Raw genomic sequence first — 120,477 nt, forward strand, 5'->3', positions numbered from 1 at the left:
TTAAAATGAACTTGGTGATTTTGAGATGCAATGGATTGGTAATTTTTCAAAGTGAACAAGTTTTCAAATCCTAAGAAAAGTGAGAATGATTTTTACTCATTTGTGTATTTCAAAGGTTTCCACAAATTTTAAATGGTCTAACTAGAGGGTAGGAGTGTTTAGAAAGCAAGAAAAGTGAGAGATACAAAATCTAAGGTGTTTAGTTGTGGAAAAAGCTGTTAAAAGAACATGTAAAGTGAGTGTTGCAGAAATTGTGATCTTTTGCATGATTGTTAGATCTATACAAGTTTCTTACAAGTATATAAAGTGGTTTGATCATGAGAAAGATATTCAACATCATTGAAATTGAATTGGAGGCATGCACTTGTTGAAAATGCACAGTTGCTTATGAATTAAGCTTTTTCTTTGTGAATCTCATGATTTTAGTTAGTAACTAATTGAAAGTGAGTGTGTAACAGGTCTGAATTGAAGGGTGCAGCATTGAGAGATTCATGGAAAATAGTCAAGGTAAGTATTATGAATTTTAGTTGTGAAAGTTTTGAAAAAATTTGGCAAAATTCTGAGTTCCAGTGAAAATCTGTTTTAAAACTGTAAAGTGTTTGCTTGGGCGAAGCTTTGAGCGAACTCTACCTAAGAAATTGCATTTTCTACTGGAAAAGGATTGCTTAAGCCAAGGTCTGGGCCAAGCAAAGTTCGCCCGAGCGAACTAATGACGGCTTAAGCCATCATAACGCCTATAAAAAGAAAAAAAGAAAAAAAAAAGAGACACAATACAGCAGCACCAATTACGTTTCATCTCTCAACCCTCGTTCTCACTTTCTCACTCTCTTACCCTCTCTGAACCCTCGTGCTTCATCTCTCACCCACGTCCCACCCTCACCAAGAACAACAAGTAAGTTCTCTTTTTCCTTTGTTTCTCCATCAATTTTAGGTTTCAATTTGGAATCAATTTTGGGAATCAATTCATGCTGGTTGGGTTGGTAAGAAATTATTGAGAAAATTGGACCCTTTTATCTTTGTTTCATGCTGGTTCCATTCTAGTTATTGTTGCTTCTTGAACCAAAAGAACCAACATTTTGTTTGTGTATCAACATGTTCGTACATGGTAAGGCTCTTTGATATTATTGTGTATGATTGTGGGGTCTTGAAATATGTTTTGAATGGATTGATTGATTGTCATGCTTCATGAAATTGAATGTGCATATGAGATTAATTGTATGAAATATGATGAAGTTACGTGAATGAAACATGAAGTTTAGAATTTTTGCACACCACATGTTTGAAAAAAAGTCTCAATGATGTTGTGAATTATAAAAGCATGTGCAGAATGAAAATGCTTGAATTCTAGTTGGTTGGGTTTAGTTCTAAAAATAAAATCAAAGATTGTTGGAATTAACTTCTTGCTCAAAAAAGAAATTGTGCAAAGTGAACATGTGAATGACTATACAAAATGCTTTGAATTGAAATTGGTCATTTGTATAATTCAGAACTCGTTTTCCGCATTTTGGAACTTAAACTCACATGGATATTGAATGTCAATTTTCAGGATGGCACCCTGAACAAAGATTTTGAATGTCAAGAAGAGGAGCTACATGATAAACATTATGATATGACTTATCAGCTGCATACCACGATGGATCAGTTAAATGCAGCATACTCTCGGCAGGACCATCATCTTAGACAGCAAGGTTTGGATCCACAGTCATTGGATGGCCTGAGGACAGACCACTTTTAGAGGAGGGAGAGAGAGCTGGTGTTAGTGCAGCTGATGGAGATGGAGCTGATACAGCTCAGGGATAATTGACAGAGCTGCAACACGCCATACAGTGTTCATTTTATAATTCTGTCATTTTATTTCAGCTTTAGTACTTTATTTTAGTTTGATGTTGGTTTTAGTAGTTGTTTTAGACCATGTTACTTTTTGGTTTGATGTTACTTGGTTTAGTTCTTCTGGTATGTTGATACTTGGTTTTTGAGGATCGTCTTTTCTTCTGTTTGTCCAGTGATGAAATTGCTAGTACTGGTTTGGTTTATAAATGAGCATGGGATCTGAAAAATCTTTCAAGTTGAACATGATTTTGTGTTTTAAATCCATGATCATTGTGTTTTGCACTCACTTGATGCCATGACATGATATTAATACATCATTCACATGAGGTCATAGGCTCAATTTGTTTGAAAATGCTTGAAATCAAGGATACATACCTAAGCCATGTGAGGGAGTGTGACTAAACACTAGTGAGATGAGATGAAGAGAGAATCATCATTGTTTTACAAAGTTGAACTTGCTTGAGTCTCTAATTGTTTGGAATTGCATGGGAATGAAAGAAAATGATCAAGGCATTTTGTTCTTTAGTGTAAATAACTACTAAGCCATATAGCCTACCCTTATTTAGGAAATCACTTGTTTACCCCATTTGAGCCAAAAATTAAAAATTTCTTGTTTCTTATATATGATCCCAAGCTTAGAAGAAAAATAATGTCTCTTCCTTACTTTCTAAGTTGAGAGAGCATGCATGACTAGATTGTATATAAGTGTGCAAGTTGAGGGGAGTGGAGGCTATTAACATCTTGGTATGAAATTATCAATTTCTCAATCTTGTGTGTTTAAAAAAAAAAGAAAAAAAAAAGAGGAAAAGAAAAGAAAAAGAAAAAAAAAGTGTATATACAAAAAATTGAAAAAGCAAAAAGAAAGATTGAGAGGTTGAAAGGGAATGAAAGGGGTGAAGTGTGATACAAATGAAACGAAAAAAGTGTTAAAAGAGAAAGTTGGTTGAGGAGAGAGTGGAAGGTTATTAGTTGTGGTACATGTCATTTTGTGCTCTCTTGGCTAGAAAGTGTTTGATTATCCAGAAAAACCAAGGTTCTTTTGAAACCATGCCCCATTACAACCCTAGAAAGACCTTTGTGATTCTTGATTAACCATGCAGTTTAATGATTACTGAGACAGGTAGCAAGTTTGATTTATGTGATTCATTGATTGATTTGAGTGAAACACTTGCCCTTGATCTCTTGAGTTGTTCAGCTGATGAAAAGTTGAGTAAATCCTTGATTGAAAGTAGGAAATTCAAATTGTTCTTAGAATCTCATGTTGAATATGCTCTTGTATCATGATCTTGGTAAATTGTTGTGGGCATCACATGATGTTGTCTTTGAGAAATTTGTTTTCATAAATTAGGAAATCATGTCGTGTGTAGAGTTTTGAAACCATGCTTGTTGAATGAACCTTGTCTATAGCTTTTTGATAATCGGTACCATTTGTTTGAGGACAAACAAAGTTTCAAGTTGGGGGGAGTTGATAAGTGTCAAATCTACTTAATTTTCATATCATTCTTGGGCACTTATTTAGGTTAGAAATGTGAAATAGATATCAAATTTACCCTCAATTGTGAAGATATGGTTTACTAGAATTTCATGTAGAATTTAAGTGTTAATTATCAAATTTTGGTGTAGGAATGAATTGGGAATGAAGATTTGCTTCAAAGAGGCTTGAATCATAAGAAAGCATCAAAGAATTCTGCTTGGCTCAGAAGTTCGCTCAAGCCATCTTGCAACAGAAGGTTTTGAGTGCTTGGCTCGGAAGTCTGCTCAAGCCATCTTGCAACAGAAGGTTTTAAGTGTTTGGCTCTGAAGTTGGCTCAAGCGAACAAATGTTCGCTTGAGCGGTTGAAAGGCGGTTCCCAGTTCTTCCTTCACGTTAAAGAAAGAGTTCGCTTGAGCGAACTTTGGACCGCTTGAGCGAACAAAGCTGTTATAAAAAGAACCCACCATCGTATTTTACATGAGTGCGGAAAAATTAGGGAAAGAGAACAGAGAACTCATAGAGCTGAGGAGAAGAAGATATTTTTGGACTTCTTTGATCATCCATCGAGGTGGGAACGCTCGGCGGACGTCACGGATCGTCATCATCTTCTTGTTTCTCTTTGTAAGCCTTAAAGCATCCATGGAAATGGATTGCTAAACCCTTTGGAGAATTTGGAGGTGAGTTGTGAATTGGTGGATCATTTTCTTCATTTTTTTCTTTTACTTCTTCTTCCTCCTCACCTTCTTCCTCATTTTCTTTCTCAATTTCTTTTGCTTCCACAACAACCTTACCATATTCAGCTATTTGATGTGCTAGCTGTCCCACTTGATTTTCTAGGTTCTTGATGGAAGCCTCGGTATTCTTTTGGTTAACTATTGAAATCTGCATGAATTGGACCAAGGTATCCTCAAGCCTAGCAATCTTATCATGTTCTGGGGAGTAATATGGTAGGTATGGTGGTGGTGGAACTTGTTCTTCCTGGAAATGACAATAACCCACATAGTGAGTATCAAAACAAATATCACACCACATTACCTGATCTCTTAAGGATGGTTGTTGCATCTTTGGAAGTGGGTGATTCAGAAGCTTCTTGTTGCTATTTTCTCTTTAGCTAGTCAATTGAATGAACAAGAAAACACAAGCTAACACAAGAGATTAGTAACAACAAGGAAAATTTAACTGAAATCAAAACTATATTCACAATTGCTCAAAGTAACAAAACTAAAGCAATGCTTTTGTATTGACGCAATTCCCCGGCAACGGCGCCATTTTGTTGAAAGATTTTTTTTACACCGAACCACTTTTGAATCCTTCAAGATTCAATTGTAGTATAGCATAGGGTTTTTGTCGTATCCGCAGAGAATTGCTAATACAAATGCCGTTCTCTAGTAAAATTACCCAAGCAATAGATTTTCAAAAGGTTGATAATTGTTTTGGTGACCAAAACACATTCAAATTAAACAAAGCAAGAGTAAAACAATTGGATATCAAGATGAGAAAGCTGTTGGAATTGGACTTCACCGTTTAACTACTAGTGTTCTATGATTCTATATGGAAATTCATTCCTATTTATGATTCATCTACACCAATTCTACCCTACTTCATTGATTCCTCACATGAGTGGATATCTATAACTTACTTTCCTAAACATTGATTCCTCACATGCATAGCAAAGTTAAGTTATCTTTAAGCTTAGGTGTTTCAGTGACTAGCAACGCCTAATTCCATTCCTAGACATTAGGATTACTAGATGATTAACTCTATGTCAGACTCTAGACGTCGTAGCTTCCGCTCTTACGCCGAATCAAGCGATATGTTCTAGGTGCGCAACTAAAACATAACATTAAGAATAAGAGAAAATCATTGAATCATGTAATAGAAACGATATTTTCATATAGAAATCAAGAGAAACACATCATAGTTAAAGGCTACATCCAAATCCAACAAAAAGGGTTTAGCAATCCATTTCCATGGATGCTTTAAGGCTTACAAAGAGAAACAAGAAGATGATGATGATCCGTGATGTCCGCCGAGCGTTCCCACGTCGATGGATGATCAAAGAGATCCAAACTATCTTCTTCACCTTTGTAAGCCTTAAAGAATCCATGGAAATGGATTGCTAAACCCTTTTGTTGGATTTGGATGTAGCCTTTAACTATGATGTGTTTCTCTTGATTTCTATATGAAAATATCGTTTCTATTACATGATTCAATGATTTTCTCTTATTCTTAATGTTATGTTTTAGTTGCGCACCTAGAACATATCGCTTGATTCGGCGTAAGAGCGGAAGCTACGGCGTCTAGAGTCTGACATAGAGTTAATCATCTAGTAATCCTAATGTCTAGGAATGGAATTAGGCGTTGCTAGTCACTGAAACACCTAAGCTTAAAGATAACTTAACTTTGCTATGCATGTGAGGAATCAATGTTTAGGAAAGTAAGTTATAGATATCCACTCATGTGAGGAATCAATGAAGTAGGGTAGAATTGGTGTAGATGAATCATAAATAGGAATGAATTTCCATATAGAATCATAGAACACTAGTAGTTAAACGGTGAAGTCCAATTCCAACAGCTTTCTCATCTTGATATCCAATTGTTTTACTCTTGCTTTGTTTAATTTGAATGTGTTTTGGTCACCAAAACAATTATCAACCTTTTGAAAATCTATTGCTTGGGTAATTTTACTAGAGAACGGCATTTGTATTAGCAATTCCCTGCGGATACGACAAAAACCCTATGCTATACTACAATTGAATCTTGAAGGATTCAAAAGTGGTTCGGTGTAAAAAAAATCTTTCAACAGTGGTGAACCAGGTAAACGCGTTCTTAGTTAAAGAACTCGGGAAGTACTTCATTTTTAAGTTTTCGTTGATGGCTAAATCTCCTGCTTCGATTTGGTACCTAGCTATGTGTTCTACAGTGGACTCTCCTGAATCCCCAGAGAACTTAGTGAATTTGGGGACCTTCCAGCCTCGAGGAAGTTCGGATTTGAGAACCTCTTCTGTGAAGGCCGACACAAAATGGGGTCTATTCGCGAAACCCACGTTGAAGTCATGTTGGTTCAACAGTTGTTCCACTACACCAGCAACATTTTGTTGCCCCCCAGCGTTTTGGTGTCGAATTCTTTCTAGCACACCATCAGCATGTTCTTCCCTGTTCACCATATACACATTTTGCAATGGTGCTGCCTCATTCCCCCTAAACAAAGGGTTTGCTCCCATATCTTGGTGTTGTGGCGCTTGATAGCGCACAGGAGCAGGGACATGGTTAGGCAATGGGATTTGGTTAACCCCTGGTGCCGGTTGAATCTCGACCGGTGCCCCCAGGGCCGTAGCCAAGCGTTCCATCTGACGAGCCAAATGCGGATTATTGGCATTATTGTTTTGGAGCACATGGTTAATTATTTCGCCTATCTGCCGAGATAGCATGTTAACCATTTCATGGTTACTATCATCGACTTGCTGCCTAATTGCTTGAAGTGATCCAGTGTTCATACCTGTAGACAAATAAATTTGTGAACTAGACCCAGGAATAGGGCCAGGAGGACTAACTCGACTACTCCCTAAGTTCAACATTGTTCCATTTGCCCCAAAGGGGGGTATGCTGAATGGGGGAACATTCTCAGGGAACGTCGAATACGTGCCCTGTATGCCTTGCATCACAGATATAGGCATACCATAAGGCATGTCTCCTCTTGTAACCGTTGGAACAAGTTGTGCCTGCGCTGATGTAGATACAGGCATTTCTGCAACTGCAGAAATTGCCACGTTCTGGGTTGGCATGGTGGTGCAGGCCCCATCCCAGTAGACACTTCTTCATTACCGCTACTTCCCCCGGGACTGCCCTGATTGCCCACGTTAGACCCTTGGGGGGAAGTTCTTCCTCGATTGCTTGCCATACTCACAGTCTTACCACTTCTTAGGTGCATATAACACGTAAATCAAAGCAAGTAACAAATACCAGGTAACATGCAATACAATAAACACACAAAACGCTTCTGTAAAACTTAGTTTTCACAAAAACGGTCCCACTGGGCGTGCCAATTTGTTTACACGGATCTTTGGTAAACAAATATCCTCTTAGTTCGACTAAAGGAAGTTTAGATTCAGGGTCCTTTTGGGAAAACGCTTTGCCAAAGTGTTGTGTGTGAGTGAGTGTTTTTTCGACAACAGCAAACAAGTCAAGTGAAACTAGATTTCATTAAACATGGGTCAATTACAAAGAAGTCAAATAAATCAAAGTAACGTGAAAACTACGAGAAACATAGAATTTCGACAAGAAACTGCACAAAGGAACTAGAAATTGACAAGCTGAAATGCAAGAAAACTAAAATGCTGGTTCTGCAACGTACTCCTCCATCATCACGTCTTGCTCCTTGAGTCTCATTGATGCGGACATTAGAGCTTTCTGGTGAATTTTTCAGAGTTTGAGTTGGGAACCCCTTTTCTGAATTAGATTTTCCTATTTATAGAGCTTCATGTCCCGTGTGTCCTTGGCGGTTTTCTTCCTTGTTAGACGGGTTAGTGGGTCTGATTCCCCACGATCTGATGCTTGCTCCGGAAGTTTCATGCGTAGTGGTGGGAGTCGTGTTCTTCAACTGCCTCAACCGTTTCTTGGCCACGTTTTCGACCAACGTGGTGAGAATCTGACTTGGTCAATGCGGCACGTGTTACATGTGCCTGTGTTTAGCAGTAATTACTAGTGTCGAATTCGGTTGCCTCCTTAGCTTGGTGCATTTTCCTTTTCCTTTCTTTAGTCCGAATTCGACTACCTTAGATGCTTTGGGCCGAATGCGTTTCTTTTCTTTCTTGGGCCAAAATATTGAGCCAACAACCTAATATATATATGGCGAGAGAGATGTGAGAGAGAGAAAGAGAATAGAGAGTAGTGAGTGTTAATAAGTGGAATAGAGTTGGGTAATGAATGATTTGAATAACCTACAAAAGTTAAGAGGGAGAATGAAAAGGTACTTTGAAGACAAAAATTAACTAAAACAAGTGGGAGGGAGTGGTCAAAGTTAGATGGGATTAACTTCAAAGAAGATAACAGGGGAAATGGTCTCTTAATAGAAAAATTTGAAGTCGAGGAAATTAAAGCTGTTGTTTGGGAATGTGAGGGTAGTAAAAGTCTAGGAGTCTAGGACCACATCATATTTATCAAAAGAATTTTGGCATATCCAAGTATTGATATCGGTAGGATGCATGATGAATGAATTTCATTTTCATGGTTCATTGCCAAATGGATGTAACTCTTCTGTTTAGCCTAAATTCCAAAGTCAGAGATTGTCTATATAATATTATAGCAAAAAGTGTTGCAGGGAGATTAAGGAAAGTGGTAGGAAATTTCATAGTAGAAATTTAATTTCTCTTTGTAAGTGGTAGGAATGTGCTATATGAGGTTCTGATAGTAAATGAGGTTGGGAATGGCGCTCTTCGAAGAAGGAAAAATTATTGTTACTTGTTCAAAAATAGACTTTGATAAGACTTCTCATTCTATTTATTGAAAATTCATGTGTAATATGTTACTCCCTCCGTTCCTAATTATAAAACCTAGTTTCAAAATTTTCATGTTCCTAAATATAAGACATCTTACAATAATCTAGCAAAAAGTTTTGTACTCTTCCATATTTATCTCTCATATTAATTGTATGTTTTCAATTCCAAAGTTACCACCTACCATTAATTACTACTAATCCAACTAACTATGACTTTTGGTATAAATGCAATGATTATTAGTGAGAGAAAATGACAAAGGGTAAATAGGGAAGAATGTATACATTTTTAAAAAATCAATACACTAAGTAGTCACATTAAATGCTTTCTTAATAAGCGCAATTTTTTGGAATAGGTCTTATATTTAGGAACGGAGGAAGTAATTAGAATGAGTTTTTGTAATAAGGGAATTAAACGGGTTAAGTGTTGTGTGGAAAAGACCGCTTTAGTGTGCGTTCTATTAAATCGGAGTTTGACTGAGGAATTCAAAATGCCCAAGAGGTTATGATAAGGGAGTTATGATACATACACACTTCCATCCATTTTTCTGATTGCTCCCTTCCTCTTCTTAGTGATAGCAAAAGGGATGGGTGATGAGTTAATGCGTCGGCACTAAATACAAATATGTTTTATGGTTACAAAGTGTGAGTCTTCATTTTGCATATGAAACATAATTGTGGGTGAAATGTTTTGGAGAAATATATCTACCACTAGAAACATGCTTTACTGCTTTAAACGGACTTCGAGATTAATGACTAATTTTGTTAAGAGTTGGCTACAATTTCACTACAAGAAAACACTTCTTCATGTTGGCTTTTCGCCTTTGGTAAGGATCAATTAAAATCCATCGGTAACCGCAATTTTTTGACGGATTACCAATTGTTATCATGTTGGTAATGGCTTTGTCAACAATTTTTGTGTGAGGTTTTTTATAAAGTTATCGGTAAATTACTGATGGTGTTATTTGTCAATAATTTACCAACGGTCACCACAGTTGGTAAGTTACCGACGAGACCAAGTGTCAATAATTTTTTTGACGACATTAGCAAAGAAATGTCTCCCCTAAAATACACTCATCAAAATTAGGTCTCCTCCCTGACCTCCCTTCCTATATTTATATCTTATCTCATGCTACAACTAGATAACTAATTAACTAATTGCAACAATTCACTAACAACTTTGTTAGCCAACAAAGCTAAGCTAGCAGAGGGGGAAAGGAGCGCGGGCGAGAGAGTTAGGGCGTGAGGTTAACGATGATCCTAAATCTCTAACAAAGGAGTCGGCTATACTCTAGGCCATAGGATCTAGGCCTAACATTTAGAGACGATTTGGCTAGTGCTCTGTGACTAAAAGAAGTTACGTCACCTTTTGAGTAGGCTTCAGTGGACTTAGGCCTTAGCCAATTCTAAGTAGCGTCAGCCTGACTGGCGCTAACGTTAAATAACGTATCTCCTTATTCTAACGCGTTGTGTTAGCTTTGTTTAGTTTAGTCGATGCTAAACTAGCAGAAATAAGTGTCAGCGTTGGGCAAACACTAAATTTTGACACTAAATCGACACACTCTTGTAGTGTGAAGAAGATAAAAAAAAATGATTGATGCACCACTGTACAGTAAATGATGTCCGCTTCATCTATGTTTGTGGCGGCTTTAGACTGTTACAAAAGTGTGCTTTAATTTTTTTTTTTCAAACTTTTCCATCTTGTGGAAATTTGAAACCCCCATAAAAGCAGACGTCTTGCGTCTTGACACCTTTTGATGGTTCACATATCACCGCCGCCCACCCGAAGGAATAGGATACACTCTTATCTTAGGTGCCTTTGTATTGTCCACGTCAAGACTGAGCACTTTTGTTAGGATCAAATGTAAGAGTCAAGATGCTTACACTTCTTCCACTATAATATGCCCGTGTGATCACCTTGTGAGCATCACGTGTACTAGTCCCTACATGATTCCCTCTTAACAAAGATGTTTCACGCTTGGCTAAAATGAGAGGATTCCCCAAATCATGTCTCAGTCGTCATATGAGAACACAACATCATAAGACAGGAACAATTATCGTTTTCTAGAACGAAAGAAAACAGCCACCCGCTAATTTGTCACCTTAATTAATTTAGTTTTTTTTTTTTGAAAGTTTAATTAATTTAGTTGTTGAATCTTGGTTATGGACATGAGTTTCAAGTAAGAACAAAGGCAAATATATCGTACTCGGTTGGTTGATAAGATTCATTAACAACAACTTTGATGCCCAATAGCTATACATGAAAATTGAAAAGATTTAATATGTGAAACTATGGTTGCAACTTAGTTTCATTATTTGTCAACATTGATGATGATGCAAACTAGGTAAACAATTACAAGACGTGTGGAAAGATTTAACAAAAATAACTCAATATTTCACAACATATTTCTAACACATCATTTAGCAGCAATTTTTAATTGCAAAACTACCGTTAAATATCATATATCGAAAAAATGTTGGTGAAAACCATATGGGCCTATCATTACTCATAACATGAAAGGTTCAAATGGAGAATAATATTTGTGCAACTATTAGTTTTTAGAAAGTACATCGGACAGACCGGTCCAATCGTGAACCGGTATGATGATTGGTTTGGTCATGTGAAAAAATTTAATTAAATATCCAAAATCAAATTGAATCGGTCAAGAACTGGTTAAACCGCCTGAACCTAGTAAAGAACTAGTGCTAACAATCGGGTTGAACCTGCTAACATTTTTTAAAATTTAAAAAAAAAATCAATCTTTTGTTAGTTATTTTGATCATATATATTATATAAGATGAATAATTTATGATAGTTCATAATTTAATTATTCTAACTTTATTAATATATTGCGTAAATATATTATATATTATAATAAATAATAATAATTTTATATAATTACTAACGGTTTGACCACTGTTTGACACCGATTGAACTTCTGAACCTTGAATTAGTGCCTCGATCGGTTGAATGACCTGTCAAATTTTCTAAATATTGTCAATTATTATCATCTCAATATGTTAGATATAGCATAATATTCTTTGGGAAAAAAAATGATTGTTCATGAAATTTTATGATGGACCATATTAAAAATTGATTCGCTTATGAAATTTGAGCTTTTACAACTAACATTTATTACATGATAATTACAATGAAATACCTTTCAAAAAATAATTACAATATTAAAATATCTTTATGCTATCAAATTAATTTATAAATAAATCTTTTTAACTTGTAAATCATATTTTTCTTAATCCACTCGCGTAGACAAAAACCAAATTGTCTTGTTGGTTTCACAAACTTGTGAAAAAAAAATAGTTGAGTTGTGTATAAGGCAACTCTATTTTGAATTGTGTGTTTACTCATTATAAAATACAATATTTAGAATATATTATTTACAATATGCATTTTATATGCTAAAAATAATCTATAACATGTTCTTCCAAAAATCAAGTTGAGGCTTCCTCTAATCTCCTTGTAGTGATCTCAAGCTATGTGCATGCATGAGGGAGCACGACAAAGGAGGTACCTGCATAAGGCAGCCGGATGCTTAAGTCGGTTTAAGATCAAAGAGAGAGAACTCATTATCTAAGAAGAACAATAAGTAAGCATATGAGAAATGCTAGCTTAGCTTATGTAATTAAACGAGCAAACTTCAAACTTATAGAGTTTGAAATGAACTATGGTTGAAGCATTTAAATTTGGTGAGGCTATCATGACTAACCTTCGACACAATGTTTAATTTTGGGCAACCTTTAAGTAATTAATTGTGCCGGCTCTGCTTTTACTCGACTTAATGTTGGATGAGATAAGGTTTTTTTATCATCATTATCGACCAACACAGTGTTTACATGGTTGTAAATCCTCGACATGACCGTTTGAGTTGGAGCTAATAATAGTAATAGAAAACCCTTTTATGCTTTGTTTGGTAGATGGAGGTTTGGGTAGAGAGAGACGGAGAAGAGAGAGTTAGGGGCAGGAAGAAGAAAGTATGTGTGTTTGGTAGGTGAGAGGAGGGAGATAGAGGAGAGAATTTGGTCTCTCCAAATTGGTTTGGAGAGATGGGTGAGTGCTTAGCTTGATTTAGGCGAGTTAGGGGTCTCTCTTCTCTATCTTTCTTCTCTTTTTATCATATCAAATAACCTAAAAATGTACTATATTTCTCATCTTCTCTCTTCTCGATCTACTCATATTCTCTTTTCTCTACTCTCTCTTTTCTTTTTCTCCCTTCTTTACCAAACAGAGTATTAGTTTCTTAATCCATGATATACAAAACCATTTTATAATAATGTAAAAAGTTTAATTACCAACGAAAGTTTGTATTCAAATGTTGATGAAGGTTTGGTCAGGTAAGGAATCAGAAGTGAACAACTGGAACGTGCATATTAGGTCAGTTTAGATCATAGGGACCTAGAAATTTGTCTCCCACTCTCACTCTCACTCAACTCTAACACCAAGAGGCTTATAGTAGGGGCCGGACCCGGCAATCACTCTCCAGTGCCAAAAAGCAATCCAATTCTACTGCTGATTTCCAATACCTGACAATAGTGCCTTAAGTTAAGTAAACAGTCATCTTCATGGGACCTCATTGGCTCAAGGTCAAATGCTCCTGCCAGGTCCATGTCATCTTTGGTCCACCAATGGGTTCTTTACTTTAACAAGGTAATTTTCATGTTTTTTCCCACTTTTCCCCACTTGATCTGCAGCTAAATGCAATTATGTGTGTGTGCTTTTTTTCACTTTTTTATACTAACTTTATCTTCAACATTTATGGTAAAAATGTGAACGAAATTTTAACTTCGAGGGAAATGCTCCAATTTGGGGTAATAGTCTTTCATATGTATCAAAATATGACAGACACTGACTTCTTTTTAGTGGTAGAAGAGCATGCACGTAGCTTCTTTTACTAGTGTGTTCGGATATGAAAAGAAAAAGATACATTTGATCACAATAAGAGATGATAAATCATACTTTCCAAAGTTAATTAATAACATGAAAGGAAGTTATATGCACTCTTCCTCTTCCTCGGAAACGTTTGATCCAGATTGCCGGGAGAGGGAGGTGGGGAAGACTGTGGTGGTGGGATGGAGAAAAGCCCAAGGACTGAAAAATAACAAAAACAGGTAAGCAAAAATGACCCACTTGTCCTTATTTAAAAATAATTAAGAGACCTGTTAGAATATAATATAAAACCGTTAAAGTGACCCTTAGCCAACAGCTTAAGCTTTTGGAATTAAGTGGTTATTTGACATGGTATCAGAGCCTCTATGGCCGAGAGGTCTAGAGTTCGATCCTTGCTCCCCTCACTTTCTAATTAAAAGTGGGATTTAATTAAGCACATGGTAGGCGGGCATGTGCATTTATCCACGCTTCAAGCCCAAAGGGCTCTTGCGTGAGGGGGCATGTTAGAATATAATATAAAACCGTTAAAGTGACCCTTAGCCAACAGCTTAAGCTTTTGGAATTAAGTAGTTATTTGACAAGACCAAAAAGGTTTTAAAAGTTTTTTGGTTACGTGACCACTTTAAATTATTAGTTGACTTTTAACTTCTTTGTTTCCGTAAAAAAAAATTGTATAACTAAGTAAATATTTAGAGTAAGAGCAGTGCTATATGGTACGACAGGATGTGGTACGAAAGTGCACGAGTAGCAGTTAGTGGCGGTTTTAAACCGCCACTAACTTGTGGTGCCAGAAAAAAACCCAAGGTTTATACATTTCTGGCGGTTCTAAACTGTCACTAAGTTTGTTGTGCCAGGGAAAACAGCAAGCGTTACACATTTATGGCGGTTTAAAACCGCCAGAAACGGGCTCGTGCTCCAATCGTGCTTAGATCCTCGTGCTCTCCATCATTATCCTTAGAGTAAATTGCTCTTTTTTTCTAAAAAAACCTAAAGAAAAATGCTAATTGGCACGAATCAATATCTTTTTTTTTCCTTCTGAAATTCTATTTATAATTTGCAGAATTTTTACTTTTAAAAATAAGATTTGTTATTAATAACAAAACGGAATCACATGCATCGTGCGTCGTTGTGCAAGCAAAGAGTCTTGTCTATAGCAACGCTCAAACTTATTTAACATGGGACGTATCAAGCAGGTAGGGAGGTGCTTCAACGGAGTTGGTGGGTGGCTCAATGCCTTGGTAGGTAGAGAGTTTTCTGGTTCGGAATCATGAGCTCTTTAATTCCCCGAAAGTCGTTCCTTCTCTCTTTGTTTGGAACGGGTTTCGTGAGCTCTTTAATTCTTTTCTCGTCCTGGGGTTCATGTTCTTCGCTTATGGCTGATTCAATCTCTATTGTGGTGGGATCCTCTATTCTGATAGCTTCGTGGTGCTTCCTTCTTCTCATGCTCTTTAAAACACTAAGGGGAAGGAGAGGCATCTCTCTCTCTCTCTCTCTCTCTCTCTCTCTCTCTCTCTCTCTCTCTCTCTATGGAGTGGAGGTTGTTGCAAAGATACCTTGACGTTGAGGAAGACCCACAAAAGTGAAATGGGGGAAGACATAAGCGGGATCTAGTTGACTGGGTTTGATTAAGGTGAGGAGTGCCCTTTTGATGGGGAAAATTTGGGCATGGTGTATGATTATACAAATGAGGTTTCTCTGAACCAAATTGTGACCCGAATTTGTGCGTGCAGATCTTCGTAGGGTTGGAGGTTTGTGCTAGCTCCTTTGTGCTAATGCCGAGACTTTCTGTCACTTGTTTGGCTTTGTTCTTTTCTATAGAGGAAGTTTTGCTAGGTGTTTTGCATTGTTTTTGGATTGCCCCCTCTAGTTGCGGCTTCAGTTGTTAGGTTTTTCCTTGGGGGTTTGTTTTTTCTCCCATGTGGGTGCCTTATTGAGTTGTTTGATTTTTGGGTTGTAATCAGTTTTGTCTGACTTCTAACCCCCTTTTGAGAAGGATTATATATATAGAACAAGAAATTTTTTGAATGATAAACCTTGAAATCATCCCACTCAAGTAGGAAAAGACAAAAGTTACTCTTTGATAAAAGAGCAACCCGAGTTAAACGGTACAAGCACTTCCCATAAAGGTTGCGCTCTACCACACTCAATCTTAGCTAGATAATCCGCTAAGACATTTGTTTCTTTATAAGTATGTACAACTCCTACAAAAGAAACCACCCATTATCAAATTCATAATTGAAAATAAAAAAGAAACAATTAACATCATATTTAACTAATTTTAAGATTTAATATTATTGTTACATATAATTTTTTTAACTTGAGTAATAATTAATAAAAATATTAAAATATTTTATTTATTTTATCAATTTATTAATTAATTATTAATACTATCATGAACCAGCAGCCTTCGCGCCAAGCAAGATCGCCCTTGTCATTTGTCCTTACTACAACCCAGGAGATCTTACTAAACTGAGTTGAAGATTCCTACTACTTTCTAGTCTACTTTCTAGTAGGGATTACCCTAAAACTGCACCGAGTCGGAAGTCTGGATATGTTGACCAGAATGATGATCTGTTATATACAATCTCATTATGAGAAGGAGTCATTCGTCGAGTGTATCTAAATAGATACTATGTTTAAATTAACCTTTTTATTTTATTTTAACAATTACAAAAAATTGACACTAACTTCAAACTTCATTCACGAAGAATAGTTGGATTACAAAGATCTGCAGATTAAATAGGATAGAGACCAACATGACCCTTTTCAATCGAAACTCTACTATGAGATGAAGCCTAGACATATAATTCATCGCTTCATTGCCGGATCTCTACACACGGGCAAGTGAACACCCATGGAAACAAGATGATAGGAACCTACAATCCTGAACAAAATCATTGAAATATGATGGAGAGCACAACGAAGTTTTTCACGCTTGAGCAAGGGATAACCAGTCTGTTTCAAAAGCTCAATAACCTCCCTTGATCATCTCTAGCAATCATATGAAATATCGTTAAAATATTTTTCAATTTTATACTTAACTCACTATCAATTTTTTCATTATTATTTCCTCATCAATTTATCATCAACCATTTAATAGTATAACCCCTCATTAATATGTATTTAATATTATATTAATACTAATTACACGTTACTAGTTATTAATGATTTTTATATTAAAATATAAAGGAACAAATCTATACTAATAACAAAAAAATTATGAGAATATCATACATTAGTTCCTACTATTATAAAACACGCGTATTATATCTAAGTATTCATAGAATTGAAACTCGAAGCTGAGAAGAAAGAAGAGGAACCATGGAAGGTGCATTGCTTTCTTCTGTCTTTCTTCAAATACTTGAGAGGATTTTTTTTATATAGCACTAATTTCATGATTGTGAGATAAAGTTACAATTTTTTCACGCAGTCATTTCGATCATTAGCATAAAAGTGTTTGTTTGAATTAAGATTGAACTCAATGTTGTTTTATATTTAAGTTGACATGAAAAAATTTATTTCTTCGTTAATGTATTGAGATATGTGTTTAGTGTTTACCCATTTGTGTTAGATGTCAACAACACCAAACAAATGGGCAATAAGTTGATATAAGTAGGAAACATGAAAATGATGGCATAGCTTGAGGTGTTGTTTGCTATTTCATATAATCTGAAAACTAATATGATGGTGTGTTGAAATTTATTGTTGACACACACGTTGAAATACATACACCACCAATTAACTTATGAAAATATCACAAACTCAAATGTTCATTTTTCAATTGATTATAGGCTTAATTACAACTTTGGTCCCCGACGTTTACCAATGCCACGATTTTGGTCCCTCACCTAATTTAATTACATGGATGGTCCCCGACGTTGTAGGTTGCGTGCAACGTTAGTCCTACCGTTTATTTCTTAATGGAGGAGGCTTACGTGGATGTCTAGTTGGAGAGAAAAAGGAGATCTGAGGAGAGAGGGGAGCACGTGAGTATCATGTGAACTCACGTGAACCTTATATGAACCCATTATACCCAAATCTGAAACCCTAGGGATCTAAATCGCGTTACCTTCTTCGTTCCAGGGAGGTCAGGGGTTTGAGTATAATGGGTTCAGATAAAGGTCACGTGATACTCACGTGCTTCCCTCTCTCCTCATACCTCATTTCTCTCTCCAATTGGACGTCCACGTAAGCCTCCTTCATTAAGAAATAAACAGTAGGACTAACGTTGCACACGGCCTACAACGTCGGGGACCATCCATGTAATTAAATTAGGTGGGGGACCAAAATCGTGGCATTGGTAAACGTCGGGGACCAAAGTTGCAATTAAGCCTTGATTATATTATATATCTCTTTACTTTTCTTTTCAAAACAGTCAAATCATAACCATTGAAAAAACATTTGGTGACACCTGCTACAAAGTATTAGGTTGTTTATAAAAGGGGTCACCCCTTCAAATTATCTTCTCAACCTTCCACTCATCCATGCTCTTCTAAACCTCTCCTTCAACTTCCATACCCTTCCTCCCAAATCAGTATTCAACCCCCTAATTTTCTTCTCTTACAATTACAAAGCAATTTTGAGAATTAAAACAAAAAAAATGGTGTCAAAACTCGCTGGTTTCTATGAACATAATACTTTTTCATTAATGAAAATCATCATACTTCTTAATTTTATACTTCACAAAGCTGACTCTGGTTGCAACAACTCTGTTTTCACTTCAATAGTTTCATTTCCACCCTATGAGATCCTTTCATCACTGCAAGCACTACCTCTTGAAGGCCAATGGAGCTTAAGGGACAATGAAAATGCAGCCAAGGACTTTGGCAACATTTTTCATTTTCCTCCTCTAGCAGTGCTATATCCAAAAACAGTTGCTGATATCTCACTTACCATAAAGCATGTTTTTGAAATGGGCTCTGCATCAGAATTGAAGGTTGCTGCTAGAGGCCATGGACATTCCCTTCAGGGTCAGGCACAGGTACATGGAGGAATAGTCATCAACATGGAGTCACTGCAGGGTCATGAAATGAAAGTTCACAGGGGAGAGTTCCCTTTTGTGGATGTCTCAGGGGGTGAGTTGTGGATAAACATTCTGCATGAAACTCTGAAACATGGGTTGGCACCAAAGTCTTGGACAGATTACCTTCATCTCACTGTTGGGGGAACTCTTTCAAATGCTGGAATTAGTGGACAAGCCTTCAAGCATGGACCCCAGATCAGTAACACCTTGCAGTTGGAAGTAGTCACAGGTAACACCCTACATGATTTTGTAGTTTAGATTTCGGCCAAACTAACAACCAAGGAGTGGTTTTGTTAGAGCTTTTATCATGTTGAATGAGGATAATTGCCCCATCTTTGGAGTGTGAATGCTGCATTCTGTAAACTAATGCCATTTGTAGCATGTGTATATCAGTTTTTCTTTTCCCAAGATCAATTCTGGCACGCAGACGCTACTCACACAAGCTTCTTCCGATAATTGATTTTAGCTTTGAAATCAATTGTACAAAGGATTTCCACACATGAGCTTAATTTTGTTTGCAAAATACTTCTTTGTAGGAAAAGGAGAGGTGGTTACCTGCTCAGAGAACCGAGATGCTGACCTTTTCCATGGTGTTCTTGGAGGGCTTGGTCAATTTGGCATCATCACCAGGGCTAGAATTTCTCTTGAACCAGCGCAGAAGATGGTGAGTGTTGTACATTCATGTCTCTAATACTGAAGCACCAAAAATATAAATAAATAAAAAGGGTATCCACGACCACGTGCATTAAAGCTTCTGCTATGTGCAGGATCTGGGGAATAGCCTAATGTAAGCTGTTTTACTTTGCTTTTACACTAGAAACTGTTTAAGGGACTTGAACATGTGTCCTCAGTCACATAACAACAACTTTTTACTGTTACGCCGAGGCTCTCCTTCAAGGACCAAAAATACAAGTTTCCAACAGTTTTTTTTTCTTATGACATAATCATGGCCTTTTGACAGGTAAAATGGATCAGGGTGCTCTACTCAGAATTCTCTACATTTACCAGGGACCAAGAGTATTTGATATCACTCAAAGACACATTTGATTATATTGAAGGATTTGTGATCATAAATAGCACCGGCATCCTTAACCATTGGAGATCATCATTCGACCCCAAAGACCCACTTCAAGCCAGCCAATTCAATTCAGATGGGAGGACCTCCTACTGCCTTGAGATGGCAAAATACTTCAACCCAGATGAAGCTGAAGCCATGAATCAGGTATGATATTGCATGCCAATAAACTTACTGTATGTTTAGATAACAATTGAGTGCAATGTGGACGGACTTTAATCCCAGTCCATAGAAGAGTTCCGCTCACATGTTTTTCTCAAAGTAAGTGCTAACGTTCGTTTGTATTGGTACTAACTCGTATAGCTTTAATTGTGAAGAAAAAAACACATTCCCTACTAAAAAAATGTTCTCATTTTTACCTATTTAAAATGCAGAGTGTTGATCACCTACTGTCACAACTGAGTTATATTCCACCCACACTCTTCCTATCAGAAGTTTCTTACGTGGAATTCCTGGATAGAGTGCATGTTTCTGAGAACATGCTAAGAGAAAAAGGCTTATGGGAAGTTCCTCATCCTTGGCTAAACCTTCTAATCCCAAGGAGTGAGATTCATGCCTTTGCTGAAGAGGTGTTTGGCAATATTCTTAAGGATACAAGTAATGGTCCCATACTCATTTACCCTGTCAACCAAACAAGGTATATCTATCTATCTAGCTTCTCAAACTTGATGCATACCAATTATATAGCATTACTTTTTGAGAGTTCTGTTGTGGACCATGTAAACGGATTAAGATCATTTGTCCTCGAATGGTGTCTCATTCTGTCTTACTAACATAATTGTATCATGTCAATTAAAAACCACCTATTTAATCTCATAAATGTCATATCCATGTATTTTTAATTAATATGACATAATGTCATTAGTTGTGACAAGAAATGAGACACCGTTTGAAGATAGATGATCTCAATCCGTAAAAATATTATCCATCCATTAATTATGTTTTTACAAATAACATTTAGTACATATTATTTACAATATTCTCTTTATGTACTAAAATAAATTTGTAGAGAAGCCTTTTAACTTATGAACTGGATTTTTCTTAGTGCACAATGGACAAAGTCTTATTCTCATGGTTTTGGTCCTTTCTCCCTTTTTGTTGTTCCAGGTGGAACAGTAAAACATCTTTGGTTACCCCAGAGGAAGATGTTTTCTACCTGGTGGCATTCCTATCCTCTGCAGTACCATCTTCTACTGGTATAAACAGTTTAGAATACATTCTAACCCAAAACAAGAGGATCTTAGATTTCTGCACCAATGCTCAACTCAATGTGAAGCAGTATCTTCCCCATTACAGCACACAGGAAGAATGGCAAGCCCATTTTGGGTCAAGATGGGAGGCATTGGTGGAAAGAAAAAGAGTCTATGACCCACTGGCGCTGCTTGCCCCTGGCCATAGAATCTTTCAAAAGGCAATGTCTGCATCCTGTTAGTCCTAGACTCTTAGGTTGTGAACTATTGATGAGTAATCAACTAGTCATATATGTTCCTCTTTTCTCAATAATTGTAAGCAAGCATGGCATGGCCCTGGCCTTGGCATTTTCTTCTCTCAACAAAAAGGATGCTAGCTTTTTAGGTCATAATGACAAGATTGACTGATGAAAACACCAGTAATGAGTTAGTGGTGACATTTTAAGCAGTTTCTTTCAACAAACTATGAGTTCACATCTTTGTGCCACCATTGTAAAGGAAATATTAGCAGAGGAAAGAATTATGTTGAAAGTAAAGCAAAGGTTAAATGGGAATCCTTGTCATCTTGTCATGTTTTGGATTTGACATCTCTAAAGTGGTTGGGCACTTTAGAAACTGAAAAATCAATGCTGATATTGTGATTATTTATTTATATACTTGTAGATTTATAGTAAATTGTATAATGACTTTCTTTATCATCTAGAGTAACTAGTTAGGTTCTCATACTCTGCCTAATAGTAACAACTAAGTCTATTCAAATAGTGGATTTTCTTTAAGTTCTTGAATATTGAACTTTTTTAAAGTTAGGTTGCACTCTGGAGGATAAAATGTGAAACCTTGATCTAAAGATCAATGATTGAATTTTGAATAGATCATAATTTCATTTACATGTGTATGTATATTTAATCTTAAATGCTGATGGGTAAAGGTTTTGGGTTCAAACCTTGGTGATGGAACTAATTTACTATCCATTAACATTTGCCTATAAAAAAATGTATATTTAATCTTAAATGCGGATTAAAATCAACTGTTATCTCTACATTTTATCCTCTAAAATACCAATTTTATTTTAGATGGCCCAAATGTAAATATTATGAGTAAAAAAATTCCTCATTTTTGTTGGTAAATTTTTTAGTTTCATATACTGTTTTTATTCAGAACACCTATCATATCATGTTATTTAACCTAACCATCATAAACAAGTTTCTATTTTCCATAAAATATAATTTTTACTAATCTAATCTGTCTCTTCTCAATCATTGGCACATCCGCTTAAACGCCTCATTCATCACTTTTTGGTTTCATCTACCTAACTTGAATTTGTGTATAACATTTTCGGTTGATCTTTCTACCACCTTATAAATATAACAAGATACTGTAAAAGTTAATATAATCTCCAATATTTACACACTGCTGAGGTTACATCCCATCTTATTCCTAAAAACACTATAACTTCTTCAGTTTAGAGTAGGCAAGCTATGTGTTACATTTCAGCTTTTGAACAGAGAGAGTGAATACAAAGAAGTTCTAAGTGACTTGTAGTGTATAATGTAATACGCCACTTCAAAAGGACAAACCAAAATCTACTAATCTAGCTAACAAACCAACTAGTTTTACAAGAAAATCTTCGATTAGCATTCTTAACAAGATATTTTTCAGTATCACTTGACTATTTGAATATCTAACAAGCACCAGAACCAGTTAATATCAGCCAGAAACACAGGGATGATCCCCACAATTAAAAAACAAAAGCTACGAATACCAGTGCATGTATTAGTAACTCATTCCTCTTTGGTAGTACCAGTCCAGCCAAGGCCAGGCCTGCTAACTTCACCCTGTGGTTCCTCATAATCTCGTGCATCTCGGATGGATGCTTCAAAGTCAGTAGAATCACTTGCAACAGGAAGAAAGCTACCGATATCATCTCTCGCACCAAATCCCCCGGCCCGAATAACATCATCAGGTGTTATGGGTACTTCCATGTTAACATCCCCTGATGCACCAATTTCCTCAAGAGGTGCACCCTTTGGACAATTTTCTCCACCTTTCCTATCAACTATCTTTGTCTCTGCAACATCTTTGTCATCCATCTCAGAAGGAGTGGTGTCAGCTACAACATCCTGGACAAGCTTGCTCTGATTTTTATCTGTTGAACTCATGAAGACAGAGTCTTTAACAAGGGCATCTTGTAACATGACCATTACATCAAAGAAAGAAAACAAAGTAAAATAAAAGTCTACAATACAGAATTACGAAGAAGAGGATCCCTATTAACTATACAGTCTAGTTCAGCCTAGCCTCTTTCCATGACGGTGTTCTAACATGCCTTATTGCACAGCTCTATAACTATAAAACTGTTTAGATGGAAAAATACAAGTCAAGAAACTCGTATACTATTAAGACTTCAGCAGGCCAAATACTGAAGAAAAGTTTGGATCATGTCTGAAAGATTTCCACGAAAAGTCTATATAGTCTTTGAATGAATAAGTCTTAAAAATGCTAGCATGGCATTGCTTTGGCATGCTTCACTTATTGATTCCATTCTTTCCTTCTAATAAACAAATAAATTCCATTCCCATTAATTCAATAGTAATGATGTGCTCAGTGCTCCCCCCCCCCACCCCCACCCGCAATTTGATGGCCTTGCACTTTACTACAAAGCACATTTGTTTATGGCTTCACCCAAGTGAATTGATTGACAGAATTTACATTCCGGACGGCACTATTAACAGAGTAATATCAAACATTTAATCCTGACGAAGAAGTGTTCAAACTGAGCTTCAGATAAAATAAAGCAATTAAAGATAGCACTCACCGCTCATCATTTTATCAATTTTCACTCCAGGAAAGATTAAACTTGCATTAATAGACCTGCAGTTGATTCCTGTTATGGTTCATTCGCTGTCTTGGTAATGCTGAATTCTCCACATTCCACAAGATCTTCTGAAATCCTTAACCTACACAATGATTTCGATTAAAACAGTAGCATTTTGATCCTATCCAATGTGTATGACACAAGATTATCTGGAATAATTACTCCAAAATAGAGAAGGACTATGGAAACCAATAATCACTCAAGTGTTAGGCACTGAAACTAAAACCAAAGTCCATGCTAAGAAAGTATGGGCGGAGTAGGGATGAGAGGGAGGAAGCAATGAATATTCACTAGTTGGCCCAAATTGACTAGTGGATCATGAGCATAACAGAATAGACAGCTGGCAGTGCGAATGCGCCCCTGTCAACCTCCTGACAGAAAAAAATAGCGAAGGTGTAGGGGGGTCGAGGTAGGTGAGCAGAATTTTGAGGTAAAATCGGCAGCCATTGGCTTGGGTGCAGATATAGAAAGCATAGATATGAGTCATATGACATGAGAGTGAGACAAGGATACAATATGACACAGTACACACAGGAGGATAGAGCAAAATCTAAGCATTTATAGACAGCAACAATACATATAAATTAATGTAAAAGCACAAATTATGAATCAAAAGAGAAAACCAATGTGTAAGCACTTATCTAATTATTGTGATATTCCCATCTATACATTTGTAAAAAAGTTAAAAAAATAAAAGTAAACAATTGCAAAATATAACTAGAAGTATCCAAAATGACCATTAAGTATCCAAAATAAATGTGTCCGACACAGCTATTATTTTGAAGTGTTCGTGCTTCCTTGGAAAAGAGATTGCTTATTGAAGTCTCTGGATATCTATGTTTCTTTCACATTTGGCAATTGATTCTATGTGTCCCAGAGTATTTTACTTTGTTGTAAGTAGCTGATCTCCCTTTTTTGTTGGATAAATAACATTCAGAGGTTTTCTGCTTTTATCACAAATTAGAACTTAGAAGAGAAAGATTAAACTGCAATTGCAACTCTAACATGCAAAATTAAAGAGTAAAACCCTACTAGGAGGGGGAATGTGGAATTCCTCTAGTTGAAATAATAGATGCCCCAGTAATTAGTACTTTATATCCCTTATTGTATTGTATATAATTATACTAGTTGTTTTCATGTACTATAATCTGTGCATAGCATCTTTGAAAGGGATAAATAACACAAGGGTATCAAGTAACACTCATTTGCTACCAGAATTTGGGTGTAAAATATTTCCCATTATAGTTGCTCACTCAAAGGTACAATTCAACAATCATAAGTAACTAGTACACGAATTCAGCATACCCAGTCACTATTCAATCCAGTATTTGCGAAATTCCAAAATCCAAATCAACACTTAGAGAAAAACGCAAATCATCAAGAAAAACCTAATTTAATTTCTTTGTGAAAGAAGAATAGAGCAATACCTGAAACTGTTAATGAAGGGAAGTATTGAAGATCGGAGAAGAGAAGAACCGAACCGACATATTCTGGGGTTTTATTGAGGCTTGTGTTGCGTGTGTTGAGCTCTGCGTGCCACGTGTCTGCATTTTTTCTTTCCTCTTACGACTCTTTTCTAGTTGTTTGGACGTATGTCTGGAAATAAAAGGAAAGAAATCAAGTGGTAAAAATAATAAAATATAGAAAAAGTAGGTAATTGTTATTGTTTAGGTCTGTTCGGGATGTTTGCGAGTTTTTGATTTTCAAGTATAAATTTAAGAATAAAACTTGTTAGTACCACCACTTTGACCACCGCCATCACCCTCTAGCATCGATTTTACTGTCAATCTTCACCCCAACCATCGTCATTACTATCGCTATCATTGTCACTATTACTAGCCGTCATCACCGTCATTGTCATTACCACAACTGTCACTACTCCACTATCATCACTGTCACTACTATTGCGGTCGCCGCCGCTGCCACCACCCTCATGTTCCCCACCTTTCACCACCATTATCGCCAACCTCAACCATCGCCACGACCACCATCTTCGTCACTACCACCATCACCAATGTCACCACCATCATTGCTTCCACCACCGCCACCGCCATCCATCAGCTTCCACATCGTCAGTCACCGCCTTCAAGTAACATTCACCTCCATTAGGTAACATCCACCTCTACCACTATCACAGCCCCCAAGTAATACATATAAAAAGTTGTTTAACAATGATAGTGACTATTGTGAATTTTTTTATAATAATTCTTAAAAATTGAAAACCACAAAAACCTAAATTTCGATTTATATAATTGAAAACTAACTTTTATTTTTAACATTTTCAAATCATAAAATTAAAACCATCCAAACACAGCCTTAGATGTTGTATGTAACCACACAAAAAAGATTGATTTTTGATTGAATGAAAATTAGAGCCAACCCAAATAATGTCATGAAAATGGGATGTTGAGTTGTTTGGGAGAGCAAGTAAAATGGAGGGAAAATGACTAACTTACAACTAATGATGGAAGTAGGTCAGACCGTTGACAGGAGCTAATGACCTAGAATAAATCAGGTTCAAGTCATACCAAATTAATAAATAAAAAATGTCAACACTTTTTTAAAAGTCTATTTAATTAAAAACTCAGGTTTGAGTTACTAAAAAAACATTGTAAGTCTAACTGGTCAGCCCATCCAAATAAATATAATTAATATTTTTAATGCATAATTAATATAAATTTATTTAATTATTTTTATAATATCTTATAATTATATACTTATTCGCTTAATTATATGTTTGAACTTGTTAGAGTATAGTGATTTAACCGTATAAACCTCTTTTGTAATTGATTGACGACCTATTTACTTTAACTTAAATGTTATATAGATTTTAAGATAATTTAGCTCGTTAACCTTTGACATGCTTTTAAATATACTTGTCAATCTACTAGAATGTCTTACTATAAAACAAATTTTTAAATAAGTTACAAGTCAGACTAAACTCTAAAAAAGATCAGACTCAGGTCTAACTGTCTAAGAGAAAGCCTATGACAAACAATAGGCTAAGCTTAGGCCTGAATTGTTTTAGAGTAATGATATATAAACACTTCACTTTCTCTTTCATCTCATTTCCACACGTTTTTCTTCCTTTCTCTCCCTGCATTTCCTGTCACATAACAAATCATATCACTCATTTCTCTCATTTCTCTTCTTCTTTAGGTAGGGTGGAGGTGAAAAATTGTTTGTAAACATAACATTATTCATTGTTTTAAGTAGACCCAAACTTATTTAAGCAAGACCTAACATAACCTAACCTATTTTCATATCCTTTACTATAAAAAGACATTGTGGCTTGTGAGTTTCTCCACCATCTCCTGCCACAAAACAAGAAAAAGAGTGTCTTAAGAAAAACTTACTTTAATGCCCTTACTTTAAATAAATAACTCTAATACTCTATTCGTTCTTTTTTATAAAAATCAAACCACTATTTCACATCTCTTAAGAAATGCAGTTATGGTAATTGCTAGCATTAAATTTATTTTAAATTTATATATATTTTTTGAACGTTATTCTAAATTTATATGAACTTACCAAAATTACCTTAATCTACTTTTCTCCTGAAAAAAATCCAATTAAACGAGAATACTGTTATAAAAAATAATTAATGCCCAGCTATTTTCAATTGCGTGAGAGGAGGAGTGTAGGAATTTGAACTCTGAACCACCAACACACCTCCATTTCAAAACCCTACTCCTCCCAATTCTCTCTCACGTCAATGTCGCCGGCGGCGATACACCTCCAATCTCCGATCAACTCCTCCACCGACACAACCTCGCATCCCTCTTTCAATGCCGACGTCTTAAACCCTTCCACCGCCCGCGGGAGGTCGAGGCCCCGGCTCGTCAAGCTGAGGAAACAGTCGGCCAGGTCCAGGGGCAGAACAACCCCCGCCGGAGAAGAATCTTCCGCATCCTCCTCCGGCTTCAACCCTTTTCGCTCCGATCAGGTAACTGGTAGCTTTAGCAGAGCAGAGAGTGGCGATGGAGCTAACGATGGCGGTTGTGGTTCCGAGAACCCGAACCGTCATCGTGGCTTTGGGAGAGAGGGTTTTGTGTTTACTGCTAGGAACCGCGATTCTGGTTCTGCTAGGGATTTGAATTCCGAGCAGGGCTCGGGTGAGGAAGAATCGGAGTGTAGGAAAGGTGAGAGTGTGGAATTTGTGTTTTGTGCTAAACGGAGCGACGTGGAATCGGTTTCGCCTCGTGAGGGAGGGGAAAAGAGTAGTGAAAGGGAAGAACATGGGGAGTTTGATTCTGCAGGATTCGTTTTTAGTGCTGGTGGAAGCAATTTGGCTTCGAGTTCGAACGTAGAAATGGGGAAAACTAGTCTAGGTGTGGGGAATTCCGGACTTGTTGATGATGATGAGGAGAGGGGAAGTAAGGATGAAGTTGCAGGCGACAAGAATGGTAGCAGTAAAACGTCGAGTGTTAATATGAAACAGCAGGAGTCTGTTGATGGCCTGAGAAACTCGACCCATGGAGTTGGTGTTTTTAGTACCACGGTGGAAACAAATCCTAATTGTGATAAAGATGCTGATCAGTGTGATGATGATAAGTGTAAGAGTGCATTTGAAAGCATTTCTGCTATTTCTGCTCTTTATAGTGATGATATTCCTGCAGATAAGATAACAGATGAGATGAAGAAATTGAACATCAACCATTCTGAGGGTGTTGATACCACGAGAGATTCAATGAATTCATTTGTAAATAGTAGCGCTAGTTTTGTGTTTGGAGGAAGTGACAAGGTTTTTGGCTGTGTTAGTGATAGTTCAGGAGTTAATCTTGATGGTACTGATGCTGATTTGGATAATATTGGAGGGAAACATGTCAAAGCATGCAGAGAAAATGACGTTCAAAATGAAATTGGTTGCGGTTCTGCAGGAATACCTTGCACTGAGCCATCCACTAGTCAGGAAGGTGCCAGAGATTTCCAGGGTGGCAAAATTCCAGAATGTTGTGTGTCTGAAGAATCACAAGTGAATGGAGCTGCAGCACCATTTACCTGCTCGTCATGCGGTCTCGATTCCCATCCAAATTATGCTTCTATGGGCCATTCATCCAGTGCAGATAATGAGAAGTGCAATAATTGTTTTGCAAGTAGTGAAGAGGCATCCAAAGAGTCTTTTACGGACTTTAAACCCCCAACATGGGATCCTTCTTGTTTTAGAGAAAACTTGTTTCCAAAGTTAAATAAAAAGTTAGAATCGACACCAAAGAGCAGATTTTCTAAAGGAAAAGGATCAAAATGTTTGGGGCGAAAATTGAAGCCACATTCCTTGAATAAGAAACAGACAGATCATTTGTCAAAGGAAAGCAGTCCGCTCCAAACCCCTGGTTCTTCTGGTAGCCTCTCACCCATGGATTTTTCTCCTTATCAGGAAATAGCAGCAGATGATCAAGATGTAAAAGCTGCAGAAGAATTAAATGATCTGCACTCAAAAATTTCTACTGATAATAAAAAGGAACACCTGGAAACTCTAGGAAGAGAAGGTAATAATACAACTGCTCAAAGATGTGGAGATTTAGATAGTGGCAAGTCATCTAATGGAAGTTCTGCTGGTGGTGATGCTCAATATTCTGGGCCTGAAATGGTCTGGCCTAATATGAAAACTGAGCAGTTCAGCAGTAGCAGCACATGTGGTGCTTTGGCAGATGCTGGGTTTGACTTCACCTTAAACTCTGATAAACAAAAGCCTGGTGGACTTTGTTTTGTTCATGGTCCAAGTGATTCGAAGAAGAAAGATTTTACATTTTCCGCATCATCAACAGTAGAGGGTACTTCATCATCGTTTAAGCGTAAACAAAAGAAGAAATTTAGGAGGAAAGTAGGGTGTGACTCATTTGTTATCTCGCCCAACTTGAATGGGAAGTTTGCTTCTTCTGTACAATCTTCACCTCTTATCACTGCCAACATCTCATCACATTCTGATGTGATGGATAGGTCTCAAATAAATGACCAGTTCGAGGAAAGGGGTGGTGCTGGTGCATCGTCAGCTACAATTGAAGAAGCCTGTTACAAATGGAGACTTAGGTGCTGACCAGAAATAAACCTGCCCTTTCAAATATATTTTAATCATTTTGGATATTTGGTTATGCTGATTTTGGTTAGGTGTTGTTAGAACTGACATTCATTATTTTCATGTGCAATCATTATTTTATCTAGGGGGAACCATGCCCATAAAGATGGGGATCTTTCTAAAGCTGAGGCCTTCTATACACAAGGAATAAATTCTGTTCCGTCATGCGAAAGATCAGGATGCTGCCTTAAGCCTCTTTTACTGTGCTATAGTAACCGTGCAGCAACACGCATGAGCCTTGGAAGAATTAGAGAAGCTCTGGAGGATTGCATGATGGTTACTTCTCTGGACCCCACCTTTGTGAAAATACAGCTGAGAACCGCTAAGTAAGGGTTTGTTTGTCATTGTGTTATCTTGGTTTATAAAACAAAGTGGTTTCTATTTTTTCCTCCACACATGTATTGAAATATGGTTTTCCTCTCTAGCTGTCACCTTTTGCTAGGGGAAATTGAAAATGCTCTGCAGTGTTATAATAAGTGCTTGGAATCGGGAAATGTTGTTTGTTTGGATCGGAGGGTTATAGTTGAAGCAGCTGAAGGTTTACAGAAGGCTCAGGTACTTCAATGATTTACTTTTATGTGAATAGCAAAACTGTGATAATTTTATCTTGACACACTTTTTGAAATACTTTCATTTTGTGTCAACTATTATTTCCTTTTCTAGAAATTTCCATTTTATTATCATCACAAGTTTGAATTGGTTACCCTTACTACCTTAGTTATTAGTCTGTCCAGCAGGAATTAATCTTCACTTCTGCTCTTCTATCTTTTTCTGTTCGCTCGCATGATGTGCTCATTATTATATGTGTTATTCTGTTCCATATCAACAGGAAGTGGTTAAGTGTATGAATGACGCTGCTGAGCGTTTGAAGGATAGGAACTCTAATGCAACTGGTTCTGCTTTAAAACTACTTACAAAGGCATTGTCTATAAGTTTATACTCAGAAAAGTTGCTCCAAATGAAGGCAGAAGCTTTATATTTGGTATTTTCTATTCCAAATGTTTTCCCCACTCATCTTTAAGCATTCTTATTATGCATTTTTGTTGTTGTTTTATTGAAATATTATTGTGGCTGATATAAAGTTCTATGTATTGATGGTGACGCCTTGCAGCTGCAAAAGTATGAAGATGCAATTCAGCTTTGTGAACAGAGTCAATGCCTTGCAGAAAAGAATCTTGCCTTGGCAAACAGTGCAAACAAATTGAATGGTTCCATGTTTGATAGTTACTCAAGTGTAAAATTGTGGAGGTGGTCATTGATATCCAAGTGTTACTTTCATTTGGGAAAGCTTGAGGCATCACTGAATGTTCTTGATAAATTACAGCAAGTAGCTACTGTCAATGACAAGTAATTCAATCTTTCGTTATGCAAGGCTAATTTTTCTTTTGCCATTTCAATCAAGATATATTTCAATTTTTCAAATGCTTGAGATGTCTTGTGCTTTTTGGAATCATTTAGATGTTCGGTTGATAACGTGGAAGACTTGCTGTCATTAGCTGCCACAATACGAGAACTGCAAGCCCTCAAGGTAATTTCAAGATGTCCACCTTCCTAAATTAATGCGTGAATGCAAACTGTAATTATTGAAATGTCTTGACAGGCTCCAGGTCTAGTCACATGTCAACTGTGGTGCATACTGCAAACTTGCTATGCTTTTCCTTTATAGGGATCCTATATATTTATGATGTCATATCTTACTAGTCAGTAGTTACTACTTAGTACTTAGTAATACATTTGTTTAATAATTTTTTATTTGTGAGAACCTCTGTCAAGAGAAAAGCATCCTAAGTCCTGACAATTAACATAGTATCATTATGTAGTTCTCTGACGGTCGTCACTAGAATAGTGGATATTTCTGTGTCACTTTTGGAATATATGATATGACTAATATGTCTTTTTTAACTCCTACATCCTAATTAATTCAGATTTATACATGAGAATAATTAGGTTAAATTCTCACCCTATATTTGAATCGGTTTCAGATTTAAAGTTTGGTATCATTTCAGATAACTACTGGTGTAATTCCTGTATAAATATATTGATTCTTATTATTGTTCTTCTTAAAAACAGAGTGCAGGAAATGAAAACTTTAAGTTGGGAAAGTATACGGAAGCAGTGGAGAATTACACTGTTGCTTTATCTAGTAATGTCAAATCACGTCCTTTCACAGCAATATGTTTCTGCAACCGTGCTGCTGCTTATCAAGCTTTGGGCCAAATTACTGATGCCATTGCAGACTGCAGCATGGCTATGGCCCTCAATGGAAATTATGCAAAGGTATTCTTTTCTGAAGTCCCTTCAATTAGGTAAAATAAAGATAACATCTTTGGTGGTTCCTTAGTACAAAAATGAGGCGTATTTGGATTTTCATCCTAGGTGCTAGCTTAACCTATTAAAAGTTGAGAACTGGGAAGTAATATGGACTATTAACAGAAATTTCATTGGAATTGAATTGTTTCACTGTAATTATTTACAAATGGAGGCGATGGGGAATCTGATTGCCCTTATGTTGCAGGCAATTTCAAGAAGAGCCTCATTACATGTAATGGTCAGAGATTACGAACAAGCAGCTTGTGACTTCAGGAGCCTTATATCTGTTCTTGAAACTCAATCCAATGAAAAGGCCAAACAGTCTAACTCTCCAAGTGGATCAAATGGTGGGAAAGAATCAAGGCAAGCTCATCAACGTCTGCTCTCAGTGGAAGAACAAGCCAAGAAGGGGACTGCCTTGGACTTTTACCTCATCTTGTAAGTTCTTTATTTAAGTGGGGATTTCCTGTCCTGCATTTTATCTTAATATATCTCAAAAGAAGTTGTGCGGGAAAAATTACACAAAAGGAATGTGTCGAAATCCCATGCAGTGACACCTCTTTGGTTGATCTACATGGCTGACATACATTGAGAATCTCAGCGGATGGCGCTGCATTGTGACTTAATGTTAGGAAGACGAAAAAAAGAAAGTTTTCTGAGTTGCACTTTATGAGTCATATTTATACAATTATTAATTGAGAATGTCTTAGAAACAGACTTAGGACGGTTATAATCAAATTTAATACGGTTAACATTCTGTGAATTGTGACTAAGCTATACCTGTGTATTCTAACACAGTATATGGAATGTAAGTTTAGCAAAAGGTAGTTTTATCTTACACGTAAAATTTTTGGAGAACATAACTATTTTTTTGATCCATTATACAAATTTACCGGGAAATAGAGGGTTATGTGAACTATAGGGTTCATACTCAGTGGATGATATGGAGGTATGGTTTGGGTGTAATGTGTAACACAAAAGTACCACTCAAGCCTAAGGAATTTTTTTACCACAACTGTAAGACATGCAAGACAAGATAGAACCAGGAATGAAGGCATTAGAGTGAGAGTTGCGGACTGCACCTATGGTCGAATAGATGGCACAATCTCACCTTACGTGGCTTGGGAATGTATGCAGAAAATCATAGAAGTTCTAGTAAGATGGCTAGATCAGATTCAGGATAGTACAACAGGTAGATGGACATCAAAGATAACTATTATAAGTCAATCCATTGAGAATGATTTGGATGTAAATGGTCTGTCATTAGACATGATATACACAGCATCATTTGATCCATGTAGTCAACCCCACCTTGTGAGAAAAGGTTTTTACTGTTGTTGTTCATGCTTCTAATGCATTGTCGACTGTTAGTGAACAGCCCATATATGGAGAGGAAAGTGTACTGGAGACAAGAATTGGAAACTTTAAGGACTGAGTCTGTTTATGAGAGTGAGGGAACGCTTGTATATAGGCCATGAAACGCACCTCAGTAGCCTGAGGAAGGGAGGCAGTTGACTATAGAACTTTATTTAATGAATGTATAATATCGTAAGGTGGCCTAATCCCCAACACAAAAGTTCCCAATTATAAGAGGTCTGATGTTACTACTTACTATTGGTCAGCCTGGATCCAAATACAATTGGTAGCCAATTCTGACAATTGGGTGCAGGGTATTATTTGAGGTGAAGCAGTTTCGAAAGGATATAGTTTGGTGCAGAACGGGTGGAGGGTATTATTTGAGGTGAAGCAGTAACTAAAGGATACAGTTTGGTGCAGAATAGAATTGTGGGGAGGGATTCCTAATCCTAGGTGACACTACCAGCATTTGTTGGCTAGGTATACACTGACAAGCAGGTTAAGATAACATTTGAGACACAGGGTGCTGTCCCTTTCTCCTAGAATTCAAGATTGACCTAACTTAATCACAAAATTTAGTGGGAAGGTAAGTATTGCCCAAGCCTTTATAAGGACTACTTTGACTGCATCTCTAGTCAATGTGAGACTTCTTGGACTATATCTCTATTTATTGTTGTCTTCCGCACCACAACACTAGGTTGCCTTTATTGCAACCATCATACATACTACCTTCTTAGCTGCTACATTTTACTGATTTTAGCACCTTCATCACACTTATGTTATGGGTACTCTTGAGCCTCACCAGTCTCCAATTTCATAGTATAAATTTTAATTTACTCAAGGTTTAATTTGTTACAAGCTTAAAATTTAAGTTTAGTAAGCTTTAGCTTGGGGGGAGTGTTAAAATATATGAAAAATAATTTCAATATCTTGATTGTGTTTAGATTATATCTAAGGATTATTTTATATATTTCCTTGTAAGCCCTATTTGTTCCCTGTTTATTTAGGAGCTAGAGTCTAGTAGTGTAACTAGCGATTAGAATGTTATATTTGGCATTATCTCCAGACCATCATCTCATGTTGAGTAACTATGCATTGAACTTCAGACTTTTCTAGTAGATAGTTGCTAATTAGAACATCCAAATCTAAATCCTGTTCTTTCCAATGTCAACACCAGAGGAATTAAACCAGATGATACAGCATCTGATATCAAGAAGGCATACCACAAGGCAGCTCTCAGACATCATCCAGATAAGGTTTGAGTCTTTCTGTGCCTGCATTATATTAACTTAGTATGACTATTTTATTTTTTTGGTTACAAAGGAGTTTCTAGCCCACATGTTTAGTTCTCAAAACTAATGTTTCAAAACTCTTTTTTGGCGTGAATCTAGGCTGGTCAGTTGTTGGCAAGAAGTGAAGTTGGAGATGAAGGCCGAGTGTGGAAGGAAATTTCACAGGAGGTTCACAAGGACGCGGATAGACTTTTCAAAATGATTGGAGAGGCATATGCTGTGCTTTCAGACCCTGCCAAGGTTGTATGCACGAATTTTTGCTAGTTAATGAATCTAAATGCATCATTAACTTCTGCATGAAAAGCGAAAATATGCTCTACCGAATGCATGAGTTTTTGCTAGTTAATGAATCTTAATGCATAATTAACTTCTGCATGAAAAGCAAAAATATGCTCTAATGAAATGCTTAAGTTCAAACTTGTCTAAAAACACTCTTGTTGGAGCAAACACATAACATGCTACTTGCTCTTGTTGGAGCTGACCCTAGTAGTCAGTACTTAGGTCCCTTTTGTGAATTTACTTGTACACTAGTTTTCTGAACTAAAGATCTGTGTCTTCTATTCTCATATAAAAGGGGTACAAAAATTTGATTATGATATGACACCTCATATTGTCTGTATGACATGAAATGGGCTTCATTAACTGTGAAACGTGCCTCCTGGCTCTATATGTTGGGATATATCATAATTTTGGTATGAGATTTAATGGGCAGACTTTTCTCCTTTGTTTTGCATTTTCCTGCTTTAGTTGCATAGGAAGTTGTTCAAAGTTTTAGACTTAGTTCAGTTCCTTAATTTTCACCAAGCGTTTATTGTTTGTAACTAATATTCAAAACTGATAAGCTTCTACTTTCATTGATGATAGCGCTCGGAGTATGATCTAGATGAGGAGATAAGAAAAGCATCTGAGCAAGTTAATAGAGGTGGCACATGCAGGAGATCACCAGACGTTTTTAGGAATGGAAGACAATCTGAGGGTTATAAATCTCCCTTCGACAAAACTTATTACAGACGATATGGACAGGATCATTGGAGGACATATGGACAGTCATATTCTCGATGGTAAGAGGATACTCAGACAAGGGCATCGATGTTCCTATGCCTGGCCTTCTTATTTTTTATGGACCCAAGCTTCATGGTGGTGTTGGATAAGAGGCTTAAAATTGCTTTTGCAGGTAACCGTGACTCTTATACTAGGTCCACTTGAAAGTTACTCAGGCCATTACTAATCGTTTCCTCTTTTGGTCGGACTTAGGCCATAACTGCTTTATTCTTTTGGTCTGATTCAGACCATTAATCAAAATAAGATTGTACGTCGATACAGCAAGCGTGAGCTATAGTGGTGTTTAGCTTCAAATAGCCAAGAACTAAAGGTTTATCAATGAGGCAAGAACAGGCTCCGCCAACTGTCAGATACGTGCTTCACTAACTTAAATGATAGCAAGGCATTGATGCTATACACCTACCTGCCCTTTATCCATTGCTTGTTGCTGGAAGAGTTTTTCACATAGGGAAGTGGGTTATTTATAGAGTCCAGCAAGGACTAAGGGGCCAATGTAGTTTGGCCTCATTATTTTGTCAATTTCCACAATGTTGTTTTAGTTATCATGTATCAATGTTCTGGATTGAGAACCTCAACAGGAAGCATGTAGTGAATGGGTTTCTACTTTCTAAAGAATGCCATCAAATATTGTTTGTTTGTCTGCCAGTATCCAAGCCATATCATGAATGGGGAAAATATTAATTAAATATTGTTTAGTATGTTTTCTTCTTCTCTTTCATCATATTTTGATTCATTTTTAGTGTAAGGTAAAATTCATTTCATCACATTTTTATATTTGCCATAGTTTTGTAAGTTTTCATCCTCATAGGATCTATATATTTATTGTTGTGATTTTTCATTTTTTTTTCAATCTTGAACTCGGGAGGCTATTGGTGGTGGGCCTGGTTGGGGTGGCTGGTTCATCTCCACATGATAGTCGTCTTGATTAGTGATTACTGTTTGCTTTGTGAACACTAGGACTCCTTGTGAAGGCGTGCAGTTCTGTTGCATTATTGTAGTCATCACGAATTCACGATAGAGTTGAATGAGAATGCGATTTGATGCAGATGACGTCAATGTTTGAGTGTAGAATTACTAAACCTTAATAAGAGTGACAACTTGTATCCTATGAACTGAAATGCTTCTTTGTGCATGGTCTCCTTCTAGTATACAATGCTCAGACGCTCAAGTCAACAAATCTAAGAGAGAATTAAGATTAGGGTAGAATGAGTGTGTATCTGCAAGATGTCTCTTGTTTATGTCTGTATATGTAGCGTTGTTGCAAATCGGGAGAAGATTATGTATGAATATAAATTAATCTTGTAATAAATAGTTGTGAATTACCTCTTTCAAATATGAGTCAATGGATTGAGATTATTTCGTAACATTAGTGCTTTGTTTGGTAGAGGTTACTTTGCGAAGAGAGAGCTAGAGAAGATGGAGTTAGGGTTGAGAGAGGTTAGAAAAAAATTGTGGGCCTTGGTAATAATTATATTTAACCAATACCTATCAGATAATAATTATATTCCTATTTTGAGAAAAAGGCTATATTTACAATAAAGAAAGAATTGTAGAATATTGATTATGAGAGAATGTCACTCTCAAATTCATGGCCAGAGTTGTGACAACTTTCTCTTGCCTTTTTCTGATTTTATTGAGCCAATACCTATCAGATAATAATTATATATTTATATTCCTATTCATTATGCGTTGGTTAATAGTTTTTGTTCAAAATTTCAAATTTATTATTCCTGACATTTAGTTTATACATAGATTATTAAAAAATCATTATTCCCAACCTTTAGGTTATACGTAAATTATTAAAAGAACATTTTGCATGCAGTTTTCTTCAATAATTCATCATTTCAAAAAAATATATATATCTTTTTTTTTTAAGGAAAATATATATATATATATATATATATATATATCTTCATGCTTTCACTTAAAGTTAAATGTATGATTGCATTTTTTAGAATTTTTTTGAAACTTATGACGTATGCGTAATCAATTAGTTAAATATTTATTCATGGAGCATGCTTGGTTAAATTTAACTGGCTGACAATAAATATTCCTAAAAATAACAACTTTGTATTTGATTTTCTCAAACAGTTACCGTGTAAAAACAACATTCGTTCCATTAGTACGTACTAAGCGGTAAACAACGAAGTGCCTGTTTGGTTTTCAGTTAGGAAGTCCGTTTGAAGCATTGGAATTCGAGATCACGATTTTCAATGCACATTCAGCCAACAGAATGCACTCGTTGGGTTGAGTGAATGTGTTTTCACATTCACCCAACTGAAAACCAAATATGCACGAAATATATGTTTCCAACCTCATGGTTAAACAACGTTAATGTTAGATAATGATGGGCAGTTTTTTTTTTTCAATTAGATGAAAATTAATCGACAGTGTTTTGTGGCATAACCAAATCATATTCTTAACCAAAATACCAAGGTAACCATAATACTAAATATTGTTGAGGCTTTTGGTTTCGAGCATAGCTATTATAGCTAGCCTTGCACGTAAAAGTAGGCAAATTGGATGGTAAGCATGAATGACAGTTTCAACTTTCAAACAAAGCAAGGTTTTTGGCGATGAGCATTTCTTAACCGTTCTCATATCTAAAAACACCAAGCACAAATAGAAAGAGATTCACTATATAAACACACATTTTGTGTTAATTAACCACATTCATGGTTTTAAATTTTAATTGATCACATTCACCACATCAAGATCAATAGTCACACCACCACCATGACCCTCCCCACCAACCACAACTTGTTCTCATTGGTCTTCCTAGTGACCATTCTATGTTCCTCTTTGTTCCTCACCACAACAGCTTCTGAATCTAAAGGTATACATGAATCATGCTTAACTCTTTCTCTAAGTAATTTTTTTTCATGTTACAAATTTCAGAATCAAAAGGTTTGATTGTTGTCAATACAATATATGTTCAATTGAGGAAACTATATAAGGATCGATGTTAGTGATGTTTTGATGTTCCTCACAAACATTTTGTTTTATCAGTTTTGTTCTTTTTTCTCCCATCCTGTTAAGCTTTGTCTAGCACTCACCACCCATTTGGTTTGGTTTCCCTTCTTTTAAAATTGATAATTAATAGTGCATTGCCTCTATATATTGGAATAGAAACTTACTTGATGAATTATCTTCTTAATTGAACTTTCATGTGATTGAATCTTAACTCGACACTTGTTTGTTGGATTTTTTTTTCTTTCTAAAAGAGTATTTTTCATGAGAATGATATCCATGCCACATATCCCCAGTCTACTTCCTCAATGATCAATCAGTATGGTTCATCCTTAACTAGAACTCACTCACCTTTTCTGGGAACTTGCATTACAAGTTTTCTCTTACATAGTTGTGAAGCTATTATTTTCCAAATACTTCGACACCTAAGCAGCGCATAGTACACACACCCTTGAGACACCTCGTTTATCTTTATTTTCTTATCACATCTATCATATATCACACTCATTACTTCTCATTTTGAATGTCTGCCCTATGCGAATGTCTACGAATCATTTTTGCATTATTTTCTAATGTTTGTCACTTTTCCTTGATCTTTTGTTACCAACTTTCTATGATGATGTAGCCATCTTTTCTTTATGCCAAGGGGTAAAATGGGAGGTCTTTTTCATAGCTAAGTGTGGCTTCATATTACTCAAGAAGTTACATAGCCTATATTGTTAATTTTTCAGATTTAAAAAACATTATTAGAACTATTAGACAATGTAATAATATTATGCAGTTTTTTTACATCTTCCCCCCATAACCCATTATTGCTTGATTGTGCTTGATTGTAATATTCTTTGGTTGTGTGCATATTCTGCACCAATGAGATGACAGGTTATGAGAAGAATAAGAGGAGGACTAATTCTTTACATTTCATTGAACATATAAGAATTTGGCTTTGGTTCACCAAATATCATGTTAAGAACCATTGGAATCTTCATTTCTCTTTAATGATTTGGCTTTTGCTTTTGCCTTTTGTGAACAGGTGAAGAATACATCTACACTAAAGGAGCTAGAAATGGACCAGAGAATTGGGGGAGTCTAAAACCTGAGTGGGAAGTTTGTAGAAATGGAAAATCTCAATCTCCAATTGATATTAAAAATGTAGAGGGGTTTTCTCAACTTGGAAAACTTAAAAAAGATTACAAAGTAGCTCCTGCCACCTTGAAGAATAGGGGCCATGACATCATGGTAAGCCACAAATAACATGTTTAGATCAGTTCTCTTTCCTCAGAATCAATTCTAAAGCCCAAAAACCTCTCATCAGAATAGGTTCTGGCTCCATAATCATCAATTGTAGAATGATTTTCAAACATGCACTGGGTACTTCTCAGTGGCACATTTGCTCAATGAGCCTAATTCCTTAAATGCTTAATTTCTTGACAGCTCCAGTGGGACGGAGATGCAGGGAAGCTTAACATAAATGGAACTTACTACAAGTTTGTGCAAAGTCATTGGCACACACCTTCAGAGCACACGTTGAATGGATCAAAGTGAGTTTGCTTTTTAACTTTAGCTTATGTTACTGCTTAGTGTATGTTTGGATTTCCATTACATTAAGTGGGGCATGGATTTCCGTTGGAAGTTCTTTTAACCATTGTTAAAGGAAACCCAAATGATCAAATTGATGCACTGGTAGGGATACTCTTTATGCTCGACTTATTGTTAATCTTGACACATATATATGTATGAATGTTTTCTAGGTTTGACATGGAAATGCATGCAGTCCATGAAAACTCTAAAGGAGAGAGAGCTGTTATTGGAATATGGTATACAATTGGCCAGCCAGATCCCTTGCTTTCAAAGGTTTGCTATAGTTCTTGACATTTATGCTGCTGGAAATTTATTTATGCATGACTTGTAGACTACTCATACATGTGCTACCTTGTTATAATGAACATGTGTACAAATATGTATATTTAAGTACATATTGCAACTTCAAGCTGATCCAGTTACAACATGTTTTGGATCAGTATCTCTTTCATCAGAATTAGTTTTGAAACCTAGAAACCACTTACATAAGTTTCTCGCCGAAATTGATTCTAGCTTCAGAATCAATTGTACAGTGATTTACAAAGATGCACTAAATCTCATATTTTGGAAGCAGCATACAAATAAAATTTGAAAATGAAATAAATACCATTCACTACTTTTTTCATATATAGCTGAAACTCTGAACTTCAGTATCTATGTAAATATGATAAGCTATTGGCATAAGTAACATGCTGGTGTGGTTGAGTTATAAAAGAAGTAAAAAATGAAAAAAAGATCTAAAACATTCCAATATGGTGCTAGTAATGCTTGTGCTTTGTGACTTGAGTGGTTCATGATGTCAAACATTTCTTTTTGTATACTTTTTGGTGTTTAAGCTTTGTTCTTTCTGGCAGCTGCTCGACAACATAAAATTAAGTGGAGACAACAAGGACATAGATTTGGGAATACTTAACCCAGGACTCATCAAGTTTGGAAGCAGAAAGTATTACAGATATGTTGGTTCTCTGACAACACCACCATGCTCTGAAGGTGTTATTTGGACAATAGTGAAGAAGGTAATTTTGTACCTCCACATGATTTTCTTAACAAGCATATATAGATTGTTCTATACTAGACACCTCTTTTAAACTAATATAGCATGTCTATTACAGGTTAGGACGGTCTCAAGGGAGCAGTTGAAGGCCTTAAAAGAAGCTGTTCATGATGTAAGTAAATAAGCAGATGTATCAAAGGTGTATTTGGGTAAACAACTTATTCATAAACAAATTTGAGAATGTTATTGAGATAAGCTCTAAATAGGTTATAAGCAGGTATAAAAGCTTATTCATGAGCTAATCTGGACAACTTAATTATAAAAATAAGGTCATAACTATTTTCATAACCTCTTCCAAACACCTCTATAAGATAAGTTCAAATAAACTCTTAAAAGCCAAATAATGTTGCTTAAAGCAAATATGTGGAGGATTTTTTTTCAAGAAGCATGAAATTCTCTTCTATAACTTCAGATCAAAATGAACAGATAACTATGTTCCTAAAGTCCCCAGCCATAAGCAACAATATAAAGTATAAATATTAGCCATTTATTATTATCTAAATTATAACTTCTCCTACAGGGATTTGAGATCAATGCAAGGCCAACCCAGGAGCTTAATGGAAGAAAAGTTTGGTTATATACTCCAAATGTGGTGTGAAGGGAATTTCTTACTGCTTACAGTTGGCAGCAAAGTAGACAAGAAGAAGAACTTTTTGTATGGAGAAATAAATGGCCATATATCAGATGTTAAGATCGATTTCCGTGGAGAAGCACCCTAGGACGATGATGAACTTGTGTTTAGTTTAAGTTGTATATTGTGTGTGCTTGTTAATTTTCTCAGTAAGTTACTTTGCGGCTGTTCTAGAGGTGAACATGAGGAGATCCTATCATATCATATTGCTGAGAAAATAAATAATACATTATTCTGCTGCAAGATGGGTTCATATACAAATGTTTTATTTGTGAAGCACTCTCATGGAGGAGTTTTTATCGAGGGAATTTTCGTCCTCATCCCCATCTTTACAGGGAAATTGTCTTCAAGGTCGATGCTCCAAACGGAATTGTATTTAATTTATGAGAAATCCCCATCTTAAAGTGAAAATTGTCATCTCTAAATGTGACCAAGCCTTTTTTTTTTTGTTGAAATTATGTGACCAACCCTTTTATTATCAATAAAATGTTTGAGATCCAAGACAAAGCCGAATCACTCAACCTCAATTTCACTCCAACTTCTCTCAACTTTTTTAAAAAGTTTCTTGACTACCTCAACACCTTTTTTTTAAGTTATACCTAAGACTTATGTAATGATAATGGCGATTCTTATTTTATTTTACAATAAATTTTATATGTTTACTTATCTACTTTTTCATGGTAATGTCAATTGAGTAAAAAAAAACTATTATCATATTAGGATTTCAACATATTAAAATTCTGAAATTTTAACATGATTATTTGATGTGAAATTTTAAAACGAAAATCTTGATCTTGATTGATTGATTATGGGTTTTTTATGGAAGGACAAAGCGCACACCAATCTAATTGAGTTGCCTTATGGGCCCAACAACTCACTATAGTATGCCACAAATTATGAATATTTCAAAGATTTGTTACTAGAGAGTGTGATGTGAATGAAGTTTAATTTTAATGTACTAGAGAAATTGTTATAATGATGTGGGGGGTATACTTCAAGATTATAGCATGAGAGGGGTAATTAGTCAAGGATATATTTTTAACTTGCTTTATAAGTATCTCCATTGTCACTCTTCTTTAGTTTAGCACCTCACACTATGTTTCAGGAGCAATGCAGCTAGGGGTGGAAATAGGCCAGATGGCTCGTCAGGGGCCTATGGCTTGGCTCGTTAGAGGCTCGACTCGGCTCGTTTGTTAAAAAGGTTAGGCTTAGGCTTTTTTAAAAGCTTAATTAACTAAAAATGTCAGACCCAAACTATTAAAAAAGCTTATTTGGCCTAACAGCCGACCTATTTATATATTATTTTTATTAATAATATATCATTTGATTTTTTTTAAACTTATGTATACTTTAGTATAAAAGAAACCCTAAGTTCCTACCCTAACCAAGATTAGAAAGGTTCTAGACATATTCAACATAGCACATCATCAGCCGCACAGGACGCAGGCTGCAGCCAGCCACCACTGCCGGTCTGCCGCTGCCAAGTCCACCTCTCCTCCAAACTGCAAGTCACCACTCACCACCACCGTTTTACAAGAATTGCAGGTGTCTATTTTTATTTAAAAAGAAAGTGCAATGATATATAAAAGGCTTATTAGCCCGCCAGCCTAATGACATTCTTTTGATATAATTGTCTGTTAAATAGGCTTTTAAACAGGCTTGTAGGTCAGGCCAGGCCTTAGAAAATGTTAGGCCAAGCCGTAAAATTTGGCCTATTGATAGGCACAAGCTAAGCTTGGGCCACGAAAAGAAAATGCAGGCCAAACCTAGGCCACGCAAAGCTCAGCTCGGCCCGGCCTATTTCCACCCCTAAATACAGCCCCAACAAAGAGTTTTACTGAGTTGATATCTAAATACAACTCTTAAACATATATTAACATAATGAAAAAAGACAAAAATATTTTGTGTGCTGTGTTTTTGACAAATCCATATCATTAGAATCAAAAATTTAATTACATATATAACTTTGTCATGATTAATATTTAGACGAGTAAAAAAAATTGTACTGAATAAAATATATTCTTCAGATATATATAATATACACACTTTAAAAAAGGAATCATTTAAAATTTTTTTGTTTGAATAAATTAATAGAAGTTTTAAAAAATATTATTAGTTTCTTAATTAATATTAATTTATAACTGTTCAAAAAAAATTAATTTATAAAAATACTTATATGTATAATTTATTTATATTAATTTTTTATTATTATATAACTAAAAAAAATATCCCTTCCTTCTTATTAAAAGGATGATTTGATTAATATTTTTTTATTTTTTCCAAGAAAAAGATATCACAATGTCACACTCGACAGCGCACGTTAACGCAAATGTAACCTCACAAGCGCACGTTAGCACCGCCAGTGCTTCCCTGCAAACCTTCTCGTCCTCCTCTCCTTCTCCACTTTATCCTACGCACCTCGATGTTCTCTTCCTACATTTAGGGTTAGGGTTCTTCTTCTCCTTTTCCTTCATGCTTCGTCTCGTTCCTTCATTCGCATTGTAGACTCAACACAGCACATGGATCACACAACAAATCCCAACAACGATTCCCTTTCCTACTCCACTCTCTTCAATCTCGAGGTTCGGATTTCCCCAATTTTCGTTTCTCTGTGTTTCTGCATGTCGTGGTAAAAGATTGAATCTTTCTCGCACGAATTTTATTTTCTGAATTGGGTTTTTCTGTGATGGACTTGTATGGTTGATATGAAGGTTTTTAGCAACAAAAAAAAACAAAAATTTGAAGGGGTTTGGTACTGTTTTCTGTTTCTGATTACACTGTTTTGTAGCCTTTGATGAACTTTCAACTTCCAGAACAAGATGATGATTTTGAGTATTATGGGAATAGTAGTCAGGATGAGAGCAGAAACAACAGCCAAGGTAGGCACTGTGTTTTTTTTTTTGGGTTGTTGTTTTTACTTGTGTTTAGCCTGAGAGAGTTTTACCTAGTGCGATCTTTATGATTGTGAGTGATGGTTCTGTTGTAAAGAGTTACTGTTTTGCTGGGAGTTGTTTGTTGGTTTTAGTATTTAGAGCTTTGAATTATGTATGTAATCTGTATTTTTGGGATGCTTCTGGTAGTAGGTGGGGCAATTGTGAATGATAGCAATGGGAGCATGCACGGAAGGGATGTGAAGAGGTCTCGAAACAGTGATAGCAAGGAGAAGAGTAGTTTTAACGGCACACACATGACGGAGGAACGATATCGATCAATGCTTGGAGAGCATATTAAGAAATATAAGAGGAGGTCTAAGGATACCTCGTCTAGTCCGGCCCAAAATCAGGTTGCTGTTCCAGTTGCGAAAAGTAACACAGGATTAAAATCTCACAAGTTAGGGAATGAACGCAGGGGAGGATTACAGGCTCCAGAGACTACATCGGAATGGATGAATGGATCCGATTCTCAGAAACTAGGGAACTTCCGTGAGGCAAATTTAGTGCAGCGATTTGGCACTGATAGGTTTGCCTTTTTAGCTCTGTTGCCTTTATAGTGTTGGGCTTTTGAATAATGATAGTTGTTTAAGTTACAAAATGGCCTCACCTTTTGTAAGCTCCTTGCAGGATTATGTATGAACCTCCATCTTTGGACATTGGGGATGGTATAACCTACAAAATTCCTCCAATTTATGATAAGTTGGCTGCAATGCTGAACCTTCCAAGCTTCTCGGATATCCATGTCGAGGACTTTTACTTAAAGGGTACCTTGGATTTGGGCTCCTTGGCTGAAATGATGGCTGTTGATAAAAGGTTTTGGAATAGAAATCGGGCAGGCATGGGGGAACCCATAACCCAATATGAATCACTTCAGGCACGACTAAGGGTCATGTCAACTTCTAATTCAGCTCATAATTTCAGCCTCAGAGTATCTGATGATGGTAGTTCTTCCATTCCGGAGGGGGCGCCTGGAAACATAAAGCGACATATTTTATCTGAGGGTGGTGTACTGCAGGTTTATTATGTGAAGGTTTTGGAGAAAGGCGACACATATGAGGTATCTATTGAACAATAAGTGAGTGATTTTTCCATTTAGCTTTACTCTTCTTTTTTCTGTTTTTTAATTTAGCTTTGTCTTTCAACTGCTTCAGATCATTGAACGAAGCCTACCTAAGAAACAAAAGTTTAAGAAAGACCCTGCTTTAATAGAAAAGGAGGAAATGGAAAGATTTGGAAAGGTTTGGGTAAATATTGTAAGGAGAGACTTGCCAAGGCATCATAGGAACTTCACTACTTTTCATCGAAAGCAGCTCACTGATGCCAAAAAGTTCTCGGATACCTGTCAAAGAGAGGTATGCCCTGTTTCCCCCTGATAGGATTGTTTATCTGTTACATTTCATGTTGGTTTGTGGTATACCTAATCTCGCCATATAGTCTAATGCATTGTAGGTTTTGTATTTTTCATTTGCAGTTCAATAACTTGTATCAATTTATTTTCTTTCAGGTTAGAATGAAAGTGAGTAGATCACTTAAATGGACAAGGACTGCCAGTATGCGCACCCGGAAATTAGCTAGAGACATGTTACTATTCTGGAAACGAATAGAAAAGGAGACGGTACTTATTAATTCCTTGCTGAAGTTTATTGATTTTATTGTGCTGGTGATTCTAGAAGACATATTTTTCTTTGATTGTTGTGGAGTTTAGTTGAACATGATGGCTGCAAACTCTTCCTTATGGACATTTTTTAGAACAAGTTTGATGCATGATAGTTGATGATATATTACTGACTTGCTATGTGTACATATATTTTGTTGATTTGTATTCATCTAATGAATGATAGTCTTGCAATCTTCTTCCTGTTCACAATTTTTTATGTCGTCATCAGTGATGATTGATTTGGATGTTATTATTCACTTTTTCAAAGCAAAGGTATTTAAATATAGGGTCCGAGGTTTTCAATTTAGTTGTTTTTGATATTCAGATAAGACTTGGGATTTGTTTATTAGATACATACACCACAATGTTGGTTCTGATCAGGTGGTCTATTTATTTGACATACAGATGTGGTCATCTGTACTTGGAGTTATTTTGTGTATGGGACTATTGTCACGCTGATGTAAAATACACTTGAATATGCTGTAATTTTTCAATTTCATTCCTTGCAGGCAGAAGTGAGAAAAAGAGAAGAAAAAGAAGCTGCTGAAGCTTTGAGGCGCGAACAGGAGCTCCGAGAAGCAAAGAGGCAGCAGCAAAGGCTTAATTTTCTTATACAACAAACAGAGCTGTACAGTCACTTTATGCAGAACAAGTCAAACTTACTATCTTCAGAAGCTTTGCCCACGGAAGATGAAAATACAAATGACCAAGGTGCACTGATAAACTCTTCAGATGCTGGGCCTAATGAGGAGGAAGATCCTGAAGAGGCTGAATTGAAGAGGGAAGCTTTGAAGGCTGCTCAAGAAGCAGTCTCTAAGCAGAGAAGTTTGACAAGCGCTTTTGACACTGAATGCTTGAGGCTGCGCCATGCTGGTGAAACTGATTCAGTACCGCCAGAAGTTGCTGGAGCAAGTAATATTGATTTGCAAACCCCGTGAGCTCCCTCTCTCTCTCTGTATGTTGTGTGAATGCATATCTACACTACTTGGAAATTTTTAAATGGCGAATGCAAATTTATGTTGATGTTCATCTGAATAATATTGAGGATTGTGTGATAAGAAATACTGTGTTCATTCTAATCAACTTTATGTATTGCTGTATTGCAGCTCCACCATGCCTGTGGCATCCACTGTTCGGACACCTGAATTATTTAATGGTTGTCTAAAAGAATATCAACTAAAAGGTCTTCAGTGGCTAGTTAATTGTTACGAGCAGGTTGTTGAGCACTCTTAATAAAGTCTCAATGATTTATTGCTTTTGGTTTCTAATAAGAATGCTTTTGGGACCTTTTAGGGTTTGAACGGTATTCTTGCTGATGAGATGGGACTTGGAAAGACCATTCAAGCTATGGCTTTTTTAGCCCATTTAGCTGAGGTAGCTATTCATTAAGCTTTTTTTGAAGAACTCCATGACTTTATTTTAACTTGCTTGTCGCATGCAGGAGAAAAACATATGGGGACCTTTTTTGGTTGTTGCACCTGCCTCAGTATTAAATAATTGGAATGAGGAACTTGAGCGCTTCTGCCCTGAACTGAAAAGACTTCCTTATTGGGGTGGGGTTTCAGAGCGAACAGTGCTCAGGAAAAGTATCAACCCAAAGGATCTTTATCGGAGGTAATGTTATTCTCTTTTGCATTCATAACCTTAAAAAGTACAGATGCCAATAGTACACTTTTGGCTTGTTTAGTGTTACATAATTAATCTAAATGCCGATAGTACACTTATAGTCGTATAAGCTGCCATGTCATCAAGTTTTCTAGGCGTTTTAAAGGGTATTGATATTTGGGATGAATTTGGTCAAATTAAGAAACATTTTCGACAAAATAAAACAGTGTAATTATGGGATGAAAATGCAACCCAAAGTAAAGGGACAAAGGCTGTGTTTGATATAGTGTTATTAATCCCGTATAGTGGGGCATAGCTGCTCACTGAAAAAACACTATAGTGGGATGGCCGCTATTCTGATTTTTTTTTATATATAATTGATATAATATACACTAGTATACATACATAAACTCTTAAAATGATAAAAAGTACTCAACTTATGATATTGTAATTAAGTTTGAAAAGTCAGGTGACATAAATAAAACATAGAAGTCAGACCAGTGAGAAATTAAAAGGGAGTGATTAAAGAAAAAATAGAGCCAGTAAAATAGGAAAAAGAAAAAGGAACCAGAAAATAGACAAAATAATCAACAAAAGAAAGAAAAACAGGGGGAAAAGAACAAAACATCACTGCTAGCCGCTGGATGAGAATAAATGGGACTGTTGGGGCTGTAAATGATCGCTGGAACCTCGCCGGTCTTCACGCGGTGGCTAGTATGTGGTAGCTTGGTTGGTGGAAGATTGGTCAGAAGCTGGACTAGGTTGCGGAAATGACTGAGGTGTGAAGAGGAGACTCCTTTAAGAGGAATGTTTTTTTACCTTTTAAACCTAAAACCCAAAACTATGCTCCTAAAAGTTTACCCTAATGTGAGTATTATGAGGGTAATTTCAACCGGTACAGGCATGATGTCAACCGCGCCGATACGCAATGAACTGTAGTGGCCATGGGCCTCTATCTCACGCTACTAACAAGCCTGGTTTAATATCTAATGGATGGAACATAATCAAATCTATCTGAATCGAATAAAGTTAGAATTCCATATTTTGGGTATTTTGATGATTGAAAGGAGAAGAATACTTGTTACATTCTGTCCCATTGCTCCTAAATTGGAGGGGAAGGAAAACCAGGGTATTGGATGAAACCATTTTATTTGTTCCATTCTGTTCCATCTTATTTTAAACAATCAAAACAATAGAACCTATTATGATTCCATTTCTTTCCACTTCATTTCATCCCTTTCCATCAATTGAAATATAGCTAAAAAGTAAAGTTTGTCCAATTTGTAATCATATTTGAATTTTGAATCTGACAAAAAATGGCTAACTGAGTACATTTTAAAAAAACTATTGTGAGAGTTCCTTTAAGTTGAGAGCTCTTTGTATGTGGTGGACCTTTGTGATTGACGTGAAATAATGATTATCTCACTTTTAAGTTTAGTCAAGCAAAACAGTTGGGTTTTAAGAAAGTGAAGTAAAGGATATCAAATGGTAGAATCCCCTTTCAATCAGTGTAGATATTTTACCAATATTAATTCACTATTCATTTGCATAGAATCATCTTGACTCATTTGCATATAATCATCTTCACTAAAAACCTTTGGAATTGTGAGGCTAATACAATATTTTGGCCCACATCTGCCACTTGTAAATTCTACTTATAATTTATCTTTTTGGTCTTTGATTTTTATCCCTCTGAATTCTATTTTTACTATATTTTATATATTTACAGGGAGGCTAAATATCACATTCTTATTACAAGCTACCAACTTTTAGTAACTGATGAGAAGTTCTTTCGGCGCGTGAAATGGCAGTATATGGTTTTAGATGAAGCCCAGGCAATCAAAAGTGCAAGCAGGTTTGTGATAATCTATATTTCTGCGATGCAGAAGTGAATGACATTCATAATTACTTGGTTATTGTTCCTTACTTCCTACCATTGTTTTAAACAAAATTTGATTAATTATTTTATGGGGTGCATTTTTCCTGATTGAGTTGTGTATAATTTTGTAGATCTTTCTTATTTGTGTGGTTAATACAATATTTGAAGTTACAGTAACATCTGTTTTTGTGATTGCTGCCCTTATAAAAACTAAATTTCATCCAACAGTATAAGATGGAAGACACTCCTCAGCTTTAATTGTCGGAATCGCCTACTGCTAACTGGTACACCCATTCAGAATAATATGGCTGAGTTATGGGCTCTTCTGCACTTCATCATGCCAACTTTATTTGACAGCCATGAGCAGTTTAATGAGTGGTTTTCAAAAGGGTATGTTTTCCTCGTTATCGTCCTTAGATACGTTTGCTAGTTTAAGTATGGTCTAACAATCATTTCTGATTTATAACATGCCAGAATTGAAAACCATGCAGAACATGGGGGTACTTTGAATGAGCACCAACTTAATCGGTTGGTAAGTTTGTCTTCCCTGTGTGATAGTAATAGTAAGGAGATAGTTAGGATATTTTATTATTTAAATATTATATTGAGTTTTTTAATCAGATATTTTATGGGCATATAATAACCTATGTTGTGGAATGAGGGAGGGGGTTGCTTTGGGTCTCTTCAAATTAGAGGAAATTGTTGGTGTCATTCTTTGTGGCCTTTGTTGGGTCTTAAATTTCTGGGATTTTTTAAACTTATGAGTTGTATTAAAACAGGGATACTACAATAGGATGTGTAGTATGGTGGCTTTTATTTTTATTATTGCTTTTAAGTTCTAATTATTATATTTGGTTTGTTTCACTTCTTAGTTTTTATCATTTTATAATTTTTGGCTTATATTTTGGGTATGTTCTCTTAACAGCATTCAATTATAAAGCCTTTCATGCTGCGACGTGTTAAAAAAGATGTGGTTTCTGAGCTGACTACAAAAACTGAAGTTACGGTCCATTGCAAGTTGAGTTCTCGTCAGCAGGCTTTTTATCAAGCAATTAAGAACAAGATATCTCTTGCTGAGTTGTTTGACAGTAATCGTGGGCAGCTTAATGAAAAGAAAATCCTGAATTTAATGAATATTGTTATTCAACTAAGGAAGGTAGACAATCCATATTGTTCAGGCTTTATTTCCCATGCTTTAATTTTCGTATCAATTGGTTCCTTCCGAAATCAGGATTATTGTGTTTCAATTATGTCATGTTCTTTTTACTTCCCACCAAGATTGCGCATTATAAATTCTTTAAATTTGATAGGTTTGCAACCATCCGGAGTTGTTCGAAAGGAGTGAGGGCAGCACATACCTTTACTTTGGAGAGATTCCAAATTCCCTTCCACCTCCTCCATTTGGGGAGTTGGAGGATGTATATTATTCTGGTGGTCACAACCCCATATCCTATGAGGTATTTCTTCTTGCCTTGTGTCCAAAAATTCATTTTTCCTCCTCTTCAATTCAATGTCCCATATTTCTTATTCAAGTTCTTTTAACGTTCCTAAGTTAGAAGCTCTCTTAAGTTGGAAGTAAAATTTAAATGTTATATCACAGTGTGTTTGACGTCCTTTCGATTGGATTTTACATGATACTTATGGTTGAAATTATAGGGTCTAAATCGTCAAGGAGAAAGAGGGAAAATAAACTTCCGATAATGTTCTCTTAAACTGATATGATGTGTAATGATGTGATACAAAATGCTGACTTAATGCTCCTATGCTTACTCTTAACTAGAACCTAATTTTTGTTGCAATTTGGCTTTTTATTATGAAAGGAAATTTTGTTTCGATATTATGTTTACCCTTTGGAGAATCTTTCATATATTGGGTTTTCTTTTGTTTTTGTATTGAGTTCTCCCTTTTGCCCTAGTAATTAGCTTCTCTGCTTCATTATGTTGACAATACCACCTTCAGTTCTTTTTCTTATTTTTGTGTCCCGTTTTTTCAGATACCAAAAGTTGTCTATCAAGAAATATTGCGAAGTTCTGAAACTCTCAGCTCAGCTGTTGCTCATGGTGTCTGTAGAGAGCCTTTACAGAAGCATTTTAATATTTTTACACCAGCAAATATTTATCGATCTGTGTTCTCAGAAGATATTCATGTTAAAAGTGGAAACTTTGGTTTTACCCATTTGATGGATTTGTCTCCACAAGAGGTGACATTTCTGGCTACTGGTTCTTTTATGGAGCGTCTTTTATTTTCTATGACGAGATGTGAAGAAAAGTTCATTAATGAAGTGGTAGACTTTGTTATGGAGACCTTAGATGATGATGATCCAGGATGTAGTTACCTTGATAAAGGAAAAGTGAGAACTGTCACACGAATGTTATTGGTGCCGCTAAGATGTGAGACTAAGTTTCTTCAAAACAGTTTGCCAACGGGTACTGGCCATGCTCCTTTTGAGGCCTTGGTTGTCCCACATCAGGATAGGCTTTCATCAAATGCAAGGCTTCTTCACTCTGCTTACTCATATATCCCAAAAAGTAGAGCTCCCCCAGTATGTTATCTTTCTTTACTAGTCTTCAGCTATTTTCCCAAAATAAGTTGTCTTGTTTTAACAAAATGATAATTAAACTGTGTTTCTTCTTTTCATCTTCTTAGATTGGTGCTCACTGCTCTGATAGAAACTTCTACTATAAAATGATTGAAGAATTACATGATCCCTGGCTTAAGAGGATGTTTGTGGGATTTGCACGTACTTCTGATTGTAATGGGCCTAGAAAGCCAAATGGTCCTTCTCATCATTTGATTCAAGAGATAGATTCTGAAATCCCTGTTTCTCAGCCTGCTCTTCAGTTGACACACAGCATTTTTGGGTCTTCTCCACCTATGCGAAATTTTGACCCAGCAAAATTGCTCACTGTAAGTGTTGTTTTTACTCCTTTTATTTCTTTCTCATGGAGTGCCTCCTCATTTCAACTTTCATGTGGAATTAATCTTCTAAGTCAAATGATAGGACTCTGGGAAGCTTCAAACACTTGATATATTATTGAAACGCTTACGAGCAGGAAATCATCGTGTTCTTCTGTTTGCTCAGATGACCAAGATGCTGAATATTTTGGAGGTATTTTTAAACTTTCCAGTGTTAAACCTTTTGATATTAGTCGTTTGTGTATACTGGTTTCATTTTGACTTGTTCAAAAATGTAAAACATGGATATATTAATGAATAAAATCAGTCATTGTGTTAGCCTCTTGGTGGTGGCCCATTTCCCTTCAATGTGATGGTTACATGAAATCAGCCTGAGAGACCTGACATGCATGCTCATGTTTGTCTATGTTTCTAAAGAAACTACATGAGTTTGATTCTTTTTTATTTTTTTCTAAAGAAAACGTGAACTCAGACTATTTCAATTCAGTGATTGGAAAATGAATACATTCTTACCGTATTGAGGATCTCGGCCTTCAACCCATTTTTTGTTATGCTCACTGGTGATTTAATCCTTCTCGCAGGACTATATGAACTACAGGAAATATAAGTATTTTAGACTTGATGGATCATCTACCATTCAGGACCGCAGAGACATGGTCAGAGACTTTCAACATAGGTAATGTTGTCTTCTTTATAATACTGTTCTCTGGTTAGACGACTACTGATTGTTATGTATTCCATTATACCTGTTGGTGATATTTTTTATTAATTTGTTGTAGGTCTGATATTTTTGTGTTCTTACTGAGTACAAGAGCTGGTGGATTGGGTATCAACTTGACAGCAGCTGACACAGTCATATTTTACGAGAGTGATTGGAATCCAACATTGGATTTACAGGCAATGGACAGAGCTCATCGTTTGGGTCAGACAAAAGATGTTAGTTCCTTCTCTCCCTCTCCCTTCCTCCTCATGTACCCATTTGTTATTTGTTCTTTGGATGGCATGTTACATATTTTTTGGGATCTCAGCTGATGGCCTCTGAATTTTTCATTCTATTCATACCTGGAGTTGTTGCATCCCTTCCTATCTGAATCTTGCTCAATTTTGCTTGCTTAGACACAAAAACCACTCCTTTTATCAGCTTACTGTTTTAATTTAAAACTAACTTCAGATGTATTCTTGAACTTGTAGGTTACTGTTTACCGACTTATTTGTAAGGAGACAGTTGAAGAGAAGATTCTTCAAAGAGCTAGTCAAAAAAGTACTGTACAGAACCTTGTCATGACTGGTGGTTCTGTTGGCGGTGACCTTTTAGCTCCTGAGGATGTCGTATCTTTGCTTCTGGATGATGTTCAGTTGGAGCAGAAATTAAAGGAAATCCCTCTCCAGGTCAGTTGAGAATCAGGTCACCCAAATTCATTATATTACATGATGTTGATTATCCCACTAAAAATCTTAATGAACAAGGAAAAGACCAAGTTCCAGAAAGCCTAAAACCTATTTGAGAATTTTTCAGATTATGTTTAACCTCACTTATCCTTCCAGGTAAAGGATAAGCAAAAGAAAAAACAACCTACGAAGGGTATTCGGGTAAATGAAGATGGTGATGCGTCTTTTGAAGATCTATCAAACTCTGTGGCTCAGGGTACTGCAGATAACGATAATGCCATGAACCCAGAGGGATCAAAGTCCAGTAACAAAAAGGTATCGTTGAGTTTTTTATTGTTTTCTATGTCTTCAAGGCAGCTTCCTTGATTGATTTAAGTTTGTTGCTCTAGTTTTCCCATAATTATATTAGTTTGAACTGCTATAAATTGAGTGACGGTAGTTTAGTTAAGGAAAACAAAATCTCATAATAAGGCTTGGCTTTTCTTTCTTAATCCCTACCTTTCACTAAAACATCACTTATTTTGAACTGGAGAGAGTAAAGAGATGGACTTCCAAGGGACTTTGAATGACGGAGTGTTCTTTCTTGATAGTCTTTAGAATATATATTGAGTCTTTGGTGGCTATTGTTTCAAGGAACTATGTTCAGATTTAGAAAGTATTTCCCACTTAAAAATGGTAAAGGAGACATAACTTGTGTATTTAATGGCTGCATATGTTTGCTGCTTTACTGGATCAATGGTTCATCTGCATATGATAAACATACAATTAGTTTTCAATACAACTTGTGGACCCTTGAACCATATGTGGTATTTGTCTGTTTTATCATTTATTTGATATTTAAGTGATCTAAATTTTTAGATGAGCTGATTTTTATGGCATTCTAAGGTTGAAAGTTTATTGTTAATTTCTTATTTCAACTTGGTAACAATGTCCATTTGCAGAGAAAAGCTGCCTCGGATAAGCAAACTTCGAGGGCAAAAAATTCCCAAAAGATGAGTGAACTGAGTACTATGCCTATAGATGACCAATTGGATGATATCCACCTAAATACTGATCCAGTGGATCAGAAACCGAAGAGACCAAAGAGAATAAAGAAGAATGTCAATGAAAAGTTTGAAGAGGCTTTTACTGGCACAGCTACCGTGGTCCCAGAGCAGACCCAGTTTCAACCTCCACATGATTTCAATGCTGGCGGGTCTAAAGTTGAATCAGGCCAAGACACCTGAAACAGTGACTCCTGACCATTAAGTTTTGCGCGAAATCTGGGGTAGTTACTGTTCTATCAGATTCAGCCCTGTGGATTAAGATTTTCTGGGGTAGACTGCTAAATTTGTTCTGTAGGTGATCTGCAGTTGATAGCTCCCTTGTTGGATATTGACTAACTGCAACTAGTGGCTGCACAGTTGAGTCAATGTAGGGGAAGATTTATAACCCATGCTGTATATAGTAGTCCTGCATATATGTTGGTTATAGATCTACCCCTCTTCTAGTATGCAGGGTTTGTTTGTACATATGGGGTTATCCTCACTATTCTTTGTACCACAAGCAATATTGGTAACTTACATAATATACTAGTCTTGTTAAGGCCACTGCATCACAATTAGCATCTGACACAAATGCAGGTTCTTAATATTTGCGAGTGCTTTAATAGAAGATATAATTAATAACATGCCACAATTAGTCAGGAAATCATAGATCTCGTTTGAATGTGAATTAAAGAGCACTTATTGGAGTTTATCTAGTGTTTTTTCTTGTAGATAAGCTCCAACAAGTGCTCTTAAGTTCATTTCAAACGGGACCTTAGTAGGCATAGGCTGGAATGCAACATGGGTTCATTCATTTCAACTATTCTGCTCCCACATAGATGAATTCAGGCATGTACAAAATCAATACTAACTTGGAATCATCTGTTTGCTGAATGAAGATAGCATGTTTGGTAAATACTGATGGGAAATACTAACAAAAAGGCTTGTCTGTTCTTTGTTATCATAAACAAAGAGCGTAGGTTCACTGAAGATTTTTATTTTGGACTGTTTATATGTTGACATTTTCATCCCTAAGTCCCGACCAACACACGGTTAAGATTTTCCCTGTTTCCTCATCTTGGGTAAGAAAAATGGAAAAAAGTTGATGACTCCGAAGATAGTGGTCAGCTCAGAAAGAACATTATTTAAAGACGAATAGTTATACGAATTTCCAAAATAATAATCAATCATATTCAAAGTTACTAAAAAAAGGAATTATAAGCACTTACTATGGTTAAGAGATTTGATAAAATTGAAATACTATAACCCGTTTTGAAAACATGATATAAAATTCTTTTTTGGTCCAAATAATTAATAATTAATATAAATATACCAATGCTTTTGTTTGGGGTTAAGTTGTGGTTCTTCATATATTCAATGTCAAAGGCAGATTCATAAAAAATCAATGTCGAAGGAGAAATATGCAGTTCTCTTGACACGCCGTATAAATTTTTCACATCACCTAAAATTTAAAAATTAGGGTGAATTGATCAAACTATACTCAGTCTCTCATCTTCCACCAATCATTCCCCTTTCTCTCCACACATCACTCATTTCAGTCTCACTCACTCTTTACTCTTTACTCTCACAGTCTCACTCTAACTCTCAACTCTCTGACCATTATTGGATCTTGGAGAAGAGGTATAGATTTATGGGGTCGGTCACATTGGTTTACCCTAAATCAAAAGTTTGATTTTAAAGTCGCATTCGTGGGAAAATCTTTATAATTTACTACACCGGGTTAAATAGTATTGGTTGAACCGAAAAATAATAAATGTCATTTGAGTTTGAAACTTTCAATTTTATCATGTGGTTTTTTATGGATGGGTGTTTGTTAGAGCATCTACATCCATCATACTCACTAAAATATCTACACATTATTTTTTCAATTTTCCATAATGTCACATCATCTACCCCATTTTACTAACTTTTTACTCCAACCCAACAACTCTTAAAAGTTTCTATAGTGGATCCCACCATCAACATCACATTTGTATATTTTATTATTTATCTACATTTTAATTAATTGTAAGTGCTTGTAATAAATACAATCTCATCTTTCAAGTCTAGTGTGGAGTATCTATTCTCACATACTCATATTTGTCATGTTTAAATTGAATATGTACTCTAATGGTAATAGATACTCATATGAGTATGTATTTAACATTAGATATTACCATTGGAGATGCTCTTATATGATACCGAAATGTAACCAATCAAAAATTCAGTTAGAGTTTGAAACTTTCAATTTCATGCTCACTTAGACTATTAGCTAATAGTTAGGCATTTTTATATATTTGCACATTTTTTTATCACATTACTTATCACATCTCTCACGAGCTCTCTTTTATTTGTTGAGCTACCTCGCATTAACTACAAATATGATCAAATAAATTCTTATACATAGTAGAACAATTATCACCTTTAAGCTTGCTTTTAGATTAGACATAACTCAAATTATAATATCATTTATATCTCTTTAAGGAGGAAAAATGTGTATGAAAATCTTTTTCCCAATTAGGTCGGCTCAAGTCATTGTTATGTACTTATGTTTGTAGATGGATATATCTAATTCTCACTTTCGTTCATCTACATGTTGCACTTAATTTACTCACAATGTGTAGTACTACTGATAGATAGTTGAGCTTCTTAAGTATTTAGTTAAGTGTTTCATTTTTTTAAAAAAAGTATTTAGTTTAGAGTTTGATCGCTGAACAATTCGTTTGGAGAAACATTTGTTGTGAGAGACTTACCTACTTAATGTGAGGTCCGAGCCTCAAGGGAACAGTCTCATGAATATCAGCTAGCTTTGAGATAACTTGGGAAATAAAAAAAAAATACCCTAATTTTTATTTTATCTTTTCAAACTTTGACAATATACTTCTAAAAAAATGTCAAAAATATTTAATTTTATAACATTATTTTAGTCAATATAAATTAGGCTTACATTTTTTCATAGAACGTGCAAAAATTTTAATATGGACAACAATATACTAATTATTTTCATTTTATTTTTTTCTGATTCAAAGCAAAATTAGTAATATACAAATTCCAAAACACATTCATATTAATAGAAATTTGTTGGAGCATGAATCATGTACCCCATTCATTCATTGAAGCAAAATTGTCACATTAGTCCACCACCTAAATTCAACGACTACTAGTAGTTTTCCAAAAGTTCAGAAAATAGAAGCCACCAAAACCAACCCAATTAATTTCTAAGTTTTGAGAATGATACCTGAATCCGATTACATTAGCAAATGTGTCCCATCTAACAAGCACTTTAGCATTAATCTTTTCAACTAAGACAAGCTCAAAGTAGGCAAGGGAATAAGAAAGAGGAAGAACATTTAATAGGGTGTGTGTGAGCAGGAAAAAGGACAAGTTTTTAAAGAAATATTATGACTGTGGAAGCCAAGGTCGGGACGGCACATCACATGAAAGTATGGACAAAGTCATACAATATTAATGACCGTTGGGGAAGTTGGCTGCACCCAATAACCTTTAATGCCAATTACATTGATTGGTGGCAATGTGGCATGGCACTGTTTTCCAATTACATTGATTGGTGGCAATGTCAACATGACTTAACAATGAAGATTAAAAATGTACTCCCTCCGTTCCCGATCTTTTGTTGTTTAAGGTTATGCACATTGTTTAAGAGTGTAATTATTGATATATTTGTTGACATAAACACCCTTATTTAATGTTAAGATAAAGTGAAGAAAGAGAATGATAGTTATTGGTTAAAAAACTTTTTATGATTTTGATTGGTGAAAATAAGAGGTGGTAGGTGAGAGATATAGTATTAAATAAGGGTATACATGGAATAAATTGAAAAAAAATGTATTGGGTTCGTAAAACAACAAAAGTTTTGGAATTTAGACCAAAAGTTAAAACAACAAAAGATTAGGAACGGAGGGAGTAAGATTTAGATTTACTATAGGACAAAACTTACATACAAATAGGGCTTTAAGCCCTCCACAATATCAAAAAAAAAAAAACTTACATACAAATATATTTTAAGTATTGTCCAATTAAAATCTCAGATACCGATATATGTATATGAAAAATGATAAAAAAAAATATTTAGTAGGAGTTGGAGTCTTATATTGAGAGACGCCAAAAATGTCTTTAAAGGGTTTTTTAGGTGAGAATATTTTATTAGTGTATTAACTTGCTCAATTTTTCATTTTAAGCCACGTATCATGTTGTAATTGGAAAACAGTAAAATATATAGAACTGTATAACTTTTGTATAACTGCATGTATAGAATTGTATAACTTTTGTAATTTAGTATAGAGTGAGCCATGAAACGGAAGAGTAGTCTTATGATAAGTATTCTATGTATAAAAAATTAAGAAATAGAAATTTATTTTTATATTTTAAAATTTGGTGCAAATGTAAAGAAGTAATATATTACCACTAAAAGTTTGAGAGAATCATGTTCGAGTTAGATATGATAATTATGAGTTACCCTACCAAGTACTATTATATAATGGTAACATGATGTGTTACTTCTACTTTCTTACATTCTATGTATTTATCTATCTATCTATCTATCTATAATAATACATAAAGTATCAGTTATACTGCATAATATCTAAGTATTACATTCATAATACATTGCTACTTCTTAATATTTGTGCCACAACCTTAAAGTATCAGTTATATAGGAACGGAGGGAGTATAGCAGCATTTATCTAAACCAAACCAAACCCTTCATTGAAGGACCCCATAACTTTGTAGTTCCCAGCACGAAAGTTTGGTTTTATATTGGTATATTAGCCGCATTTTACAGTTGGGTAGATGAACAAACAAGAGACGGAGAAAACAATGTTGGTGTTAGTTTTCATTTTTGTTTTTTCCTCCATTCCCTCCCTTATCTATTCTTTTCCTTTGGCATGTGCACTGTTGAGACACTAACAGAAAAAGCAGTTATTTATTTTCACATACATGATTCATGCATTACATGTTTCAATTAAATTAATGTTCAGCTTTGGTCCAGCAATATCTATCTACCTAGAAGATTTGATTTTCCAATGCTGGATCTTTTGTTAATGCAATCTTATTCTAATGGTAAAAATATTGAATTTTGGTAGTTGGGTGAGGGGAAAGTGAAGGGTATTATAAGCTTTAGCTAGTTATATAGGAGGAGGAGTCTCAGTTTAGTTCAACTCACATTCATTCACCTATTGAAATTCACAGTAGCCAAAATCATTGAATATATCAACAACCCTTGTTGATTTTTAGTTTTTTCTATCCATTCTTGCTCTTTGGAGAAGGAAGCATTATGGGAGTAGTTAGTGATAATACATACTCAAATGGATCTGTTCAGAATTGTAATGGTTTAGAGGAGAAGCTTGATGATCTAAGAAAGCTAATTGGTAAAGCTGATGGTGATCCTTTGAGACTTGTGAGTGTTGGAGCTGGTGCTTGGGGAAGTGTTTTTGCAGCTTTGTTACAAGACAATTATGGCCAATTCAGGGACAAGATGCAAATCAGGATATGGAGGAGAGCAGGGAGGGCAGTGGACAGAGCCACTGCAGAGCACCTGTTTGAAGTAATTAACAGCAGAGAGGATGTGTTGAGGAGGCTGATCCGGCGCTGCGCGTATCTGAAATATGTTGAGGCGAGGCTCGGTGATAGGACACTCTTTGCTGATGAGATTTTGAAAGATGGATTCTGCCTGAACATGATTGATACTCCACTTTGTCCACTGAAGGTGGTCACTAACTTGCAGGAAGCTGTTTGGGATGCTGATATTGTGGTTAATGGTTTGCCTTCAACTGAGACAAGGGAGATTTTTGAAGAGATTAGTAAGTATTGGAAGGAGAGAATCACAGTGCCTATAATCATCTCTTTATCAAAGGGTATTGAAGCAGCATTGGATCCTGTTCCCCATATTATTACTCCCACCAAAATGATTAACCAAGCAAGTAAGAGTTTTTTCTTTATTTCTAGAGTTATCTTTTCTTCATACATTTTTGGCTTCTTTCTAGTTGATGAGGATTGTTATTTTTTCATGCCTTTTCCATGATAGAATAAGCAAAAAAGTGTGATAAATATATTTCTGTCTGTTGTCCTTTTTTTTTCTCTTTAAGTCAAGGAATTAGTGAAGTGTTGAAAATTAAGAGGATGAGTTATCTCATGAAATCTTGATAAGGAAACAGCTACAATTTTTATTTTCTTCTTAAGCCTACCCCTGAAATTTTTTGAGAATCTTCCATATTTAGTAAGTAAATATGTTGGTCTGGCAATATTTCTGTAGTTAGAGTGGTTGGGACAGTAGAGACAGATACAAGTCTTTCATATCAAAATGAAGATCAATGGAAGGTAAACTGTAAACAATATTCAGGAGCGCCTTTAACAGAAACACATTGAAGCCAAAATTGTGGTTGACAGAAGCAACTTCCCTTAGCTTCTGCAAGTGTAAAATCTACACATGAAACCAAACATACACTAAGTGTGTCAGGACTCAGGAACTCATTGCTGCCTTAATGTTTGCACTTCTCATATAGAATCATTTACCAGATAAGTTCTCTATTGCATACTTCATGGTTAAAAGTGATCTTCCAGTCCATTATAAACAAATTCGGTTTGCAAAATTCTACAATGTTCATATTTATAATGAGGCATATTGCAGATCAATTATGATAACTCTCTAGCTAGATTTCAGCTATTTGTTACTTGAGAATTTTTTCGAAACCAAGCAAAGGACATTTGCATGGTATAGTTAGTACCTGTACTTGGTCCTCATCATTTTTCAGTAATTACTCTCGTTTGATTAATTTCATCAGATCGTATATTATCATAGCTTTATTTCTTTGCAATAGAATTAGTCATTACCTTATTCTTTACTCTTTGCAATGTAAACTTGCCAGCTGGAGTGCCTATGGAAAACATTCTATATCTGGGAGGTCCAAATATTGCCTCAGAAGTCTACAACAAGGAGTATGCCAATGCTCGAATATGTGGAGCTGAGAAATGGAGGAAACATATCGCAAAGTTTCTACGACAACCGCAATTTATTGTCTGGGACAACAGTGACCTCGTCACTCATGAGGTTATGGGTGGCTTGAAAAATGTCTATGCCATTGGAGCTGGTAAACTTCAAATTAGCTCATCTCTCACAAAAGATCTACAATTTAAAGAAAATACAAAAAGAAATAGAGAAGTATCTGTAAATTATAACCATACAATTTTTCAAGTCATTGTACATATTAAGGTGAATTAAGGCTTCTATATGTCCTTCATATGCTATAGAGACCAGACAAGTCACTATTAATTTGAAAAACCAAGGGGTTCAGAATATCTAATTTGTTAGAAGAAATCCCCATGACTTACACTTGCTTTCTTCTGATTTACAATGTATGTATCCTGCTTTCTTTTTAATGCTGTCAGGAATGGTAGCAGCCCTTACCAATGAGAGTGCTACCAGCAAATCTGTGTACTTTGCACATTGTACTTCAGAGATGATATTCATCACTCACTTGTTGACTAAAGAGCCTGAGAAACTTGCGGGGCCACTACTCGCTGACACTTATGTGACCTTGTTAAAAGGAAGGAATGCATGGTATGGCCAGATGTTAGCTAAGGGAACACTAAGCCCAGCCATGGGTGACAGCATTAGTGGCAAAGGAATGATTCAGGTATTTTGCAATTTTCCCTGGCTTTCTTCTAAACTCATGCCATATTCTTAAGGTGTGTCAATCAATTGCATCTTTAGAATGTGAAAATTGCATAATTATATGCATTAAAGTGTGATAATGCTTCATAGATAATTTGGGAACATCATCAGGCTGGAACTGCTGTTTTTTATCATTTGTTATTCATAGTTTAGTAGCTTTTATCAGTTATTTACTTGTATGGAGAAAATCTGAAAGTGATGGTATGAACCATCTTTGAAGAAGAAGAATTTTCCCATTCATACTTAATACAGTTCCTCTTAGGTGAATGCTTGAAAGTTGAAAGTTGGATAGTAAATAAAGACATTCGATGAATATCTCAAGCTTAAAATAAGAAGTAATTTCATTTACAGTAACGCATCACATGTATCCTCCAAGTAGACATATATTTTGTAAAGCACGAAGGTAACGAACAGTAACCAACAAATCCTGGCACAGTTTGTAGATAATTGGTCCCTTAAACATGCTGACAAGGGTTCAAACATTGGTCGTGTGTATGGAAAATGATTTGTTAGGAGAGGAAACTCACTTCAGTAATCTCTGCGTCTTGAAAGGGATTATTATTAGCTGTTGGCTGGTGGATACCCTTGGTACACACCTAAAAAAAATACAAATTGGAATGATGCTTGAGTTTCGATCATGTTGATATTCTGCAACAGAAAAACATAGTGGGTATTTAGCTCTTATGCCTTTGCTACACCAATTGTAGATCATTATTATCATTCACACAGGGAAGATTTCATTGTGAACTTCTCCGTTTTCATTTTAAGCTTTCATTCAAATTCCAATAACTAAACAAAATACCATCGCTGCCATTTATCTCCAGGGTGTGTCTGCAGTGGAGGCATTCTTTGAACTTTTGAGCCAATCAAGCCTGAACGTGTTGCATCCCGACGAAAACAAGCCTGTTGCTCCTGTTGAACTCTGCCCTATCTTGAAGACACTCTACAAAATATTGATATCCAGGTAATTTCAAACAATTAACTGAACCCTTAGTTATATGTTTATTTTAAACCTTAAGTTTTTTATCTATGAACACTTTCAAGTTCCAACCACATTTTGAAATCTCTATGCATCTTGCCAATGAACTAAGTTTGTTTCCCATGCTTCTGGTGCTTGCTGAATCTCTCAGGGAACAGTCATCACAAGCCATTCTAAAAGCTTTGAGGGATGAAAATCTGAATGATCCTCGCGAACGCATTGAGATTGCACAAAGCCATGCTTTCTACAGGCCTTCCCTTCTTGGACAACCGTGATTGTTTTCTCTTGGTAAAAACAAATATGGATGTAACCATATATAGGAAACATTAGTCAAAGGGACATAAATCATTATTATTTTGTGATGGATTTTATATTACATTATTGTATGTATATATGTCAAAATATAAGCAACCGAGCATTGGGACTGATAATTCCCCAAAAACACTGCACAAGCCTTGCCCTATAGGACAGTCTGCACTCAAGATCACTATTACTCTTCACATAGATTTCAGAACAAAATTACCATTGCAACTCAGTGTCCAGGAATTGTTGTTGCGAAAAAGACTTAGTTTGAGGAAGATCATCGTCTTTCTACCGGTGAGTATAAGAAGTACCTCCGGTTTATGGCATATAAACATGCTTTTTCTTTGACCATCATAGCACATACTAGTAATTCTACACTACCTTCTAGATCATAGATTTTAGATTCTTGTACTTTGATGACTTGGCTGGTAATTCTTCTTTTTTCACTTATTTGTCACCCAATAAAACAACTTAGACCGGTAACAAATAATTAACCATGCATTCTTCAAGCTTGCACCCGAACCCACCTCGTTCTTGTCAGAGGTTGGGAGAGCAAAACACACCCCTGTCCCGCCTCGTTGTCATGCCTACTCTTTAAGGAAAGAGTGACGGGTTGGACAAGCCAAGAGTCTAACTTTAAAATGGTAGCATTTGATGTTCAGCTTACCTTCTTTTAGACAAAAACTTTTTTAAGAAAATAATTTAAGATACACTATTAGCCCCAATTAGCAATTCAGAAAATAGATGACCATATGATATGAAAAATAAAGAGAATAGCGATAGAGAAGCACTCAACCAAAGTTATCCAAGTTCACTCCTAAAACCTAATTTACTTACAATCTTCAACCTAAATTTAGGGTTTTCCTACTATAAACAAAGTATTAACACAAGTACAACGGGTTCTCTTCTCCATACTCTACAACTTGTTCTAAATTTCACCCTCAGACTAACTAACAACGAAGTGCTCACTGCCATCTCAGGCTATAAAAAGTTGAGATAGAATAGTGATTTCTAAAATAACACTCAAACTGAGTGAAGTTACTACATGTTTTGAGAAACACCTAATATTTTTCTCTGATTATACAACTGATACATGATATTGAAGATGAGGTTCAAAGTAATTGAGCTTGAAGATGAGAACAATAAAGTTGTTGAGGTTCCAGATCTATTCATCAAGAATAAGGTTCTGGAATTTCTATGTGTTGATGCTCCAAGTAAGTCTCCTAGCCGATTGGTTTGAACTTTGAACGATAGGTAAAAATTAACTGCGTAGAAACCATCTACTATAGTATCTATAAAAAGCACCCTAAGTTGACAGAGTGCAGCCCTACTTATTCTAGGAAGTTTGTGTGTGATCTTATCTCCAAAAGTGCTTTTTAAAAAATGAAAATTCCGCATTTCTTTTAAATCCAAAAGAGAAAGAGAAAAAGGAAACAAGAATCATAAACAAGAACTTCTTCAGCAAGAGGAATGCTTTGCTGTTTCCCATATCAGAAATTATATTTTCATAATGGAGTTCAGCAGCAAATTAAAGTGACACAAAAGGGAACTTTCAAGTATCCTATGTGGCCACAATGACAAAACAGCTGCAAGAAAGAAAACCTATGCTTCCTTTCATTTACAAAATGCTCCAACTATTCTATCTATAGGCTGTACAATATCAGTGTCACAAAATGCATTTTGGATTGCCTACATATTCCTCATAAGCCATGAACTACGTCAATCCTATACCAAAAATTCCATTGAAGCACTAGACATAACCAAAAAAGCATGCCAAAAGTCAGTAACAACCTGTAAGCCCCATGGTAAGTTTAGCAGCTGCTTAGGCGCTCAGCTAATTGGTGAACCAAAGCTAGTTTTGGAAGCTTATAGTACTTATTTACATTGTGCTCCTTTGCTATGAGCCTCAAGCTGGGCATATTCATTTTCGTCAAGGAATCCACCAAGGAATGCAACTTGCCCATATGAAGATCTAACTGGTTTCCATTGTCAATTGAAACGCCATCAGAATTTGGCATGTCCAAGGCAACATGCAACTTTCTCTTCTTTTGTAACTCAGAAAATTTGCTGTCATAAAGAACAATAGCGCGACCTTCATTTTCCTTCTGGCCAGGCTGCAGAGCTCTTTTCATAGTTTTCGCGCTCTTGGACTCATTCATAATGGCACTGTCAGTACATGTTTTAGATTTCCGCTGCCTCTTCGTTGATACTGCAAGGGATGTACTTGAAATAACTTCTAAAGGACTGACATATGGTTCTCTGGCAGCACACGTCTTTAATTGAGGCTTCTGCTTTCCCTGAGCTTTTAGCTTTGAGCGGGAACTCATATTGGACTTGTGGAGGTTAGCAGCAATTTCAGATTTTGGGTCTTGCGGTTTCTCTTCATCTGTAAGCTCTAACCCTGTGTACAGAGCACCCTCAGTTTGCATCCCTATCAGGGAAAACAATTCAGAATTTTCAGCATCTGTAAGGGTGGCGTTTTCATTGTTCATCCCTTGCGGGGAATCATTACCATCACTTCTTTTAAAGGAGCAGAATTTGGTATCAGCATAATGCAAATTTGGGGGATAAACAACTTGAAGAGGAAGATTAGATTCAAAATCTTCATCTGGAGCAATCTTGGGTTCTTTCTTCGAGGCTCTTCGACCAGTTTTTGGAGTAAGTTCACATATCCTTTTGTCTAGATCAGAATCTTCAATTCTTCGTTGTTGTGCAGCACATAATCTCGAATGGATATGCTTTTTCCTACTTTTAATGCCAGTTGCTTTAAAACCATCTGAGCAAACATCCTTTACTTCAACAATTGATTTTTCTTCCTGCACAATTTAAGAAAAAATAATGCACAAAATGCCTTGTTTAAAAATTAAAGAGGAAAAAGTAACTGTTAGAACCAAAATTTAAATTTATAAGAGAAATAACAGGACTTCTTGCACCTTGGCTTCACTTGAAATATTTCCATTTTCCTTGGAGGAAAACGAATCCAAGATTTGAAATATATCTGTGGTAATGAGTTGACTTCTTCCGAGATCCTCATTTTCTGTAATATCATCTAATGCTTCAGATAATTTCATGTCATCAGAATGAACAGGCACACAGATATTAGCCCCCAAATCAGGGCTTCTCACAAGAGATTCCGCAAGCAATTCCTGCATTTAAAGAAAAAATAATTATAATCAGGATTCATAGCAGGTCCACTGGATGAGATAAATTTGACAAAGGTCTCAACACACATTACACACAAAATTGAAGCTTAGTTGTAATACAAGATATAGATATATCTCTCTATAATAGATATGGCCCTTGGGATTTTCTTCCGATTTATCATTAATGAAATGGCTGGCAAGCCTAGACCTTCACCAAAATAAAAGAACATTTAAATAGGGACCTTGGACGTCAATTCATTGATGATGCCGAGCTAAATTACCGCAGCTCAACCAGTTGTTAAGTTCAATAAACACCAGAAACTAAACCTTTTCACAAGGAAAAACTACGTAGTTGAAGCTGTGATGCCATTTGTCGTATGCTTGTTGCTAAACTCAATAACAATGACCAAAAATCAGTTTAGTATGACTGGACTGGGAACTGAAATAATAACTCGCAAGAGATTTGAGGAAGCACAAAATAACGTGCATTAATTCAGAGAAGTTTTATTTGTGAATGCCAACAAGTAAGTATGCTGTATGCAGCATAGTAATTGAATATGACCAAGCTTCAATCAGTGCTATTAATAATGACATCTCAACAATTTGCGTATTCAAATACAAGTCCATTTTTTCCAGTTTCTTTCTTAAGAAATTTACTTCTTAAAATTATAATCAAACCAAAAATCACTTCTACTTAATAAAAATATCTAAAAGGTAAAATCACCTTAAAAACATTAGAATCACCTTTTGGTTAAGCTTAAACAAATGGAACTTTAATCATATTCAATGTCTGAATAGAGGCAGGGAATCACTGTACAATTTATCACGTTAAATTTAGATGATTTAATGCAATCGCATGTGCAGTAAGTAGACATCCTATGCAATCAGTACACAAACTCAATAACATAAGCATACACATCTTAAACAGGTCTAAAATCAAATTCCAGACTCCAGAGGTAAAATAATTGAAAAGAAAGATTGGTGTAGTAATAAGTTCTTTCATAAAAGAAAAAAAAAGGAGTGTATCCACCACAAGTTTGGAAATTTATACATTAAGGCATGCAGGAAGAAATAACTTTAAACTAAAAATGTATAGTAACAGAGCGTTCCCAACCTTGATCTTTTCAGAATCATCTGATCCCTTTTCATGAAGCTCTGAAAGAAGTTCTGAGCTTCTAGAGTTTTCTGAAGTTCCACAGAGCTCCTTCCCTTCCTCCATAATGATATTTGATTCAATATTGCTAGGATCTTCCTCCGGTACATCTTCAGAAACATTCACAATTGGAGTCGGGACGATCATATCTAGATGCTGCTTCAAATTGAAAGGGGAGAAATATGTCAGTACGTTTAAACCAAATGTGAAGAACAGTTAAATACTATGCATTGAAAAATTGGTGATATATGGGTAACAAAAGGAGACAGGAGGAAATTTCTATGCTAAATGGCAAGCAAGGGATAGCTTAATAGATATTACTGCCTTACTCATCAGTACTTGCAACAGAAGATTCATAGGCTAACCTTAAAATAAACAATTACAAAAGAAACACTACAGTAGTACAATTTATAAGCTATAGTATACTTAAGTATCAGAATTTATAGTAAACAATAGTAGCACAAGAGTGTGATCATTTTTATATACAAACCAAAATACAAGATTGGGTTTACCAGGAATTAAAACATCCCATCATCATCATGATGCACAGCAAAACTGTTACCAACAAATAAGTAAAAGAAAATGCAGGCATATAAGCCGGTGCACTAAGCTTCCTGAGAGCCTCAGCCAACTATTTCCAGTCTTCCTTCTACTTTCTTCCCTTTCAGCTCCTAAAAGATGTGAAGTGCATTTTCCTTAGGAGGTGATACAAGATTAAAGTAGTCATCAATTTCCTCGACTTTAATTAACGTTTTGAAACTTCTTTGATTCTCAGAGACCCAATAGCATCTATAGGGAATCAGGGACTACAACTCTCTTCTTATTTGAGGGCAGGGGGGAGTTGCTCCAGCACTAATTGCACTGTAGGGGCTACAGTGTAATTAATCATGAGGCGATCTCTTGTGCTAAGCTATAATTCCCAGTTTTAAAAGAACTCTCAGGATTCTCAGGTCACATCATAAGCAACAGCACACAGAACTTTGAAAAGGAAAAAAATTCCAGTGAAGTTGTTTGCTATCCAAGAAACGCAAAACCATAAGGCAAACACCATTTTGGCTGGAAAGATAAAAGATAATGTGAACCAAAGGCACTGGTATGTAAAATGATTTGCAACTACCAAGTTTGCATGGTAAAAAATGGTAAACATAGCAGCCTATTTTCAATCTTTGAAATGAAAGATTACATTTAGTGGAAGGGATTTCAAATGCCAAACCTGGCCGCGAGGCACCTCTTGACAACAGCGATCTCGATGTAAAGCCTTCAGTATTTCATTAAGTGTCTCTGCAGCCTTATTACTCAACAGTAGCTGCATCTCAGTACCATCAGCATTATCATCCTTCAACTTGCTGACCGCAAGATCCAGCCACTTAATTCTTTCAGTCAAAGCAGTACAGCAAACTTCAGGCCAATTTTCAAGCTCAGCCAAGGCCAACTCATCCTGGAGAGACAATAGATCCTTCTCAAGCTCCTCAATTTCAGTATCCGCCTTCGTGATCAAAATCCTCAGAACCTGAACGCACGATGCTGCATTCAAAGCATCTTCCTCAATCTCATCTACAAATAGAAATCCAAAGTCAAAAACACAAGGCAAACGCTGAAACGCACAAACATGAACACACTCAAAGAAGGACCAAAAGGCGAGAAAGTAGAACAATACCTCTGCCATAGCCAAAGTAGTTATCACATTTCCACTCCGAAGGCTCGAACTCGAAGCAATCACCATCACTAGCATCTGATAACAGTAAATTACATTCCAAAAACAAACAAAAATTGAAAAATCACAAAACAAATATCAGTTTCACTTCACAAAACAACAGTTCTGAAATAGAAATCAAACATGAAAAACTAGAAATCGAGAAACCTTGATCAAATGAGGAACTCCAGAGATCCCAAGCCATGAACTGCAAGTAGCTAACTACTTCCTGCATCATCAACAACAACAAAAAATAGTTAACAAATTGCTACCGATGAGAAACGTAACAGAGAATCTAATCCAATAAATACAAAATCAAATCAAATCAAAATTAGAAATGAAAACGCATTCAAGTAACTACGAGCGAAACGACGTGATCTCCGGAGACGAAACGACAGGTTCTAGAAACAAGAAACGCATTGAATTTTGCAGATAAAGCAAGAATAGAAGAAGAAGAAGAAGAAGAAGAACAGAGAGAATAATGGAAGTTAAGAAGGTGAAAAAGACAAACTCGCAATTAGTGCGAAACAACCAAACCCGCCACCATTCAATTAATGAAGCATTAATCACACACACTTACACTCATCAAAGCGCGTGGTGGTGGTGGTGGTGGTTGCGGCGGTGCATTTGCGCCTAGGGTTTCGCGATGCGGAATTCAGAGCCTTGGAAGAAGAAGAGAAGAAGAGAGTGAGGTTGGTTTGTGTCAGTGTGAGAAACTGAAAAGGCTGCAATTGGAAATGAAAACTGAGTATTAAAGAAGCTAGTTGGCAGGAGGGGTGCTTTGGTCATTTTGTATGGTGATGTGACGTGGTGGGGCCCGGTTTGACTGTGGTGATTTGTGGACCGTTGATTGGTTTTATTCAGGTGTTCTTTTTTAATTTTGAGATCAGTGAATGGATGGATCGTGTGGTGATGATGTACGTACGGTGTGTGAGTTGGATGGGGTCCACTGTTTTCTTTTTTAAATTGGGTGGGGTCCACTCTTTCCGAATTAATTGCCTTTCGCTTTCGTTTGCCTTTCTAGGACGACGCAATAACACTTTTGGGCGTACTAGGAGCACAAAAGTTTATTGCTTTTTTTTTTTTTTTTACATCAAAAGTTTATTGCTTTATGAAATAAGCTTTTCTTTGTTTTCCAATGTATCGAAAAAGAAATAAGCTTTTCTTTAATTTTTGGAATTTCCTTTGTTTATTCATTTCCCGGGTTAAGTATTTTATATGGATAAAATATCTTGTCACAGAAAAAGTATATACTTCCTTCATTCCAAAACTATTGTAGTTTAAGAGTCCATTATTTAATGTTATAATTTGACCGAAACACCCTTATTTAATATGAGTTACAGGAAAGAAAGAGAATATAATTTATTGGTTAACTAATTTGTGAGAATTGTGATTGGTGGAAATAAGAGGTGATACTTGGAAAATACAATATTAAATGAGGGCATGAGTTTTTTTTTTTTAATAGGCAATAGATTAATATATTGAATAGAAGTACAAGGGGTACTTCAACCCAATACAAAAATGAGGAAAGTATATACTTTCTCCATTCAAAAACTATTGTAGTTTAAGAGTCCATTATTTAATGTTATAATTTGACCGAAACACCCTTATTTAATATGAGTTACAGGAAAGAAAGAGAATACAATTTATTGGTTAACTAATTGGTGAGAATTGTGATTGGTGAAAATAAGAGGTGATACTTGGAAAATACAATATTAAATGAGGGCATGAGTTTTTTTTTTTTTTTGATAGGCAATAGATTAATATATTGAATAGAAGTACAAGGGGTACTTCAACCCAATACAAAAAGGAGGAAAGTATAAGAAAATTACAAGAAAATAGCAGCTCAAAGAATGCATAGACAGAAACATATGCTAACTCACCTCCAACCCCTTCAAGGAAGAGAGATCTTAGTAAGAGACCTCATTAAAACCTTACTAGGAAAAACTCCTTTGGGAAAACCTAGTGAAGGAAAAAGAGTACCTCCAACTAAGATCAAAACGACACTTCCAAAGAACCGACAAGAACATAATACATCAACAACACAACAGCTGCCCCAAATCCTTCCATGACTACTAGGAAGAAGAGACCAACACAAGCCTTCAAACCAAGCTCAACAAAGTAACAGAGTACACCTGGTACATTGAACCTTAATCACCAACCTCAAATGCCACCCCAAAGTCATGATAATACAAAGGCCTTACATTTCCAAAGCTACAGACCAAGCCATTACAAAAATATAATACCCGCAGCAACTCCACCAAGTCCCAAAAACCATGAAACTCATCCAGCATGAGTTCATAATCAGCCAACCTCTGTTTCACACAATAAAAGAGCACAATAGTAGTCCAACAAGCATCGGTAATCAGCAAATTGAATCAAGATAAGCACTGCATCTGTTCGTTGCACAATTCAAAATGAGAGTATTTAAAATCCTTCTAGCTAGCCCGGAGCCAATTCCAAGCTTTTAATTTTATTTTGTCCATCAAATGAGGGCATGAGTGAAAGAAAATTAGATAAAGTGTTTTGGATATGTAAAACAATAATGGTTTTTGTACAAAACAAAAAAACTAAAAGTACAATAGTTTTGGAACGGAGGGAGTATTAGGCTGTCCAAAACATACTGCCCCAGCCCGGCACGTGAGTTTTTTCAATCACTTGGGTCGGATTGGTTTGGTTTGATCGTGAGTTAGGCTAATTCAAGAGAGTGTGTTGGCTAATTAGGGTAAGTGCGGCCGGATTTGACTTGCTTTCCAGCCTAATCGAACGAAATGAAGTAACTAAGTAAAAAACATAACATCAACCCAAGCCCTATTATAAGCAAACCTAGCAGCATATAAAACAATAGCCTTTAAACACTCTTTAGTCCTTTCTCACTTCTAACCTTAGCGTTGTCACACACACACACCTTCACACTCCTCTTTCCTCACTCACCACTATAACCCTAGCGACGCCGGCGAGAGCCGCTTCTCTTCAACCCTTCACTTCCATCCACGCCACCACTTCTCCTCTTTTTGTGTCATAACAAGAAACCCATGAGCTACCGCCACCACTTATCCTTTCTTAACCTCGTTGCAACAGACCCCACAAGCTATAGCCACCACCACCACTTCTTCTATTTTATTCGGATTTGAAATTGCCTCCCACCTATGGCTTTAATTCGCATCGTCAAATTCCTCTCTTCTTCTCCCACACTATCATCTTCCTTTAAATCTCTGACGAAGAACAACCTCAGTTGCATGCTTCACCATCATCAAGTTCGAAGGGGAAGCTAAACGGATCGAAGGGGAGTTGAAAGCCCAAAGGATTGAGCAACAAATGATTTTTTATCAGAAAGTTTCAATCTATGTGTTGGTACATTTTGTCATGCATTTTGTCAAAAACAACTGATTGTCGAAGCAGATGCCGTGACATCTGATTTCGTGAAGGTAGGACATTAGTCCTTTGCTTAAGTTTGATTTTGTGGGCCCTTGAAGATTTTATGAAGATATGTTTTTATAGTTACTTTAAGATCAAGTAGCTATTCCATAAGGGTTTTGATTTGTGGGTTGTTATTTGTTGAAACAATCTTTATTAAAAGATTGGTTTCTATCTTTATGTTTGAATTTTGCAACAATATCTTGGAGATTCAGTTTAGATTTGTTGTTGCAATCTGTTACTTCAGCCCAAGCAAACCCTAAAGCCTACCTGCTGTTGTTGAAGTCTATAAAAAGGATGAAGACCTAAAGCTTGAAGACCACTGAAGCTAATAGAGAGAGATCAAGTGTTTTAGGGTTGTTCATTGTTCTTTATCCTTGTTTCTTGTGAACAAACTTTACTTCCTGATTCTATAAAGCAAAGTTGTGTTATGTGTTCTTTAATTCTTCAAATTCTGATTGTTGATTGTTTGTTACCAATCACTGTGGCAGTGATTGAGAGAAAGTGATAGAGGCTCTCATACTTAGGTTGAGATACTAAGTAGAAATACACTTGGGTAGATTAGGAAGTGAACTATGAACTGTGGTGTTCATGAGTGTCTGTAATTCCTGAATCTTGAGATAGTGGATTTCCTTTCTTTGGGTGCAAACCCTCCAGACGTAGGTGAAGTTTCACCGAACTGGGTTACCAATCTTCTGTGTTCTACTTTATTATTTTTCTGGTTTTGTTACTGTTAGTCAGTTGTCGAATCGGTTGTCCCAGCATCGCGTTCGACATCTGTTCTGTGCGAGAACCGTATTTACACTATGTGCCTCTTTTTGGCAAAAAAGGTTATTTTCTCTTCCTAATGTTCTTCTTTTTCGTTTTTACTCTGAAAATGATCCATTTTTTGCTCCTTTGCGTGGATCGATGGCCATATTTGTAGGAATATGAACAAATCGATGAAGGAAGCTAAGCCCTACATGATTGACAATGAAGGATTGCAGTACTCAGCAACATCAAAATTGAATTTATTCTTCTTGTTATAATATTTCTTTATACTTTATGAGATTAACTTTACATAATTCTTAATTTTTTTGTGTTTCTCTTGGCCCCGTTTGGAAGAGTTTATTTGAGCTTATCTGATAGCATAAACTCTTATGTCAATGTTTGGGATAACTTATGCAAACAGTTTATGGCCTACCATAAGTTGTTTTGAGCTTATTTTTATAAGATATTCAGGATAGCTTATGAAAAAAAGCTTATGCTTATGTATAGCTTATTTTCAATTTATTTCAATAATATTTTAAAATAGCTTATGAATAAGCGGTTATGTTGCTTATGACATAATCACTTATGGTCATAAACGCTTGATTAAGCTGTGTTTCCAAACGGGTTATATTTGGTCGGACTTTAAGTTTTGAAACATGTACTATTATGGTTAAAATGTAATCACATTATGGCAATTATGCTTTGATGTTTACCGGCAAATAAAAATGGTGTGACCTTTAATATGATTACTTTTTAGTTTGAGTAAATTACAATCCAGTACCTTGAAGTTTCCTTATATGATACTAAACTCTAAACTTACTCAACTATTATACTCCACCCCACCTACTATTTATTACCTGCGAATTTTGTTACCAATTTATTTCACCAATATTTTCCTACGAATTTTTCTTCAAATTTAAGTAAAATTTTTGCAAACTATATCTACAAGCAGGGATGGATGCATTAAGAAGCCTATGGGGTCAAGTGCCCCCATGGAAATTTTTTAGTTAATGAAAATTATATGTATGGAATGTGTTAATCTCCCACAAGTATTTTATATAACTAAATATTATACACATAAAATGTACTAATTGCCCCCATAAATTTTTTTATTTAAACATTACATGATTATGTATAAGTGTGTGTATATATTGCCCCCACAAATCTAATTGTCTGGATCCGTCACTGTCTATAAGTAATTTCATGATAATTAGTGCAATTCCAATTTTTCCTTTTATTTTTTTTAGTCTCTCCTTTTTCTTATATTCTTTTAATATGATCCTTATAAATTTTTTATGCAAGTGTTTTAAGAGTCAAAGTTTAGTTTATTTTAGGCTACTAATGTAAAACTCAAAATTATGAATTGCTATAATTCCAAATTTCAAATTAATTTTATTGTGTTACTCTCCAATTGTGTTTGTTTGAATGATTAATATGAATCGTTGTGCCTTTTTTGATGTACCAAAAAAAAATATGAATCATTGCGCAATACTATTCTCATGGTTGATTGCTTAGATTTTGAAATCGCTTCAGATGGTTGATGCCTTTGAGTGAAATCTGCGGATATTTATTTGATCGAGATGACAACTTGAACGAATCCTACCTTTAAGTTAAAATTAGTCATTTAAATTTATTGAAACACAAACAAAATGTTTGGAGAATAACACAATAAAATCGATCTGGAATCATAGCAATTTAAAATTTTTAATCTTAACAAAACTAATCTAAAACAAACTAAACTTTTCTTTAAACACGTGCAGAAAAAAAATTGAAAATGAAAGATATATTATTAATAAGAAAGCCTGAGCCAAAGAAGCAAACCAGGCAAAGTACAAGTTACATGAGGTTGAGAAACAAAAACCCACCCATTTGCATAATTATTTTAAAAGGACCATGTTAAAAGAAAAAAAAAGGAAAGATTACAAAAAATAAATTAAAGGAAAAATTGGAGAAAATTGCACTAATTATCTGTGGAATTTACCGTACCTACAAATAAAATTTTGTAAGAATTTTACTCAATTTTGAAGAGAAATTCGATGAAAAATATTAGTGAAATAAATTGGTAACAAAATTCGCAAGTAATAAATAGTGGATGGGGTGGAGTGTAATATCTGCAGAAGTTTGGAGTTTAGTGTCATATAGGGAAACCTCAAGGTAGTGCTGTGTAATTTACTCTTTTAGTTTCTCATCTCTTCAATATCTTGTTCGTTCAGTCATTACGCTCAGTCACATTTATTTTTAGATTTTAGAAAAAGAAGAAATGTTTAAAAAATGTAGGATTGTTATTGAACATTGCCTCTTTTCCCATATTATTTTCGTAAATATGCTTATTCATATTCAATAATTCTCCACAGCAATCCAAGTTCCACTTCACATATATATTTTAAATCACAGCCCTGCTTTTCAAAGTTCTTCATTCGAAGTTCAAGTGTCTGTTTGATCATCCTGTTTATCTCTCAACGCTTTTAGAGCTCTTTCCAATTAGCTATACTCCTCTTATCTAGAAGAAGATATGAGTGAAAACGATGATAGTGATAGTTTAGTGGAGATATGACACATGGTTGCAGCTTTGAAGTTTGAAGGTTGCTATAATAGTTTCCGTTTTGGAGCTTACCCTCCTTTTAATCTCTATTTAAAGATTCTTCAAATATTAAGTTACAGACAATATTCTCTCACCAATATTTAAAAAATTCAAAAGTTAATAATTATCACCAAAACTAAATTGGCATCTTGTGTGAGCTAAGGATTAAATAATGCCCTCCCTAAGCACTAGCAGTGTTAGTTAAACAAAAGCATTGTCACAGTCACTTATCACTTTACTTTACATTTCCTTTTCATTGAAGTTCAAGACCTTTAAATCTTTATCTCCTACATCAATTTACATTCCCCTTTACAGTACCTGGTTTTTATGCTGCCATAAAAATTGCAGCTCCATAATCTCGTGTTACAGGACAAAGAACCCATAAACATTTTAATTTGCCACGTGCACTTGTTTTCTAGTTCTAGTACTGTTGTACAGAAGCACATGCATTCTTGTGACCACAGTACCTCAAGGTCAAGTTACGCGTATTAATTAATTACTCTGTTTCTGGTTATACTGGTTTCCTATTCGAGTATTTTTCTTTGATAAGTATCAATCCAATCAATATGGAAATTTGAGCATCTGAACAGCTGTATCAGAATGATAATCCAACTTAGTCTATTAGTTAATGGTTATAAATCCTGCTGCAGTAGGTGATTATTGTTGCTTGATTTATCTTTAATTTCTCTCTTTGTTTGAGAGTAATGGTTGGGTGGAAGAAAAGAGGGAAGGAAAGAAAACACGGAAATCGATGAATGAATTTAGACTAAGATTAGTCTAAATTCATTCATCGGTTTTCGTATTTTCTTTCTTTCCCCCTTTCCTTTCACCCAACCAAACATAGCATAAAAAATTGGAAAAATGAGGTGGGAGGTCCTAAATGTGTTGTTTGGTTTGAGAGTAAGAAAAAAAAATCAGAAGATAAACTATAGAGAAAGATGTGAGAAATAAAATAAATCTCGAAAGTTGTTAGATTTTTTTTTATATGATTAAAGAGAAGATAAAGAATGAAATGAAGAAGAAGAAAAAAAATTATATTGAAAAAATCCTGAAAACCAAAATCCTTACTTCTTTTGGTGATTTAAGACTGCAATGTACAAAAATTAAAGGAGCATTCACTTACTCCTCCATTTCTCCTAACTCACTCCTCTATCTTTGTTTCTTTTATATTTCAACCCTAGCAAATATAATGTAAAGAAAAACATGTTTTGTCATTGAAAGTTTCTCTGTTTTCAGACCAACAAGTTGTTAGCCTAGCTGTAAGTATAACAGTAGATACTGCAAGGTTGAAGACACAAGTTCAAATTTAATAAAATTCATTTGTTGGATGATCCAAGTAAATGGGGATATATTGTTCAAAGAAAATAATAACCCTCAACAAGACTATCCTACATATCTCACCATTTTCTAATAAGAAATCTTCACTGCCAAAATTTTCAATATCATGTTAACTAGTGATTGTCACTATAGTTCACTTTTTGTTTTCTATCTTAGAGTCCCTAAATTCATGGTGGTTGGGGTGTTGATCACTTCAAGTTTTAACCTTTGAGTCCAACTCTGTTTATGTTTAGTTTGACGTTGGTGTAAACACAAACATAATTTCATGTATCTCAGAGTATCTACCAAAAACTGAAATAATTTGCTAAGTTGAGTTTAACATAAATTGAAGAGTTCAAATTTTGCAACATCAAGTTCAATATTAATTTATGTTGATTTCAACATAAATTTAAACACACATATAAATAAGTATCATCATTAACCTAAGTCAATCAATCACCTCGAAACCTTTGTAATCACTGTCACCTTATGACCATTTCTTTATGATCATATCTTTACCCAAACCAACACATTCACGGTTCACCCCCTATATATTAATGTGTAAATAAACAAATTAGTTTATGAGAGCTTTTATTGCTCACGATTTCGTCCCTGAGAGAAGGAAATGTCTTCATAACATCCCAAATGCATGAATGCATGAAACGCCAATCATGTTGGTCTTATACTCCTCAAATGTTAGTGAACGTTAACACACTCTATCCTCCACCCTTTCTCTCACTCTTCCCGCACCCACCTCCCTCCCCCCCCCCCCACACACACCCCTTCAATAGTTGTGTAAAAAAGTTGATTAATGCTTATTGGTACAACATCCAAATCCTTGAAGAGTACTTAGAAATCATTTGGTATGTCGTATTAGGTATGATAATATAAGTTTTTATAATATATTATGAGTTTATCCATTGTTTGGTGTTAACATTGTATTGCATCAACTCAGGGGCGGACCCACACTATAGTGAGGGGGTTCAGTTGAACCCCCTGAAAAAAACAAAAATCTCACTTACCCCCTTGTATAGGTTTTTTTTTGAACCCCCTGAGATTTTTATTTTGCACCTTGAACCCCACTGGCACTTACTCCTCTCTCTGTCACAGTCTCACACGTACTCAAAGCGACACAGCCTCACCCTCTTTCTCTCGCAGTCTGGCATGTCTCTACCCTAGGTCAAGCCGTCAAACACACGCACCAGCCACCGCCCACCAGTGCACTACCGTCCACCGGCGAAGCGGCCACCACCACCAGCCTCACCTCTTTCTCTCGCAGTCTCTGTCTCACTACTCTGCCTCTCTATCTCTATCAGAGGGTTACTGGGTGGGTAAGGTAAGGTTGCTAAATTGATTTTTGGTTTTGAATTTTCCTTGCTCTCTCAGTCTTATGCGATTCATGCCCTGATGCCCTAGTTTTGAATTTTCCTTGCTCTCTCTTATGTTTATGCAAAACGGGATAATTTTTCAGAAACATAAGAAAGCAATTTTGAATTTTTGATGCTCTCACTATTATGTCTAAAGGCTGCAATCTGATTTCCAACATCGGGTACGGGTAGATTTAAGGAGATGAAATTTGAGTCTTTGCTGAGGTGGTGTACCATTGCTTAAGCAGACTTTGTTGGGGATTTGAAGCTTGTGACTCTTGAAACTTTTGTTCCAATGCTCACTTGCTGCGACCCCCAGTCTCTCCTCTAGTTTTGTTTTTTCTCTTTATTGCTGCTGTATGTTTTTCTTTGTCCTTTGGGTCTACTTTGTATTATGATGGCACTACTTATGCTTTTAATCATATATATACTATTGGTTTATCCAAAAAAAGAAAGCACAGAACAATGATACATATTACCAATTTTAATTCGCTTTATGAATGGACATCAAGTCCTCTAGTATGTATTTCCTCGTTGTAGCTCAAGTGTTTCATGGGTATTCATGTTGGGGCCATCTCTAACATGTTGCTGTGTATTACTTGTTGGGGGCAGTTTATTGAGGAAGCATTGGAATTGTTGGATAGTTACATGGAGTCGTGTTGTGCTTTTAGCAGGGTGTTGGGTGCTAGTTTGGTGTTTAGTTGGTTAGTAGGGGCTGTTGTGTTTCTCTTTGGATCGTTGCTGGTTTATCTAGGTAGTTTCTTTTATCCTCTAATTGCTACCCTGATCTGTTTCTTTTCATTCCTTTCCCCTATTCTTTTCTTTCTTTTCTTTTGTTTTGATTACTCTTTTGTTTTGAATTCTATTTGTATACAGGGTTGAAGCAAACTGTTTATGTTAATGTGATTGTGCTATGTAAGTGCTGTTTGGACAACACAATCTTGACCTTTTAATGTTACTTTGGCTTATAAAAAAAAAGATCTTCTGTGTTCTTTTAGTTGTTTTTTCTTAAATTCATTGATGGCTGAAGTATACATGTAAGATAAATATGTAAACAGCTCATTGCAAAATGTATTTTAGTGTCAAAGAAAAAGTATTCCGGGCCACCAAAATTCTGCTTTTAGATTTCAATTGAAAGTGATTTCAATTTGTTTTTAGATTTCAATTTGCTTTTAGTGTTTGAATTAGAAAGAAACAATACAAGATTTTTACCGATGTGTTCTTTTGAAAAATTTGAACCCCCTGACCCCGGGGTCCTGGATCCGCCACTGCATCAACTTATCCATCAATCAATTTTCTTACATTAAAATGATAAATTATTTGAGTCAACATATAGATGATGATAAGATCTGATAAGGTTGCGACGTATAAGTTATATGATATTTATCCACTACCACCCTTCCACCTAGGAATGGCAATGGAACCTGAACCTGTGGGGTCCGCCCGAACCTGATTTTACGGGTAAAATGCGATATGGTTGGGTTTGGGTTTGGGTTTGGTATTGGTGAAACCCGCACCCGAACCGACCATTATATATGAAATTGCGACTTTTTTACATGGTTAGTACAATTTTCAAAGAAAATTACCAAACTAATGTAACTTTTGTTTTAATAACAAAAGTAGTGTAAATCGCCACTTGAAGTGGCGATATCTCTTTTTTTTTATGAAATCGCCACTAGCAGTGGCGACATCAATTTTTTTTTTTACTTTGTTTATTAGTGACAGAAATGTGTCCATCACAAATTTCGTCGCTAAAACCTTTGCAACGGAACTATTCACACTTCAATTTCCGTCGCTAACTTCTTTTTCATTATTCACTGAGATTTTGAGACAAAATATACTTCGTCGCAAACAAAATTCCGTCGCTAGACATTTTGTGACAAATGCTATCTCTCTTCACATTGGGTCACTACTCACTAATACCTTTTATATTATACTAGGATTTTATGACGGATACGATTCCGTCACTAACAAAGAAAGTCAAAAAAAAAATTATAGGGTGTCGCCACTGGTAGTGGCGATTTCACAAAAAGCAAAAGAAAAAAAAGATGATATCGCCAATGAGATTGACGATTTACACTAAACCTGTAAATAAAAAAAAGTTGCTCCATTTTGGTAATAAATCTTCCAAATTACACCATCTAGGTAAAAAAGTCTGAAATTGCAAAACTTCTCCTACATATATCATGTTTACAACTTAATTTGTTAACAATTTGATCATATTTGAACATTAAGGTATCATAATTTTTGGCATAAAAGATATAAAATGTTTTTTCACAACAAAATAATACAAGTTGCAATTTGTTTTGTAAAAAAATCTATACATCAAGTTAGGTTATGACGTGAATTTGAGGGTTACAACGGGTTTGGGTAAATCCGAAACCCGATGGGTTTGGGTTTATATGAGAGTTTGGGTTTGGGATAGGCAAAACCCGACCCGACCCGATGTCATCCCTACTTCCACCACTACCGTCGCTGATGCCACCATTGCCATTGCCACTACTGCCAACACCATTGTTACGCCATCGCCACCACTACTGCCAACTCTCTTGCCATCGTCTCCACCACCCAGTGCCACCATCACCATTCGCCATTGCCACCACCACCCTCCCCGCCAACTCCACCACCCTCCACTACCACCATAACCACCACCATTCGCCACCATCACCATCGTCATTGCCACTACTACCGCCCTACAACACTGTTACACTACATGCACCCTTCCGCTACCACCACAACCAACTCCACCACTCCCTCACTCCACCACCAACATTGCCACTACCACCATATATACCACAACTCTAGCACCACCACCACCATTATTATCACAACTACCACCTTCCATCCTCGCTGCCACCACTGTCATCTTTACCACCACCACTCATCTCCACCATTATCATCATTACTTTCCACCACTACCGCCATTTTTCACTAATTATATGACTTCATCAATTTAAATAATATAAATTATGCAATGTATGACTAAACCTTATATAGTATTAAATTCTTATCAAATATTATACTATCAGATATGATACTATCCAATCTAATACTATCAGACTTTGTACTACTAACACACCCACCCTCAACCATTAGTTTTTTCAACAAATATTCACCTTGCTCTCCATGTTTTAATTTCTTGTGATCTTGTCTCTTTTACCTCCATACTAATTAGAATTACTGGAAAAAAGAATTTACACAGTAGTGTATGCATTGCTATTAATTATGATTCATTATGAAAAAGTAGGGTTTATTTACTGTGCACAAAATTTTTCTTGTGTAAGGTTGCACAACCCTAGAAATACTTACTATTGCAGATACCCTCTCCGGTTATTTCATTTTGGATTTTTTTTATCTTACAAAATTATGTTCTGGCCCACTAGTTATTTAAATTATATGAATTCCCCAAATCTATTGATATTAACATGTTTTACCCCGAGCCTCTCTTTCTCACTACCATCTTTCTTCTTCTTCGTTTCTTTTAGTTGCAGCAGCAACCACCCTCATCTTTTTGTCTTCTTCCTCACATCACTTCTTCCTTCGTCTAGACAGTAACCACCACCGCTGGCAAACCACGACGGAACAGAGCGGGAAACAATGAGAAACGGAGACGGAACGACGACGCCAACTTCTATACTGTTTTCCGGCCAAATCCTGCCGCCAATGAAGAAACCAGGGGCACCACGATGATCCTCGCTGCGAGAAGGACAAAAGCCCTCAACCAATTTGATGTCTGACCACCATCGCCGCCGTCGACCGCCGCACCAGCCATCTTCTCCGACGAGTCCTTTTCTGGAAAAAAGAAGAAGGACATTTCCACCAATTCAGCGTCAAAAGGGTTGGCTTTTCCTATCTGGATCAAATGATTATTGCAAAGTTTATATATTTCCCTAAGTCATAATTCCAGTTTCAATTTTGCTTTCCAATTGTCAAATGCTTTGTAAAATTTATTGAGGGGAAATGTAGATTAGTGTGTGCTGCTATTTGACCAATACTGATTCACTGTTTGGCTAATAGAATGTAATCATGGATTTTGACTTATGCTTTGTATGATGAAGCTTAGATTAGGAACTGTTGTGTTAAAAAAAACTATGAAATTATATCTCATTTGTCCAGGGCCATTTGTGGATTTTATAAATGATAGGGGAAAGAATGAATTAATGAAGTATGAGGTGAGAATTATGATTTATGTTATATATGGGCTAAAACTGAAAATACAAATGTATTTATTTTTAAATGAAAAAGACCGGAAGCACCTGTTATAGTAAGTACTAGATTTGCAACGCACGGGGGAGCATATATCAATCAATTCATACTTTATAAACAAATAAGTAAGTATAAATCAGCGCAACAATATGACGACGGCTTTTAAAACGACATAAATTTACATCAATTGACCAAAATATTTAAACGATTTCCATGAATACAAGAGCATACACCTGTATAGATTAAATCATGCAATGGTATTCTATTGAATAAACCATCAAATAAGAACAACTCTATTATGAAAAGGATTTGAGGTTCTACACAGTGTCGCAATGAATGATATACAAAATTGATAATAAATTAGCAAAATGATGTCTAGTTGATCCAAGCTATTCCTCAGGGAAAACTCCTCTATAATCGGAGATGAAGATTCACCCTTCAGCACTGAAGTAGGGGTCCCCATAATCAACAATGGAGCGGAACCCTCAATAGAGGGAAGGGATGCCTGAAACTGACACATAACCTCTGAGTCATAGCAGATTTTCTTAACTCGGTACGATGGTTCAAATATCGAGTTTGAGTTGTTATTGACTTCAATTTTGAATAGAAATGTTTGATCAATGAGTTCCAAAACATCAGCAGGAACTTCAAAATCAGCAGGATCCTAAAAAATGAAAGAATGAATAAACATCAGCCCCATAACGAATTCATATAAATAAAAGAGTTAATAGTACATTACTTACCTTGGTTGGATCTTTGACCAAAGCAGCACATGGTTTATTAAGAAGGATCTCATTACTACGATTAGCTTTTAGCTTTAACTAAAATATACTGATCTTCAGAAAAGGATCTCATTAATAGAAACTAAACAACTTATACCTCAACTAAACTATACAGATCTTCAGAAAAAGATCTCATAAACAGAAGAGACAATTGATACAAAGGTTAATCTCTTTTCACTAAAATAGAAAAATTCATGGCAAAGCAATCTCTTTCAAAGGTTAAAAATAAAGCTTATTTGATTGTTCTCAGCCAAAAATTATAATCAATTTTTCATCACAATTTTCTTCTCAAAATATGTAATGAGATGAGAACAATAAAATCAAGGTGAACCTCCAATGACGACAATGTTGAATCGTGTAGATACCTTTTCATGGAATGTGGTTCCTTCACTTTGTTGCAAAAGTTCTTTCTCGGCTGATCCTCTCTGCAAACAAATGTTTCAACTTTATGTTGATTTTAATACTCAAATATCTCTAACAAAAATAGACCTTGAAAGCAAAATATATTGCAGCTTAATCTCAGCCTTCTTCTTCTGCCACAGACAATCTAAAGCTCTGTCAGTATCCCCACTGAAAATAGAAATCAGAACATAAAATCACAAGTCAGTAGTTGCAATTCTTAAAAACTACTCATAGAGGTGCATCAATTCAACATAATATCTAGGTCCATTACAGTTAGAGAGGGAACAAAATATGTCCACATACATTTACAAAAATAAATACAAAACACAAACTAACAACCAAAACACAATCAACTTCCTAGTTAATTTAAATAAGCTATCTTCCCTTCATATAGAAATTAAGCAGATCCTCCTGCAAAGATCCTAAAACTCTGTTCATGATGATGTAAGTTAGCAAAAACAGAGGATCTCCAAACAAAAATCATTCAAGAAGATCAAATGAGAGAAACTGCAATGGGTAATCATAGTAGAAGCTGATAATACTTCCTACTTACCTAGAGCATGTATCAATTCTTATTGTTTAGCCCATCTCCACATCACCTAAAAAAAATTCAAACTAAAAATTCAAATTGTGAAAATCTACATGAACCAAGGAAATCCGAATTTGTATCCATTCTTGCTCTTGTTGTGCACTGTAAAATCAGAATTTTTAAGTAAGTTTTTAAAATAGAAGAAGCAGATTATGAAGAAGTAGTTATCAAAAAATTTCAAGCTTAAGCTTCATCCTTTAACAATGTTGAAGTGGTATCTGAGCATAGACTTCTTCTGTTTCTAGACCAGCTTTCCATAAGCCAAAAAAATGACAAATTAAAATAGACACTCTAAATCCTTAGGGGCAGTTGAAAAGTGTTTAAACCTTGATTTATCGTGAGTACTGAGTACAATTAAAAATCTGATCTCTGCAACCTATCCAAATGAGTCATCAACCTTGCTTCTTTGTCCACCCTCAACCTCGCCAGAGATGGTGCAAGAATTTGAATTCAAATGGAAAGAAAAATCAATCCTAGAATTCAAACGAAAAATATTAAATGGTAACTAACAATTAATAAAATATACTCACAAATTACATATCACCGGAGAAAACCGCAACAACAGCTTGGCGGCGGCCGCGGGTGGAGAAGGCAGTGCAACAAAGACTGTTTGGAGGATGAATCTCAGTTCAAACACAAACGTAAAAGAACAATTCACATCCACAACTGGAAAAATGAGACTCGGTGAAAGAGAAGAGGGAAGGGGAGTCAAAATCGGGCAGATGGCGATGCCGCTGTTGAGGGATGGTGGTGGACGAAGGGTTCTGATATGAAGATGAGGGGGAGAAGGGTCTCAAAAATATACTACCAGTTAGAAAGAATAGTGGGAATGCACACATGCAATTGGGAAAAGGGGAGGTGGTGGTAGAAAATCTCGAGAAAGACATGTTGGGAAACTGAAGAGGAGTAATTGAATAAGGTAGGGTTTAATGATGAATGGTTTCAAAATTTGAAATTTGGGAGATGAAACAACAGCCTAGGTGAAACGAGGGAGCATTATTTGAAAAAAATCAGAAAAGTTAGGTAAATGCCACATGTACAGTGAAGATGTGAGAAGGGCTGTTAGTTTGACATGTGGAATTCCACTAATTCTAAGAATGTGTGAGAGCGTAGAATGCATGAGGAGATGACATCTCAGCATTTGATCTTTGAATCTTTGCTCTTTTAATAGTATTATTGATTTTATAGAATTGTGCAACCTTACACAAGAAAAAAATCGTGTACAGTAAATGAACCCGAAAAAGTACTATATATTCCAACAGATAAAATGCTGAGATGAAAAAATCTTTATTATTTAATCCCTTGGAATGAAAGTGTCGGTGCCTATCGGTGGAAGATTGCGTTTTCGAGTACAAACCAACAAATTTAACCGTTTTTTTTTATAATAATTCACGACAAGTATCCGAATATTTGTCGTTTTATTTCCAACATGTCGTTTTGCACCGCTAAACGTATCTCATTTCCCAATAATTATCAAATATAATTTTTATCACAAAACTTGTAAGGTTTAAATTGTACAAAGGCTCTCTCTTCTCTCTCTCAAAAAAAAAAAATTGTACAAAGGCAGTGATACATTATTAGTGCTAAATTCTTAGCGAATTAATTAATACAAATAAAAAATGTTGCAATTTCTTTTTTGAGGTTCCTTGAAAATGTCAAACAAAACACTTTCTACAAATAGCCCTTCCACTAATTTGGTGCTACTTCATTAGCAATAGCATCAACCAAAACCCTGACTTAATTCTATTCCACTAGCTTTCAAAACATATTCATCACCCAATGTTGGATGGAAGAATGAGGACAATCAAAAGTTTAAGACCTCAATTGTTGTTGATGACATTCCACAAACAAGACCAATTTTTCTCCCACCAACAAAAGTTCCAATGAGCACCCATGGTTCTTACAACATTAGATCCAAATCAAGCTTTGAAAATGACAACAACAACAAGGGCACAAACAACAAAGGCACAATGAAAGAAAGTGGGGTAAGCAAATAAATGAGAAATTGTAGACATTACATGATTTGTAGAAATCCCAATAAAACATCTAACATAGACACCTAAAGTAGGGATTCGAACTCCATTCGGTCGGAGGATCCTGCATTCATTGAAGTCAGGATTTGTGATTGTTTCATTTTAACCCGATGCCTCTAATTCAAAAAGGTTGATTTTAAGTGCGCAATAACCTTACAATCGAAGTTGTACAATTAAGATTGGTCGGAGCACTTCTGACTTCAATGAATGTAGGATCCCATGATTACGAAAAAATTGAATTTCAAAGTGAGAAAAAAAAATAAAAGTGTTAAATACCATATATATGATAGAAGATACACATAGAGAAAAATAAGGCGTGCGTCGGATGTATGCAATGTTTGTAAGTCTGACTATCATTATTATAAATTTTTTAGTACATCAGAAAGATAAATTACACACTCCAAATATTGATCTCTGGACTTCCCATGCCCAACATATATATCTCGTAACTCTTACCGCTTTAGCTATCATTCAGGCGATCATTATAAACAATTGTGTAAAGTAATGAAAATAAAAATAAAAATGTTTTTTGTTTATGTTTTTTATATTATAAGAGCTTGATGTTCCAAATGCAAATCCAGGGAGGAAGCACAGGAAAGGCAGTGAAAATGGTGACACAAGGGAGCAAGGAGAGCCTGTTCATATGTTTTCTGGTGACCCTTTGGTACTCATCAAACATTGGTGTGATCCTTCTCAACAAGTACCTTCTCTCCAATTATGGTTTCAAGTTTCCAATCTTCCTCACAATGTGTCACATGTCTGCCTGCGCTGTTCTCAGCTATGTCTCCATCGTTTTCTTCAAGATTGTGCCGCAACAGATGATCAAATCCAGGTCCCAGTTCCTAAAGATTGCAACTTTGAGCGTAGTTTTTTGTGGGTCGGTGGTTGGTGGTAACATCTCCCTCAGGTACCTGGCGGTTTCGTTTAACCAAGCGGTGGGGGCGACCACGCCGTTTTTTACGGCGGTTTTTGCTTATATGGCTACGCTTAAGAGGGAGGCTTGGGTTACCTATGGTGCTCTTGTTCCTGTTGTTGCTGGGGTTGTGATTGCAAGTGGGGTATGTTTTTTTGTTGTTGTTGTTGTTGTTTGATTTGATCTAATTGTCTGTAATCTCAGTGTTTTTTATTGATTTATGTTTTATTGTAGTGAGTGGTCATGATATATAGATATGTGTCTTGGTTGATTCATATTGATGTGTGAATGATGTTTGTGACATTTTACATTGATATATGGTTTTGATTAACATGTGATGTTGCATCAAGTCACCAATGCCAATCCAGATCTGGATTACTGTTGAACAAATTAGTTGGTGGTTGTTTGTGCGGTTCAGCTGATCTGTGATTGTTTGAGTATATGTTTGGATACCTTATGGCACTGATGCTAACCGGCATTAACACTCATTTCGAGTCAAAAAGTGAATATAACTCTTCTTATGGATTGGATAAATGTGTTTTTACGTTAACTCTGTTGGTATCCAAATACACATAAGTTATTTGTTTTTCTTATGATCCCATATATGAGTATAGCCTCCTTCGAAGTGAATGAGATCTCAACTTTTCAAGAACTGCAAATATGTGACAATTCTTGTTTATTTTTATTACCAGCATGAAATGGATGAAGGTCCTCTGTTGTCTTCTTCCTCTTCTTCCTTCTTCCTTTTGAGCTATGCACTCTGGGGTTTATTAACTCATATCAGACAGCCAGATTTTTGTGTACTTTTTTAATCAAGCAGCATTGAATTCTGAATTCACTTAACTAGTTATGGTATTTCATCTAATTCTACGATATACATTTAATTCTAGGATGTGTCATTTTTTTAATTTTCATACGTATGATGGGTATCCAAATGGGGTTCATAGTACCACCCCTTAAACTTGTCATGAACCAGGCTCTTTTTAGCTGTCTACTTTTCTACTATGGTGGCATTCTGTGCATTTCTCCACACCATGTTATGATTAGATGATTTGTTATATGACTGGCCAAGGAATAGTAGTTCTTTTGGACCTGCATGGTGCATATTTCCTTCCTATGTTCCATCTGTTAATTCAATTTTCTTCTGTGGAGCTCTAAGATTTTCTTGGTGATGGCAGGGTGAACCAGGCTTTCACTTGTTTGGATTCCTTATGTGCCTTAGTGCAACCGCTGCAAGAGCATTCAAGTCTGTTCTTCAAGGCATTTTACTTTCTTCTGAAGGGTAAAGTATTTTTTCACTGTCTATAATTTTTTACTTCTTTTTGTCATTTAACTTAAAAAACTATCCCATTTGTGATTTGTGAGAATGGTGGAAATCTTTTCAAATTACACTTTCATGCAAACTACACTTTTAGGAGCCATAGATCATTTTGAGGAAAAAAAAATATCTTTTTACTACTTTTGTAATTAAGCATATTGATATAACTAATTACTTGATGCATGCTAGATAGGTTAGCAGAACAGTCCTTACCCGAAGAAGATGATTTTCCATTTTTTTAACTCACCATTGTTCTTATACAATTAAAAAAGAAACATTTAAAATTTTATTGGGAATTGATCCTCTACGTGAGATTTTCACATACAAGGTATGTGGAAATTTTGTTTCTATCTCTCTTCATGAATTCATAAATGTTTGTAAAGCCCTATTTAAGAAGAGAGATACATACCAATAATTTGCATGGCCTTGTTGAGTGAAAATTTCACAGCGGGTCTTTTCCCAATTTCTGATATCCTGAAGTTTTTCATAACTTTTTATGCATTCTACTTACTTACATTAAAATTCATTTGGTAAGTTTCCTATTTGTTTCAAGTAATACTGCAGAGCAGTAATTAACAGGGTTTCAAATTGTTGTTGCGGTTGCCGTTGCATCGCAGAATTGCGGACAAATGCGGATTGATGCAGCCGCAATTGTGGTCGCAATGTTGATGTGAGGACTCCAATACCTGTTATGTTGCGGCCACAATTGCGGTTGCAGAGCGCTATTTGAAACCCTGGTAATGAATGCCCTTCTTCATCACACTACATCCAAACAGTCGGCATCTTGATGAGATGTGGACTTTAGGAGGTGATTATGTGGAAACACATATTTCAAGAGGCAGAAATAGTACTTAACTTGAGTGAAGGCAGTTAAAACATGACAATACTTCTAAAAGGTCAATTTCTTCATCGTCATTGAAATCTTGGATGGTTTTTGTTCCATCATCTATACCTCTTCGGTAGTCTTCAATTTACAACCTGACAAATAATTACTTTTTGCTACATGTTCTGGGTTGCATGTTACTTTTCAGTTCCTGACCAATGGAAGTTCCTATGCTATTTGGATTTCGGTAAATAATTTGTATTTAACCATACATAATAGGAAAATTTGTGAAGGAGATGTACTTAGTATTCAGTACTACGGGAGTACAAATGAATTTATGCAATTTTTTTGAAAGGATTAATTCTTAACTTTCTGTTAAACACGCACGTGTCCGGATTCTGCTTATTTTTTCATTTATCTATGAATTATTTGTTTACAAGCACAAAAGTTTGGTTGGGTTTTGCTCATAAGACTATCTGTTCTTTCCCCTTATAACTTTGAAACTCTGCCTGAATTGTTTGTACTTACTTACAATACAACTTGAAATATTATCATATTCGTCTTGTCTTTGCAATAAGTATAGGATATTTTTATGTTCGTCGAAATTATCTATAATGCTATAATTATGACCAGAACTTTAGGGTTCCTCCCTCTTCATGATCTCTTGTACTTAGTAAACCAAAGTGAGTGAGCTTTTTTTAATGCCACAAACGGATTATAATGTTGCATTCACTTCAACTTGACAGGGAAAAGTTGAACTCCATGAATTTGCTCCTGTATATGTCTCCAATTGCGGTCCTAGTTTTGTTACCTGCAGCGCTTATCATGGAGCCTACTGTTGTAGATGTCACATTGACGCTTGCAAAAGACCATAAATCCATGTGGATACTTCTTTTGCTGAACTCAGTCACAGCATATGCAGCAAACTTAACCAACTTCTTGGTGACTAAACATACAAGTGCTCTCACACTCCAGGTTTGCCTCTTTTTGTCTCTTGTTGCTCACTATTTTGCGAGAACTTATTTAGCTAAAAAGAACATTAAAAACTTAAACCCAAAGACTTTTAATTATTAGAACACTGCATTATTGTAGGATATTTTGAAAACTTTATTCACATAATTTTGTTTAATGTTTTCCTATCACACAAAAATTTCAAATCATACATGTTTGCTCTTCCACAGTTTTTGCAACCCACAACTTCATATGCTAGTATTTGTTGAAGGAGCAAAAACAGTACTTGATGCTAAAAAATAAAAGACTAGCCTGTAGATAACAAATACATTCTTTCTGGTTTAGTTTTCTTCTGGAAAAAAAAGCTAACTTCATCCTGCCTAACTTCCTTAGACAGTTTTATTGATGTTGACCCGATAATCGATAATCCATCTAGTCCTTTTAGATATTTGATTTTGTGCAAGTTGCTTCCTTGGGTTTTAATAGCTTATAGCATCTTTGGATCAACTTATTTGTGTAGCATTCAGAAGCTACTTATAGCAGTGCTATTAAATATCCGCCATGGTGGGTTTTTGTGAAAACGCCATACAAAAGTCATGGTGTGGCGGAAATGGTGTGGCGGCTCATGGCGAGCACCATGACTATTGCAGATTGCGGCGCCATGGCGGACAGAGCCAGATTTGTTTGGGGGTAAAAAAGAAAAAGTCAGGCCCATGGTTTTTTTGGGCCCATTTTGGGGTTTCAGCCCAAAAAAAACACTAATTTAACAATACAAACCCTAACTCTCCTCTCATTCTCACCAAACGTCTCTTACCTCTTACATAAGCTTCTCCCCTTGATTTTGGCTTTAGAATCAAGTGTAGAAGAATTTCCAAACATGCACTTAATCAGACATAAAATCACGTTAACCATTGCAGGTTACTAATTGCGAGTCAAAATAATGGTGGACAGAAGCGACTCCCCTTAACTTTTGATTATATATCCACTATGATTTTGGCTTCACCATGGTTTTCTACCGTTAACTAAACATGCACTTAGCGTGTTATTTTATGCAATTCACACACTGATTTCCCTGTGAAATTATGTTAGGTATTAGGCAATGCAAAGGGTGCTGTAGCTGTTGTTATCTCAATACTCATATTCAGAAACCCAGTCACTTTTGTTGGTATGGCTGGCTACACAGTTACCGTGTTGGGAGTTGCTGCATATGGAGAAACTAAAAGGAGGTTTAGATGAACAATCTCTTTCATTCACCATTTTTCGTGTTTGTGTATTTTAATGTAGTTTATTAATATGAAGAAGATTCATTGTAACGTGACTAGGAGTAGTGGAGAGGGAAGTGATTTTATAATGTCATTCTGTTGTATCTACCATATAAACATTTATATATACTCGTACATTTAGTTAATGGGATTAATGTGCCAAAATTTTCCACTGGATGAGTTGAAGGAAGCATAGGAAATTATGCTTGGGAGGCCTCAGAAGCAATGTTGAGTTTGGTATTCTATTCAATATCATTCAAATTACAAAATGAATATATTTTCAAAATAAAAAATATAGAAGTACCAAAAAAATTTAGAATCAAAAGATATCCAAATATGCACACATCCGAACTGAAAATGCGACTTATCAACAAAATATTCAAGGAATCTCTACTTTCTGCTTCACCAGTTTAAACTTCATTATCAGTGTTGCAAGTGTTGAGAGATCTTTGAATCACAAGCCAAACGATCCAGTCCCTACATGCATGAATGGGAAATCTGAAATCCCTTCGGTAAAAAGAAGAGTAAACAAAACTTGAGTGTAACGGTTTGCATAATGAATTTGAGAACAATAGTGTGAACCAAAAGTTGCAAAAATGCTTGGAACTTTTCTCAAATGACAATGGCTTTTAAGCAACCGGATCCATGACAAAAAAATTCCCATTACGTTGTGTGGAATAAGTGTTTTTGGTATATATTTTCAGAATCATTTCAAATCAACAACCTTATATGTACCAATTTCACATTTCCTCCTGGAAACTATATTAGTTATTAATGTCATACAGCAAGCATTAGTCAAAAGCTACAATGTGCATGTTTGGTTTAACATTGGGCATTGGGAAAAGTAATTTTCAATAGAATTGATTATGACAAAATTGATTGTGGCAAATATGAGTTATAAGATACGATATTTACATTTGGATATATTTACTATAGAAGTGATTATGGTTGGAGCATAATCAAAATGTCTTGAGAGAAAAGCTAAAATCGCTTTATGTTAACTCGAGCTTTTTTTGCTTTGGCCTCGACGTGATTTTGTTAATCATGTGCTTCTAAGAGTTTTAACCAAACATGTTATGACGATGAAAAACCACGTTAGAAAAGATTACAAGTGCTTATGTGAATTAGAAATATGAAACCAAACATACACACTAATGTAGCTTCTTAACTAATGTGTATTGGAGTGTGTCGTGTAGCCAGCATATATCCAAACATGAGTAGGAGAAATTAGTCAGGGGAAATTCCCTCAAGTGAAAAAGTAGTTTGGTCTAACGTTCTTGTCAATGTTCATATTCAATTCAAATTGGAAAAAAAATGAATTAGTTAGATTAGTTTCCTAAAAGACTAGAAAAGAGAAAAATATAAAATTTCACTAGCCAAGAACAAAAAGAAAGGAAGATGGAACCATACTGTTTTTAAATCTTATGCCAGGTCGGGACCAGATGGAAGAGCCTCATAACCATCATGGTGCTTCTTCTTGCTGCTAGTATTTCTTTCAACTGGGATGCACTTGAGGATAACAGCTATAGGCATGCTAATTGCTCCAATCAACACACTGAGTAACCAGAATTGCCAGCTTAGAGGCACAGTGCTGGCAAACGCTCCCAGGAACTCAACTATCACCACTTGAAACACCACAGTCGCCGAAATTATAGCCACGAATATCCAGCTGTCAAACATGCCCCTGAATATGTTTATCTTTTCAATATCTCTGCTGTTTATCTCATTAAACACCTGCAAAATAGAGACAAAGTGTTAGACCCAATGGAAAGCCAACTAAACCCCTGTAAAGATGAGAAAACAAGTAAGAACCCAGGGAAAGCTATTTGTTGGAAGGGAGAACTACAGTTTCCCGAACGCTGGGGACATCTGAGTTAAAGGCAAAAAAAAGAAGATACTAACATGTTATTTTATAATTTGTAAGCCATGTAGAACTGCTAACAAACTGGACATAAAGTTAGCAGATACACTTTACAAGTTACAATCAAGTAAACTGCTACTACAAATTCGGTCCATTGCAAGCTGCAAATTTCATGTCCCCCCCCACAATATATAAGTTTTGAATGAATAATTAATAATGTTCAATATCATCTAATCCAAGCTTTTTAAAAATAAATTACAGTGGTGTTTAAGGTATTGATATTTTGATGAACTGAAAAACATTAATGATTATCAGTTGACTCAGTTCTGTCAATGTTTTAAGCAGAGATTTTTAGCTATGCCAGAAAGGAGTGTGTTGAGAAGTTCGTACCTGGCAAAATACAAAGGAGTTGAATATCAAAGTGTTGAGCACTCTAGTTGCATCTGAACCACTAAGTCTGAGTAGCCTCTTCCCGTCAAATGTTAGAATGACAAGTACAATTAATTGATATATACTTTGACCAATAATATTCCTCCACATAGCTTTGGTGATAAAGCTTGCTCCCCTTGCAACTGGGGGTCTTTTCAAGAGTCCGTCATTAGGAGGTTCAGTAGCCAAGGCTAATGCACCAAGAGTGTCCATAATCAAGTTGACCCAAAGCAACTGAACAGCTGTGAGTGGAGCAGAACCTGAAAGTAAAGAAGACTATCACCAATGTTCCTTAAAACAACTTCTAAAAGAATTTAGAAGGGGGGAATTTTCTATAAACCAACTAACCAGTGATGCATGCAGAGAAGAAGTTGATAACCAGAGCAACAACATTAACTGTTAACTGAAACTGCACAAACTTTTGGATGTTTATATACACAGAACGTCCCCATTTGACCACATTGACGATAGTCGCAAAGTTATCATCCATTATAATCACATCAGCCTTTTCTTTTGCAACCTGTAAACGACATTAATTTCCAAAGAAAAAAGTTATTACATATCAACAGCAAAATTAGATACCTAGCAAAGATAACAGATAATGTCTTGAACATGATGCAGGACAATTACACAATACTAGCACTACATTTAACTAGAATCACCATGGTAAAGATGAGACACAAACCTCAGTTCCAGCTATGCCCATGGCAAGTCCAATGTCTGACTCATGCAGTGCAGGAGCATCATTGGTTCCATCTCCAGTAACAGCGACTACCTCACCAAACAAACTCCTCAAATTGGTTACTAACTTATGCTTGTCAAGTGGTAAGGACCGTGCCATCACCTGAAACCAATTAAGTACAAAAGATAGTCAAGCATCTCTAGAGAGAATTGAAAGTCACAGAATTTACAAATGAGATTAGAACCTGGATTCTTGGTAAGACATCCTTCATTTGCTCCGGAGACATGTCACGAAAATCGGGTCCTTCTATGGCCACACCATCTTCAGTAAGTATACCACACTCTCTAGCTATAGCTTTAGCTGTATAAATATTATCACCAGTAACCATGCGGACAGTTATACCAGCAGCTAAACAACTTTGAACAGCTTCCTTAACCCCGGGGCGTACAGGATCTTTGATTCCTACTATGGCGATTAGAGTATAGCCACTATCTGGAATGTCTATATCCCCCTGTGTTTCACTTATATCTTTGACGGCCAAACAAAGAGTTCTCAAAGCTTCAGAGGCAAAGCTATTTATAACATCAGCGACATGATTTGCGCAGTCTTCCGGAAGATCAACAACTTCCCCATTGAAATCAATAACTTTGTCACACATTTTTAAAATTATTTCTGATGCACCTTTGCAGAAAGCTTGGACCCCTCCATCAGGAAGACCCACAAGCACAGACATCTTCTTCCGGACTGAATTGAATGGCTCAATCTTGATTATCTTAGACACGCTACGCTGGGCGTCAAAATCAGCACCCAAAAGCAAACCAAATTCCAATAATGCTGATTCTGTTGGGGTTCCCAATATTATGTGCTTTCCATTTTCATTCTTAACTACTTCAGAAGAAGTATTTTGACATATAGCCTGCAAAAGGGTGTTTAGTACTCCTTCAGATATATTTGTTTTGAGTTTGTCAGCACTCTCATTATCTTTCATCTGCATAGCGGTTTCGCATATCCATATTTTATCAACCACCATATGGTTAGTGGTCAATGTCCCTGTCTTATCTGTGCAAATGCAACTAGCTGAACCCATAGTCTCACAAGCAGCAAGATGTCTCACAAGCGCCTTGTCATTCATTAATTTTTTCATTGCAAAAGCAAGACTGAGCGTCACAGCCAGTGGTAATCCTTCAGGAACTGCAACAACTATTATGGTTACAGCGATAGCAAAGTAGTCCAGCAGCTTCAATGCATCATTCGAAGACCAACTAGAAATCTCACCATGAAGCGCTTTCTCGACCAGAAATCTTACAGTCAATACCAAAAATGTAAGAACGGCAAACACCAAACCAATTTTACCAATAAGAGTAGCAACTCCATTCAATTTCACCTGCAATGGGGTCTCATCCTCTCCTCCCTCATTCAGAGTTTCCATCAATTTTCCCCATTCAGTCCTCATGCCAACAGTTGTAACTAACATCTTCCCTTGACCATCCTGCACTTTGGTGCCTGAGAGAAGAAAAGGTTTTTCATCATATACATATACCGGTTCGCTTTCACCTGACAAGCTCGATTCATCAATAAGCAAAGAGTATCCTGATATAAAAATCCCATCAGCTGGAACTTGATCTCCAGTTGACAAATGCACAATATCACCCACTACTATATCATAAATTGAGATCTTCTGTCTTTTCCCATCCCTGGTGACCTGAACAAAGATCTTTTTCTTCTCTTTGTCCAAGTCCATGAACTGAAGAGATTGCTTGTAATCACTGCTAGCAGTAACAACAACTACCAACAATATACTGAGTATGATTCCCACACCATCATACGTTCCCTTTGGCCACCCTTCAGTGGCAATCCCTACACCTATAGAAACTACAGCACAAACCATAAGAATGATTAGAGTTAAATCCTGAAGTGCATCCCACACAAACATCAGGAACGATCTCGAAGGTTTCTCTGTATAACGGTTGGCCCCATATATCTGTTGTCTGGAGTTTATACTCGCTTCACTGACACCTTCATCCACAGAAACTGACAGTTTCCTTGCAAGGGCTTCAACCCCACCATTATTACTCAAGTTCTTATAATCATGGCTACGAACAAGAGAAGCAACCTCATCTGCATGAATGCCAAAACCAGCTTCTCTTGCCTCTTCCGGTAGCTCGTATTCAACTCGATTACCAGCTGCATAAGAAAACCAGATGAACTAAGAAAACATATGAAGAGAAAGTTATGACTTCAAAAGCAATGATATGAACTTTGACTGTTGAAATTTGAGCACCATACCATCGATAAATTGCAATGCTGCCTTCTGAACATATAGAGCAATCCGAATTTTTTCCTGATAGAGTTAATAAAGTTAATTAGCCAAACTGGTACCGGAAAATTGACAATATACATAGCAATCTTCAAAATACATTATCCCGTTCATACCGCGTGAAAGGGATTCAATAAAATCAATGCTAAGAATTGGTCTTGAATATGTTGATATTTCCACTTCTATGTCAGAACTATTTGATTCATGTTAGTTAGTCAACCTTTTAAGGAAATACTGAAAGTAACCATTTGCTTATTATAGCCCGGTTACATTTTCCACTTGAATATGGCAAGAAGGAATGCTGGAGAGAAGGTTATTGTTCTTGTTACTGTGTTACTGTGGGAACTATGGGAGGCAAACACTTTGTTAAAGATGTGTCTACATGTATCAAAAGAAAAGGAAAGAAAGTAGTCGTTACTTCAATGGAAGTGCAGAGGGCTGCTATCAGTGGAAATAAGCCTGCAGTTATAACTTGAGGTAATCTCAGCTGATTTACTAAATAATTAAATAACTATAAAAAGCAGACTATTAAAACTATTGGAAAAATCATTGACTTAATGGATTAGTCTACTTAAGTAAATATACATAATAGTTGTTGTTATTATTATTTTATCAAGTTTATTTTAATGTCTTCAATTATTTGTTTTGTTGGCTGATTTAAAATCTATAACTCATAGTCTGTGTTTATGAATCAATTAAAGTTCCCTTTCATGTATTGGGAAGCCTAATTTGACTTCCAATGTTGAAAATGTGAAAAGACAAATAAATGGATTACCTACTGAAAGGAACAATGTACCAAACACTCATACTTATTGGCTTAAATAATGAATTTGGTTAATTAACTTTATTTTTTTGGGCGTTTTATAGATATCCTCCACGAGTGCCTATACTACTCGAAACATTCACATCGTGGTGGAACTAACTATCCTGCTGAGTTTTTTCCATTCGACTTGAACCCGAGGTTTTTACTTAAGGAGAATCATATATGTATCCCCTAAACCAACCACTCGTTGGACTCGTCGGTGGTTTATTAACCTATTTCAAGGTATAGGTTTTTCAGTCAACTTAATGGTCATATCTACAATCTACAAAGTAGTCTTTAAAGTAGGTAAAGAGGTCACTCTCAAACCTAAATTATGAGAAATAAGTTTGGCTCGTACAAGGTAAGGCCCAGGCTTGGAGAACCTCTTGACCCTTTGAGCCAAAAGGGGGATTGTTCAATTAATTTTATGGGTTTCATTTAATCTTTTGCAGCACAAGAAGAAGATTATAGGAGTGTGATAGAAATGTGCGGGTACTGGGAATCAACCAAGTATGCCTTCATTTTTCTGTAGTATGAGACTTGTTCAAGTAAATATTAACTGCCTCCAATCAACATCCACAATTGTTGAACCCAGGAAGCCAGCAGAAATTTCGGCACCACTTTACATACTAAAATCAATGGATTTGTAATTTTCAACTGCTGCATGTCTTTGATCAAATCAAACACACTAGCAGACGCGTCTTTGAAGAGTTGAAGTCATTGCCAATTCAAGAGCACAAAAAGGGAACAAGTCAATGGTAGTTATAGTATAATGTTTCATAATAGACTGCAAGAGGGCCCTCCATGTCAACAAAGTACTGAGCTAAAAAGAAAAAACCTTCTCCACTTTACTTACATTTTGTATTTTTGTCTTACCCCTTTTTATCAAAGTTCGTCACAAAATCCATGGCTATTGAATAAAAGTAGTGGAGAATTTTAGAGATGGAAATAAAATTTATCGTTTATATTGACCTTTCTACGATGAACTTATCGATTTGTATATTAGTGACGAAATTTGATACGAAGAAAATCTTCTATAAAATTTGACACCGACTTTTCATCACTTTTATTCATGGAACAATTTTAACTAATGATTTTGTGACGGATTCTAACATTCCATCGCAAAAGTTGAAAGGAAAAGGAGCCGGATAGAGTGTAGATTGTAGTGAAAAATACTTAAAACTTATTTCAAAGTGAAGGTAGTGGTAGGTAATTTACTCTAAATGAAATTTAAAATTGTGAATGGAGAAAAGCAGGATAGGCTGGATAGCTTTACCCCCATAAATGGGTCATCAAAGAGGTCATGCAAACCAACTTATAAGTCCAGGGTAATGAAACAAAAAAAACAAAAGTATCAAAAAAATTCACCTATAGTGACACATCTCAATTTCTAAGGTCGAAAAAACTATCCCCTTTATCTTTTTTATTTCCCACTTCTATTTGTCTCATTGCCCTATTGGTGTTGTTACCATCTATCAAATTCATTGTCCTTGTCAAACAATGTTCACATATTTTGCTCAGGAAATTTCGAGGAAGTTTCAATGATACCCCGATCACCACTACGTTGAATAAAATTAAATATTCAGAAAATTTTCAAATTTTCGAACAATTAATTTAGTACACGTCATTTTCTGGACTTCTCATGTTCATTCATCAAACTTTTCATTTTCTTATTGAGGTCAAAAGATGCATAATCTGACACCATCCAACGTGAGGCCCATTTGCTAATAGGCTGGCACTAACCTCTGTACATGCAATGCATTTAATTTCACATGTAATATAAAAAGTTTATTTTAAAAAATGATTAAATATTTCGAAAATAAACAAAATAGTTATGAGCTTGTTAAAATATCATCTTGAAAAAATAATTTCTCTTTTTTAAAATAACGAATACTCTAATTTTATAAATTTATTCCTAAGTCTTTTATAATCTTATACTCATAGCTCCGTTGAATCTATCACCCTGTTTACAAGGTTAAAATCACCATATAAATGAACATGACCAAATATGAAAAAAAATGTAGGAGTACTAACTCAAGTTTGAATTTAAAATATAAAATTGTATTAATAATAGGTTTGTTAAGTATAAAATAAGATTTATTATTTTTAAATTCTAATTATTGTTGTGTATATATATAAATAATAACAGATATGTAACACTCAAATTTTGAATGAAATTCAAGTTTTTTTAACGTGAAATTCAAGTTAGTACCCTTAAAAAAAAGGTTCTAATACTGATGACATTTCTTGTATTGTATATATATATATATATATATATATCGTTGAAGTAAATAAACATCATTTTCATATTAATTCGTGTTTCCTTTTCATTTATCGTAGCAAACAAAACACCGGTGGCATCTTGTGAATGTTAACTTCCCCAAAGGATCACAATAACAATGAAATATTCTGAAAACTCTACGTGTGTATGAAATTTTCGCTACATTCAATTAAAATGGCAGTATTCTTTTCTTCAAACAAATGTGAAACAAAAAGTTTATTTTGACCAATAAGTTCTAAAGTCTAGCGGAACGCGCGTAAATAATTGAGTTTCTTATGTATCTAGTCGTGAAGAGTTATGAAAAATAATTAATTATGAAAAACTTATCTACTTAATGTGATTTCTGAGTCATCTCATAGCCGCAGGTCACGCAAATACTTGAGAATCAGAAAAGGATTTAGTGTTTGTTTTGGGATTAGAGTTAATGCAATGAGAATCAAACTGAACTAATGACGATTAGTTTAACAAAAATCCAAAGGCAAAGAAGATTTTCAAGTAAATTCATCTAAAAAAATCATTGGCTTTTTTTCTTGAAACAAGTGTTTAAAGACAAACAAAAACCCTCAAAGTTTCTTTCTCTTTTTTAAAATCAGAAAGTGGATTTCACTTTTTGATTCCATATTCTAATTATGAGTACTTTCTATTTCTGATTAACTTTGCATTTTATGATTCTTCTACTGTGGCGGTTAAAAGGTGTTGCAATCTAACCAAAGCATAACAAAGATGAAACGAGAAGAGAATAGCAGAGGAGAAAAAACACCAACCTTGATTCCCTGCTTAATCTGCTCTGCTTCAGACCGCTTATCAAGATCAGCGCACATACGGAAGCGTCTACGGCGATTCTTCACGACGAAGCTCACGGCGGATCTCCATCGGCGGAGAGCTTCGACAGATGGATTCTTGTGCTCGAGCTCAAAGTCCTTCAAGAGGCTCTCCATGTCGGAAATCGGAAGGCGAAGTTTGGGAGGTGGAGATGGAAGCCGCGGCGGAGCTCCTGTACATAAAGAGTGGCGGCGGGAGCGAATGGCCGGGAACGGTGTGCGGGGAACGAAACTATGAAAGTGATTAATAAATAGGAGTTTCTTATAATGGGAGCCACATCAAAATCATCCACTTGAATATTTCTGCTGAGTTTTATTAAAAATTTGAAATTATAGATGGTGGACTGGAAATATTGGTCAAAATCAAATTCTAAATAAACTTACAACAACTTTTTCATTATATGACAATTGCCATGACTTAATATTAAGTCATTTTAAAAAACTGTGTTTGATTTCCTGTTTGTTTGTTCTATCTTGAAAATTTAAATAACGGAGCACAAACATGTTATAAAAATCAGTAATTTTAAGATCTGTTTAGTTTTCAGTTTTTTTTTGTTAAAGTCCATTTGGACATTGAAATTCGAGATTACACATTTTAATATTTTAAACGTGAAAGAGAATTTGGACATCTCTTTGGTGAAAACATTTCCAAACTGAAAATTAAACAGATACTAAGAAAGTCGGTATAAAGAGAGAAGAAACACATATGTTAAATAGTGCAATTAATTTTATTTTTATGAAAATATTATTTATTTTCCTATTTCACCGTTTAAAATGTCTTTTATCTTTTCTCATTTATTATTCTTGCAAGGACATTTTTTTTTAAAACAATCAGTGTTTTATTAAAACTGTAAGTGACTAAGTGGACAAATATATAAGGAACGGAAGTAGTATAATTTAAACGAGTTTTGTGATTTACTCACACTTTTTTTAACAATGATTTACTCACACTTTTTGAACTCTACTCACACTTTAATAAAAGATAAAATGTGATTTACCTTAAAAAAAACATGATTTAAAGAGTAAAAGCGCATCCATTAAAAAAAAGTTTTTAACCAAAAATTGGACCCAAAAAAGTAAAGTACTAATTGGTGATACATTACAAATAACAATTGGTGTATTTCATGAACTCATGAAAAATATCTATCTTTCTTCTTTTTTCAAAAGAAAAACACATTCAGTGCATCAAAAATTTGAAAGTATACTATGTTATAAGGCTGTGAACACGTGAAACATGAAAGAAATTCAGAAGTTCCATTAATATTTAGTTAAGTTGAATTTAAAACTAAACATACGAGAAATTGCTCTCTAATTTTTTTTTATAGACAAATGTTAGTTGTTACTCCCTCCGTCCCCATATATAAGTCACTTTTTGAGAGTTTTTTTTTCTTAAAATATAAGTCACTTTATAATACCAATGTAGCATTTGATATTTTTTTCCAAACTTATCCTCATAATTAATATGAAAGAGATAATGTAATTTTGAAAAGAAATTAATTTGGAGAGAGAAGTTGATGGGTAATCTAGGAAACTCAATAAAACTTTTTACAAATTTAATGCTAGCAACTTCTTTTCTTAATCCTAGAGAATTAGGTAAAAGTGACTTATAAATGGGGACAGAGGGAGTAGTAAATTAATCCATTTTCAGAGTTCGAATTCTGGACCCTTTACCCTTATCTCACTCAACTTTTATGTCTCCTAACTCTTACTACTTGAGCTAACTTACTGAGAAATTTTGGTTGCTCTCTAATGTATAAGGGGTTGTTGTAACAGTTACTAGCATCGTTTTGAAAATTGGACTAGTAGGTTTGATGAAGAACTAATTTCATACGGCCAAAAAAATGGATAAGTATAATAACAGCTAAAGCCTGTGGTTGATGATCAATTCAACATTTGTACCCTTAGCCTAACGCAGTTCAGTTCAATCTTCAAGGAAAACCCTAAGCTCTTGTCATCTTGCTTACATCACATAGTCACCGGTCTCTTTTCTTCCATTTTGGTGCGACTTTGAACGGTTGCGCAGATCTATGCAACAACCAACCACCTTGCTATGATGCATCGATGTATGACCTTGCTATGGGTCTACAACGATGTGCTTCTTATTTAAGCCTTTTAAAGATGTCAAAGTGCATTAGATCCAATCCGTTTGCAATCCATGTGAATTTTGTCGGAGCCTATTTTATTGGGTGAACTGTCAAAATATTAGCCATAAATCATTACTTATCAAAACACTAATAAGAGGCACATCAATATCACTCATTTAAATAAAACACTAGGACACAGTGTGAAGGAAAATGCAGAGAGAGATACAGATAGGAAGTAAAATGCGTGCAAATGAAATGGAAGAAGAGAAAGCTAGGTGTATATAAATCATTACTTGTTCATCATACAACAATAATAATGATAAAAATTTTAAATAATAGTTACAAGAATGTTAAAGAAAGCTATAAATGTCAAATAATTAAGAATATATGCAATTTTGTCACTTTAGGATACTTCTAACTCTCCTAAAAAAAAGCACATAACTTTATTCATAATAGTTGAAACATTTTTCTAAAATTGCTGGAGCCAATCCTTTCAAACTAAGAACTAAAAAGTGAGTCTATGTAATGCAAATCGGTATTTATTCGTTCTGCTCTGAGGTTTACTCAACAAAGCTGGTGGGCCTTGTGCTTGTTTCCATTTATTTAGACAAAGAGTAATAATGTCTATCGAGGTCATATTGATCCAACCTTGCAAGGGGTTAACTTCCACAAAATGAGGAGCTCAGTGGATTGAGGAGTAAAACTTAAGGGTTTGATGTATTTTCCTGCTCCATTCAGAGGAGATGGTTCATTTTGATTTCCATTAATTATATAAAATTTCATTGGGTAATGGGAGGACAATAAACCAAAAACAAGAGTCATAAAATTCTTATTCTACATGTCATAGAAAATCAGCTAATATTTCAGACCTTATATAGTGTAAAAAAGCACAAAATTGATTCAAGTTTTATGGGTATGTACGTACCACTTGAGAATGAGAGTCAAACATAACTTTATGGCAAACCCATTTAAAATAACTTTCAATTATAATCTCAACTAATTTTCGGATTCTGATTATTGGAAAAAAAAACTACCTAGTGCTGAAAGGTGGTTTTTTATACAAAAATAAGTGATTATGTTGAGGAAAATCCCTAGACAAACCTGCTCTAAGCTATTGGCAAAAGATGAACATCTGATTAACTATTCCCTCCCCTTTGACAAGTGCCGATGTTGATTATAATACAACTCCACAGAACTATGTAGAATTTGCCTCGGAAAATTGACTCGATGACTCTTTTGTTGTCACAAATGCTTCAACCTTTTTCAACCAGTTCACGTACTGCTCTTGCTCTCTGGTGTGTAGGTAATGGAGGAGGAAATTGGTCAGGCCTAGTCCAATGCCCTTGGCTATCAGGTATTCCTTGAATGCATCTTGCAAATTTATATCCAATTCACTGCACGTGGATATAACAAGACAATGAACAAGTTAATTATTAGTGAAGACTTTTAATTATTTATGAATGGTGTACTAGAATCCGAAAAGATGATATTATTAAAACTAGCTTATGGTTATGTGTGGTATAGCATGTTTGGGTCAATTTTTATTTCATCATAATCAATTCTGAAACCCGAAAACTATTAACAGAAGCTTCTCCTTGCCCATAATTGATTCTGGCTTCAGAATCAATAGTAGATGGGTTTCCAAACGCACTTAGCTATAAATGTAACAAGAAAATGCATGTCTGCTGATGTAGCCCGTAGAGGATATGAAATGCGTCATTTTAGCACATAGTTTACATTCTTACAGACTATAGTTTTATCTAACTACAACCTTAACCATCTCAAAAGATGAGAAATCAAAGGGTATAAATAACAGTAAAAGTGACTTTAAAATGTTGAAATTTTATAATTTTTTGTAAGAAAATAGTTATTCCTTCTAATCCAACTTGAATAAAGACCAACTATAGTTGAATGCCTTGCTTAGTTGCTTCAAGCTTACCAGCAAGAACTAGACTGATTAATCCTCTGAAAATGTAATTTTTAAAAGATATGCCTAATTGCAGCATGCCATCAAAAAGCAATAAACTGGTCTGTGAACACTCAAGGTATATAAAGGCTAGATGGGTAGTCAGGCAGATAGGTCTTAGCCAAGGTTTCTGAAGAAACATGGATACTTGGATAGTTAGAAAGAAGGCCTAGCAGATTAAGGTATAAGGGTAAGATGGTTCTATTGTAGGAGTGTTCACCAAATCTAACAGCTAGCACTAGTTTTGTTATACTCTCTCCCATGTACACCCAAAACTCTAGGATAGTTTGAGAGGCCTTTTGAATTCAGATTTTGAAATTCTTTTTTGATAATTTGTGTCTGTATTTATTTACAGAATTTGTATCTTGATAATCTAGTTGATGACAAATACACCTCTTCTCTCAAAATTATTTATGATATCAGACGAAGTTCAAGCCTAACAAGCATCATACGATCTCCATGGCTTCCACAACATCCAGTGTCACTACCCAACTTTTAACTACTCCCACAACCACCTATCCAAAGAACCATGTTGAATTCAGTCAGTCCAGCTTCTCAATAAACTCAATACCACAACCTATTCTGCATCTTCACATTAAACTTAATGCCACCAACTATCGTGCTGGGTATAAGCAACTTCACTCCTTATAATGAAGTCTAGGTCACTAGTTCTACCACTTTCCCTCCTGCAACCATCACTGATGGTGATTCTACTATTCTTTATCCAACATTTTTTTTTTTTGGATACTATAAGACATTCTTATTCCTTGCTCTTCTTGGATCTTGCAATGGAAAGCATGCTCAATTATGTTCTCCCCAGACATTGCTCGGGATGTTTGACTTGGACTCCAATGAGCTTTCTCTAATCACTCTTGCTTGCACATCATGTCTCTCAAGGAGCATCTCAATTCAATATCCAATGAAGAATCTTCTGCTGCTGATTAACTGTAGTCTATCAAGTATACAGTTGATGAATTGGCCATCACTGATCATCCTCTTGACGATCTTGATTTGGTCTGTCATCATCGCCGTTAATGGATTAGGGGCTTCTTTTCAAAAATTTACAGCCTCCAATAAAATGCATGATACTCTCATTCTTTAATGAGTTCTATGAATTAATTGACTTTGAGCTGAGTTTGCAACATGAATAATGCATGCAAGAAAGTCTTCCCGCCACTGCCAATCATGAGCAGTGTCACTTGGGTTCCAATCATGACAAGTGTCTATTTAATCATTCCTCTGCTCTACTCCTTCCCACCCCACACAAGGACCATCCTCATGTCACCTGAAGATTTGTGAAAAGAAGGTCATCCTACTTTAATGTGTTATAAATTGACCACACTATAATCTCAGTCTCATGTTCCTATTGCTCATATAGTTCAAAAAGCTTCATCTCCTAAACCTGCTTGGCTATTTGACTACGTGGGCCTCTCACCATGTCACCAGTGATCTCAACAACCTTTCCATTGAGGATGAATACACGAGTTCCGATCTATTTTATGTTGCTAATAGGGTCTTGCAGTAACAAATTTGGGTTCCATGACTCTTACCACATGCTCCAACCCATTACACCTTTCTAACACTGTATATGTTCCCTCCATCACCCAAAATTTAATCTCAGCCTCTCATCTATGGCGAACTAATGAAGTCTCTACTCTCCACTGAGTTTCTCCTTTCTATTTTAAGGTAAAGGACCTCAAAAAAGGGAGATCCTATTGTGCAGATTGAATGAAGACAGTGTGTACACGTTGCATACCCATCATTCACCTCCCTATTCTGCTTATGTTCAGATTTCAGCATCATTTCACTTATGCCATCATCGGCTTGGTCACCTTGCAACCACAACTCTTTGTCATATTCTCAAGTCTTTCCATCTTCCTTTTCCCAGTTCATTTCATGATAAATGTTCTGATTGTGTCTTCAATAAAAGTCACTGATAGGAACTAGCATCTTCATTACTGACAATAGGGAAATTCTCCCTTGATTACAGAACAAATAGCAGAACTTCAAGGATCTGCCAACCCTCCTAATGCCCAAAGGCCCTGAACTCTCTCAAATGGCAAGACCACCCTCCTTCTCAAGTCTCAACCCCTCTTCCTATTTATAACATGCCTTACTCACTAACCAGTAACTAACTAATTCTACTAACATGCCACCGTATACATTAAGGGTGTGTATGTAAGTTTTTAGGGGATGGGAGAGGAAGACTTCGAGGGGAAGGGGAGGGGAGGACAAGAGAGGGCGAAGGCGGGATAAGCCCTTCCCTTGTTTCGGAGTTTCAAATTCCCCCTCCAATTTGGAGGAACTAAAAAATATACCTTTATTTTAGGAATACCTCAAACCCTTCCCCCCCATTCTTAAAATTTGCAAAACAAGGAAAGGGCTTCTCATTAGCCCCACCCTGCCCTTCCCTCCCCTCCCAAACACACCCTAACCCTAAGTATCTGAAAGCAAACCATTTAAGCATAAACCAGGAATATCAACACATACATTGTTGTTAAAGCTAATATTTCTAAAACAAACATGACAATTGCATAACACACATGAAGAAGAATCTATGCAATGAATTACCTGAACAAGGGGCCTCTATAAACAGAAGAGCTCAAACAAGTAGATGAATTGAGAAAATAAACATTGTCAATATCAAACGCAGAGCCATGAAGAGTCTCCTCATAAACCTCACAGTCAAACTGCAAGATAGAGCTTAAACTTGGCTTCTTCACACACACTTTCATGAAAACATCCCTTGGAAAAACGAGTTCTTTATCAAAATAAGGAGGACCCAGAATCGCTGAAACAGCAACTTCCTCCCCAGAGTCGCATTTCCTTCTCAAAATCACATCTTTGGTACGGCGTGAATCTGAGTCCACCACAAATTCCCCTAAGGAACCAGTTTCAGCATTCTGCAACCATGAAAATGCATGAATTTCAAGTGATATGAAAATATTTGAAGCAGTGGTAGAGAGAAAGAGTGAGAGAACCTGAAAGCGATTTTCCGAAAGCTCAAAATGAATCTCGGATCTTAAGAGTTTGAGCAGTTCCAGATCTTGAACGGCTTGGAACCCTTTCTTCAGCTGTCTCATCCTCGCCATGTCTGTCTCTGTTTTGATGTTTGCCAATTGTTCATGTGTTTTTGTGTGGGTGTTTTTTTAGGTTACTCTTAGATGTTTCGCGTTTAGTAAACGAGTTTGATTTTAATTCATTGCTGGTTGGTGTAAAGTTCGAAAATTATCTCTTCATTCTAAGGAGTAACCTAGTTTTAGTTCTGGTTGGAGTTGAGCTCTAGCCATATTTTCATGTGTCTGGCAGAGTTTATGTAGCAATAAACCTTTATACGGTACTTCTTATTTTTTGTTCATTTTAAGGGATTGTAAGGATTTTGTGTCTTCATTTTATGGTTTTCACTTATTATTTGTTTGTTAGTTCGAAAATTCTGTAGCTAATTACTTGGTCAAAAACTCTGCAAAATATCTCAATTTGGTTTAGAATATCCCAATTTAGGCTTAAGGTACAAGGTAGAATATTACCAAACTGAATAAATTTTAACCCATTGGAAAGTATTTCTAACAATAATAAAATTTATTGAAATATTTTGTTCTTCAAAATTTTGAGCAAATAAATATTTTAACATTAACTTTTATATAAATATCTTACTCTAATTAAATATCAACAACACTAACAATAGTTCTTATCTTTGCATAATTTTCAGGTACTTTCATTAATAAAAAAATGAGGTTACAAGCTAGAAGATCAGATGTTGAAGTTGTTGAGCCAATTTATTTTAAGACTGCATATTAAGCATAGGGGATGAATACATAGATTTAAAAGTCATGTTACCAATGAGTTTTATAGGGTAAAGGTGCTCACTTATCAACTGTGTAATCACATTGAGTCCAATTTTATGCATAACAAATTAACTTCTGTTAATAAAAACAACATTTGAAACGATTACAAATAATATTAACATGTGTGCTATCAGCTTCTATTTCATCAAAATCAATTCTGAAACTCAGAAGCCAATCACATGATCTTCTTTCTAGAATTAATTCTAACTTTACAATTAATTGCAAAAGAGTTTCCAAACATACATATACAATGACATTTTTTTCTACTTGGAGAATGAACTTTATCATGTCTGTTGTTGCTTGAATGACCCCAATTGGTAAAGTGAAAACGACAATCACTAGAGAAAGCAAGACTCCCCACCATGGAAGTTGGAGTTGCTTGTCAAAGCTTTCAATACATATGAATGATGTGATAGTTGTTGAGATAAAAATGAAGACAACCCATCGTTGTGGGACTCGTTCATATCTCTTAATGAGTCTTGTATGCACATCTTCTTTCATAGCAGTTTCTTTATGAGGTTCACTGCATAAACTACACTGGATCCAGCATTTGTGAAGATGGTGGTTAGAACATTCCCTTTACAATTGAATGGACTAGGATTCATGGTGAAAGTCCATTTGGTTAGAGGGATTCTGAATATTTTAAAGGAAAGTTTTGCAGCTATCAACTTCCCAACCGCGAGAGGAATAGTCCGAGCTAAGATTTGAGGAACATATATTGGATTTTCTTTATTGTACGCAAAATACTCGTTGACATGTGGAATGATCACACATGATAACAACCCTAGAACCCATACTCTGAATGTTCGTGTTGGCTGAGATGGGTCATCTATGGCCGGAACAGTGACTCGGATGTTCTCTCTGGAAGGGCCATCAGTGTCCTTCGTATTATCTACAACATTACACAAACATTTAGCGCTCTAAAATGAATTGTGTTTAAAAGTAAATAGCCTCAGCTTATGAGTAAACATGATTTGAAATCTTATTAGATATCATAAAACCAAACATGCGATAATTAACATTTAATACTTGCAATAATTCAAATCAAATTCAACCTCTAGAACACATGCAAGAAAATAAGCGGTGATCTTGAACATATTATTTGTATGAGACAAAATAAAATTTTAGACTTATTGCATTTTTAATCCCTCATCTATCATATGATTAGGTGATTTGATTTTGATTTGTGAGAATTGGATCCTTCCTTTACATTTCAGTCCAAATTTTAACAGAATTAACTTAGGTGACATTCATTTAATGAAGTATATACATCTAAATGTGTCATTCAAAGATTAACTTGTTTCCTTATAAAAAGAAATGTCATGTCATCTTCTTCTTCAATCATAATCATTTTCAATCTCCAAACTTTTCTGCACACATAATGAAACTAAATCCATGAATCATTCAATCAATGATACCAAATTTATTTTACTTGGTATAAAGAGATTGTTTCCCTTTCCCATGAAGACGTAGAAAAAACTTAACATAAACAAGTGTCTGCAAATTAAATGCATGTGAATGAAATGAAGATACAATAGCATAGAAGAAAAAGTAAAAGAGATTAAAGTTAAGCTCAAACTAAATACGTACAGTTCATGATAGCCATTGAAGCACATAATGAAATTTCTTTGTTGATTCCTTAGCTAAGCATGAGTGTAATAGAGAGGCATTTTTATGAAGTTTTTTAGGCAATATAAAAAGCTCAACGAGATTATGGGTCACTATTATTTGCTTTAAATATATGTAGGCTCAACGAGATTGAAGGGTAAAAACTTCATACATAATCAATCATTAACTTAGAGGCTCAACGAGATTCAAGGCACTATTGACCGACATATTGGGGTTAGTTGAATGGTGTTGAACAAGTACTAGGCTATCCATAATATTAGCCAGAGCTCAAGAATTCATCAACCAACCCACTTTAGATATCAAGCTAAGAATTAAATTTGAGTAATATTAATTATTTATAAAAAAAGAACTATAATAATATTTATTGAAATGTCTTACCACAATTTTATTAACTATAACATATATGTGCATTATTGACAAAAATGTTTAAATATATTTATTTATCTATGATATATTAGTAAAAATTACCCGAGGAAGCATAATAGAAAAAAAGATAATATTTTAGGTTTCTTTTGGTCAAAAGGCTATTTAAGTCATCACTTATTATCATTCAAAAAGTTAAAATTAATATATTGTTCTTGGTCTTAACATGTCACAACAAATGACTTTTCAGATAAAAAGTATAAAAATAATATTAAAACTTATTTCATGACATTAAACACTTATTACTTAACATTTTTAACGTAATTTGATATTTCAAATTAACTTAACAATTTTTCATATTATTGAATAAATAAAAAATTTAATTGTTAAAATTTCTTCTATGCTAAGAATTAAATTTGAGTAATATTAATTATTTATAAAAAAATAACTATAATAATATTTATTGAAATGTCTTACCACAATTTTTTTATATTTATAATAAAAATTAATTTAATTTTTATTTAGTTAAACTATAATTATTTTAATATAATGTTAAAAATATTGGAAGTAAACTCGTGCAACGCACGGGTATAATATCTAGTAAACCTTTATAGGGTACTTCTTATTTTATGCCCATTTTAAAGGATTGTAAGGATTTTGTGTCTTCTTTTTACGGTTTTCACTTATAGTTTGTTCGACAGTCCTTAAATTTTGTGGCTAATTACTTGGCCAAAAACTTTGCAAAATATCCAAATTTGGTTTAGAATATTCCAATTTAGGCTAAAGGTAGAAGGTAGAATATTACCAAGCTGAATAAATTTTAACCCATTGGAAAGCATATATTTCTAACAATAATAAAATTTATTGAAATATTTTGTTCTTCAAAATTTTTAGCAAATAAATATTTTAACAGGAACTTTTATATAAATATCTTACTCTAATTAAATATCAACAACACTAACAATGGATCTTATCTATAATCTATAATCTATCTATCTATCTATCTATCTATCTATCTATCTATCTATCTATAATCTATCTATCTCTATATAAAAGAGAAGTTCATGCAGCTTAGAGGGTAATTTTATAATTCACTTTATTATTACACATTGTTGTATTTTTTTCATGGTCATTACTGTAATTATGTTTCTTATTGAATTAGAAATCAATCAGGACCGTTCGTTGGTTTTGATATTAACATCCTCTTTCAATCTTGGCCACAAGTTTTGAACACTCTTCAAATTATTATATCTACACATATGTGATTTTTGGCATTCCATCTCATTAAATTTATCATACTGCTTTAATGTAATACATGTTTATATTCATGATAAATTTAACGTTTTTAATTTAAATATTAATTAATGTGTGAATTTTAATAACATTGATTTTTCGTATTCCATTAGATTAATCAACAATGCTTTAACAAGCATGCATACTAATTTTTAAAAAATATTTTTAATTATTATGTGATTTTTGTTAGTAATACAAATATGTTATTTTATTAGCACATAATTTTTTATTTATTCTATATTTTTAGAATTTATGTATTTTTTCCCTTCTAATTTCGCCATTTGTCTAATTAAATATTTATTTATATTTTTATACATTTTCTAAAAAAATATATATTTTTAATTCATCTCTTATGAAATTGATTTTAAAATTTGATAACACAAATGATTTTATGACTTTAAAAAAATTATTGACCTTTCAATATTCTAATTGTTTCAACTTTTCTAAATGAATTATTCATGACTTTTCATTGTCCAAAACTCCTATTCCCGATTTCAATTAATTCTAAAATGAATAATATTCAATGAATGGAATGAGGAAGATTATTTTTGAGGCTTTTCATATCCTTCATGGTTTAGTCTTTAGGTATAAATACTCTTCATCTATTTGGTTTGTCTGCATCTTTTCTTTAACTTCATCTACATTTTTTAGCTCCAGAGTTGTCTGTGACGGAAAATCATAACATAATGCAGGGTTTGTTTTGCTGCTGTGAAATTGGTGAGCTACTAACTTATGTTTTAGGTTTCAAGTTTTGTAAATCCTGTACAGAACATCAATGTGGTCTTTAGATAGTGCTCATGTTCTGTTTTGTTCTTTATTTTTTCTAGATTTTTCTATAAGGATGTAAGATGTCAATATTTTATGAACAATGACTTAAATTTGGTTGAAACCTTGAAATCTTTAATGTTACGACCATAGAAAATATGAGAAGTTCATGTTTATCGATTTCATTTTTGTGTGATTTATTTTTCTATCTTCGTGTCAATATGTTTCTAATATGCATTCTTCTTGGTTCAAAAACTAATCCAAGATGCTAAGTCAATATCTTCTTATCTGAGGTCAATTGTTGATGTCGATCTACTCTTGAAGGTATAATGTAACCAATGTGAAGTTTCTTATCCTAGGCTTGGTTAGAGCCATTAAAAAGTTGTACATCTCAAGGTAGCCAACTGATTAAAGTTTATGAACTCTCATCTTTTATATAGTTTTTTATATCATTAATCTTAGTTTGATTCAATCTTTCCATTGTATATTTATCATCCTTAAGAAATTTGGTATATGGCATGGAGAAGCTTTTGTGAACATCCTCTAGAGGTTGGAAGCACCTGCAAAATTGCTTTTCAGTGACCCAATTATTCATCCATATCATTTAACATCTAAATTATCATCGGATAATTTTTTAAAGATTGTTTTGTAGGTTGACAGCCATTTTATTTGACTTTCTTTGTCAATTGTGAAGGTATGTTTCGTTCAGTGTGATAGATATATTTTTATGTCATATTTTAGCTTTCTTTGTCAAATTAAGAAAAATTGTTCCTCAATTTTTATCTTCTTAATGAATAAAAATTTATGCTTTTGGAAAAAGTCCACTTAGAATGTAGATCTATCATGAAGGCATTTTTGTTTGAATGGTTATATGACAAAATAATTTCTAATTTCAAGTTAAATTTTCATAATAAGTGATTTATTATTTACAATTTTTTTATTAATGAAATTTTCTAGACCAAAAATTGAAGAATATTTGGCTTATTTTCTTTTTAGGGTTGAATTCTTATACTTACAAATAAAAATTGAATAAGATGATTGTGTTTAGTATTGAAAAATATTTTATTGAATTGCTTAGTCACTATCAACAACTACTATCATTTTCAAAAAAAAAAAGCAACTACTATCCAATAAAACATCCAAAAGTAAAATCTTAAGCATATGGGAGAAAAACAAATGTGAATATGAAGAAAACTCATTAATATACTTTCGGAGTTATATAGGAGTTAGAAAATTCAAACTTTAAAGATTTAATTCAAATCTCACTTTAATGTGTCTAATGATAACACAAAAATAGAGATTTTACTCTACCGACTTTTGTACTTCTATGATTCCATTCACATATTCTTACTATTATATAGATGTTGTTTAATTTTCTTTATATCGTACTTCATCTTTTTATAAATTAAAAAATATTAAATTCAAGAATAAAATAGTTTAAAAATAAAAATTTAATTCATAAATAAAACTAAAATTAATATTTAAAAATTCAAGGCCTATTCACCTACATTTTTTTAATATTAATTACACACTAAATAAAATAAGTTAACATTAGTTATAGAATTCCATGAGACATGGTAAATACAAATTTATTTGTTGAATATTTTAATTAGTATTAATATTAATCTTTAATAATTAAAGGTAGGAGTTTTAACATTAAATTTGATATGAATGCCAAAATAAACATAGGAATAACCTTTCACTTTCACCAAACTTTGTTTGTAAGATCATAGTTAATATTAGTTGCACACCAAATAAATATGAGTTATAGCTTTATTGAGACACACGTAATTTTGTTTTTTGGAAGTCCAAATATATTCATATTTAAAAAAGTGTGAAGAGACTAGGCTCGGAAAGACAGGGGATAACAAAAACAAAAAAACTGTAACAATCCACAAGACTACACAATCGCTTAATCACCCTAAAAAAGAAAACAAAAAAAAACACCCTATATGAAAGAAAGAACCCAAGGAAGCAAAGCGGACCTGGAACCAAAACCAAGAGCTACACATACATTCAGGGTGTCACATACACTGAGACACACATAATTAGTTTTAATTTATATTATAATTAATTAAATAAAAATTAATATTAATATTAATCTTAAAAGTTGAAGAGGTGATTTTAATATTAAATATGATATCGTTTCAAAAAATAACCTTCTCACTATTATTTTTCATTGAAATTCTATTTGACAGTTTCAATCCTCTCATTAATGGCATGTTATATCCTTCTTCTATTTACTCAAAAATACAAAAAAAAAAGTGTTTATCATGATTTGGTTCATATGAGTTAGGAAATTCCATAGGGCACACAAAGTTAGTTTTAGGTTATTGAATTATTAGTTAATTTTAATATTAATTCATAAAAGATAAAGATGGTGGTGGGCTTAATATTATATCAAATGCAGAAGATAACCTTCTCATTATCCCTTTTCCCTACAACTATATAAGTAATAAAGTAAATAGTTTTTAATTCTATTAAAACTTTAATTATTTACCTCGAATTTTCTGCAAATGAGTTTATTATTTTTTAGCTCATTATTATTTAGTTAATAAAATTTAGAGAATTCCATAGGACACAATTAATATGTTTTGATCTAGAGAATTATTAATTAGTTATTAATTAATATTAATATTAATACATAAAAGTTAAAGGTGGTGGTTTTAATACTAAATATGACATCACTCCAAAAAGTAATTTTTCCACTAGCCATCCCTACAACTATATAAATTAGTAACACCGCTCATTCAAAATGTGCACGTCATATAGCGTGAGATGATATATTTGCATTGAATTAAGGCTCAAACTCAGCTACATATACACCGGAGATTAGATGTTGATGTTTTAGCTTAGAATGTCTAAATGTGCTATAATTTTTTCTTTAATTTTGTCATGATTTCTTCTTGATTCAATCCTACTTTTTATACACGATAAACAAAAATGAATAACCTCCGTGCATCGCACGGGTAAAAATACTAGTCTTTACATAATTTTCAGGTACTTTCATTAATAAAAAAATGAGGTTACAAACTAGAAGATCGGATGTCAAAGTTGCTGAGCCAATTTATTTTCAGACTGAATATTAAGCATAGGGAACGAAAACATAGATTTAAAGGCCATATTACCAATGAGTTTTATAGGGTAAAGGTGCCCACTTTATCAACTGTGTAATCCCATTGAGTCCAATTTTATGCATAACAAATTAATTAATTTTTGTTCATAAAAACAACATTTGAAACAATTACAAATATTATCAACATGTGTGCATCAATTTCTATTTCATCAAAATCAATTAAAAAACTCATAAGCCAATCACATGATCTTCTTCCTAGAATTAATTCTAACTTTAGAATTAATTGCAAAAGAGTTTCCAAACATACATATACAATGACATTTTTTCAACTTGGACAATAAACTTTATCATGTCTGTTGTTGCTTGAATGACCCCAATTGATAAAACGACAATCACTAGAGAAAGCAAGACTCCCCACCGTGGAAGTTGGAGCTGCTTGTAAAAGCTTTCAATACAAATAAAATATGCGATAATTGTTGGGCTAAAAATGAAGACAACCCATCGTTGTGGGACTGGTTCATATTTCTCCATCAATCTGGTATGAACGTCTTATTTCAGAAAGTTGTGATAATTGTTGGGATAAAAATGAGATAACCCATCGTTGTGGGACTGGTTTATAGCTCTTCATGAGTCTTGTATGCACATCTTCTTTCAGAGCAGTTTCTTTATGATGTTCACAGCATAAACTCCACTGGATCCAGCATTTGTGAAGATGGTGGTTAGAACATTCCCTTTACAATTGAATTGACTGGGATTCATGGTGAAAGTCCATTTGGTTAGAGGGATTCCGAATATTTTAGAGGAAAGTTTTGCAGCCATCAACTTCCCAACCGCGAGAGAAATTGTCTGAGCTAAGATTAAAGGAACATATATTGGATTTTCTTTATTGTACGCAAAATACTCGTTGACAAGTGGAATGATCACACATGATCACAACCCTAGAACCTGTACCCTGAATGTTAGCGTTGGCTGAGATGGGGCATCTATGGTCGGAGCAATGACTCAGACGTTCTCTCTGGAAGGGCCATCAGTGTCCTTCGTATCATCTACAACATTACACAAACATTTAGCGCTCTAAAATGAATTATGTTTAAAAGTAACTAGCCTCAGAAACATGATTTTGAAATCTGATTAGATATCATAAAACCAAACATGCGATAATTAACATTTAATACTTGCAATAATTCAAATAAAAATCAACCTCTAGAACACATGCAAGAAAATCAGTGGTGATCTTGAACATATTATTTGTTTGGGAACAAAATAAAATTTTAGACTTATTGAATTTTTAATCCCTCATCTATCATATGATTAAGTGATTTGATTTTGATTTGTGAGAATTGGATCCTTCCCTTACATTTCAGTACAAAATTTAATAGAATTAGCTTAGGTGACATTCATTTAATCACATATATACATCTACATGTATGACATTCAAAGATTAATTTGTTTCATTATAAAAGAAATGTCATGTCATCTTCTTCAATCATAATCCTTATCAATCTCCAATTTTTTTTACACATAATGAAACTAAAGAGATTGTTTCCAAAGATTTATTTTACTTGGTATCAAGAGATTGTTTCCCTTTTCCACGAAGACGTAGAAAAAACTTAACATAAACAAGTGTCTGCAAATTAAATGCAGAAATATTGAAATAAAATAAAAAGAGAAGATGACGCATGAGAATGAAATGAAGATACAATAGCATAGAAGACAAAAGGCTTAATTGCACTTTTCGTCCCTCATTTATGTCTCTTGTGCAATATTGGTCCCCTTTGTTTAAAAGGAGCAATTTTGGTACATCCAAGATCAATTTGTGACAATTTGATCCTTCTGTTAGATTCCGTTTGAATTCCTAACAGATTTTTCATACGTGGCGCTCATTAATGACGTGGCCCTGACACATTTTGCCACCTAGATACCACTAGGACTCCATGTAATACAACATAAAATTAATTAAAATTTTAAAAATAAAAAAATCAAAATTTATTTAACTTTAATTGTAATCAATTATTAAGGGCCTGTTTGGTTTGAGGAAACATTTTCTGTTTTCATTTCCCATTTCCATTTTTTGAAAATGATTTTCATTTCCAATTTTTCAACATTTAGAAAACGTGTTTGGTTTAATTTGGTATTTTCCATTTTTTGAAAATGAAAATAATGAAAATGTGTTTGATTGAACTGTTTTCAATTTATGAAATAATTTTGAGTAAAATACACTCACCAAGGTTTGACATAATTAATAATATATTTTATATCTAATTCTTTTATTTTCAAATATAAAAAATGGTATATGTTTGTTATATAACTATTATAACAAAAATATTTATTATTCAAGCGTTGAATCCGGCTGTCACAACAAGTTGCAAGTAAGAGAAATATATTATAAATATTATAAGTATCATTGGTCTTAAAAATAAAAATTATACAATTCTACCTAAGATCTATTGAAATTTTCCCACATTTGATCTGCAATAGTTTCCCGAACATGAGCCATTTCAGCGGCTTGATTAGCATCAACATTGACTCCTTGTTGGTCTACCTGTAAACCTTGTGCATCCATAATTAAGTCTTCTTGAGCATATTGGTCAAAAAGATTATCTCTAGCGTATTGCATTCTAATAAAATTGTGTACTGTGCAACAAGCAATAGGGATTAGTCTTTGTCTTCGAACGGGATAATTTGGCATTAACTTCAAAATTGGAAACCTTGCTTTCAATACTCCAAAGCATCTTTCGATAATATTTCTCAATGAAGAATGTCGATAGTTGAATAATTCTTGTTTTCGTTGTGGTCTTACCCCATCACGAAAATCTCGCATGTGATACCTTTGCCTCCGAAATGGGGCAAGATAGCCAGACACATTTGGAAATCCAGAGTCAACAAGATAAAATTGATCTGTAAAAAATAGAGCATCTATTGAATAACAAAAATATGTTGGTAAAATTCATTATTAAAACTAAAAATTACCTCCTTCTGGCTTTGGAAAATTGT

General features: G+C 35.1%; 11 protein-coding genes across 18 annotated transcripts; 7 read left to right on the plus strand and 4 right to left on the minus strand.

The window, feature by feature from the left end:
* Positions 1 to 18,172: 18,172 nt before the first annotated feature.
* On the plus strand, positions 18,173 to 21,419 carry LOC130730134 (cytokinin dehydrogenase 1-like). Its single transcript, XM_057582044.1, has 5 exons — positions 18,173 to 18,953; positions 19,261 to 19,388; positions 19,686 to 19,946; positions 20,174 to 20,436; positions 20,907 to 21,419. The coding sequence occupies exons 1-5, from the start codon at positions 18,302 to 18,304 to the stop codon at positions 21,229 to 21,231; spliced, it is 1,629 nt and encodes a 542-aa protein (XP_057438027.1). The 5' UTR covers positions 18,173 to 18,301; the 3' UTR covers positions 21,232 to 21,419.
* A 948-nt stretch (positions 21,420 to 22,367) lies between these two features.
* LOC130730135 (uncharacterized) lies at positions 22,368 to 25,444 on the minus strand. Its single transcript, XM_057582045.1, has 3 exons — positions 25,292 to 25,444; positions 23,805 to 23,946; positions 22,368 to 23,135 (listed from the first exon to the last, which is right to left on the minus strand). The coding sequence occupies exons 2-3, from the start codon at positions 23,812 to 23,814 to the stop codon at positions 22,771 to 22,773; spliced, it is 375 nt and encodes a 124-aa protein (XP_057438028.1). The 5' UTR covers positions 23,815 to 23,946; positions 25,292 to 25,444; the 3' UTR covers positions 22,368 to 22,770.
* A 2,032-nt stretch (positions 25,445 to 27,476) lies between these two features.
* LOC130730136 (uncharacterized) lies at positions 27,477 to 36,658 on the plus strand. 2 transcript variants are annotated; one of them, XR_009016251.1, is made up of 12 exons: positions 27,477 to 29,894; positions 30,027 to 30,266; positions 30,366 to 30,495; positions 30,770 to 30,922; positions 31,052 to 31,287; positions 31,399 to 31,468; positions 32,011 to 32,217; positions 32,456 to 32,688; positions 34,784 to 34,862; positions 34,998 to 35,138; positions 35,763 to 36,072; positions 36,153 to 36,658. XR_009016251.1 is itself a non-coding variant. In XM_057582047.1 (12 exons), exons 1-12 carry the CDS (start codon positions 27,580 to 27,582, stop codon positions 36,074 to 36,076), a joined length of 4,005 nt encoding a protein of 1,334 aa, XP_057438030.1. In that variant the 5' UTR covers positions 27,477 to 27,579; the 3' UTR covers positions 36,077 to 36,658. The 2 variants fall into 2 exon arrangements, 1 of the variants encoding a protein (XP_057438030.1); XM_057582047.1 differs by having other exon boundaries at positions 35,763 to 35,959; positions 36,073 to 36,658.
* Positions 36,659 to 38,468: 1,810 nt separating this feature from the next.
* On the plus strand, positions 38,469 to 42,700 carry LOC130732586 (alpha carbonic anhydrase 4-like). Of its 2 annotated transcripts, none has more exons than XM_057584600.1 (7): positions 38,469 to 38,796; positions 39,961 to 40,166; positions 40,362 to 40,468; positions 40,679 to 40,781; positions 41,363 to 41,524; positions 41,621 to 41,674; positions 42,083 to 42,700. In XM_057584600.1, exons 1-7 carry the CDS (start codon positions 38,697 to 38,699, stop codon positions 42,158 to 42,160), a joined length of 810 nt encoding a protein of 269 aa, XP_057440583.1. In that variant the 5' UTR covers positions 38,469 to 38,696; the 3' UTR covers positions 42,161 to 42,700. The 2 variants fall into 2 exon arrangements, with proteins under 2 accessions (XP_057440583.1, XP_057440584.1); XM_057584601.1 differs by lacking the exon at positions 38,469 to 38,796 and adding an exon at positions 39,654 to 39,809.
* A 1,815-nt stretch (positions 42,701 to 44,515) lies between these two features.
* Positions 44,516 to 56,161, plus strand: LOC130730137 (chromatin-remodeling ATPase INO80). Of its 3 annotated transcripts, none has more exons than XM_057582048.1 (23): positions 44,516 to 44,775; positions 44,982 to 45,072; positions 45,274 to 45,652; positions 45,754 to 46,183; positions 46,278 to 46,478; positions 46,631 to 46,741; positions 47,293 to 47,717; positions 47,890 to 47,998; positions 48,077 to 48,157; positions 48,225 to 48,397; positions 50,118 to 50,243; positions 50,496 to 50,657; positions 50,742 to 50,799; positions 51,193 to 51,423; positions 51,578 to 51,724; positions 52,261 to 52,809; positions 52,914 to 53,174; positions 53,269 to 53,376; positions 53,765 to 53,859; positions 53,963 to 54,119; positions 54,375 to 54,572; positions 54,729 to 54,887; positions 55,514 to 56,161. In XM_057582048.1, exons 1-23 carry the CDS (start codon positions 44,713 to 44,715, stop codon positions 55,796 to 55,798), a joined length of 4,599 nt encoding a protein of 1,532 aa, XP_057438031.1. In that variant the 5' UTR covers positions 44,516 to 44,712; the 3' UTR covers positions 55,799 to 56,161. The 3 variants fall into 3 exon arrangements, with proteins under 3 accessions (XP_057438031.1, XP_057438032.1, XP_057438033.1); XM_057582049.1 differs by having other exon boundaries at positions 45,277 to 45,652; XM_057582050.1 differs by having other exon boundaries at positions 44,517 to 44,775; positions 45,007 to 45,072; positions 45,277 to 45,652.
* A 4,327-nt stretch (positions 56,162 to 60,488) lies between these two features.
* On the plus strand, positions 60,489 to 65,015 carry LOC130730139 (glycerol-3-phosphate dehydrogenase [NAD(+)] GPDHC1, cytosolic). Its single transcript, XM_057582054.1, has 5 exons — positions 60,489 to 61,536; positions 62,482 to 62,703; positions 63,002 to 63,249; positions 64,112 to 64,251; positions 64,418 to 65,015. Exons 1-5 carry the CDS (start codon positions 60,891 to 60,893, stop codon positions 64,539 to 64,541), a joined length of 1,380 nt encoding a protein of 459 aa, XP_057438037.1. The 5' UTR covers positions 60,489 to 60,890; the 3' UTR covers positions 64,542 to 65,015.
* A 997-nt stretch (positions 65,016 to 66,012) lies between these two features.
* Positions 66,013 to 71,297, minus strand: LOC130730138 (uncharacterized). Of its 3 annotated transcripts, none has more exons than XM_057582052.1 (7): positions 71,139 to 71,297; positions 70,727 to 70,787; positions 70,523 to 70,597; positions 70,079 to 70,419; positions 68,827 to 69,024; positions 67,503 to 67,715; positions 66,013 to 67,385 (listed from the first exon to the last, which is right to left on the minus strand). In XM_057582052.1, exons 1-7 carry the CDS (start codon positions 71,142 to 71,144, stop codon positions 66,381 to 66,383), a joined length of 1,899 nt encoding a protein of 632 aa, XP_057438035.1. In that variant the 5' UTR covers positions 71,145 to 71,297; the 3' UTR covers positions 66,013 to 66,380. The 3 variants fall into 3 exon arrangements, with proteins under 3 accessions (XP_057438035.1, XP_057438034.1, XP_057438036.1); XM_057582051.1 differs by having other exon boundaries at positions 68,827 to 69,021; positions 70,049 to 70,419; XM_057582053.1 differs by having other exon boundaries at positions 68,827 to 69,021; positions 71,139 to 71,296.
* A 5,985-nt stretch (positions 71,298 to 77,282) lies between these two features.
* Positions 77,283 to 81,102, plus strand: LOC130723694 (uncharacterized). The gene is made up of 4 exons (XM_057574812.1): positions 77,283 to 77,307; positions 79,658 to 79,959; positions 80,603 to 80,744; positions 80,867 to 81,102. Exons 1-4 carry the CDS (start codon positions 77,283 to 77,285, stop codon positions 80,941 to 80,943), a joined length of 546 nt encoding a protein of 181 aa, XP_057430795.1. The 3' UTR covers positions 80,944 to 81,102.
* A 6,691-nt stretch (positions 81,103 to 87,793) lies between these two features.
* On the plus strand, positions 87,794 to 93,415 carry LOC130730143 (UDP-URONIC ACID TRANSPORTER 1-like). The gene is made up of 5 exons (XM_057582058.1): positions 87,794 to 87,954; positions 88,584 to 89,060; positions 90,094 to 90,197; positions 91,803 to 92,031; positions 93,097 to 93,415. Exons 1-5 carry the CDS (start codon positions 87,853 to 87,855, stop codon positions 93,241 to 93,243), a joined length of 1,059 nt encoding a protein of 352 aa, XP_057438041.1. The 5' UTR covers positions 87,794 to 87,852; the 3' UTR covers positions 93,244 to 93,415.
* Positions 93,416 to 93,488: 73 nt separating this feature from the next.
* Positions 93,489 to 102,748, minus strand: LOC130730140 (putative calcium-transporting ATPase 11, plasma membrane-type). 2 transcript variants are annotated; one of them, XM_057582056.1, is made up of 8 exons: positions 102,406 to 102,748; positions 98,528 to 98,582; positions 96,486 to 98,425; positions 96,245 to 96,403; positions 95,908 to 96,079; positions 95,521 to 95,819; positions 94,680 to 95,003; positions 93,489 to 93,776 (listed from the first exon to the last, which is right to left on the minus strand). In XM_057582056.1, the coding sequence occupies exons 1-7, from the start codon at positions 102,577 to 102,579 to the stop codon at positions 94,692 to 94,694; spliced, it is 3,111 nt and encodes a 1,036-aa protein (XP_057438039.1). In that variant the 5' UTR covers positions 102,580 to 102,748; the 3' UTR covers positions 93,489 to 93,776; positions 94,680 to 94,691. The 2 variants fall into 2 exon arrangements, with proteins under 2 accessions (XP_057438039.1, XP_057438038.1); XM_057582055.1 differs by having other exon boundaries at positions 93,489 to 93,746; positions 102,406 to 102,747.
* A 2,739-nt stretch (positions 102,749 to 105,487) lies between these two features.
* On the minus strand, positions 105,488 to 109,783 carry LOC130730142 (uncharacterized). The gene is made up of 3 exons (XM_057582057.1): positions 109,494 to 109,783; positions 109,084 to 109,415; positions 105,488 to 105,940 (listed from the first exon to the last, which is right to left on the minus strand). Exons 1-3 carry the CDS (start codon positions 109,602 to 109,604, stop codon positions 105,742 to 105,744), a joined length of 642 nt encoding a protein of 213 aa, XP_057438040.1. The 5' UTR covers positions 109,605 to 109,783; the 3' UTR covers positions 105,488 to 105,741.
* Positions 109,784 to 120,477: the final 10,694 nt, after the last annotated feature.

This window comes from Lotus japonicus, chromosome 1 (assembly GCF_012489685.1).
Source record: "Lotus japonicus ecotype B-129 chromosome 1, LjGifu_v1.2".
Lineage (NCBI taxonomy): Eukaryota > Viridiplantae > Streptophyta > Magnoliopsida > Fabales > Fabaceae > Lotus > Lotus japonicus.

Excerpts from the sequence above, each read along its gene's own strand:
- LOC130730142 (XM_057582057.1), bottom strand. The coding sequence starts at position 109,604 with ATGGCGAGGATGAGACAGCTGAAGAAAGGGTTCCAAGCCGTTCAAGAT. Across the intron at positions 109,416-109,493 it reads TTTCGGAAAATCGCTTTCAG|AATGCTGAAACTGGTTCCTT; the intron begins GTTCTCTCACTC and ends TCATGGTTGCAG. Across the intron at positions 105,941-109,083 it reads TATAGAGGCCCCTTGTTCAG|TGAATTGGATATAAATTTGC; the intron begins GTAATTCATTGC and ends ATCCACGTGCAG.
- LOC130730137 (XM_057582048.1), top strand. The coding sequence starts at position 44,713 with ATGGATCACACAACAAATCCCAACAACGATTCCCTTTCCTACTCCACT. Across the intron at positions 46,479-46,630 it reads CGGATACCTGTCAAAGAGAG|GTTAGAATGAAAGTGAGTAG; the intron begins GTATGCCCTGTT and ends ATTTTCTTTCAG. Across the intron at positions 48,158-48,224 it reads TTTTAGCCCATTTAGCTGAG|GAGAAAAACATATGGGGACC; the intron begins GTAGCTATTCAT and ends TGTCGCATGCAG.
- LOC130732586 (XM_057584600.1), top strand. The coding sequence starts at position 38,697 with ATGACCCTCCCCACCAACCACAACTTGTTCTCATTGGTCTTCCTAGTG. Across the intron at positions 38,797-39,960 it reads AACAGCTTCTGAATCTAAAG|GTGAAGAATACATCTACACT; the intron begins GTATACATGAAT and ends TTTTGTGAACAG. Across the intron at positions 41,675-42,082 it reads TAAAAGAAGCTGTTCATGAT|GGATTTGAGATCAATGCAAG; the intron begins GTAAGTAAATAA and ends CTTCTCCTACAG.
- LOC130730140 (XM_057582056.1), bottom strand. The coding sequence starts at position 102,579 with ATGGAGAGCCTCTTGAAGGACTTTGAGCTCGAGCACAAGAATCCATCT. Across the intron at positions 96,080-96,244 it reads TGGGCATAGCTGGAACTGAG|GTTGCAAAAGAAAAGGCTGA; the intron begins GTTTGTGTCTCA and ends TGTCGTTTACAG. Across the intron at positions 95,820-95,907 it reads CTTCTCTGCATGCATCACTG|GTTCTGCTCCACTCACAGCT; the intron begins GTTAGTTGGTTT and ends CTTTACTTTCAG.
- LOC130730138 (XM_057582051.1), bottom strand. Across the intron at positions 70,420-70,522 it reads CTACTTTGGCTATGGCAGAG|ATGAGATTGAGGAAGATGCT; the intron begins GTATTGTTCTAC and ends TTCTATTTGTAG. Across the intron at positions 67,386-67,502 it reads ATATTTCAAGTGAAGCCAAG|GAAGAAAAATCAATTGTTGA; the intron begins GTGCAAGAAGTC and ends TAAATTGTGCAG.
- LOC130730139 (XM_057582054.1), top strand. The coding sequence starts at position 60,891 with ATGGGAGTAGTTAGTGATAATACATACTCAAATGGATCTGTTCAGAAT. Across the intron at positions 61,537-62,481 it reads CAAAATGATTAACCAAGCAA|CTGGAGTGCCTATGGAAAAC; the intron begins GTAAGAGTTTTT and ends TAAACTTGCCAG. Across the intron at positions 64,252-64,417 it reads TACAAAATATTGATATCCAG|GGAACAGTCATCACAAGCCA; the intron begins GTAATTTCAAAC and ends TGAATCTCTCAG.
- LOC130723694 (XM_057574812.1), top strand. The coding sequence starts at position 77,283 with ATGGTTGCAGCTTTGAAGTTTGAAG. Across the intron at positions 77,308-79,657 it reads TGCAGCTTTGAAGTTTGAAG|GTTTTTTTTTGAACCCCCTG; the intron begins GTTGCTATAATA and ends CCCCTTGTATAG. Across the intron at positions 79,960-80,602 it reads AGGGTTACTGGGTGGGTAAG|TTTATTGAGGAAGCATTGGA; the intron begins GTAAGGTTGCTA and ends TGTTGGGGGCAG.
- LOC130730143 (XM_057582058.1), top strand. The coding sequence starts at position 87,853 with ATGAGCACCCATGGTTCTTACAACATTAGATCCAAATCAAGCTTTGAA. Across the intron at positions 87,955-88,583 it reads GCACAATGAAAGAAAGTGGG|GGAGGAAGCACAGGAAAGGC; the intron begins GTAAGCAAATAA and ends ATGCAAATCCAG. Across the intron at positions 89,061-90,093 it reads GGGTTGTGATTGCAAGTGGG|GGTGAACCAGGCTTTCACTT; the intron begins GTATGTTTTTTT and ends TGGTGATGGCAG.
- LOC130730134 (XM_057582044.1), top strand. The coding sequence starts at position 18,302 with ATGGTGTCAAAACTCGCTGGTTTCTATGAACATAATACTTTTTCATTA. Across the intron at positions 19,389-19,685 it reads TTGAACCAGCGCAGAAGATG|GTAAAATGGATCAGGGTGCT; the intron begins GTGAGTGTTGTA and ends GCCTTTTGACAG. Across the intron at positions 19,947-20,173 it reads AAGCTGAAGCCATGAATCAG|AGTGTTGATCACCTACTGTC; the intron begins GTATGATATTGC and ends TTTAAAATGCAG.
- LOC130730136 (XM_057582047.1), top strand. The coding sequence starts at position 27,580 with ATGTCGCCGGCGGCGATACACCTCCAATCTCCGATCAACTCCTCCACC. Across the intron at positions 31,288-31,398 it reads GTAGCTACTGTCAATGACAA|ATGTTCGGTTGATAACGTGG; the intron begins GTAATTCAATCT and ends GGAATCATTTAG. Across the intron at positions 35,139-35,762 it reads TGCTTTCAGACCCTGCCAAG|CGCTCGGAGTATGATCTAGA; the intron begins GTTGTATGCACG and ends CATTGATGATAG.